Source organism: Delphinapterus leucas, chromosome 17 (genome assembly GCF_059928025.1).
Source record: "Delphinapterus leucas isolate spDelLeu-1000000601 "Yukka" chromosome 17, BTC_Dleu_Yukka2, whole genome shotgun sequence".
Classification (NCBI taxonomy): Eukaryota; Metazoa; Chordata; class Mammalia; order Artiodactyla; family Monodontidae; genus Delphinapterus; species Delphinapterus leucas.
In genome coordinates this window covers 47209627-47353805 of record NC_143145.1, presented here as the reverse complement: position 1 = coordinate 47353805, position 144179 = coordinate 47209627, and the positions used below count along the sequence as shown (strand labels likewise).

General features: G+C 36.3%; 3 protein-coding genes across 11 annotated transcripts in view; 1 reads left to right on the top strand and 2 right to left on the bottom strand.

Moving 5' to 3' along the window:
• The window catches only part of NBN (nibrin), a 45468-nt gene extending 13678 nt beyond the window's left edge, over nucleotides 1-31790 (bottom strand). For 2 of the 5 annotated variants that reach the window (XR_002646218.3, XM_022584829.2), the window contains exons 1-11: nucleotides 30914-31065; nucleotides 29714-29844; nucleotides 28417-28565; nucleotides 27803-27962; nucleotides 24981-25084; nucleotides 16600-16717; nucleotides 15797-15990; nucleotides 10572-10669; nucleotides 5176-5305; nucleotides 2637-2912; nucleotides 215-650 (exon numbers count right to left, since the gene is read on the bottom strand). Coding sequence is in view for 4 of the 5 variants with exons in the window: in XM_022584829.2 (XP_022440537.2) it covers nucleotides 215-650; nucleotides 2637-2912; nucleotides 5176-5305; nucleotides 10572-10669; nucleotides 15797-15990; nucleotides 16600-16717; nucleotides 24981-25084; nucleotides 27803-27962; nucleotides 28417-28565; nucleotides 29714-29844; nucleotides 30914-30989 (1872 nt within the window). In the remaining variant the exon portion in view is untranslated. Of the gene's footprint in view, nucleotides 1-214; nucleotides 651-2636; nucleotides 2913-5175; nucleotides 5306-10571; nucleotides 10670-15796; nucleotides 15991-16599; nucleotides 16718-24980; nucleotides 25085-27802; nucleotides 27963-28416; nucleotides 28566-29713; nucleotides 29845-30913; nucleotides 31066-31092; nucleotides 31635-31682 lie in introns of those variants that run through there. The other 3 variants (XM_022584828.2, XM_022584830.2, XM_089898942.1) reach the window with 3 other exon arrangements.
• Nucleotides 31791-50609: 18819 nt separating this feature from the next.
• Nucleotides 50610-123775, top strand: DECR1 (2,4-dienoyl-CoA reductase 1). 5 transcript variants are annotated; one of them, XM_089898940.1, is made up of 13 exons: nucleotides 50614-50713; nucleotides 59285-59317; nucleotides 60064-60194; nucleotides 60646-60848; nucleotides 62414-62471; nucleotides 62599-62685; nucleotides 63660-63807; nucleotides 97499-97598; nucleotides 101902-101974; nucleotides 106721-106867; nucleotides 107329-107404; nucleotides 107494-117368; nucleotides 123684-123775. In XM_089898940.1, the coding sequence occupies exons 3-12, from the start codon at nucleotides 60186-60188 to the stop codon at nucleotides 107580-107582; spliced, it is 990 nt and encodes a 329-aa protein (XP_089755066.1). In that variant the 5' UTR covers nucleotides 50614-50713; nucleotides 59285-59317; nucleotides 60064-60185; the 3' UTR covers nucleotides 107583-117368; nucleotides 123684-123775. The 5 variants fall into 5 exon arrangements, with proteins under 5 accessions (XP_022440532.1, XP_089755063.1, XP_089755064.1 ...); XM_089898941.1 differs by lacking the exon at nucleotides 60064-60194 and having other exon boundaries at nucleotides 50615-50713; XM_022584824.2 differs by lacking the exons at nucleotides 59285-59317; nucleotides 60064-60194 and having other exon boundaries at nucleotides 50610-50713; nucleotides 107329-107391.
• On the bottom strand, nucleotides 114595-136158 carry CALB1 (calbindin 1). Its single transcript, XM_022584827.3, has 11 exons — nucleotides 135637-136158; nucleotides 135067-135143; nucleotides 131140-131214; nucleotides 122841-122924; nucleotides 122670-122726; nucleotides 119403-119480; nucleotides 116862-116917; nucleotides 116733-116772; nucleotides 116558-116611; nucleotides 115593-115664; nucleotides 114595-115249 (listed from the first exon to the last, which is right to left on the bottom strand). Exons 1-11 carry the CDS (start codon nucleotides 135713-135715, stop codon nucleotides 115136-115138), a joined length of 786 nt encoding a protein of 261 aa, XP_022440535.1. The 5' UTR covers nucleotides 135716-136158; the 3' UTR covers nucleotides 114595-115135.
• Between the last annotated feature and the right edge of the window lie 8021 nt (nucleotides 136159-144179).

Sequence of the window (144179 nt, the reverse complement as noted above, 5' to 3'; positions counted from 1 at the left end):
TCATTTATTATATATAGTCAAGGAATCATTGTATTTTTAACATTCACCCTATCAACCAACAAATTCTTATACTTAATACTAGGTGTAGAAGATACTAATTTTTTCCCCCAAATAAACATCATGACTGCTCATACTGTCAATACAAATACCTCAAGTACTTTTTAACATTCTAAGTTCCTATTTGCAATACTTCTTATTAAAAAATGTTACTTACAGAGATTTTGTTACTTTCTGGTATTGCTTCATCATTACAAGGGCCATTTGTTTCTATATCCAATCTTGGCCTTTTTCTAATATTGACATCTTCCTCTTGTTTTTGAACTTTCACTTCAATTTCTAACTCTGGTTTTGTGTTCTTCAATAACTGTTCCAATACTTCATCTTCTATGGCTAAATCATCAATTTCTTTTCTTTTTTCTGATCTTAGTTTTTCTGTAGAGAGAGATTTATTGGCAGAATTTTTCACAGTGGATTTTAAATCTATATCTGCATACGAGTTATCTGGGTTTCTTTCCACAGGCTCATTCTGCTGCTCCTTATTGTTCCATACTGAGGATGTAGTAGGCTGTGTTTGTTCTAAAAGAGAACAAGACATTTCTATTCTTGCTGTTTTAGATAAAGACATTTCTTGATTTTCTTCATCCCTTTCCCTTAGGTTCAAAAAAGGAGAGAAGAAAACAAAAACAGGAAATGAACACAGCTAAGTAATTTTTTTAGTTTGGCAGTATTCAGCCCCTTCTTCATTTAATTAACAATATTCTTGGTTTTACTGATTAACAATCTCACCAGAAATAAAAAAACACATCTGAAAACAGTACATAATTCATACACACCCTACTGTTTTGATAGGACTGGTCAATTCCATGGCTTAAAAAATAGGGAAATGTCTATCTTCTTTTCTGGAAGTTGTAGTAGTTGATGAATCAGTGTGGAGGAAAAGGTAGAAAAATATAAAATACAAAAGGCTTGGGGCTTCCCTGGTGGCACAGTGGTTGAGAGTCCACCTGCCAATGCAGGGGACACGGGTTCGTGCCCCGGTCCGGGAAGATCCCACGTGCCGCGGAGCGGCTGGGCCAGTGAGCCATGGCCGCTAAGCCTGCGCGTCCGGAGCCTGTGCTCGGCAACGGGGGAGGCCACAACAGTGAGAGGCCTGCGTACTGTAAAAAAAAAAAAAAAAAAAAAAAAAAAAAAAAAAAAGACTTGTCAGAAAACAACAGCTCACTTTATAATGTAGGGAACCTGTGGACATGGAAAAATTACCCTGGGACTAAATCCTGATGGGTTAATGAGAGCTAGATTCAAGATAGTAAGTCAAAGTGGCTAAATCCAGAATACAGTATAAACTATATACTGCAAGTAATATGTGAATATATGACTAAGGGTATTCTATACAATACTGTATCATTCATTCAATGAGTACTGAATACCTGACTCACTTAAACTGTACTGAGGCCCACAAAAACTTGGGTCTCTGCTCTCTAGTTTACTGGATTCATGTTGAACTGGAACAGTCAGAGTGATATTTTAATAATACTAATCTAATGTCAGGGTCCTAAATAAACCAATCAAGAAGTTTTTTGTAATAATTTAAATGATCAGCGTTTGAACCAGAGAGCTAGCAACACAAACAGATGGAAACAAAGGAATTTATAAGACAAGGAAAAAAAGAATCAGCACTACTGGTTTGGGGAGGCAGAGGAGAAACAGTCAAGGATTTTGACAAAGTAAATTACAAACAAAAATATATATACAAGGCAGTGACAGGGGAGAAAGTTTTAGGCCTATGATTAGGGGAAAAAGCAGGAGATTTCTGTGGGAAAGTAGAAGTGATGCTTAAAGAATAAGTCAGGACCAAATATACTGATCATCTGTAACCTGAAGTACAATATACATAGCAGGACGAAAAGAAGTCCTCAAAGGGAGCAAAGGAGAAAGTCAGAGAGGCAAAAAAAAACCCCAGGATAGGACACTACCACAAAAGCCAAGAAAGGACCAGAAGGAGAACAAAGGTTCAAGAGTTGAGTGTTACCAAAAGGCCACAAGAGGTGGCAACTTGTGTCAATGATTACTTTCAAGGATGTCATGTCAAGATGAAATATTGTGAGTTAAGAAATATTTCACATAGAAATGGGAACAATAACAATAATCTCCTCTTTATGAGAAGTTTAACAGTGATTGTAAAAGATAAAGGGCAGTAGCTAGAGGAACAAATCAAGTCAAGGGAACGTTTTAAAAACTAAAAATGAGATAGAGTCTTTGAACACAGATGAAAAGGACCTAGAAGAAGATATTAAACATCCTAGAAATTAAGAATAATTGATGAAGCATGGTCCTAGAGGAAATGAGAGACATGACCAAGGGAAATAGGTAGGTCAAAAAAACTGAGGTGTGGGAAATCTTTTCTTCAAGAGAAGTACAGCAAATGAAACAACAGAAGGAAAAAGTTGAGGGAAAATGTATCTAATGACCTTAGTGAAGAAGGAGACTTGGACATTTCTGAGAGGGAATAAGCTCAAAGGGCCACAGCTTTCCACAGAAGCATACTTAAGCAGAACATGGACTTAGTACCATTCTACAATCGTATGACAAATATTAATATTTTTAGACACACAGAGCAGTATTATTAAAAATTATACCTTTTTTTGGTAGATGGCTGAAAGTAGTTTTTGATGGAGTTGGTTTGCTGATGCTGAGAAGCCCAATCTCCACTTTTATTTACACCTGGGAATTTAGTTGGTGAAAGCTGATATTTTGGGATTTTCATACTAACAAGAGTATTTGATACTATATTATTATTACTAGAGTTTACTTTGTGGGGTTCCTTCACAGTGGATGTTTCTTGTGAAGGTATTCTGAACTTTTGTTCCATTCCGAAGATTTTGATTTCTTTTGGCCTTTCACTCAAATTCATACTGCAGCAAAAGAAAGGAATGCAAGGTAAACAATCACATTTACAGCAATTTTTATCCAGAAACAAAGTCCTTTAAGTAGTACTAACGTAATACAGCTTTAGAACATAGTTATCTTGAGACAGTAGTTTAGTGAATATATTTTACTATCCCAAGAAAGTAGCTCCTCTGTCATCAAAGCTCCCTGAAGACATGATACCTTTCTCTTCTTCATCCCCTATAGCACATACTGTCAGGAATGCTCTATAAAAAACTGCCAAACACACGTGGAATAACAACCTAGTATCCTATTATAAATTATACCAGGTCATATACTGAAGTGATGTTTGCTTTGTTTAAAATTGTAAAATTATTTCCATGTAAAAAAATTAATAAAAACTGGAAATTTATAAAAAGAATAAGCTATCATTCCAATTTCAAATATAATGAGGTATTTAGATCACTTTTGATGAACTGATACGGTTATATTCCAACCAGATGGCAGTCTCTAGAACATAACTCTAGAGTAGAACTCTAGATCATCAGAAAAATATTTTAAACACACACACACAAACACACAGTTCTACAATGTATGGTTGAATATATACTACTTTTGCTATTCTTATTTCACCAAAAACCCCAAAGTTGTCATTCAACTGACTTCTAAAAAATTAAGTTTCTCTTTTAAAAGTTATATTAAAAGTTCTGTTTTAAAAAAATTTGTAGTTTCTCTTTTAAAAGTTATGATCTCAATACAAAACATAGGTATAGTGAAAATTTAAGTATGGTCTAATATAGTGCAATCATAAGTATCTTCCAATATGAATAATTCATTATGGAGTATTTAAAATACACTGTCTTAAGTGAAAAATGCCACAGGATACATATGAGCTACCCTTGCTCTCCAAAAAAAAAAAAAAAAATCCAAAAAACTATTTTAAAAAACCCTCTTCAAATAGAGAGACACTGGGCTTCCCTGGTGGCTCAGTGGTTGGGAATCCGCCTGCCAATGCAGGGGACACGGGTTTGATTCCTGGTCCGGGAAGATCCCACATGCCGCGGAGCAATTGAGCCCGTGTGCCACAACTACTGAGCTTGCGCTCTAGAGCCTGCGAGCCACGGCTACTGAGCCCGCGTGCCACAACTACTGAGGCCCGTGCACCTGGAGCCTGTGCTCCTCAACAGGAGAGGCCACCGTGGTGAGAGGCCCGCGCACCGCGGCGAAGGGTAGCCCCCGCTCGCCACAACTGGAGGGGGCCCGCGCGCAGCAGCAAAGACCCAGTGCAGCCAAAAATAAACAAATAAATAAATTAATTAAAAAAAATAGAGAACCACTAAAAAAACTACCTTTATGAACAAATATTGATTATTTAGATAGCCAGGTACACACATATAAAGTATCTCTAAAACTGTGTAATGTTCACATACAGGCAACATCATATAATAGAAACAAATTGATCTCAAACTTATTTCACCAGTCACAAATAAAACAGTATAATTCTTTGTAGTCTTCCATGTACATTTGCAAGGAATTAAAAAAAAAAAGTTATCATTTTCAGGAGTTGGCAAACTACAGCTTGCAGGACACATCTGGCCTGTCACTTGTTTTTGTAAATTAAGTTTTATTGGAACACAGCCACACTCATTCATTTACACGTTGTCTAAGGCTGCTTTAATCCTACAATGGCAGAGTTGAGTAGCTGTGACAGAGACCAGTGACCCACAGAGCCAAAAATATTTACTCTCTAGTGCTTCATTTTAATTTTTATTTATTTATTTATTTTTGGCTGTGTTGGGTCTTTGTTGCTGCACATGGGCTTTCTTTAGTTGCAGCGAGCGGGGGCTACTCTTCTTGCAGTGTGCAGGCTTTTCACTGCGGTGGCTTCTCGTTTCAGAGCATGGGCACTAGGTGTGCGGGCTTCAGTAGTTGCGGCACACATGGCCTCAGTAGTTGTGGCTTGCAGGCTCTAGAGCGCAGGCCCAGTAGTTGTGGCACCCGGGTTTAGTTGCTCTGCGGCATGTGGGATCTTCCTGGACCAGGGATCGAACCCATGTCCCCTGCACTTGCAGGCAGATTCTTAACCACTGCGCCACCAGGGAAGTCCCTCTAGTGCTTTATAAAGTCTGCTAAACCCTGTCCCAAAATATTATTTTCCCTGGCATCCCACACTCCCAATTCTTTATCTCCCAAGAGATGACTTGATACAGGCATTGACTTTACTTCTTGAATATACTATTAATTTATTGATAGAATAATAACAATAGTTCGTTAACAATGAAGCTTTACCATTTATCTCCTTGCTCTGATTGTGTATCAGCTACATATGTTGTAGTATTCACTGGGGCACCTGGCATTAAGTTTTCATTGGCTGGTAAGACTTGGGAAAGGCTTGGACCTGGAGTTGTTGTCTTCAATCCTGTAAACCACAGAAGTGAAAGAAAGAATCACAATTGCTAGACACAAGATAGACATTTGGTCACTTAGAATTGTTAGGACTGTGCCATGTTGAGAGAATTAACTATAGCACACAGTTGTCTCCAGCCAAAAAAACAGCCTATGAGCAGCAGCCTGTTGGCATCTGTGATGGGCTTATCTGAAATAAATCATTTTAAAGACACATCAAATCCTTCAGGTTAAACTATTACCAACTTAAATAAAAATAAACTCAACTTAAATTCTAATTCAAATTATGCTTTAGTCAGGAGACCAAAAATTAAAATTTCTCCCCCACAGAAAGTATATCTACTGTCTACACAAATCAAAATCAATGTGAATTTAATTTTTAGAAGGAACATACTATTTGAAAAGAAGAGATGAACAGTTTTAGACATAAATTTTTTGGCTACTCCAGAAAACCATAATGATTACTTCATCATTTTATATACCAAAATAGCAATTTAATTCAAGTGCCACTCTTCTGGAATACTTCTCTTGAACCTCCCACATTGAATTAGATGCCCCTCATTTTGAATCCCGTACCACCCTTTACATCACTCTACTAACTGTTAACGCACTCTTACTAACTTTTTAACACTAGCTGTGTGACCTGTATTACTTAACCTCTCTATGCCTTAGTTTCCTCATCTATGAAATGAGGATAATTACATGCTGTCTCTTCCTCACATATTGTTTTAAGGGCAAAGTGGACTAATATATGGACAGCACTTAGAAAAATGCTTGGAACATAGCAAGGACTACGAAGTGTTAGCTGTTATCATCACTGTATACCGTGCTTGTTTACTTGTTACTTTCTCTTATTAGACTTGGAACCTCCTTGAGAACAGGGACTGAGTCTTGCTCACTTCTGTATCTCATCTCTGAGCAATGCTTGGTATATAATGGATATAAATAAGTTAACAGAATTAAATTAACTGAAAAAAAATTTTAAGTTGACATTTATTAAGTATCAAAGCTAAATTACCACTCTGTTAGCTCCTGACATGGGATGTGTTTAATAAAATGTTTATAACTGATTCCAAATTCAGGTATTTAACTTACTTCTGCCACTCTCCTTATATGACCACCTTAGCTCACTGGCATTTCCTTATACATACATATCCCTAAAATTCTTCTTAGCTTGCACAGTTTGCAAAAAATAATAATTACAAATGTGTATATAACCATTAAAAGAAATATTCATAAGCTGAATCTAATGACCCAGAATAACTAATGTCTGTCAGTAAGATTATTTATAATATTCTCCTTGCTAAAATACCAGGAGGGTAGGGATTTGCTCTACTCTGCTCACCTCTTTATTCCAAGTGTTTAGAGTAATTAAAGGCATATAACAAGGTTCAGTAAATACTTGTTGAAAGATAAATGAATGAATATGGAAGGAAAGGAGGAAACAAAGGAGAAAAAGGGAGGAAAGAAGACATGCATTCACTCTGTTCCCCCCAAAACTAGCCGTGTTCTAAAATTGTTTGTAAGTCTGATGTCTATGACTTGGAACCCACACAGACCTACCTATGAATATGTGCAAGAAATAATACTACTCATTATAATGTAGATTTTTTATCAATTCCTTATGACCTTGTTTCCATATGAAATAACACAATAGAAAAGATGCTGGTCTAGCAGTCACAAAACCCCAATTTTAGGATTGTCTTGGCTGTTTTATTTATGGGACCTTAACTTTTCTCAGCCCTGAGGTCTCTTACCTTTTAATAGAAAGATTAGATGATCTTTAAGGACCTTCTGGCCATAAATACATTTCTGACAGTGGATGATAAAATTTTGTTGCTCCACCCTAGCAAAGATAATCTTGTGTACCAATAACTTAGTTCATTTAAGCAAATATTTATACCAACTATAAACAAGTATTGGGCTTGGTGATGTCAGAGAAACCAAAATTAGTAAGAGTTTATAATCAGTCTAGTGGCTGAAAGAGGCATGGAAACAACTGGCTATGCTTCAAAGTAGGAAAAAGTTCTAACTGGAGTGCAAAAAAAAAAGTTACTGGGGTATAAAAAACCAAAATAATTAACCTGACTTGGAGAAGAGTTATGGGAGAGGAAAAAACCTAGAAAAACTTCACGAAAGAAGTGAGCATTTGTGGAAGGAGTCAGATTTTGAAGAGCAGTGCTAGCATTCTAGGAACAAGGACCATGATGAGCAAGGTCAAGGAGTATGGCACATAAAAAAATATGGCGTATGTATTCTGTAGGGAAGTATATTAAAAAAAGATGAGGATGGGAAGAGATAGGCTACAGCTAAACTGTTGAAGGCTCGAAAGTCTAGACAAAGGGCTTAGGAATTTATTCTGTAGATAATAAGAACTAGTAAAAGTTTTTAGGAGAAGGGAAGGTGATTCTAGTGGCAAAGTGAAGTATTAACTCTAGAGATGAATATGGAGGCAGGACCTTACTGAGGGCAGTTAGAACAGCCCTCAGGAAATAAAGACATGGAGGGTTAAATAGGGCAGTGGCTGTGGGAAGGGATGGTAGCAGACCTCTTGAGCAGAAGCTACAGAGGAAGAATTTCAAGTCTTGTATGAGTAAAAAATGACTTAAATTTATAGTCTGAGTGCCTCCTCCATTTATATAAAAGAAGGCTCCTCTCTAGTTCAGTCCTTCCCTAGTTTCTTGGAGTTTATATGACAAACAGGAGGTTAAAATCAAGCAGAAGAAACCAAAAAAATCTGATGCCTTGGCGGCATCCCAGAATATCCTGGAATACAGAGAATGTGAATTTGAATTCTAAAAAAATGTTTCTGAAGCACATATCTAGTTGAGACTAGTTTTCTAAAAGAGAACAGAGGACAGTTGTTCCAAACAGGGACCTAGGACAAGAGGAGATACTCACATAGACCCAATGATTGTTTATTTTTACATATTTTTTGTTGTGTTGTTAAAGTCTGAAATTACACATAGCATTTTATTTTTTTCTGTTAACAGAACAGAAATGCACAATCAACAAAATAGTATTTACAGTACATGCTATTTCTAAAGGGTTGTGCAGCTTTCTAATGGACAGCTTCTATGAGAATATGGCTCATTTTGGTATCCACATCAAAGTAGTTTTCTCTCTAAGAGAGGTTGAAGAGTTGGTCTTTGACTTCTGACCCTAAGGATAAATTCTAAGAATGTTAGTCCTGAATTTTGAGGAAACATTCACCATATCACAATTATTATGGAAACTTCACAAGCTCTTAAAACTGTATTTGAAGGTTGCCCATGTATAGACAGAAACATATCTAGTGTACTCATGGGAAAGGGTACAGATATCAGGTGAATAAACATTCTTAACAAAATCATAAAATCCAAGTACTAGTCTGTTTATCCTTTTACATCTGCTCCCAGTAACCCCTACACCATCAATCATAATAGCAGTGTAATAACATCATAAAAGCTTTGACTTCAAGAGTCAGTTTGAATCAAATTATTTGCTATGTGACCTCTGGCTAATTTCTTAACCTCTCTGTACATCAGTTCCCTCATCTATAAAATGCAAACAATGTCATCTATCTTAAAAGGATTGTTTTGCAGATTAAATTGTAATGCCTTGTGTAAAGCACATACTTCAGTCTCTGCAAACGCGAGAGACAGCAGCTATTATTACTAATCAGGAGGCACACTGTCCAACTCTATAAGTGCCATTCAGCGGGCTACAATGTAAATGATACCCCCTGGAGTGTATTATTACGTAGTGCTGCCCTTACTTGTCTTTTAGCCAAAGTCCAATAACTGCTGACAAATAGCTACAAAAAGAACTTAGGAGGCAAATAAATGTATAAAGAAATACCAAATGGATGCACACATAACTAGACAAAGAAAAGTTACGAGGAAGAATAAAAGTAAAAATATCTAAGGTAAAGAAGCGAGAAGAAAAGAATAAATGAACCATCTTCTTGATGGCAACATCAGCTTATCAAGAAAAGTAGGGGAATGAGTTTTAAAAAACCAAGGGGTAGGGCTTCCCTGGTGGCGCAGTGGTTTTGAGTCCGCCTGCCGATGCCGGGGACACGGTTTCGTGCCCCGATCTGGGAAGATCCCACATGCCGTGGAGTGGCTGGGCCCGTGAGCCATGGCCGCTGAGCATGCGCGTCCGGAGCCTGTGCTCCACAACTGGAGAGGCCCGTGTACCAAAAAAGCAAAAAACAAAAAACAAACCAAGGGGTAATAGCTGCCCTGAGTAAACTGGCTTCTGTAATAGTCAACACTGAGATAATTATAATATGTATTCCTCATCTCTGTAAATGGCATCACCACCCAACCAGCTACTCATGCCAAAAGATTAGGAGTTGTTTCTAAATCCTCCACGGGCAAGATGTGCTGGGTCTAGTTCCAAAATTTGGCCTGAATTTATTTGCTTTTCAGCATCTCTACTACTACCACCATGGTCCAAGGCACCAGGCTCTCTCTCACCTGGACCTCCACAACAGCTTCTACTCATATCCCCACTTCCATTTTGGACCCCTGGAATCCATTCTCCACACAGACACGATTGTGATCTGTTCCTTCTACCTGGAATTCTGCTATCCATATCCTCGCATGGCTGCCTTTTCTCATCATTCAGGACATGTGAGGCTGAAATATGACATCTTAAGTGAGACTGTCCCTGACTACCAATCTAAAATAGCCTACTCCCAGTCACTATCACATCATCTTGTTTTAGCTTTCTCTTTGTACTTGGCCTTAACAGAACTTATCAGATGTGTTTGCTTGTTTACTGTCTGAATCCTGACTTTTAGAATATAAAGTTCACAGTAACAAGTATCTTGTTTACTTTATTCACCACTGTATCTTCAGTACTTACAACTGTGCCTAGTACTTGGCAGCCACAAATACTTATCGAATGAATAAATGAACAGATAAACATATGGCTTTTAAAAGACGGTGAAGATGGTCACCCGTGGCAAGTATAATACATACATACAGGGACTTCCCTCGTGGTCCAGTAGTTAAGAATCTGCCTTCCAATGCAGGGGACGTGGGTTCGATACCTGGTTGGGGAACTAAGATCCCACATGCTGCGGGGCAACAAAGCCCGTGCGCTCTAGAGCCCATACGTTACAACTAGAGAGAAGCCCGCGTGCTGCAACAAAGATCCCGCGTGCCGCAACTAAGACCCGATGCAGCCAAATAAATAAACAAATATTTAAAAAAATAATGGAGATACAGCCAATCAGCAATTTATACAATAAAGTTGCTAAAGAATCAATAAAATAGTATTTTAATTACCTGTACTGGGCTGGCCCTGAGGATCACAGTAATCCTCTGTAGTAATGAAAATAACTGCCAATCCAATTTCTGCTTCAGGAATAGGTCTAAGACCTTGCCTGTTAGAATAAAATAGTTTAAGTATGATGATATATTAAAACTAACAACTTTTATTAAGATGATGTCAAACAGACACCCCCCCCAAAGTGACATCACAATTTTATGGTACAGAGAGAATTGCAAATACCTATAGTACTAGCTTATTCACTGGAGCAATGTTACATTGGGCAAGTTCACCACCTTTTAGTAATTCAATTATTTCATCTGTAAAACAAAGGTCTAGAGTAAAGGATACAGATCCTTCCAGTTCTAAATAATAGATAATAGTTCTAAATAATATTCCAGTTCAGAATAATAGTAATACCCAGATGAAGCAATAAAATAGATTTTTTAAAGCAAATCTATGATTACTAGAATCCTAAGATAAAACTTAAAAGAGAGAAAAAGAGGGGAGAAGGATAAGGAGGGAGAAAAGTACAAAGAACTATAAATAAGCTACATCTATATGTATGTTAGTAAATCAAATCATTTTACCAAATTTACATGTATTAATGAATCTTCTTATTAAAGGAATCTTATGGTGAACCTATCTTCTGTTATTCTGTAATGTGAATAATGTTAATAATGCTACATAGAAACTAAACCTCAAATTTTAAGAGCTTTAAAACTCCTTTTAATACTTATTGTAGAGATATTTTAAGTGGTTGTAGTAGCTTAACAAGTCATTTTCAAATGCTTAACATTTGTTTTTTTGTTAAGTTTTTAAAAAGATGATTCTAAAATGTATATGGAAAAATAAAAAGCCAAGAATAGCCAGGATGCTTCTGAAGAAGAGCAGAAAGAAAATATTTGTCCTACTAGATATGAGGACTTAAACTATTATAGTAATTAAGACAATGTAGTAAACGTGGTATTAGTATAAGAAGAGACATATTGCTCAATGGAAAAGACGGTCAAAAACATTCCCATGCATGTAAGGTCCCTTGGTATAAAACAGAATCAATTCCAGATAGATCAAAAATAAATTTCAAAAACAAAATATCAAAATACTAGTAAAAATTAGTAAAAAATTAGGTGAATATCTTTTTGATCTATGAGTAGAAAAAGATTTCTTATACAAAAAGCACTGACTATGAAAGATTGTTAATTTTTAGGATATTAAAATTAAGGGCTTTCATTCATCAACACAATAAAAAGTTAATTTACAAAGTGGTAACAGATTCTGCAATCTTTTATGTAATCACATAAAAGTGAATAAAGGATTAATGCCAAGAATATATAAAAAACTCCTACAAATTAAAAAAAAAGGCACACAAATATGCAATTACCATACAATCCAGAAACTGCACTCTTGGAAGTTTATTCCAGAGAAATAAACACTTACGTTCACAAAGAAACCTGTATATGAATGTTCATATCAGCTTTATTTGTAACAAAAGCTGGAAAAATGCAGATGTCCTTCAATGGATGGATGACTCAACAAACCATAGTATATCCATACTACAGAATATGTAAAATATACATATGTATATGTATTTTAAGTGGCTGTAGTAGTTTAAAAGTTATTTTTCAAATGCTTAACATTCATTGTTTTATATGTATTAGTTTAACTTAGACTTGAACTCTAAGTGAATTTATAATAACACACAAAAAAAGATTTTAAAAAGTATTATCATCAAGTGATCACATACACCTACTTGTATTTCAGGCAATTCAAAATTGATATTTTACTACCCTACTAATACTTTTGAAACTATACATACGTCATATCATGAAAATTAGTTATAAAAGATTGGCTATGTAAAACAAAATACACATTTAATAATGATGTTATAAGACATACATCATCTTAAATGGGGAAATACTGGAAGCATTACTTTTAAAGTCAATAGTGAGATAAATGTGGCTACTATCACCCCTTCTATCCAACAGCTTTGGATGTCCCAGTTGGTCCAAAACCAAGAGAGAATGAAAGAGAGAGAGCAGTACCAGAGGCAAAAAGGATTAAAAAGGAGGAGAGAAATATTATTTATAGATGATATGGTTTATATAAAAAAAGACTATAAAGTATTAGAAATAAAAGGGGAGTCCAACGAGGTGGTGGGATATGAGATTAATATCAATGTCAGCTGAATTTCTATACATCAACAGTAAACTAGAAAATGTAATTAAAGAGTCAATATCCATACCATGGTTATCCATACCATGAAACACTACTCAGCAATAAAAAAAGGATGAACTACTGTTACACAAAACCTAGATGAATCTCTGAGGAATTATGGTGAGTGAAAATAAAAATTCTAAAAGGTTACATGCTGTATGATTTCATTTACATATCATTTTTTAAATAATAAATTTTAGAAATGAAGAAGAAATTAGTGGTTGCCAAAGTTTAGGGACAGGGAGGGGGCGGTAGGGAGGGGTGTGTGGTTATAAAAGAAAAACACAAGGGACTCTTGTGGTGATGGAACTGTTCTGTATCTTGACTATGGTGAATACATGAACCTACACATGTAATAAAATTATATAGAACTAAATACACACACATACACTACACACACAAGAACACATAAAACTGGGGAAATCTGTATTTAAAAGAAAAAAAGAATACAATTATCCCAATAGAAAACTGGGCAAGAGGCATGTATTTCACAAAGATGGAAAAATTAACATCTAATAAACTTTTGAAGAAACGTTAACCATCACTGGTGATCAGGGAAATACAAATCAAAATCACAAGATATGATTATATATCCATTAAATTGGCAAAAATGATAGTCTGAAAATACCTAGTATTGAAAATGACGTGCATCTAACTTAATCTCTTATATACCGTGGGTGGGAGTATAAAGCGGAAAACAGTTTGATACTGTTGAGTGTTCTAACCCTAGTAATGTAGTAATATATCCCAAAGAAAATCCTGCACAAGTACCAATAGGCAACATACAAAGATAATCTCAGTAGCAGTTTACAATAATAAAAATTTATTTAAAATAACTAATTAGTGAACAAAATGGATGTGTATTATTTATAGTTCAGTGATGACGGTGTATCATGATCCAAAGATTATGATTCATTCAATTTTATGCAAAGCTGTGGAACAGGTGAGAAGACGATAAGGCAAAGGAGGAGAGGATAAAGAGAAAATAATTAAATTAGTAACAGGAAGAGTTCCCAAATATGGGCTAAGACATTGGGAAAATATCTCAGCAAGAACAAAAATCAGGGTTACATTGTTCCCCTAGACTTCTAATCTTTTTCAGAGATATTTAATTTTAATCACTGATATCCTATATCCACTTCTGACAACTAATCAATAGTACCATGGCACTAACCCATCCCAATGTTGCCCTATTGTCTGAAATTCAGTCAATAGCTGACTTTACTGGTTTGATATAACTGTACCTTCAATTGCTATCAATGGCTTGGACTAAATGGACAGGTGTTATTTTAAATGATAGTCTTTCTCAAACTGTAAAATTGTCCTCTCTCTATGACCAAATTAAAACAGAAGCCAGAGAGTACAGAACAAAATGCCATCTCATGATCAAGTCACCAGCCTCTGAGCAACCCCCACTCCAGCAAGGCAGCAAGATGTAATGGTAAAGAGCATGGATTCTGGAACCAGACTGCATGTATTCACATCCTGGCTCCTCTGCTTGCTCCCTGTGTTCTACTCAAATCCCCTTTTGCCCTCTCTGCACAACGGGGAACATAACAGTAAAAATACACATGATTGCATGAGGATTAAATGTCTTAATATATGTAGAACTCTTAGAACAGAACCTGCTACAGTATATAGTATTATGTAAGTAAGCTATTATTGCTATTGTTCAGCATGGCTTTTAAAGACTGGTAAGCTGGTCTTAAGTAAAATACTGCCTGAAAGAAGCCTTCTCTATTTAAAATAAACTTCTCCCCTCTGCCCTGTTATTCTGCTTTCTTATACACATTTGTAATTATCTGTTTACTTGTCTTTATCTGTATTTTCCTCTAGACAGTAAGCTCCAGTGGTGGCAGGGTCCATAGCTATCTTGTTAACCATTATATTCCCAGTGCCTAAAACACAATAGAATCACAGTATATTTTGGTTGTAGTAGTAAGATGGTATTTTTGTTACACAAATATTTTCTTTTTCACAGCAGTTAACACATCTCCATTAAGCAAAATATTTATGGGACACATGACTGAAATTTTACTTTTTACTTCGGCAAACCCATTTTAAAAAAAAGCAATCTTCATGGTCGGAAAGACTCCTGGGTCAGGAAAAATGAATACTGTGGAGAGCTTATTTTATGGACTTTTTAGACATATAAATACCCTAGGCCCTAACTATTTTTAAAAAATATTTATTTATTTATTTTGCCATGCTGGGTCTTAGCTGTGGTGTGCAGGATCTTCTAGTCGCAGCATGCAGGGTCTTTAGTTGCAGCATGCAGGGTCTTTTAGTTGCAACATGTGGGATCTAGTTCCCTCAACAGGGATCGAACCCAGGCCCCCTGCATTGGGAGCGTGGAGTCTTAGCCACTGGACCATCAGTGAAGTCCCAGCCCTAACTATTTTTTACTAGGTGAATAGAAATTCAGTCAACGGACTGCCAAGGCTGATTTTTTTACTTTGTGCTTCAGAAATGCTAAGATTATTAACACCAGTAAAGAGTCTAGGAAAAAAATCCTTGCTTTAGTGCTTTCAAACTGCCACCCCTCCACACTACAAACACTATTCTAGGATACTTGATACTTTTTTTCCTGCTTTCCCATAACAGCCTATATAGCCATAATAGCCTAATTTTTATACAAATTTTCGATGGGTAATAAACAAAGGAAAAATACATTCCAGCTTGAGGCTATTTCAGAACAATTTTACATTTGAGTTTTAACTTTCTCAACTACATATTCTAGAGAAAAACAAATACTGCTTTATTAAGAGAGGTATATTCTGCAAATTCTATTAAAGTAACAAAAAAGGAGCAGAAAATAAATATTGAGATAAAACTGACATGGATAAATATATTCTATTTCTAGCATACTAAGTCACAATAAATTTCCAAGTACCATACACAATAAAATCTTTACAATAATTCTTGTATATACCTTTACATTATTATGTGGAGTGCAAAAAAAGTTACCTATAAAATCACCTACTTGCCCTTTTTTTTTTTTAACTAATAAAGAATAATTCTGTACCTCTGGAGTATATCCATAATTGAATGAATCCGTTTTTTCTGAGAGTCAGGAATTAAGGTCTGTGAATCTGTTATTCCTACATCAACAACACAAGTTCCAGGAGCCGAAAAGAAACTATCTTCTTCTTCATTGTCTTCTGTTATCAACCTAGCGTCTCCTCCTCCAAATACAACTGCTGCACTTAATTTTTTATGCTAAAAATGGAAAGAAAAAGAAAAAAAGTAATGAAATAGCCATAATTAATGTCTTGAATACATTCTTAAAATTATAAGAATTTGATTTGGGAAATAAAATATAAGCAGAATTGAAGAAAAATTGATTTTATAATACTTCCTGAGAGGACAATCTGAGCTTCCACTCTGAGAAAATCCCTAGTTCACCAGGTACCACTGCAGCCCTGGAATCCTTATATCATCTACAGCTCCTCTTCACACAGCACTGTAACTTGCATGATTTTTCCACTTGCAACATTAACTCCTGGAACTGTCATTTCAGCACACAGAAGACATTCAACAGCTGCTCACTAACCGAACAAGTTAGAACTTAAACCAAAGTTTTTGGTCTCCTCCCTGTACATATTTATATAAACTTAATTAATAAGCCAATTAAGTAAGAGATATTAAGAAATGCCATAGTCATATACATGAACGCTGGGCAAGTTCTGGTGCCTGGGCAGTTTTTTATTTCACTTTACACTTCTACACAAAATCTCAAAAGGAAGTGCATTAACAACTATTGACAACAGTAATAATTTATCCTAGTTTATAACATTTTCTTTACAAAAATTTAGCTTATAACATTACCTGTTTGGCATTTAGAAAGACAAATGTTTTCCCTTTGAAGATTTGTTTTCTTTCCTGTCGTTCTGACAGATCAATATTTTTACTTCCAATAACTGGTTCATCAATAGGTGGGTAAAAACTATAAAAAATAAAATAAAGTACATTCTAATTATATACTACACTGTATGTATAACATTAGATTTTTAAATGGAATGGCAATCTAGACACTAGAAAGGCTTAATTTCCATAATACCGTTATATTATTAAAAAATTAAGAGTTTTATCTGGGACTTAAGGACTCATAATGAGATACAATTAAATATATATGAATCAAACAACTTATGTAAATTACAAATAGTTAAGAGAGAAAAAGTAATTAAAAAGTTTAAAAAAAAGTAAAAACAAACCAAAAAAAAACCCAAAACCAAATGGTTGAAACATCATCCATTAAAGATCAAATTCTATTAGCATGCTGTGCTTGCTTAGGAACCAGTAAGTATTAGTAATAATGTTCATATTGTAATTCTATGAACTACTGCTATAAGTGTTTTGTTACAAATCTCTTTGGAGAAGCTCAGGGAATTTTAAAACCTACATTTTGTGAGTTTAAATAAAATTCCTAAAGATTTAAAAACACAATCTTTTAGCTCTTTAATGTAACACTATAAACACATCTTAATCATCCATAGATTAGGGAAAAGAAGAAAACAGAGAAGTAAAATCAACAGATAATTCAGTTCATAGTTTCAACTTTCTATATAATCAGATCTTTTGTTACAGCTATTCATAACTGAGCAGACTTTTAGTTTCTCTCTCTACCTTCTAGTAAAAATTATTAATGTTCATGGATAGAAAGGCTCGATACTGTCAACATGTCAGTTCTTCCCAACTTCATCTATAGATTAAACACAATCCCAGTAACTCCCAGCACGTTATTTTGTGAATGTTAACAAACAGATTCTAAAGTTTACATGGAGAGGCAAAAGACCCAGAACAGCCAACACAATATTAAGGAAGAAGAACAAGGTTGGAGTACTAACACTACAGAATCCAAGACTTAATGTAAAGCGGCAGTAATCAAGAGAGTGTGGGACTTCCCTGGTGGCGCAGTGGTTAAGAATCTCCCTGCCATTGCAGGGGACACAGGTTTGAGCCTTGGTCCGGGAAGATCCCACATGCCGCAGAACAACTAAGCCCGTGCGCCAAAACTACTGAGGCCCGCGCGCCTACAGCTCGTGCTCCACAACAAGAGAAGCCACCATGATGAGAAGCCCACACACGGCAACAAAGAGTAGCCCTCACTCGCTGCAACTAGAGAAAGCCCGCGCACAGCAACGAAGACCCAAAGCAGCCAAAAATAAATAAAAATAAATAAATAAATAAAAGATTAAAAAAAAAAAAAGAATCCGCCTGCCAACGCAGAGGACATGGGTTCGAGCCCTGGTCCGGGAAGATCTCACATGCCACGGAACAACTAAGCCCGTGCACCACAACTACTGAGCCCACATGCCACGACTACTGAAGCCCGCGTGCCTAGAGCCCGTGCTCCGCGACAAGAGAAGCCACTGCAATGAGAAGCCCTCACACCGCAACAAAGAGTAGCCCCTATCTGCCGCAACTAGAGAAAGCCTGTGCACAGCAACAAAGACCCAACGCAGCCAAAAAATTTTAAAAATTAAAAAAAAATTTTTAATTAAAAAAAAAGCATGGTACTGGCAAAAAGATAGACAAATAGATCAGTGGAGGAGAATGAAGAGCCCAGAAATAAACTCACATAGAGTCAATTCTGATCTTTTACAACAGAGCAAAGGCAGTACAATGGAGCTTAGTCTTTTCAACAATTGGTGATGGAACTGGACATTCACATGCAAAAAAAATGAATCTAGACCCAGATCTTACACTCTTCACAAAAATTAACTCAAAATGGATCATAGACCTAAACATAAAATGCAAAACTATAAAACTCCTGCAAGGTAACACAGGAGAAAATCTAGATGACCTTGGATATGGAGATGACTCTTTAAATATAACACCAATGGCTTCATCCATGAAATAAATAAATAATAAGCTAGACTTCATTAAAATTAAAAAGTTCCACTCTGTAAAAGATAACATCAAGAGAATGAGAAGACAAACCACAGACCAGGAGAAAACATTTGCAAAAGACACATCTGACTGTTATCAAAAATATACAAAGAACTCTTAAAATTCAACAAGAACACAAACAACCTGATTTTTAAAAAGGGCCAAAGACTTTAATAGATACCTCTCCCAAGAAATAGAGAGAGCAAATAAGCATATGAAAAGATGCTCAATATTATATATCATCAAGGAAATGCAAATTAAAACAAAGAGATACCACTACACACCTATTAGAATGGCTAAAATCTAGAACACTGATACCACCAAATGCTGGTGAAGATGTAGAAGAACAGGTACTTTTATTCATTGCTGGTGGGAATGCAAAATGGTACAGCCACTTTAGAGGACACTTTGGCACTTTCCCACAAAACTAAACACATTCTTAACCATATGATAAAGCAGTCATGCTTCTTGGGATTTACCCAGAGGAGATGAACTCATGCCATAACTTGGAAGCAACCAAGATGTCCTTCATTAGTTAATGAATAAATAAACTGTGGTACATTCAAACACGGAATATTATTCAGTGCTAAAAAGAAATGAGCTATCAAGCCATGAGAAGACATGGAGGAAACTTAAATGCATATTACTAAGTGAAAAAGGCCAATTTGGAAAGGCTACATATTTTATGATTCCAACTATATGACATTCTGGAAAAGGCAGAGCTATGAAGACAGTAAAAGATCAGTGGTTGCTGGGAGTTGGGGAAGTGGAGGGATGAATAGGTAGAGTACAGAGGGTTTTTAGACAGTGAAAATACTCCATATGATACTATAATGATGGATATATGTCATTCTACATTTGTTCAAACCCAAAGAATGTACAATACAAAGACTGAATCCTAATGTAAACTATGGACTTTGGGTGATTATGATGTGTCAATGTAGGTTCATCGATTGTAATAAATGTTCTACTCTGGTGGGGGATATCAATAATGGGGTAGGCTATGCATGTGTGGGAGCAGTGGGAATACAGGAAACCTGTACTTTCCTCTCCATTTTGCTGTGAACCTAAAACTGCTCTAAAAATTAAGTCTTTAAAAAAGATTTTTAAAAAATTACTAAAGCATAATGGTGATGATGAGGGGACAATGTAGGATGGGGGGAATCTGGACAATCAGTCACTAGAGTTAACTATCCACAGAGAGCAACATCCAATATGACAAAAATGTTTTGGTCATAAGAGTCACCATCCAGCATTTTAGAACTAATTTCCTTACATTTCCCTCCTCCCACCCCCCAGATTTCTCCTTGGAAACACACATTATCTCATACAGTAAGCTGTCATGACTAAAATTTTATGAATTAAAAACAACTTTTATAACTGACTAAACCACAAATGCATGTGTTTTAATCTGCTAGATTACTAATGGATGTTTTAAGTCTATTTTAAAGTAGTGATTCCTAGAATCTGCAATGTCAAATGACTGAGTTATCTGCAGGTAAGAGCAGATTTAGTTGGTAGAATGGAATGCAAACCCGGGGAGTTATTGCAGTTTTCTAAATAACTGACTTTAAAATTCTGTTTATTCTACTTTTAAACATATACAGAGAATAGTGGAAACTATTTTAACTATTAATTAAATCTACAATGAGAAAATAGGTAGCACTAAAAAATTAACAGGCATTCTAATTCATAAATAGGAAAAATTTTAATATCTCTTCATCAAACACCTTACGTCCCTTTCAAGAAAATTCTTCTGTAGTTACACTTCTTTTAGTGTAAAAGGCTTCATATATATACAAATGGGTGTTTACAAATTAGTCTACATAGTAATGTAACAACACTAGATTATTGGGCCAGTCTCAGACAAAAATAGAATGTAAATGTTTAATACATACATATGGCTGAGTAAATGTGAGATTCCTACTGCTTTCTAATAACTAAAATAGCATTTTAAAATTATCTACAGCTTTGTGTTTTTCACACTGTCATTCTTAATTTTGCCACAGATAACAGTTAACTACAGTTTAGTTCAATGAAGAGTGAACATTTGTTATACCAAGTCACATTCCATGAGAATGATATGCAATTAGCTTTCCAGAGCTCTAACTTTTATTTGTGTGATTCTTTGATGTTTGGCTCCTCTACTAAGTGCCAAGATGGCAGAAACTGTAATGCTTTTTGGCTCATCATTATATCCTCAGGTCTATCTTGCCTCGTTCAATAAATATTTAATAAATAAACGGGCAGTATAAAACAGAAATAAAAATTTCACCTAATAAATTAGAAGTAGACAGAAAGTAAAAACATCCCTCAATACAAATGTGAGTATTAAAATTCTGGGACTAGAAAAATGTATTTTGGTTTTCTTTTAAAAACATTGGTAAATTTGAGCCCCAATACTCAATAAGACTGATCTTGAAAGGAAAAAAACCCACCGTATTATCAAGAATCGAATCAAATGTTGGAGTCATACATATACGTATATATGATATATATATATATATCATATATATACATATATGATATATATAATACAGTGACAAATAATAGACCATGTTCTGGAATTTCATATACGTAGAAAAATCTTTCTCTCTTTAGTAGTATTAAGGATGAAAACAAAAAAGGAGAGCCTAGTGATAAATGTGAAGAAAACATCATTAAAAAGTCAGTATTTATGAAAAATTACATTCTAGAAGTTTTAAAGCATCATTGAGACTATAGTGATTTGACAGATAGTAATAAAATTGGAAAACAGTAAATTAACTTGGCAGAGACCTAGGTTAGAGGCACACTGCCTGAATACAAGAATACCACAAATATAAAGTGACCTCTAACTTCTATAATGAAAAAATTAAAACATTTTTTGGCATACTTACACAGAAACTTCAAGAGCTACAAATAAAATAATTATGCTTTATTATGTAGTAACTGGTAAATATTATTCACAAATTCTATAAAATATTAATCTAGAAATATTGACTTTTTCCTATGTACATTTTATAACTTTATATAAATTCTTCACATGATGTTCAATAAATTTCATCTAACTCAGAGCACATCATCTTCACTTCTGTCCCAAGATTTTCCAAATACAGAATTTTTCTGAATTCATGTATAATTCTGGCCGTGGAAACTATTCCAAGCCACAATATTTCTTTGCCCAACATCTGGATAGCTGTTTATTTCATTAGTACCAAAGGTACATGTTCACGATTTCATGATTTTTTTTGGTGATCTCCAAAAGGTTTGAATTACACTGGCATCCACAACTTGTAAATCTGAGCTTGTATCTCCAGAAAAAAAATCTCTAGTGTGTGTTAAATTTCTTTGCTTTAAATTTTAATTGATTATTTAAGGTCAACTCTATAAGCTTCCTAAACTTTCATTTACCAAGATTGTTTCATGCTAATGTGTCTCTTGGGTCTGAGATTTTATTACAAGCTAATAAGTTAACCTATTCCTCTTTCATGGATGCTGGCAGAAGACACAAGACTCCTGGGTCAGAGACAAAGCAAGCAGCAAGCCTCAGTGTGTTTGCAGCAGGTCTCCTTCCATGCCAAGTCCCCTGGGGATGACACAGAAGGTACATACCATGGGTTGTGTTACAGGAGAGGTATATACCATGGGTAGTGTTACACTGAACTTGGGAATCCACCCATTTTATAACAAGCTATAAGCAGGCCTGCTCTCTGTCCTGGGAAGGAGATATTACCTCATTCCTCCAGGTTTCTCACTGCAAACATAACCCTGAGAAATGGCCTGGGTATAGGGTAGTCAGGGCCTTTCATTCTTGGCATAACCAGCAAGTTTTGTATGATGTAAGGACTCTCTTCCAACAGTGTTTTCTAAAAACAATGCTGCTTGTTGTTTAAAATAAACTGAGAAAGGGAAACCCCCTTTTTCTCTTGAGGATCATTTTTTTTACATTCAGACATATATAATATTTTAATGAACTTCCTTTATTAGAGCACAGAGTATCAAAATTAAATACTTCTTTTAAATGTAATCTAAAAATTACTTCATCTACATTGGTACTTTGATAACAGTATAGGAAAATTAGGTACCACAAACCATATCAGGTACTCTATCTTAACCCTTCACTTACTCTGTTTCGTGGTAACAGTGCAAAGATGCAGACATAACTGTACCAAAAAGGACTAAACATTTTGTTAGGTAAAAATATTATAGTATGCCTCCTAATTTAAATTCAGGACTAGTGATAATGCTTTTACAGAACTAAAAGAACAGGTAGTTATGTAATAGAAGAGCCACCACAATTTATCTCATATCCCTTTTATAACCCATCATACTACTATTTAATATCTTAAATTTAATCATTTTTCTATTTAATTGAGTATGGAGTCAAATTAGTCTTCAACAAACATATCAAAATGGATCCCAATAAGTATAGCAATCTATTAAGGCAAAAAACTACGTATTTTAAAATAGTATTAAAAACTTGATTATCAGTTGCCATCATCAAACATGAACTAATGTAATAGTCTTTCCTGGTTAACACTGAATTAGGAGTTGGTGAACAATCTTAGAGTAGCGATGTTTTATTATAGTCATCTAAGTTAATACAATCGCAAATTGAAGCCAGAAAAAAACTATGCCTAACCTAAAGTAAAAACAAAAAAAAAACAAAAAACCAAGGTTAAATACACCTGAGAATCTGAACAAATAAGCAAGAATCAATGACTAATTCTAAAAACTCTAAGACCATAAAACATATCACCAGTAGTAAAAAGTCAGACCCCTCCACTCTTAAGTAATCTAGAATTAACAATGGTTTATTATCTGTAACAAGAGTCATTATTTATAGGATTTATCAACTTTTCTAGGGAGGGTCATAAATAGGCTTCAGGGAAATATGTAATTCTGTTGAAATACTATGTAAGTTGGCAGTAAGTGAAGTTTCTAGAGGAGAGACCAGTGCTTTCATTTTCTCACAGGGGGTCTAGGACTCAAAAAAGGTTAAGAATCATCTATTTTAAAATCTCGGGAATTCCCTGGTGGTCTAGTGGTTAGGACTCTGCATTTTCACTGCCAAGGGCCCAGGTTCAATCCCTGGTCAGGGAACTCAGATCCCGCAAGCCACTTGGTGTGGCCAAAAAATAAATAAAATAAAATCTGAAGATTTCTTTCCAGAGGAAAGCATATTTTCTGTTAACCAGATTATAAAATACAAGAAACCTCCCAAATGAAAATTAAAAACAAAGAGAAAAATCTGATATTCAGTTACTTTTAAAAGCAGATACATATTATCAGGTATAAATAGTTCCTAAAAATATATGTACTGGGCAAATTAGCTTATAATAGCTAGTAATATTTTTAAATTGGTAATAAAATACTTAGCTTGAATAGGTAATACTTAACTTAAATTGGGTAATAAAATACTTAATTTGCATAGAAGTTTAGATTTTTAAAACTTCCTCAAATCTATTATGCCATATAGACTATAAGCTACTGACATACATTTTAGGCAAGCATGTTCTTATGTTGACTAAAAACACCCACCGTTTTATAGTCACCAGTATTTTAACCATGCAATCTAAAAAGAAAAATCACAAATATCTTCCTCCTCAACCATAGCTTGTATTACTGCAAACATTACTAATACAATACATACAGTGTATAGATCCTTTAGTCTGGTGGTTCACAAATTTAGCAGAGCATCCAAAAAATTAAATAAATAATCAAGCTACTATGAATCTTCCCAGATATTGCAATTAGCTACACTTCTTTTAATAAGCACCTATTATGATGCCAGGCAATATGCTCAGACTTTATGTATGCCACGAGTTAAGATAAATAATACTTATACTAATACTAATAATACTGAATACTTAGACACTCAGCAGGACAGGTATTAGTCTCATTTTTCAAAGGAGGTAACTGACACTTAGAAGAAATCAGCTCAATTCCCAAGGCCACAGCGCTGTTAATATTCTGGCCCAGGACTCTGAGGCTCCACAACAGGGATGCTGCACCACACAATTCCTGGTGTCCTGCATGCATGATGCCCAGCATTGGCATGTGTGCTCTACTGACTTCACCTCTATGCTATTACTGTCCTTCAATATTTTCCTTTTAATACTGGCACATATGTAACATGTGTTTCACAGAGATAAGAACAATCGACAAAGAACTGGGAAACTTTCTTCACATACTAACAAGAAAACTTCATTAATAATACTGAACTATAACATTACATCCTGAAATAGTCAATAAAGAGGGAATTAACCTAAATAAAACCAGTGCTATCATATTTTGTAAGTCATATTTTATTATACTTAAAATACGCAATATACCTTTCAATTTCTGGAGGCTGTTTCTTGGACTGAACTGTTTTAAGAAATTCAGTAAAATATTCTGGTTTTACAATCGGACGCCCACAAATGAGTGCACATATTGTCTAAAAAGAAGAAAACATGTGAATACATATACTCATACCCTAGCGTTTTTAAAGATGTTAAGTTATAGACTACAAAGAGGCTGTTCTATTCTGTTTTTCCTCCTGTCTCTCTAAATTTATAAAGGAGACACAATCTATAAAACAGAAGTCAGTATTGGTCACTGCCTAGTTTTAGTATAAAAATCCCTGTATAATCACTTGATTATTAGAAGCTACCAATTACAGTACAGGGGGGGACAGATTGGGAGTTTGGGATTGACATATACACAATGCTATATTTAGAATAGATAACCAATGAGGACCTACTGTATAGCTCAGGGGACTCTGCTTGATATTCTGTAATAACCTAAACGGGAAAAGAATTTGAAAAAGAATAGATACATGTGTATGTATAACTGAATCACTTTGCTGTACACCTGAAACTAACAAGGTTGTTAATCAACTATACTCCAATATAAAATAAAAATTAAAAATAAACAAACTGTGGTAACTACAATTCATGTAAGTCAGAATCCTGCAAAGCAAAGGCCTATATGCTAAAATAGCAATAAGACTGTAGAAATAACAAATAAATGTAACATACAGGCAAGTAGTGATAAACAATAAACAATCATTATTAAAGGTGAAAAAAAAGAAGTTACCAATTACAATATTAATTTAAAAACTGCTTGGGGAGGGCAGAACAACATAACATAAAATACAAGTCAATTTAAAAATGTATACCATTTTAAAAACATTAAAATGTACATCTTAGAATTAAGGAAATGTAATGTCTGCCCTAGAGAAGACAGTAACAAGAGATAAACATGAGAGTTCTTTCACCTTAATTGCCTTTCAAACTGATTTTAATTATGGAATAAAGTCTTTTTAAGAAAGTAAATAAAGGGATAACTCTTTAGTGTTGGACAAAAGCTGAAAATAAGTATATACAGACGGAGTGGGGGAAGAAACTTCAACTAGCAAGTGAATTAAACTATAAGCCTCAAATAAGATGTATCCACAAAATTTGAGACAGATTAAAATATACCATCACTGGCAATGAAAATAAGATTCAGCATAATTCCAGGAAATAATACAACTAAAGAATTGGTAAGAATGCTTCTAATAAACATGGGAAATTACCTAAATGTGAGCAAGCAATTTAGGGTATCTCTCAAGAATGAAATCTGAAAGTTATGAACCTCAAATATGAATGAAATAATTGACTTCTTGCATGAAGCAGTAATGTGCAATTCAACACTGGACTGAGTAAACTCCAATACATGTGATCCTGGGCAAAGGATTCAATTGCTCCATGCCTCAGTTTCCTCTTCAGAAAATAAAAACTGAACTGAATGCTCTTTAGGTTACCTTTTGGTTCTAACATTCAACAATTTTAAAAGTATAAACTAACCTGTATTTTTGGAAAATTTACTAAAAAAATAATATAATGACAAATTTTTTTTGCACACGATTGATCAGAAATATTGAAAAAGGAGTATTGCTCTGCAAGCCTTTGTTGGTATATATACAGTACTCTCTAATATCCAGGGACTGGGTGGCCATTAGCATCCTAGTCACTGGAATACTGTGTACTATGGTAAATGGATCCTAGTTTCCAGGTCTGTCACAGACTCAGTAAAATATCTTTCATGACCACCTAACTGCCTTTGCTCTTATTTCATACCCACCAAGCAATGGCATGATTACCTATTCCATTTCTCAGGTACCTTGGTATCTTCAAGGGGACCATGTTGGAGTCTACATGTAAATATTCTGGTCACTATAAAGATACATCCCTACTATAAACTAATAAATGGACATTTTGAATTATGAATCTATTATTTGGGTTTATTAGCATAAATTACTATTCAGGAGGCTAATCACTCTGTTGAATTTATAAATCAATTTCATAAACTTACAAAGATGAAACAATCTTTGATCCAAGTTTAACATGAGGTTCAATTTGAACAGCAAGCCTTTCTCTATGACACCTATTTAGGTATAAGACACATATTCTAATTTAATTAATTATATATTAAAGGATTTTTGTATCATTGAATAAAGGAATCTACTGTTGCTTTTCACCATAGATATTAACCTAAAACAATCTCACATATCTATAGTCAACCTGCTGAAGGAGACGAATCACCTCCCCAAATCATTCTTCAATTAGTTTTGGATTAACCAAATCTGAAGATGATGCAAAGTCTGAAACATCCCAAAATATATCACTGCTTTGACAAATAACATATATCTACATATCTCTAGATTGTGACAATACATTAAGGTAATACTGTAAGAACCTAAAGTCTTTGTGATTAGGGTCTAAAGCCAAATAAGAACTAAAGAAAAGAGCATGAAACCATGAGATGGTATCAGAGACCGGAGGAAGGAAAGACATGAGCTGCTAACTTTGAAGATTGGCAGTTGATCTCTAATTGCTTTGCTTTTAGACTGAAAACACAAACTATAGGCTGTAATAACTTCTTGGTGAAAGGATAATATAAATCATTTAAATGCTAAATCAGTATCTGAAATATAATTTAATGTGCTTTTGCTTGCCCCATCCTAGCCTATACGGTAGATAGGGGGTTCATTGGCATATATAAATCTACAACTAACAGTTCTGATAGTTTTAAAGCAAGTGACTTTTAAAACATCCGTGTATAGTGGGTAAAGGAATAAACTTAAATTCAGAGAACTTACTTTAACATAATAACAAGGCATTCAACTTACTTTAATGGTAACTTTAACTGATGTCATGACAAGATGAGTACATTCCTCTGTCCAATTGTTTACAGTAAGTCCTCCAAGTTGCAATACAGCTTGACTTAAAGCAGTTTTCCCAGAGACATCTAAACAAGAAGAGCACGCAACCAAAGGTTCATACTCTACTCTGTAAATGAGAATAAGTTTCATAAAGTTATCATAGTTATAGAGATGGCAACTTATGGTACTTTAAACTTTAAGCTCGCATCATATGCTGTTATTTTAATTTTTATTAAATTACTAAACTTTCTAACTTATGAAATTATCACTTCCTAAGTCTTAAGTCGCAATTAAGAAAAAAACAATGATCAAAGTTTAACATTATACTTTGACCTATGCAGAATCAAACAAAAGTAGCTCCCATCAAGGTTCTTAGGGCCCACTCAAACTCTCATTCACTCTTTTCACTATCTATGATTAATAAAATGCACTAACCACGTGTGGTGCGAAGTTCACCACTGTCCTAAGTAGGAACTAAATAGACTGGTTCCAATTCATTATCCATAAATATCCTTTTCCTTTAGAATCTGATTGGTACAAAATAAAGCTGTCCATTTTAATATCAATTTAAAAATTCTTACCTGAATTTACTTTCAAACACTCCAAAGGTAACTCTATCCCCTGTCTTCAAAATTCGGGAAAGGCCATTCTGCATTTTTTCCTCATTAACAAACGTACCATACTTAGAATTATCTTTTATTGTCAATATAGGGATTTCATCTGTTTGACTCTGAAAAAAAAAATCAATAAATAATTTAAAGTCTCTTACCGCTCAGTAAATACTATTCCTAGGGGGAAAGGTTTCAAAACAAAAGGTTGATAACTTCTGGAATAGGTGATAGGTGGCTAACCTCCCAACACAGTAGGCAATAGAGTTATTGTTTTGGTTGCAAGCAAAGAATGATCACTCAACTAGCAATTAAGAGAAAAATGTCAATTCCAGAATCACTCCTCTTAGAACATACATTTTCTTTATTTTTGTAAGTCAGTGGAGATTTTCCTGACCCCTCATAATTTGAGAATTGTTTGCTTTTGTACAGTCTGTTTCATGTATAACATGACAGCTTCATTCCTAAGGTTTTTGTTTTTTTTTTAAATTATCAAAATCACATAGTAAAAATCAGTCCAATGCAAAAAGGCTAGAGTGTCTGACTTGCAGTAACAATTTTTTTTCTTTAGGATTTTCAACAATGTTTTTCTATACCTAAAAGAATACAGACACAAAACCTAAATATTACTGAACAGATCCAGCATTTGCCAACATGCAGTCTTTGCTCAGAATAATGGCTTTTCTTCCTTAATTACCACCAGCATTACCATGAGCACAGCTATTTGTATATATTTATGTTACTTTTACAATCTACCTTTATTATTAAAACAACCAACACACCAAAACAAACTCAAAGCCATTCAAAGGAGCTGTGGGGCATATACAACAGCTGTTTTCCCTAGTAAAGCAAATCAATTTCCCTTGTGAAAACCTAAGATATACAGGAAACACCAGTGTTCATATGGCTGCATTAACTCATTAAAGCAGGAGTCACGATGGTCTATTCACTGTTCTCTTCCCAGGCTTTGGCACAGTGACTGACACACAGTAAGCACTCAATAAATGTTCAAGTAAATAAATATGTTCTACTTCCCCTGAGTTTCTAAATCACTAAAACAAATAGTAAAATACTGAAACAGAAACTTCAAATCTTAAATAAACAAATATCACCAGTACCACTGCCCAAACGTCCTTAATTTTGTGAACATTTAAAGAAAACTAACAGCTTTATAAAAAGTCTCCCAAACTCTCTTACATATACACCAGGGTAAACTTTTGTGATTTCAATCCTCTTACTGTCAGCTAGTGAAATAAAATTAGTAACTTACCAGGTTAGTTACAGAAAAGTTAGCAGTTAATACAGCATGATTTCGGCTGATTGACTGATCATCTTCAATTAGAATGCCACAGTTTTTCCTTCCAACAATGTACTCAACACCAGCCAAAAGTCTGTATGGTTCTAAGAGAATTTTTTTAAAAAGTAAATTAACAGGTACACACACACATAAACATGTATTTAAGATATACGTATGGCAAATATTTAAACATTTTTATTTTGCTATTTAAAGGCTAATAATCAACTTTACATAAATCAAACTTGTGTTTTCCAGTTAAGTCTCACTGAAGGAGGCATATCTAAATAGATAGAAAGCTCTACCATTTTTCTAACAGGAAAACAATTTTGTCAATGCTTGCCCAAATTAACTTATAATTTAATGCATTACCAAATAAAATCACAACACTATGTTTGGAGCTTGATAAACGAATTCAAAATTCCATCAGGAAAATATAATGTGAAAAACTGTCCAGAAAAATGTGAATATTATGGGAACTTCCTCTACCAGGTGGTAAAATATGCCACAAAGTGAAAGCAGTTTAAAAGTATGGTATTGGATCAAGAGTAAAAAATATAGATCAATGCAGGGAAAGTCCAGACCAGACTCAAGTGCATAATTTGGGGATTTTTTTTTTTTATGTTAAAGGTAGCTTTTAGAACAACGTGAAAAGGTTATTAGTTTAAATAAAATTTGGAAATCACAAATTGTTGGAAGAACAGCATGTACGTTGAAGACTTGTAGAGTTTAGTCTGGTACCACTGGAGTGGTAGAGTGATTAGGGCAAATAAACTAGACAAGTAGAAAGGAGTCCAGGTAAACCTTGATGAGACCTGGATTATATTTTATTAATCAGATTCTTAACCTAGAGTGGACTCTTTCAACAAAAAATCTTTTGTGTTGGTTTCCCTACATTTTTCATAGAAGGATGGAACCCCATATCCTCCATCTGATTCCGAAAAGAGTTCAAGATCCCCCAAAAGTTAAGAATGCCACCCACTGGCACTAGGGGCATTTTTCTTCTGCTGCTTCCTTAAAGGAACTCAAAGAGCTAGCCACAGGCTACAACTGTTTCTGGAAACTGTTCCTACTGTGTTACACCTCGCAATGCTCCAAGTCCACAGTGAAACTTGATCTTTGAGTCTCTATACTTTTTAGTATCTACAGTATTATTACAGTATTTATTTTCCTTACCATTAGTTTGGCCCTCTCCATACTTCCTTACACTGTCAGTCCATTTAGCCTCTACGTAGATCTTTTCTTCAATCATAATGTAAACTTCCGGAGGGCAAGGCCAATCATAGGCTACAACTGCTTATCTATCAACTAATAAGTACTTACATATATTAGGCAACCAATTTACATGCAATTACCATTTTCCGCTGCTAGAAATGCAGAAAAAAATTTTTTTCAGTTGTTGATGACAAAACGGTAAAAGGCTCCGAAACAAAACCAAAATTATGCTTTCCTGTAGTTGCCATTTACACAAGTCATCTCCGTGGCTCCTCACAATGCTCTCAAGACAGAGTCATAGAGTCTTCCAGACTGTTAACTTATTCTGGATGTTTCCTCAAAAGCTTAAAACGCTAGATGTCGTAACATACACCCGGCCAAGACTCAATCCGGAAGACCATTTAAGCCCGGGTCAGAGCTAGTCCCGCCAGAGGAGTTGGTCCCAACCACGGAGAACCTGACGGTAGACCGGGAGGAAAGGACCCGGCAGTCACTGAACGGCCCAGTATCGCATGCCTCCTCCCCACGTCAGACCAAAGCTTGGTTCGCAAGCACTGCGCACCCGCCGAGAAAGACTACGCAGTCCCCACACAACAAATGCGCGGCTTTCGCACCAGCTTTCGCAGTCTCCCAGGGCGAGAACGGACCGAAAGTAACGATCCGCAAACCCTGTGCCCACCGCATCTGCTCCCGGGAAACCGGTCCCCAGACATCTCCCTACCGCCCTTACCTCGGGCAGGGCCCGCAGCTGGGAGCAACTTCCACATGGCCTGGAACACTAGGGTCTGGCCGATGTGCGACAGCGTAACCGCGGCTGACCGACGTGCGCGGCCGCGGCGCCTGCGATTGGCGCAGACTCCGGGACGTGCGCGCTCCTGGAAGCCACACCTGCCTAAGAAGCGGAGGGATAGACAGAAGTGCGGCGTTGGCGCCTAGTCGCCACCCTGTGGTTAGGAAAGGAATAGCGCAATGTGTATTGAAATGTGCTGTCTTAAAAGGATCCCATTTTAAGGTGTTCAATGAATACAAGATTATCGATTTTTTTTCTGATTGTGAATGGAAATGATTTTAAAAATCAGCTTCAAAGCAACGTAAGGAAACTTTCTAATTAAAGATATTAACGTAGTGACCAGTTACGTATTTCCATGCATTTGCAATTGCTTAAATTGCGGTCATTCCTTCGTATGGATCCTAATGATTGTGATAATTATAGTGAAGATAAGTATTTCACTCCAATTATTTTTACTCTTCTCCAAGCTCAGATAAAGTTCTCCTAATTTCTCTGTTTCATAATGTTGCACTTTCATTTAATCAGTAGCTAAGTACTGGGGAGTCTATCCGTCCTTTCCATTTCTACTTGTACCAAGCTGGTGCAAGCTCTTCTCTTAATGCTATAGTAGCTTCCTAATCCTTCACCACCCACCTCCTGCACTAATCCATTCTACAGTCTACACACTACAAAGTAAACACCCTAGAGTACACTTCTGATCACATAATTTTTGGTTTTCAAAAGCATTCTGAAATGAGAAGGAAGAAAGATGTCACTTTAAAAGGCTGGTTTATGAAAGGCTCTGTTATGAACATAGATGCAAAAATCTTATACACAAAATTAGTGAATTGAATCAGGTGGTGTATAAAAAGGATAATCATGACTAAGTGGGGCTTATTCCAGAAATAGAAGGGTGGGTGTTAACTGGGGGAAAAAAATAAATGTAATTCACCAGAATAACAGGAAAAAGGGAGCAAAATAATGATCATCTTGGTAGCTGCAGTAAAATCATTTGATAAAATTCCACATTCATCCATTTATTCTCAGCAAAATTGGAATGAAGGGAACATTCTTGATCAGATAAAAGGCATCTACCAAATAACTGCTGCTTACATTATACTTAAGGTAAATTATTTCATGTTTCCCCCGACATCAGGAATGAAATAAGGACATATTTGCTCTTAGCACTTATTTTAAACATGGTTTTGGATGTTCTAAGCAATGTAAAATGGAAAAAGAAAAGGCATATGGATTGGAAAGGAAGAAATAACAGTCATTATTCACAAATAACATGATCATGTACATTGAAAATCTAAAAGAACTGAAAAGTATATTTAATAAGGTCACTGAACACAATGTCTAAAAAATTCAGTTGTATACCTTTATTACAGAAAATAAATAGAATGTGACATTTAAATAGCTAATTATAGTAGCACCAACAGTCATCAAATACCTTATAAGAAATCTATCAAAAGATGTGATACAAAACATTATTGACTGCAAAAAACTACTGACAGAAATGAAAATAAGTTCTAAATAAATTCAGTATAGTATACCATGTTCGTGGATTAAGATGCCATTTCTCACAAAATTGATCTTTCTATACAATGAAAAATGAATATAAAAATGTCCCAATTTTTTGAGTGGAAATTGATAAGCAGTTTTTAAAATCTATATGGAAATGCAAAGGCTGAGAATAGCCAAGGAAATTTTGAAGAAGAATAAAGCTGGAGTGCTTACAACTACCAAGTATCAGGATGTATTTATAAAGTTATATTGTCAGTGTTCTGTTGACACGAGGATAAAAAATAGGCAAATGTGTCAAAATAGACCTAACCCATGTTAGGTCAACCATGTTGATCTGCATATGTAATCTGATTTTTCAAAAGTGATATTACAGATCAATGGAAGAAAGTTCTTCCTTTTTCAGTAAATGGTCCTAGGGTTATTAGTTAACACTACAAAAGAAATGAAGACTGACCCCATACTTCACACACATACAAACTTTCAAATATACAAAACAGTATTGTTAGCTTATAGTCATGTTGTACATCACAACTGGAAATTTCTATATTGTTTTTTATTTACTATCTTGCCTGTGCAATTTCAGAGGCTCCCCATTGGCCTTTCCCACTTTGATAGCTCTTATTCCGTAGGCCAAAGAACTGTACTAATGTGGGTGCTTTACTAACTACCAGATATGTCCTTTTCAATTGTATATTTGGGAACTGTGGAAATGACCACCAGATAGGTCCCTGTGCTCAGTGGATGTACTTCTTCCACACCTGGGCAAAAATTCCATTTATTATCTGGCTCCTATCTACCTCTAACTGCGGGCCATAATAATTCTTTGTGTTCCTGGGTATCAATAATGATTGTGTCCAACAATCCTCAAAATGTTTGAGCATTCCCTCTTCCTCAGTGTATGGTTTCCCGAGGAAATGGCCATAGGTCCTTTTGAGGAAGGACTGAGGGTGGGGTGGGCACGGACGGGGAAATCATTACCATATATTCTCACCAAAGTGTTACAGGGTGCTTCCTCCTGGCAATCCTGCCTCTCCTTCAGTAAATGGGTTCTGGATTGGTAAACTGGCTCAAGTTAGAAAACTGGGTAAGAGACTGACTTTTTATTGAGACTGCTGCTCTCAGCCTTATGTCACTCATCCTTGATTTCTTGTCATTGTATAGGTTGAGCATGCCCTTGTTAGCTAACCTCTATCTTTCCCCCTAGGGATGCCGTATTCTATTAATCATCTTCAGAGGTCAGGATCTCTGACTGTCACTCCTATTTTGCCACTCATTTGGATACGTGTAGTGGTACCTTTCTGATGGTTAAGTGTTGCCACCTGGCTTCTACTGTTTCAGGATTCTGTTAGCCTTGTTGTTTATATGTGAACCCAGTTCTGTAACAACATCTTTTATCACTCCCCATGACCTATGAGGAGAGCCACCACTGAGCTTCTCAGTGATGCTGGTGCCCCTCTAACCAGAGAATTCCTAGTCACTTTGATAAATAGAGCATCTGTATTGGAATACTGGCATGCCTACTTCTCTGAGCATTTTGCTCCTTACATCCTCCATCTGCCATTACAATTCTTCCATTTCTACTTCTCTTCGTGTGGGCCACCACTTTCTTCAAGCTTCTAAGGGCCATCATGGAAGAATGATAGTCATATTTCCTAGGGTCCTTGATAGTATTAAATCCTCTCTCCCTGGAGAGTGCTGCCAAATCAATAAACTCTCCCTTGTCCAAATTTATTTTCCATCTGCTCCTTGTTTAGCAATTTCAGAATACAGTCTCATAAGCACTCTTCTTGTTCCTGCTGGTACATGTTGGTGAGGTCCTGCAGCTCCATCACTATAAAGTCACTTTTTCCCTTTTCAGGGCAAGTCCTTCCCTAGCTGGCTTTTGCTATAACTTTGTCCTGTTTATGTCTGATTACGAGGAGGACAGATTGAGTAGTCTCAGAGTGATTAAGGAAAACTTAACTGTTGCTTGGCAACAATACATGTCTGTTAATCAGAGTTGAGAAATATTAAAAAGATGGGACACAATGCGGGTAGAATTTAAGATTGGTAGCAAAATGGTCTGCTCATTGTTCCATGCTCCTTGCTTCGTGTAGTTTGCTGGCATATCCTCTTACCTCTGTTCTGTTATAAACAAACTTCTTAGATCTTTAAAGTCTTCATGGAAAATTCCCTCTACATCTTGTCTTAAACGAAACATGGCTCTCTCCCTAGGTCACAGCTTCCTTCCATGAGTTCTAGGATAGTCATTCCAATACCTCTCCCACTGACATGCACCATATTTATTGGCCAATAGAATTACTATTTCCCCCTAAACTTTCACTTCCATTTTAAGATATTCATCTTCCCTGGCTTGCAAAATCTCTTCTGGGTCAGGATTATTTCATATGACTACCCATCCTCTATACCCCTTTTATTGTTACTAACTGCAGGTATGTCCATGTCATTTGCCCATATTCATTGAGGACATTGCCATCTATGTGAGAGTTTTCTTCTCCATCCCAACTCCTGCCATCATTCTCAAGTAATTGTAAGACACAGCTTGACAACATATTCTACCAACTAGGCTCACATTTCTTTGACTTTCAGCTCCTGTGACTTTCATTTCTGCTTCAAACATACTACCCCTTTGATGGTCGGTTTTAGCTCTTTATATCACCAGAATCTTCTCCAGCTTTAATATCCAACTTTCTGACTGGAGCTGCTTGGCCTTCTCACTTTCTTATGTGTTCACTCCCATTACACCTGCTGTTTAGCTTCTTCCAGGTATCCAGCCACTTGAGCCCTCCACTTTACTCAGGTTATCTGTATCCTTCTATCCTCCATCATATGCAGGATAGACACCAGGATCTGAGCTTGAACTACTTTTACTCTTAGCTCATCTCTCAGTACTGAGAATAGCTCTCAGAATAACTTTTACTCTCCGAGCTTTCAACTCTCACTTTCAGCTCTATAGCTCACTTTTCTATGAACCCTAACAACCCCTCAGTCATGAGTCAATCATACAGCAACATTCTAGACTGAAGCTTCTGGATAAAATCTGCCTATCTTTGAAAATATGAAATGAATGCAAATTCATAAACTCTAATATCAGTTGAACTACAGAGCATTATTCATCAGTCCCATTTCCTGTTTTTTTTTAAAATTTATTCCCTATAAACCTAAAGAGCTATTCCACAGCTTCGCAAATCTCCTCAAATCTGATCATCTCCTAGCCCCCTTCTAAGAATATGGTATCATACCTTACTGAGGAAATCGATGCAAGAACTTCCCTGCAATTTCTGTTCCTACTCTGCCTCTATCCCCATCATAAGACAAACTTCTTTTCTTTTAAAAGCTATACCTACATCTCATTCTTGCCTTTTTTTATTTTTTGGCCATGCTTCACAGTGTGTGGGATCTTAGTTCCCCAACCAGGGATCAAACCCATGGCCCCTGCATTAGAAGGGCAGAGTCTTAACCATTAGACCACCAGGGAAGTCCCTCATTCTTGCCTTCTTATCTCTTATTTCAGGGTGTGATTTGACTTTTCAGTTTGGGATCAAATTCTCCATTTGTACTTAACTTAAACCCATCTCCTCTCATTTCCACTAAGGTTTTGCTTTATGAGTTACCTCTTTATACTACATATCTTCAATTTCTTTGTTTTCTTCACATTATCATAAAAACATTTAAAAAACTATCTTGTCTTCCCCCCAAATTCCATTAACTCTGCCATTATTTTATAACAAATGTTAAGCTAAAGCATAGGTTTAATAGAGCTAGGATTTAATTGTCTCAAGATCACACACTAACTGAGGTAGCTCAGTCTCCTCTGACACATAAGTGGGATTAAATAATAGCTACGTTGAAGTATTATTGTTAGCATTAAATGAGATACTGTACTATGCATGGTAGATGTTAAACAAATATTAGTTCCTTTTCTTTCCTTCCTCTCTAGTTCCTTAAGGGTAGGGGCTGTGTCTAGGTCATTTCTGAGTCCCTACTGTATTAATCATTTCTATATCTCTAATATTTACCATAGTGATGGGCACAAACAGGCACATAAGTGTTTGTTGAACTTAACTGCTCATTGATGTCTTTTGAATATCTCATTGAATATCCCTCTTTCCAACCTTTACTTACATTGGAACTGTGAAGATAGATGGGGTGTGGGGGAATAAGAAGCATGTGGAGAAACAGTGTTGACTCAAGGTGTATCTTTATGATCCTGAGGATTAGCTGATAATAAAGAACAATGAGTTATATTTTTTGTAGCCCAATCCTAATTCTATTTTACTAGAATTATTCTACTACAATGATTTTATATTTTTTGAGAATAAACAATTTAATTTCTATGTGACTAAATTGCTTTGTCTTTACATGGGAGTATAACAGTATATATGTTAATCTATGCATTATTAGTAACTTAATGAATTAATCTACTGGATTATAATTATCAAATTGGCTGTTTGACCAGAATTTATTTGTTAAAAAATTGGAAGTTAAAAGAATGCAAGACCCCAAGTTGCAAAATGTATGACTTGACTTTACAGAATGAGAACAAATAAGTCTATGTAATGGCAGCATGGGTTAGCTTTACTTCCAGAAGTCACTCAAGTCACCCTAAATGATTGCAAAGCACTTTAAAAATCTGAAGCTTAATAATCATCTAAAATGTGTAAATTAGATGAAGTACGTAAATACTAGAATACATAAGAGCTACTATTCTAAAGAATGTCATATCTTATCAATTACTTTATGTTAATAGCACTTAACAATGACTTTTGTAGTACCATACCAGATGGTCTATAATAATTCTACCAAATCTCATTTATTTGTAAAATCACAGATTTTTAGACTACAAGTGATTTTAGAGATAATTTATACCAACACCCCAGTTTCATGGATGAGGAAAATAAAGCTGATAAAAATTTATTTGCACAGTAGCAGAAAGCCATTGTGCAGTAGAGTCATGACAAGAACAAACTTCTTCTTCTCAGTGCAGCTCTCTTTGGATCCCTTCAGCTGCAACCTGGACCAAATCCTTGGAGCCCTACCCTTGAGCAATCCCTGTGTAGTGCAGCCTGGGAAGTGAACACTGGATCAGAAACTAGAAGGAGGAACATTATCAACTGTTTCTTCTTTTTCTCAGACTCAGACATATACCTTTAAGGATGTTACAGGTCACATGTTCAGTACCTCTCACCTAAAATAAGCAGGACATCTGCTATTCTCCAGTAGTGAGATAGAAGCCAGGACTTCTTAGTCACTCTAATCCTTCTTCAAGACAATACTAAACAACCCTCTGGCCATTTCTGGAAGTCATGGTTCTTTAGTACCCCACAGTCCAGGCCAAAGCCTGGTGTGACTATATGGCTTTAGCACTGGGCATTGTTGGCTTTGCTCACTGAGTGGTTTGTTGCTCGGGGGCAGGGCATGATTAAAAACAAAATCCCCTGCTACCCCAGAAAACCTCTCCACAAAGATAGAAGAGAAAGGGAACAGCTTTATTATCGAATAAGCATAAACTGGAATTACAGGTGATCTGTTAAAGAGATTGCAAAGACAGAAAGAAACCTCATCCTTCTATATAATGTTGACAAAAATTTAATCAATAGCTGAGCTAAGAAAGAAATGGGAAATTTTATTTGAGCCAACCTGAGAATTATAACCTGGGGGACAGTCTTTCAGTAAGCTCTGAGGACTTTCCACACATTAGAGGTCAAAGCACAGTTATATAAATTTTTGAGACAAAGGGTTACACATCAAATGATGTATTGACTGTTTACACAATCCAGACTGCATGTACAAAGCAAGAAGTTGATCATTATGACCCTTTACAGGATTAAGAAGGATGGTTGTCTCCTAAGGAGGTCTGGTTAATGCAGATGCACAATACACACTAAGGGGAATGGAGAAGGCCCACATAGGTGGAAAAAAATTTATGATTAAATTTTTGTCCTGCCATAAAATGAATTTTATTTCATCGGTTTCCCCCTTTTGATCATTAATCTTTTGAGAGAAAGCATTGGGTGACCAAATATTTGGTCCCTCGATGACAGGGTGATTGCTTATCTGCCCTGGGTCCATCATGTCCCTTGATGTCAGGTCTTAATAGCCTGGTTCTTTTTTTCCTTTTAGGGGTTGTACTAGTAAGAACTAATGTCAATTCCAAGTTGTCCAATAGGATTTACACCAATTTTATCTTGCATGTGCATTGTGCATGTTCATTAATTTATAGAGAACTATAGATGTGATCAATAGTTTCAAGTTGTTTGTATATCGTTCTTAGCAGGAGTAGGTGATGCATAGTGTGAAAGGCAAAAAAATTATCACTTTATGAGTTACACAAACTGTAATCAAATTGACAGTATAAGTAACAATGTCATTTAGTAAAGGTTTAAGCCAAGACCCTCCTAAACCAAACCATTTCCTTAGTATTTCCCCTAAACTGGGAAGAGGATCATTCAGAGTGGCAATATAATTTTTCATATGTGTCATAAGATGAGTTACAATAAAAGACTCATCAGGTATAAAAGCACAACATTCAGTATGTATTATAGCACAAGCTCCTCCTTGGGAAGCAGTTAGAATATTGAGGACCATGTGATTCTGATCTTCATGGAGACTTGTGAATTGAGCAAGATAATGGCTTGATTACTATTATTCAAAGCTTGCTGAGTAAATTTTGTTAAAGCCTCTATGTGATTAATGCCATCTTCTATTCCAAGTGATGGAACAAATATTGTAACCAAATGGTCATACTGTTGGAAAACTGATAGAATACAGAATGCTCACATTAGAGGCAGATTGGCAGGAGCTGTTTCCACCTACCTGTAGGTGACCTTGAGCCCAAGGAAGAAATACATTTGGTTCATAAACAAAAGTTTACTAAAGTAATACAGGCCTGGCTTAGCATCTTGAGTCAGCTGTCTACTTCAGATGTCATCTTCTTGTTCTGCTCTGATAGTGCTGGTCTTAAGTTAGTCAGGTGTCAGAAACAGGAGTTGCAGTTCATTCAGGAGAATAAGAGGCCTGATATGGTCCCTTCCATCAGGGCTGTAAAGAATCCTTTATCTGATGTTTTTTTCAGTATGCATAATCTCCTGGTCATGGGGCATCTGATCTTCATCCAAATATAGATTACTGTTATAAGCTTCAGAAACAAACTTTACAATAATGTAACATAGCAATAAGGAGCCATTTGAGAACTGAGTCTTATGCAGTAAATACAAATAACTTCAAAGACAACAACACTAGAACTTCTTTTAAAACCGCACTAGAACTTAATGTCCACTGAAACATAATCTTTTCTCTCTAAAATACAGGAAGTTTTAACAGATTACTTAAAAGGTTAAGAAACTTTACAATCTGTTATCAAAAGCAGCTTAGTATCCTAAGAAAACCTTGTCCTCTTAACAGAGAAAACACCAAGTTCAGATTTTACACCATCTAACCTTTAATATTAAAATTAATTTACTCAATTAAATTTATTCTAATCTTAGCAAATCCTGACATAGAATTCTTTTCTAAAGATTCTTTCATTTTCTTTCTCACACACCTTCTACAACTTTCTATATCCATATTAATTTGTCCCTATTTCCTCTCCCATTTAGAAATAACCAGCTTTAGGACAAAATTACTTTCTTTTCCCTTAAGAAAACTCATTTCCAATCCTTATACCTTCTTTTTCCTTGCATACAAAGATGTTTTCCTTGTTAATTTTTAGTAGTTTTAATTACATATTTTGATTAGAATTCTTAACTTTAAAACCTTATTGTCTCAAACTAACAGGCAAGTAATTATGAACTTATGTTTATTTGTCATACCAGCACTTCCTGATTGGCAAACTTAGGAACATATTCTATAACCTAATTTCTTTCCTCAGTGAGGCACAATATATATCTAAAGAACCCAAATATCTTTAGTTTTTCTCTAATAAGAAGACAAAAGTATGTAAACTTAGACTTGTTTAGCAATTAAAGTTCCAGTACATTCCTTGGAATGATCTGGATATTCAATGAATTCCCATCATTTAACTTAATTTAGCAGTTTCAAGTTACCAAAAAATCTGCAGAAACTATTTTAAGTAGACAGTCCTTAAAAGAGAAATTATTTTAAGTAGACAGAAACTATTTTAAGTAGACAGTTCTATTTTAAGTAGAGAGTCCCATCATTTAACTTAATTTAGCAGTTTCAAGTTACCAAAAAATCTGGAGAAATATTTTAAGTAGACAGTCCTAAAACATCATTATTCCTAGAGTTCACTTAAAAATCTCTTACCTCATTTATATTTAATGTACTTTAAAGTTTCATCATATCAAGTTAATGTTCTTGCTGACAAATTTTGCAACAGGAATGATAAGAACTTATTTGACTTGTAGTAAACCTAGGTACCATAAAAGTATTGATATTACACTTAATGTTGATGACTCTAAAGACACGTCTATATTAATTAAAACAACACACTTAAGCTTGTTTTCATTCATTAAAGTTAATCTTAGATCATGTGATACTGAAATTCATTTGGATTAGTTTCTTTTATATTTCTGAGTCTTTATATAAGCACTTAATTTCCTTTCAGCCAAGTAAATAGAGTTCTTTTATAAATTAATTTTAGCAATACCATATATCTAAAACACACCTATGTAGATACATACAAACACACAGACACAGAGACCCCATAGTTCCTATAACAAAATTTCAGCCATGAATCAGGTACAATAATATAAAACCCATCAGTTACAAAAGAGATTGGATCCAAATTGGGTTTCTGGCAGATGGAACAAATCAAGGTCATTTGTTCAGATGGCTAAATCCTTTTTACTATCATTTATTGAGACGACACTTAAGATGTGTATTTGTTCTTGACAAGTCAAGTTCCAAATTAACTATCTCCCTTTTGTTTTTTTCTTTCCCTAAGAGTTACCATCCTGAAATTTGCATTTTAAAAAGATGGCCTACATAAGAGTTCCTAGAGAAGACCAGATATATGACTTTATATCTCAAAAGCATAAGAGAGGAAATGCAAGTTCCCCTTAGGAGGAAATTTTGTTCCCTTAAAGCCAGAATTTATTTTTTCAATACTTACAAGCCACTTAAGGGGTGGTTTATCCCCACTAAGGGGATAAATAGGGGAGGTTTGTGGAGTGGTAAAAGGATTGGTGGGCTTTGGATTGTTTCTGGAGACACACATATGGTCCTGTAAAGACTAGACTTATAAAACAAGGACAGCTGTTTTTAATTCCTCAAAGGATTGAGTGGCCACTTAAATTATATCGAAGGGCTGACATACTTTTTCAGCTATGTTGGATTGTTTTCGTTTCCCTCCTTTAGCTTAGGGGAGAAGGCCAAAGGAAAAAAAGAAATCCAATCAGGCCCTCAACATTAGCTATGGTTCTGTTAGACTGGTAGCTTCCCCTCTTGGTAATCCATTTACAAAAACATTCGCGGATTCTCCCTGGGTTTAAAAAATTATTTAACTACGGCCCTCAGTTTGGCCTTTGATCTGAAGAGGCTCACCTAGAGCCTCAGGTGGTCCCATTCTTAAAGGTAACCATTCAATAGTCTCTTCATAGTGGAAAGGCAATTCAGAGGATTACTAGAATGAGTACTCAAATAAAGGGGGACAGAGGGGAACAGTAATTACATCAGTCTTGAAGTCTCTTGTTTTAAGTACCTTTTATATCAATCTTTCATTAGCCTTCTACAACAAATCCTTCAATGAGGCCGCTTTGGAATTTTGAAACCTATGGGGGCTTCTGCACACCAATTAAAATAAGTACAATGTTTTAAGATGAGAGGTCTCTAAAATTTTAACAGTTTAGAAGTCTTTCTAATTCAAAGAATCCAAGGAGCTATCCCTACACGTATTTTCTCCTACTATTCTAATTTTAGAAAAGAGAAAAACTATTACCACTCTTGTTTCCAGTAGATCCTGCAGACAGAGATCCAGCAGACTGGTTGCCATGGTAAGAACTTACCTTCCACTGGCTTTCTTTAACTGTGAACACAAAGTTCAGTTTTAGAGTGCCTAAAGAACCCTATCTTGGCCATTTCAGGGTGGGATTTCCTTTAATACCCAAATAAGTAAGTACTTGCAAGTATACATAAACCCAGCTGGTATTCCCCTGGGTGGCTATCTTCCCAGGAACTGTTTGGCCTTTGAGAAACAATTTTACATTAATAATTAGGTAATCTAATTCAGATATTAGATCTGATCTGAACAACTTTCTGAGCACAGTGTGGTAGAGTGGATGTGTGCTTCTTCTGAGTCTAGCTCCCCAAGGAGTTGCCTTTGGGTTGGTTCAACTCTTTTACGTGTCTCAGTTTCTCCCTCTGACAGTCAGAAACCACTGTGGGTGCTTGGAGCACTGGATGATCAGTCCTTATCTCGTGCATCTCTGGAAGAGCAGTATTTACTTAATGATTATAGTGGGGTTCTCTGTGGGGACCTCACTGCACATTATGAGGATTGATCCTCAGATACTTCCACTATGTTCTTAGTCACCTAAGAACACCTTGTGGCTGGAAGGAGCAAATGCCCCTTGTTCTTCAGAGCTGAATGATTCAATCTTTCATACCACTAACAAAAGTTTTGTTCGGAACATATATCAAATTGTTTTGTCAATTTAAGTCAAATTTAAAAAACCCAGGCACCTACGTTTCCCTGAATCTCCTGCCCAGATCCCCCTAGGTTCCTGCCTAAGAAATGCACTGGTGCCCCTTAAGATTCCAAGTCTTAAGTAAAAACAGCTCAAATAAAAATTTAGAATCATCACTTAAAAGCAATGAGGTCCAGATATCAGGAGAACTCACCAGAACACCTGAGGAGTACTGAGAAGCTGGTGGGGCTCAATGGGCCTATGCTGGTACCAAGTGACAGTTTGGGGTAGACTCCAGGTGTCCTCAGGTGGGTATCTCTGCTATCCTGCCAACCATACCATGCATATGTCAATGAAAAAATTAATCAGTAGTTGATCTAAGAAAGAAAGGGAAAATTTTATTTGAGCCAACTTGAGGATTATAACCCAGGAGACAGTCTTTCAAATAGCTCCGAGGACTATTTTACCCATTAGAGATCAAAGCACAGTTATATTAGTTTTTGAGACAAAGGGTTGTATGTTAAATTACATATTGACCATTTACAATCCAGATCTAAATGTACAAAACAAGTAGTAGGCCATCATAACCCCTTACAAGATTAAGAAGAAAGGCTATCTCCTGAGGAGCTACTGAGTAGTAGATCATCCTGACCCTTTACAAGATTGAGAAGGAATGTTGGGGATTCCCTGGTGGTCCAGTGGTTAAGAACCTGCCTTCCAATGTAGGGGACGTGTGTTTGATCCCTGATTGGGGAACTAGGATTCTACATGCCGTGGGGCAACTAAGCCCGCTTACTCTAGAGGAGGGGTCCCCAACCCCCGGGCTGTGGACTGCTACCAGTCCATGGCCTATTAGGAAGCGGGCTGCACAGCAGGAGATGAGCAGTGGGCAAGCGAGCAAAGCTTCATTGCTTCATGTGTCGCTCCGCATTGCTTGCCTTACTGCCTGAACCATTCCCCCCATTGCTCCCGTTACTGCCTGATCCATCCCCCCCCCCAATCTGTGGAAAAATTGCCTTCTATGAAACCAGTCCCTGGTGCCAAAAAAGTTGGGGACCGCTGCTCTAGGGCCCGTGCACCGCAACTAGAGAGCTCATGTGATGCAACTACTGAGCCCACGTGCCACAACTAGAGAGCTCACATGCTCTGGAGCCTGTGCGCTGTGGAGCCCACGCACCACAACTAGAGAGAAGCCTGTGTGCTGCAACGAAGAGTCTGCCAGCTGCAACTAAGACCCAATGCAGCTAAAAATAAACAAATAAATACTTTAAAATATATATATGGTTAAAAAAAAAAAGACGGAATGTTATCTCCTAAGGAGGTCTGGTTAATGCAGATACACAATACACATTAAAGGGGAGGGAGGAGGCTCATATAGGCAGATAAAAATTTTATGTTTAAATTTTTCCTGTCTTTCCGTAAAATATTAAACCTTCCCACAGAAACTAGGAGATGGGGTACTCTCTTTCTTGATAATTACATTTCTAAGAAATGGCCCCCAGGTCTCTGAGAAAGACATTGCTGGATTGTAAAGCTATCAAGAAGTTTATTTAGCTTTATAAAAAATATTTACATACATTGCAAAGAGAAAGAATTTACAATTATAAGTTTTCTAAAGTAAATGCTCTAAAAAAAGGGAGATAACAAAGTTTTTCCCCTTATTTTCAACAGGGAGAATTGTCTATTATTTTTAATTTGTATCCCCATTACAGTACCAAACTAAGTGGGACTGATCACCCTCTTCAACCTCTTCCCCTTGAGCAGAAGCTGTGAGGCATAATTTTGTACAAACAGAACTTGGTAAACTTATTTTGGACACTATATGTTAGGTTTTTGTAAAACTCTCTAACAAAAGTTTAAAAAGCATTGAATGTAATTTCTAGACAATAATGCTTGAGCAGGAATTTTGTAAGTTTTTTCCCTTTTTTTTCTCTCCCTTGGAGTAGTTTACCTTCTGGGTAATAATCTTGTTGAACCTGCTTAATAGTAAGAGACTGCGATTGCATGGGAAAAGAAAAAATCATTATATAGTGATGCCAGGGGTTTCCTCCTAATCCTGGGTTAACAATTGCCTTTGTCGATGTGCATGATAACAGTGAGTGTTTACTGGCTCTTTTCTATATGCCAGGCCCTATTCTAAGTGCTTTAAATATGTTATTTCATTAAACCTGTATAGAACCTTACAAAATAAACACTTCTTATCTGTACTTTACGGATAAGAAAATAAACAGAGTTCATAACTTGCTACACATTAGGCATCTAGTGAGACCTGTAGCTTGGCTTGAACCTCAGCAGTCTGACTCCCATATTTACACCCTACTAGCAATGCCTGTGAGCTGGGCCCCAGAGCCAGACAGGTCTGGGCTCACATACTATCACTGTTAGCTGGGAAGTTTGCCTAATTGTTCTGTGCCTCAGTTTTTCAAATGGGGATAATAATAGTACAAACCTGTGAATGAAAAATGTTGCCTGCCATATCAGTAAACAAAGGATGTTACAGCCATAAAGCCATCACATTACAGCCACCCCTTACAGTGAGCCCTGAGGGAACTCAGGATGGAAACAGGCTGCCCACTGCCCAGCCCTCAGCTGCTGTAGCCACCGACGGTGCACCCTGAGAGGACTCAGGATGGGAAAGAACAGCATACTGACCCTGGTTGGTTAGGGCGCATATCAAAGGAATGATTTCAGTGAGCCCAGACTCTTGCATCTTCCCATACATAGAAAAGTGCTAAATTCCTTAACTTGAGATGTCTGGTTTTCTTTAATTAACAGCAATCTTTTGAAGTTCCTACTACCTGGTCTTTGTTGCAAAAACTCCTATATATCCTGGCTCCTCCCTTACCCCTTTGGAGCAGTCTCTCAGAGCTATCTGAGAGGCTGTGTCCTGGCTTAAGTCCTCAGCTTTGTCTGCCAAATAAAACATAATTCTCAACTTTTAGGTTTTGTGTTTTGTTTTTTTCAGTCGACAACCTCATGGAAGCTCACGAGGATTACTGATGTGTGTGCACAGGGTGCTGAAGAGTTTGACAAAGAGAAAAAAGTTGAGAGATATTAGCTTTCATTAATAATATATCCTCAGTCATTGAAGTCAAACCCCATGGCTCCAGCCTAATTGAAATAACTCACTGAATTTGGAAAGGTCTCTTTGAGCCTCCAGTCTATTCCTTGGTAGTGACTGTCAATGCTACAAGTTCTCTAAATTATATTTATGGTACTGGCTTTAGAAATGGCAACAGTCTCAGTGCTTACAAATTCATGCAACAAATGTTTCTTGAGGGCTCACTATGTTACCAGTCATTGGCTAGATATGGGAGATAGAAAGATAGTAAATAAAAAAGACACTCACCCCCACACCTCCCCTCTAATACATAAAAGAGAGATACAACTGCAACTGTGATAAGAGCTACAAAAGGGAAATTCAGGGCTCTATGAAAATGTAGAACAAGGTGGATTTACCTGAAGCTGGTAAACTTCAGGTCCCCTCACTTGCACAATCCTTCCAAGGACACAGAGCCATTTATGTTTTAGTAAAAGTTGCAAGATATCTTAACATTTGTGGTTAAAATAACTTTTCATTCCACTTCTGTTTGTCAAAACTCCTCTCCTGTTGGATGATGTTGGGGTGACCACCAGCAGTTGGGGGATTTGCTAAGAGGAAGTTGAATTAGGGATAGCTTAGACTTGGACTAAATGAGAAATATTTTGTGATTAGTTGTCCCTTCTGTATAGGTGTAAGTAAATTTTAGTTGTACTGCTATAGGACTATCTTCCAGAAATATACTTTCTCTGTACCTTGTGACATCCATGTCTAGGCCAGAGGTGGTACTGAGATATAGATGTGTCCCATGGTGTCCAGTCCTGGAAGAATATGAGGATTGAAGGAGAAGCAAAGTTTGAAATGTTTGAAGTGTATGGAATAAGAAGTTAGTATCAATTGTGTAAAATTGTAAGCAGAGGATATGGTTTCATGGATGCAGTCATAACAGAAGTTTTCCTTTGTCAGAAATATTCAGCAATACAGTATTTACTATTATGATGCACCATACTTTTTGTGTGTGTATGATGGGAATTGGACACAATAGAATTTATCAGAATCTCTGTCTATGCAGGATACAAATCTGTAGCAGTCCTATAAACAGCAAGTCTGTATATGTGTGCGGTCACATGATTTAGCACCCAAACTTTCTACTCCCTCTATAGAAAATGTGCTTACAAAATCTTTGATATATGAGGAGGCGATCAAAGATAATGCAGCCAAAAAAATGTAGAGGAAAAGTGTAAATAGTGGTATGGTAATTAAGCATTTAAGTAATTAAACATACTACCTTACTTTTCTGGATTGTATGAAATGTGTGATGTTACAGATTTTTTTGACATTTGTAATTTGTTATGATTTCTTCTTACATTCTAAATTAATATTCATTTTTGTACCTAATTTGGTATTCTTTTTTCTTAAAGAAGGCTCCCCAAAGTGTGTAAGTATCAGATATCACCAAACTTGGATGCAGCTCTAGGAGGGAGACCTACACTAGTCCAGGGTCAAGGTAACTTTCTGAGAAAATGACTTTGAAGCTGACTCTTGATGTTGGGGGTCAGAGGCAGCCACACTAAGATGGTAGTGTATTTATGTGTGTGTATGTGGGATGGGGACGGGAGGGAGAAAGTGTGAGGAACCGGGGTGCAGATGCTAAGGCTGAACAATGAGGAAGGATGGCAGAAGTCATGGTGTGTTTTTAGGCCCTGCAATTTCAAGAAAAATTAAAAATTAAAAAAATTTAATATGATCATTTCTTTTGTGTCACATTCAAGACAGGTACAGTGTATATGAATTTTCAACCCCATATTCAGGAGTGAAAGTAATATCATTTTATTTTATTTAAGTCCCATTCTTAGTCCTCATCCATCCGTCCATGATTGTGGGAAATTCAACCTTAGTCATCCTTGGAGTCCTGTTCTTTTCCTTCACTCTCAAGATCATGAGAAGGTGGGCTTTCTCTGAGGTATGTGTGTTAGTCCGTTCATGCTGCTGTAACAAAATACCATTGACTGGGTGGTTTATAAACAACAGAAATGTATTGCCCGCAGCTCTGGAGGCTGGAAGTCCAAGATGAGTGTGCCAACAGAGGGTCCCCTTCTGGTTTGCAACTGCTGACTTCTCATTGTAATACCATCGCTTTGGGGGTCATGATTTCAACATATGAATTTTGGGGGAACACAGATATTCACTTCATAGCAGCATGTGCTCTCCATCTTCTCCCAGAGTTTCCCTGTGGCATTGGTCTAACTGCCCACATTGTTAGTTAACTGGGTAGCTCACCCTGTATTGTCTGCCTCCCTTTCTTACTGGTATTCCAAAGTTCCCCAGTGAGTCACTTGTAGTGGATCCTCTTCTCAGGATCTGCTTTGGAGGAACCCAAACTGAGACAATGAGTTAATACTGTAAGGGCACTGTCAATGCCCTCCAGCCAAAGACCACCAGGGACACATCTACAGTTGAACCAGTTGGGTTTATTTAGTTTTTTGCATCAAGGTAGGACACACACCATGGGATATCATGGGGTGTCTCTGAAAAAGTGTGTCAGAACGGACCTATTATAGTATTTGGACTTGGATGGTTTGGGAGATGGTCTAAGGAAGTGGGATTGGATACTGTCAGAAAGCACAGGCCATTCTATGAAGGAGGGTCTCAATAAATCTTACCTATAGTGAGGGGAGACTAAAATGAAGTTAAAGTTGCAACTGGTAAAGAAATAGCCACTCATCTGGGCCAAGAGCTGGGTTGTCAGGTACTTGTGGGTGACAACCGGAAACTTGTTTTTGTCTGTGCTTAGACAAAATTGTGAAGTGGACTTGCTTTGTCTCACCTTCTGATCTCAGAGTAAACTTGTCTGAGGTTGGTATTCTGTGAGATGGTTTATGTCTAACAGATTAGCATGGTCTACCTGTGAATGCCAGGCCAGGTTCCGAAAGTCCAGTCCTGGTCTGCTTTTAAATTTCTCAGCACTTAGAAAATGCAAGGCACTTAGTAAACTCTCAATGTCACATACCAGTCACCAGTCTGAAGTTAGGGCTTCACAAGCATCCTCTTTTAATCTTAACAATAATCTTGAGTTAGGTATGAATTATATTCACATTTTAGAAGTGAGGAAGAAATGTGATCTGTGCTTATGCAGGATGTCAACAGGTACATTACATTAAGATGAAGAATGATAAACCAGAGATCTGCCCTTAATTCTGAAGTGAATATTATTAATCCCTTAGAGAGAAAAAGCAAAAGCTGGAGGGTCAGAGACCCGCTGTCTCTCGGCAATAAGATAAAAGTCGATGTGTCCTTGGAAACATCAAAGCTGCCCGGAATCTGCAACTTTTATTAGATTTCAGCCACTTCCCCTTAGGAATATGGAGGCTGTCTTAAATATATTATTATTCTGATGATGTGTGGTTCAGCTTGGACTTAAACATGCACTTCAGGAATAGACTAAATTACTGAAAAGGCATTAGCACTCCGGCAGTGTATACATGCCTTTTGTTTCTGCAGTCTTCAAACTTTTCTGGCACAGTAATTCGTCCACCAACACAAGGACATATAAACCGCCATTACCAGCCCTATAAAAAACAATCGGGACAACACAGGGAAAGACAGCAAGAAAAAGCGTGAGAGAGGCCAAGTGAGGCAGCGCCCTGGGGTTCAGACCCGGGTGGAAAGGCCCAAGGCGCCTCGGCCTCCAGGGCCCGCCCGCTCCCAGCCCAGCCCCCATAGCTCTAGGATTTCTGGCCCGCCCCCCGCGCCGCCCGCATTTCCGGCCAGATGTTGGGAGGCTCTACATGGCGTTGCTAAGCCGTGTTCTCTTTGCTTGGGGCCGCGGTCCTCGGCGGGTAAGGCGGTGCTGGAAGGGCCGAGGGCCCTGCACTCTCCCCGCAAACGCCCTGTCTGGGGGACTAGCGGAGCGAAGCGCAGAGCGTGGACTCGCGTTACCGGGGCGCTAGGAGCGAGGACAAGGTGTCTCGCGGAGAGAGGACAGAGGACTGGGGTTTCTGGGGAGTCTCGCGAGGAGCGGGAACCCGGGGACTGGGATGAAGTGGGAAGGTCGCCTTGGGTTGCTGTCGGAGGAAGTCCTGGTGTATGTTTGTGTTTGGGGTGGGGTGGGGATGGGGATGGGGGTGGGGAGGGCACGCCGTGGTTCTCACTGGTTCCCATTCCTAGTAGTTTCAAAGTTGTGTGTAAGTAGAAAGAGAGGACACTGTACACACCGGCCTTTAGAGGAGTGGGAGAGGGACGGGGTGGGGAGTGGGGCCCAGCAGGAGCATTGGCGTTATCTGTAGTTTTTAATTTTTTAATGAAGGAAGTCTTTCAATTGTTAGTCCAGTTAAACATTAATACAAACATATTCACATAAAAAACTTCCCTTTCTAGAGATAGTGCTGGGCGAGCTGCATCTCAGGCTGGCTTCCACCACTTTCACCCTCATAATTTTGTTTTGTTTTGTCAACATCTCTCCACTAGACCAATAATCAAAATAAAGTGTGCAAGAGAAGACAGCTGGAGGGGGGAAGAAAGAGAAAGGAAAATAAAAAAGTCATATCCAAGACAGCCCCTTCCCCCAACTAAATTTAAAAAAAAAAAACCTTAGTGAGCTAAACGAAACGAAACCAGAGTTCACAATTTCCTTAGCCAGGTAGAAAAATTAATCTGCCAACTGTGAGAAAACTTTTTTTTCAGTTAGAATGGGCAGCCATGGTTTTCTTTTTTGAAAAACATGGACAAATTCCAAATGTGAACACAAGGAAATGGTATAACGAGTCTCTGAAGTAAGAAAGAACTACCTTTTAAAAAGTGAAATTTGTTCAAGGCTAGGGTTTTGTTGATACTGTTTTCTCTTATAAAGATTTAGGTTATAGGTTATTGTAAAAGAAAGCTACATTTTCAGATCCCTTCTTAAAGAACTCTCTCATTTGAATCCTACAAAGGCTCTGTGAAGAAGAAAATTCTTCAGAGAATTTTTTTTTAAAAACACAAATCATTAGGCTTGTAGTAATAAGGTCACACAGACTGTATCCCAGCTCTTCTGACACCATTAGACAATATAGCATGAGAGGGAGAAAATAAACTCATTTAAAAATTAACTGTAATCTGACCGTTGTGAAATTCCTTTGCTTAAGAAAAATGGAAGTTTTGAGGATGGGAGTTTGAAGGCAAGAGAGGCCCTTATGTGGTGTTTCCTTCCTGGCACATGCAGGCTTGGGTGTGAATTACTGGGAAAGGAAAAGTCTTCACATCTGTTAAGCGGGAGATTGTTCCAGGCAGCATAATGTTTCTGTGAGCAAATACAAGTTTTTTCAGTTAAAGCCCCTGATTTGAATATTTTAGTTACCAAGAAACTGAGAAATGTTTCATTTGTCATACATCCTATTTATGAAGTGCTGTATTGTGCCGTTAGCTAGTAGGGTTCCGTTCAGTGCAGCGTTTAATGAGAACTGGCTCTGTGCCTGCCCTGGGGATGCAAAGGTTAAAAAAAAAGTATGAAACTTGCTCTCAGTTTTTTTAAATAAATAAATTTATTTATTTATTTATTTATTTATTTATTTATGACTGCGTTGGGTCTTTGTTGCGGTGCGAGGGCTTCTCATTGCCCTGGCTTCTCTTTTTACGGAGCACAGGCTCTAGGCACACGGGCTTCGGTAATTGTGGCACATGGGCTCAGTAGTTGTGGCTCGTGGGCTCTGGAGTGCAGGCTCAGTAGTTGTGGCACACGGGCTTAGTTGCTCCGTGGCACGTGGGATCTTCCCGGATCAGGGCTCAAACCTGTGTTCCCTGCCTTGGCAGGCGATTCTTAACCACTGCGCCACCAGGGAAGTCCCGCTTTCAGTTTTAATGAGGAAAACATTCACTCATTCAGTAGTTTATCAAGAAATGCTAATTAAGTGCCTACAAAGTGTTGGGCGTTCTTTGGCGATCCTTACTTGAAAAGTATCTCTACTGTCCTTGAGCTAATAGCCTCATGTGTATTTTTCAAGTTATGGATAATAACTCATGAATGGACCTTGAAATAATTTAGTGGAACAAAATGAGTTTAAGAAAAATAAAGTGGAATGGAGTAGAAAATAAAGTGGAATAGAGTAGAAAACCTAATGTAGTAAGGTTAAGTTTACTTTGTGAAACTTTGTTTTTTAAATTTACTGTTCTTCCTTTCATAAATTCATTCTTTGTATCTGTGGTGCACATTGCTTTTTCTTTTTCTTTTTCCTTTTTTTAATCAAGAGTAATAACTACTATTTTTATAAAAATGATACGTGGCCAATATGAATTCAAGTAATATAGTTAAATTAAAACAAGCAAAGTAACACATGTTCCCAAACTGGCCACCCAGAAATAACTGGGGTTAACATTTGGCTAACATCATTCCAGGCATCTTGTTTGTACTGGTAAAAGGATGGGTAGACAGGCGTAATTTTGCTTGGATGTATCACATTTATTTTTCCCATTGAACTTCATCAACATTGTTTCATTGTTTTCTGATGCTGATTATTGTCAAGAAGAAGTGTAAGGTCAGCTGTTTTTTTTTTTCCCTCTTGTTTGTGTTTTGAGTTTTCTTTCTTTCCTCCCTCCCTCCCTCTCTCCCCCTTTCTTTCCTTTCCTTTCCTTTTATTTCTTTTTTTTCTTTCATTTTTCTATCCAGAAAGCCTAAGAAATCTTTCTTTACCCATCTCAGAATTTCAGAATATAAGCTTCCTGGAGGCAAGGGTTTTCATGTGATTTGTTCACCTGGGCTGTATGCCCAGGTCTAGAGTAGTTCATAGCACAGAGTAAATATGGAATATCTGTCACACGACTGAATGCATGTACTGTGTTGTGTATAAGGCATATTTCTTACTAGATCCTCATTCAGAATATGTCTGAAAAATGATATTCTAGTGGGTCATCACCAGACATCAACAGACTGTGAAAAGGCAGATGTTTATTAGAATGCATATATGAACAAAGCAGTGTGTGCCTAGAGGAGGCAGGGAAGGCTTCATGGAGGAGGTGGGCTCCTAGAGCTCACTTTTGAAGGAGTTGCAGTGTACAGGATCCCAAAGGTAATCTAGATGTAAGGAATAGCATGTATCAAGAAGTGAAGGAGCATGACCTATTTTTAAAAATTCAAGTGTTTTGGCATTGTGGACTTTGCAAAGTATTGGAGTCAGAGAGAAGTTCATGGAGATGAGACGGGACAGGTTGCTGGGGGACCAGGGCATGGTGGGCTTCACTTATTTATGTGGCAAATTGAGCATTTATTATATGTTAGGCACTGTACTAGGGATATGAGCATGAGAAAAAGAGCTGATTCCTGCTCTCAGGAAGCTTAAGAATCTAGTAACATTATAGTTTATTATGGTATGTGTTATTTTTTTGCGGTATGCGGGCCTCTCACTGTTGTGGCCTCTCCCGTTGTGGAGCACAGGCTCCGGACGCGCAGGCTCAGCGGCCATGGCTCACGGGCCCAGCCGCTCCGCGGCATGTGGGATCTTCCCGGACCGGGGCACGAACCCGTGTCCCCCGCATTGGCAGGCGGATTCTCAACCACTGCACCACCAGGGAAGCCCATGATGAGTGTTCTTGATCTTAGAGGGGGTACAAATAAATAGCATCCCTCTTCTCCCATCTGAAAAACCAGAGTAAAGATGGAGGCCAAAGTACCACTTGTTACAGTTTGATATTAGAGCCAGTGCTAACTGGATTTCCTGAATTAGGCAGACTTATCATCTGAGGAGGAACATTTGCTTTCTGAGGGCAGCTAGCTCCCAAGAGGGAGAAGGTTTAAGAAGGACTACTCATGCCCAGTTATTCTCGCAAAATTTGCTGGTCAGATAAACCATTTCCAGGGGGACAGGGTGACTAAGGGGGCAAAAAGAAGCCTGGAGTTTAACTCAGCTCCCCTCCTGGAGGGAAATGAAACATCAGGATTAGGGAAGAAACATTTCCCATCCACAGTGGGAGAAGTGTACAGTTTTAAGGAGTATAGGGGCTTCCCTGGTGGCGCAGTGGTTAAGAATCCACCTGCCAATGCAGGGAACACATGTTCGAGCCCTGGTCTGGGAAAATTGCGCATGCCACGGAGCAACTAAGCCCAGCAGCTAAGCCCGTGCGCCACAACTACTGAGCCTGTGCTCTAGAGCCCGTGAGCCACAACTACTGAAGCCCACGCACCTAGAGCCCGTGCTCTGCATCAAGAGAAGCCACCGCAACGAGAAGCCCATGCACTGCACCAAAGAGTAGACCCCGCTTGCCGCAACTAGAGAAAGCCCGTGTGCAGCAATGAAGACCCAATGCAGCCAAAAATAAAATAAATAAATTTAAAAAATCACTTTAAGGAGTATAATTTTTGGGTTTTACATATAAGCTGGGACCTGAAGGATTAGTAGAAGTTAGTCAGGGAGAGGAGTAAGAGTAAGAAAGTTCTAGGCAGGAGAGTGGCCTATGTGAAGGCCCAGACTAGATTATAGGTAGCAAGTAAGGAGGCAGGTGGTGAGAGACAGGCTAGGGAGCAGCCTGTGAGCCACATTAAGGAGTGAGAGCTTTGTCCTGAAGGCCTGGGAATAGGGGTGAGAATGGAGGCAACCTGGGTAATCTTCTCTCCAGATGAGAGGCCATGGTGGCTTCAGCTAAGGAATGGCAGTACATGAGAGACTTGAAGTCTGGTGATATTTAAGAGATATATTGAGAGGTCTTGGTGATTGGTGGTAGGGGGTGAGGAAGGAAGATTGGGCCATGCTGAGGAAGTGAATGGCACCATCAGAATTGTGAGCAGGAAAGTATTATCATCAGGTGAGACTTGAGATGGGGATACTAGAGTGCAAGTATAAGTGGTAAGGGTCAGAACTAAGGGCGGTTGTTGGAGCTATTTCGGACTAAAATGAACCGAACTTAGTGGTTTGGGTATGTGGTGTGAGATGAAGCGCAGATTTCTATTTTTGACCCCTGAGCTAAGGGAAATGTTACTCTCTGAGAGAGAGCATTTATGAGAAGGAGCCAGAGGGAAGAGAGGGGTAAGTGATATATCTTGAACATGTTAAAGGGCCTCTAGGACTTCCAAGCTGGTATACAGATAATTTGATTAAGTTATAGAGATGGCGGTGAGAATGATAATTCTGTTGGGAGTGTTAGGGAAGCCTCAGCCTTGAATGATGAATGTTGAGTGATGGTGGGGATCAATTTGTATAAAGGTAGAGAGGTGGAAACAATTTGTGTTTGGGGAACCCTGCATATTTTGTTTTTTTGAGTATAAATTTCAGGGTGGAAAAGCAGAGGGAGATGAGGCTGGAGAGATGGACAAGAGCCAGGTCGTAATGACTTGCTGTGCTGGGTGAAGCTAAGGAATCTGGACTTTATACAGGGAGTCACGGAAGGATCTTAAGGGTAGAAGTACCATGAGCAGGTTTGCAGTACTCTGGAGCGCAGCATTGCAGATATGTTGGAGTAAAGGGAGACTGGAGGACAGAGACCACATAATGGATGATGTAGCATAGGCCCTTAGTATTTGTGAATGATGGAAGATAGGGACCTTTGAACTCAGGCAGTGGACGGAGAGTAAAGATACTGACTGGGGAGGTAAAATACATGGGACTTGGAGAGGGATGGAATATATTAGGTGAAGAGAAAGAGGATGTGAAGGAGTCACTAGAGGGAATCACATGGATGAATGGTAGCCTCAGAGCTCAAATATTAATGTGAAGAAATTTCAAAACAAACTCCCTTCCAAAACTATAAAGCTAACTTCGTAATGTTAAAAAAAATCTAGATCTCAGATTATTCCCCACAGGTCATTATAAGGCACATCAAAAAAAGGAGGGGAATTCTAAAGTTAGCCAGGGTTTCCTAGAGCTCATATTAGAAGGCATTTCATTGGTGTTTGGCAACCCTTACTTTTTAAAGAAAATTCCAGGTAGAAAATAATCAGTCTTAGCTGTCCTATATTCTCTTCCTAAGATGATAACTTACTTTAAGATTAGAAATGCCTGCATAAGTATAAGTAAGTTAAGAGTAAGGGGACAGCTATACTTTGATCCCTTCCAGCATGGGGAAACTCCCATATTGCATTGCATCTAAAACAGTGATAGAACTGTAGGCTTTTACAGTTTGTGAAATGATGTTGCCGTTTAGCTTTAGCCCTGATTTATTTTATTCTCTGTGCTTCAAAATTGTATTTCCAACTGCAGATTAGATATCTCCACCGGAATTGTCCACAGGCATCCCAGGTGGAGCATTTCTAATACAGAACTGGTTATCTTCAGTTCTCCACCTTGAATCTTTTCGTGTCAGCCCAGTCATTTCAGTAACAGCATCACTGCACATGCAGCTGTTTAAACTAGAAAACTCTGTCATCTTCAGCTCTTCCCTTCTTGCTCACCATTTCCAGTTGGTTGGCTTCTGAGTTCAGGCTAATCAACATGTTAAATATGTGTGGTAAATGTTGTCTTGATTTCTGCTGTCCTCATTATTTCTCACTTAGACTAATGCCTTTTGTCTGACTCATATCTATTTCCTTCTAGCTCACAGTTAAATCTTACTCTTTCCAAAACACAAAGGCAATGCAAAAAGTAGCAGAGGTATTGAGGTGAAGGTGAGAGAAGTGGAAAAGGCTCTATCTGCCAAATGGCCTTGATCAAAGGGAGAGACCTCTTTGTCCGCTTTTAGTGAAATAGGTCAATGTGTTGCTGAGGTTGGACTTTGAGGCAAGAAGAAATAATTGGATCAGGCAATATTAGGTACAATAGTAATTCACTATATCCTCATTTTCTGGGACCTGCCCATCTGCAAGTAATTTTATTTGCTAACTTCTTACCCCTTCTATGATGGCATCCAGTCTAAATCATCATCTCTTGCCTGGCCTGGCATAAAAACATTATACTTACTCTCCCTGCTTCCAGTCTTGCCTCCTACATTCCATTCTCAACTTAGTAGCCAGAACAATTCTCTAAAAACTTAAGGCAGCTCATGTCAATCCACTGCTCAAAACTTTGGAGAGTTTCCCACTTGACTTGAGTATAATTGTAAGTGGTTGACTCAGCCTGTGTGACCCAGTCCCCTTTACCTCATTGACTTCACCTCCTGTCCCTCTTTCTCTTCCCTCCTTCTACTTCAGCCACACTCGCCCTCTGATTCTTTCTAATGTGCTAGGCATGCTTCCTTCTCAGGGCCTTTGCTTTTAGTTTTCCCTCTGCCTGAAAGGACCGTGCAACTCATCCCCTCACTCCCTTTAGGTCTTTGCTCAGATGTCACCTCGGTGAGACCTTTGCTGACCACTCTATTTAAAATAGCAACACTCTACCCATATTCGATGCCTTATCTTTCCCCACAACAACATATTAGCTTTTAATATACTCTATATTTCACTTAATTTATCTTCCCTCCCCCCAAAGATAATCTCTTTTAGGGTAGAATATTGTATCTGTTTTGCTCACTGCTTTATTGCCATTGCCTAGAACAGTGTCTGGAGCATAGCAAATGCTCAGTAAAAACATGCTAAAGATAAATAAAATGAGTTAACACAATAATCATGATATCATGTTTATCTCTAATACTTTTTCATACAAGCAAATTCCCAAATCAGAACAAACCCTTTACAAGGGTTTGTTATGCTATGTTGTAACCTGTTACATTGTAGACATTTATTAGGAATTTTTATTTCAAATGTGATTATTTTTACCTTTATAACCTTTCCTCTATGAGGTTGAGAAAATGTTTTAAAATAATAAGAAAAGAAAGTTTATATGCAAATATCTTGCTTAATTTATCTTTCATAAAGTACCAGATAAAATTCCCTATACAAATCAATACTAAATAAATAAAAATTCATCTTAGTGCTTTTGGGAAATTAGAACACTTTTTTTCATTATTACTAGGTAATGATAAACTCACCAGCCTACTTGTGCAAATTTCCTGATTCATCATCTTAATGTAATAGTTCTGGAGTTGGTGGCAGCCTTAAGTAAAACTGCCGTTTATGCAGAGAAAGATTATTGTAAGTTGCTTGGATTATCATGCTTTGGCAAAAGGGTACCAAAAAATGCTTTGTCAACATGAAGGTAAATGAAATATAATGACTGGCATGGAGGATTACCAGATTTGCAAATTTATCTTTCACAATTATTTTATACATGTTTTCAAATTTTATCTTTCACTAACTTTTTTCCCTGGTTAAAAAATCAAATCATATTTATTGAATAGATTTTGAAATTACTAAGAACCAATCAAACTAACAAAAAGAACAAATCTTCCATTATCCCATCACCTAGACATACATAGTAACTGTGAAAGGTAATGAATGGACTCTGAAGTCAGACACATCTTCGATTTGAGTCTTTACTACTTATTATTATTTGTCTTTAAAAGTTAGTTACCTGACCTTTCTGTGCTTCAGTTTTCTCATCTATAAAATGGGAGTAACAATAGAATTTACCTTATAGGTTGTTGAAAGTCCTTCATAGACCTGGCACATGGTAAATATTGAGTCTACTACTAACTGTTGTTATTTTCTTCTAGTCTTTTTTCTAAGTATATATTTTTATTTATAGTTAAGAGCATCCTGTATATTTCTTTTTTTACTTAACATCATATTATAAGCATTTTCTTGTTCAATTTCTAGTTGATGAATAGCCTTATCCTAAATCAGTGACAACATTTCTATTTCCTTAGGGTAAATTTTAGATATCTCAGAACAACTAATGGCAGCCCATTTAACTTATAAGAATGCTCTAGCAGGAAATTATCGATTCTGGAGTTTTAATCTTATAACATAACCTGATGGGGAATATCAGATACCCGACTGGTGTGATCATTAAACTCAGTAGGAGCTCAGTGAGTAGAGGGAGGCAGTATACAAGGTCATTATAATCTTGGTTTTGCAAGTTGGGCAACATACTTAACTTTTCTGGGCCCCTCCTGAACAATGGGGTAAAAATAATACCTATCTCATGGAGTGATGAAGATTAGTTTCTAATCCTGATAAATGGTAAACACTTAATGAATGTTAGCTCTTTATTGTTTGTTATTATGGTTAACACTTAAAAGTTTGTTTTCATAATTAAGAGTGAGAGAATGCAGTGATTTTGACAAGTAATATGAGAGTAAGCTGTAAAATATAAGATAGGGCAGTATAAATAGTTTTCAGTTGAAAATGGTTTGATTTTATCCCCCCATTTTAAATATAACAAATATTTTTATCTGTTCTAAATTTATTATCCAGAAGACAACATGGGAAGAGGCATTTGGTTTAATAAACCTTATAAAGGACTTTTTATAATTTTCTTCAGTGATTCAAAGATGGAATGTAATTTTTATCCAAATTATTCTTGTTAAAAGACAAAAATGCTTTATGTAAGTTTTTTTGAAGTTAAATTTAAGCTAAACACATAAACTAATAATGCTAGCATTTATAGAGTGCTTTCTGTGTGCTACATAATTTTCTAGGTTTATTATTCATATTAACTCATGAAATCCTTATAATGTCCTATGAGGAAGGTTCTGTTATTATCTCCAATTATAGAAGAAACTGAGGCAAAAAGAGGTTAAATAACATGCTGAAGTTTACATGACTAGGGAGAAAATTCTGCCCTCTGTAGTCTAGCTCCAAAGCCCATGCTTTTAACCACTCTGTGTTACTTAACATTCCAACAGAAAAAGAATAAAAATTGATTAAATACAGTACCAATATGTTTACAGTGAGTTTGTGTTAATCCAAGAATTTGATTAATATTAAAGAGTATGTTTAAAAAAATTCTTGTGGGAATATAAGTATGCAAATTTCAATTCATTTTTTTTCTTTTAGTTTTTTAGGTATGGAACAAAAATATTATATCAAAACAATGAAGGTTTTCAGTCTAAATTCTTTCCACCCTTTCAAAAAGTGATGCTACCACCAAATAGTTTTCAAGGAAAAGTAGCATTCATTACTGGGGGAGGTACTGGCCTTGGTAAAGGAATGACAACTCATCTGTCCAGCCTAGGTGCACAGTGTGTGATAGCCAGCCGGTAAGTCAGTCTCAGCAAGTTGCCTGGCAAGAGTCTATTGATGAATAATTCTGTGCCACAATATTGAAAACACTATTTGCCAGAGTTGTTTGATTTGCGTCGTAATCGTCTATGAAATATCCTTTAGATTATTTAACTAAATCTCCTTGGAAAAAGTCAGTTATAATTTGTGATGATAGGGCTTCCCTTGTGGCACAGTAGTTAAAAATCCGCCTGCCAATGCAGGGGACACGGGTTCGAGCCCTGGTCTGGGAAGATCCCACATGCTGCAGAGCAACTAAGCCCGAGCGCCACACTACTGAGCCTGTGCGCTAGAGCCCACGAGCCACAGCTCCTGAAGCCTGCGTGTCACAACTACTGAAGCCCGTGCACCTAGAGCCCATGCTCTGCAACAAGAGAAGCCACAGCAATGAGAAGCCCGTGCACCGCAACGAAAAGTAGCCCCGGCTCGCTGCAACTAGAGAAAGTCCGCACACAGAAATGAAGACCTAATGCAGCCAAAAATAAATAGATTAATTAAAAAAATAATTTGTGATAGAAATAATGATTGATTATGGAACTGATGATATATATATTTCACAAATTCAGTGATAGAATTTTTTCTGTATATGAAGTTAAAAAGTACTATATTGAGGCTGCTTTGTTTTCAGTGAGATTGATTATAATTACTGATTCAGTGGATAGTTAACCTTGTACCAGGATAATGGATATAATGCTTCCATTTTCTATAAGATGGGCAGGTATTTCAAAACAGCTGTTGTGATGAATGTAGGGAGGGTGAGACCATGTGGAAAGAATTTCTTATTTAGGCATGTCCCAGTACCTTATAACGATGTAAGTATAGAGGTTTAGAGACTGGTCAAAAAAATCTACCCCTTCTTCCAATTTTGAACAGTGTACAATTCTTAGGTAGGCTAAGTAGTAACCTGAATGACAAGTCACTATGTAATTTACAGGGGGCAAAAGGAATTTCTTTCAGATGTTGTTTTTAATGCAAATTCGCCAGAACATTTTTTTTCATGTTGTAATGTGTTTAAGAGTGTTAAAATATTATTTTTTTATAACACTACATAATTTACATTGTTTATTTTTTAGTGTTTCTCTCAAGAGCATAATATTTTGACTATATATAGTTGTCCAGACCCATCAATTTGATCTAAAATCTACTAATGTCGATTTTATACATAACATAGATTTTTTTATAGTTTAACATAAGCTTACATCATTCCAGGAATGTATTTTCCTTCTCAAGCAGGCTTGGGCAAGGAAATACATAGAAATGAATATAATTAAGGAAATAATTTAAAATCTATGAGTAGATATAAAATAACTGGCTTAGAAGTAATTTAATAAATTAGTGTCACATATATGAAAATTGCTTAAATTTAACTTCTAGAAAATAAATGCATTCAAACTACCTTGTTTGTAGATATAGCTTTTCTATTGTCTCAAAAATTCATGTCATTAAGCTGTAGATTCTCTTTTTTAATTTATGAACTTAAAAAGAAAAATGTAACATGAAGTTATTTCAGAACTCATGCAAAGTACCATGTGTTTTTTTCTAGAAAAATTGATGTTCTGAAAGCAACTGCAGAACAAATTTCTTCTCAAACTGGAAATAAGGTACATTAAAAACAGTTACTTAAATAAGATTTAGGAATTATAGCATGCTTAAGTAATTTACTCATACTCATGGATTAGGAAGTCTGAAAAAATGTAGGGTTCTTTTTTTCTCTTTGTTATTTTGCAGGTTCATGCAATTCAGTGTGATGTGAGGGATCCTGGTATGGTGCAAAGCACTGTGTCAGAGCTGATCAAAGTCGTAGGACATCCTGATGTAAGTGTAATGGTGATGAGGCGAAAGTATGAGGCCTTTGATGTTGATATCACCTACCAAGATGTATTAAGGAAATAAAATATTGATGTGAGCAAATGCTGTGTTAAGAAGCATCTATTTTCCATTGCTAGCAGAAAGCTAGCTCTGTTTAAACCAGGGAATAGATTAGGTGGACCGCTACACCATTTCCTTTCAGGAGTACTTAAAAAATACATTTACAATCATATAGAACAAATGATTTTACTTTATTTAATAAGATTATGAAATAAGAGTTGTTATCCAAGAGCACAATATCTAGTTTAAATGATTCATGCTCTTTGCTTTTTTAAAATAACTTGATTATCTCTGTCAGTGGAGGAGAATAGTACAAACAAGGAAACCTACAAAAAACCCTCCAGATTTCTTCTTGTAAGACCTGAGATATGCATGGGTATTTTGCTTTTGTTTGGTTCACATATTGGAAAGAAACCATTTCTTCCAGTAGCCTCAAAGAGAGCACTTTTCTATGTTAAAGATATTTTCAGACAAACCGATAATGTATTATTTTATTGGTAGAATAATAATATTGGAATCTTAATTGATATTGAAGAAGCAGGTCATCAACCAAGAATTTCATTAGCTAAATTAAGCCAAAATGATACCAGAAATTAAAGGCATTTTAATTAAGATTTCTTGAAATAAAGTATAGTCACATGGTAGATATGCTTAATCTATATTTATATTTTTAATAATAGACTGTACCCTAATTTTGAGATGGGGATTAGAACTCTAAAATTTGGTAAATAATAATAGGAAATTTTCACAGGCTCGAAAAAGGTAAAACTGAACCAAATCTCATGGTATTTTTTCATAGCAGACTGTGAACTTTAGCTTTATTATATTATTTGGATTTATAAGTTTCAAAAGTAAAAGCCCTTTAGGGAAAATATTCTTCCTCATCTAAGTTTCTGTAACTTGCCTTAATCATTTATTAGATTGTGATAAACAATGCAGCAGGGAATTTTATTTCTCCCACTGAAAGACTGTCTCCTAATGCTTGGAAGACCATAACTGACATAGTTCTAAATGGCACAGCCTTTGTGACACTAGAAATTGGAAAGCAACTAATCAAAGCACAGAAAGGTATGTATATTTATTCTTTACATGTTTATTGGATTCCTACTTGTGCAGGTTCTGTGCTAAGCCCTGGGATACGTAAAAACGTCAATGACAGTGTCTATTCTTGTACAACTCATAAGCTAGTGGGGAAGAAATATACTTAAATAGTTACCATATGCACTTAAATATTTACCATATGCTGTGATCTAAGCTATATTAAATGTTGTGTTTCAAGTACATTGGAAATCCAGAGAAAGAAAGAAAGAACTCTCCCTAGGGATGATTATCATGTTGAGGAACAGAATGCAATTTTAGCTGAATTTTCAAAGATCTAGACATGGAGAAGGGGGAAGGAAAGGAAATGTAAATGTCCATGGGAAGAAGCTTGGTGTGGGAAAAGCAGAAGGGTTTAGGGACTGGTTACAGATGGGGAGGGAGATCAGTGGGAGATGATTATGGGAGGTGGGTTGGATGTAATTGGGAAAGTTCCCAATACCAAAATGGGGAATTTGATGTTAATTTTGAGGAAATGGGGAATTATTTCCTTATGGCTTTTTCTTGAAGGTGTCTCATAAAGAATGTGACTTGATTAGAAAGGTTACTGGGAACAATGTAGGGGCTAGAAAAGATTAGATCATTTAGGAGGGTCTTGTTTTCCTTGTGTTAGGATAGATGGCATGGAGGATAAATTAGGAGATATTTAGAAGATAAGATCAATAGGCCTTACTGATTAGGTGACAGAGTTTTTAGCTGGAGTGGATAGTTTAGATGATGATGACATCAATGAGAAAACTGGAAGGAGAGTAGATTTAGAATGTACTAGAACATTTTTGTTTAGTACTATAGGAACAGACTTCTTTAGAAAAGTTCATACAATATAAATAGTGAATATATTTGTAATGTATTTATGTGGGTATATACATATATGTCTAGAACCAGTGTACATTTATTCATTTAACAGAAACTTACTGATGACTTTTGTGTACCAGGCCCTGTGCTGCATGCCCACATGACAGGTGACTAAGACACTGTCCCTGAGCAGGTTGTGGTTGGGACTTGAAGGATGGGGACATTTTCTCAGAGAGGTTGGAGAGTATTCTGAACCAGGACAAGGAGGAAGAATCCTTGTGTTCCTTGAAGGATGTCCTCTGGGGCTTGAGGGGAATGGCATGAGCTGACCAGTTTCCTTCTGTTGGTTCAAAGCCTTTGCCTCATTAGGTTCAGTTTCTTCTTCTTTACAGCGTGGATAATTCTCAAATCAGCTTGAGAAAGGATGTAGGAACAGACAGAGGGATGCTAGAGAGGCACTAGCTTTTTTTCTACACATGTGCTAATAACTTCCATCTTTTCTCCATGCACTCATTGAAATTGAAACCCCAGGTCACTCATTCCCATTACAACAAAGTGGATATGATTGAAATTTGGAATTTACATATTTTTTTGATTTTTTTAAAGGGGTGGATGATTGGGAAGGGAGACAGAGAAGTGTGGGCTGACTTCTCTCTCTTCTCTGTTCTAGGATCCTTCTGTCTCTTCTCACTCTGCCTCTGTCTGATTTTCTCTCTCCATACCTCTTACTCATTCCTCTATTTGTTTCTCTCTGTATGTCTGTCTGTCTGTCTCTTTCTCTCTCTCTGTCAGCTCTTCACTTTTGCTTCTGTTTCTTTCTTCGGTCTCTCTCATCACTTGGTGTTTCTCTGCCTTGTCTCTTTTATTTCATCCCCTGCCCATCTGTGTTACTCTTGATTTCTGTCTGACTCTCCCTTCTTTTCTCATTATTGTCATTCATTTTAACGTAGACTTTGATCTATTTTTATTCATCACATTGTTTAAAATTCTATGGGCTTCATTAAAAATACATTAGCTAAGGCTTCTTAAAAGATGGAGCCAGTTTTCATTCTTCCAAAATTCCTGTCGGTTATAGATGCTGTAACCTGACAGGGTTTTAAGGACTTGTATTAGTGAGCTGTGGAGAGTACAATGCACAGGGTCTTTTCTGGTTTTGGAGCGATAGTCAAGGAACTCAGGTGCTAATGACCTCTGAGGTGTGTCAAAGTGGTAAATACGGAAGTCAGTTCAGGGAGCAGGCAATCTGTAATAATCTGTGATCAGAAGTATGTTAGGTGGTCTGGTATCTAGGAAGGTGGTCAAGGTAAGGTATCCGGGAAGTCAGACTAGAAAATATAAGGGCACCAGCAACTAGAAGCCAGATGCTCACTTGCTGGGGACAGGAATTGGTGATGAGGTGCACTCAGAGAGGGGCTAGCAGATGACTGAAGATCAGGAGAACTGTGGCCTTAGCAGGGGCAGAGAAGCTAAAATTAGAGGGACACTGTTAAAGTATGTTTCTAGGCAGCACTGATGCAAAACTAACAATTTTGAACAAATAAAAGATTTAGGAAACTCCTAAAGACCTTAGCCCAATGTGCTCTTATAGCCACAAAGGTCAGTAAATACATGGCTGATCCTTTCTGGGGAGGATTTGAAATTATCATGCTGAGGTTCATTCATCACTAAGATGTCATGTATAAATTTAAAATTTTTAGTAAATAGTGTGGAAAAGAGTACCTAATTTTATTAAAGAATTGAGAGAACTTGAAATGAGGAAAGACTAAAAATAATACAGAGTTTTATTTAAGAGACTAGTCATGAAGGACATGGATAGGATAAATATTGAATTTTTCCATCAAACCCTAGAGATCACTAGAAGCAAGAGATACCTCTTGAAACTCTTAAGAGGTTATTTTAACCGCTTAAAGTAGCATTATTATTTAAGTAGCATTAATAATACTTTATACCACAATAGTGCTTTGTAATTTACAAAGTATTTTCATATATCAGTATAGAATCAGTATGAAATGCAGGATTATTGTATGCTGAAATACAGATAGATTAAAGAAAGAGTAAATCAATGCATAATGTAGCTCTAATGTATGTATTATTTTTAGTTTGCTAAATGGGAGGAAACACTTATATATAGTAAAATCCACAGATTTTCTATATATAAATTGATACAGAATTTTGATTGTTTTGTAAATTTATACACTTAGGTAACCATTACCAAACCAAGACATAGAACGTTTCTGTTGCCTCCAAATGTTCCCTCTTGCTGATTTCTACTTAATCCTCACTATCTATGTTTTTAATCCATTTTTTATTGAGTTATTTCTCTTTATTATTTTAAAAATTCTAGATTTATTTTTTATTGAAGTAACATTGGTTTATAACATATATAAATGTTTCAAGTGTGCAGTATTTCTACTTCTACTTACACTACAGTGTGTTTACCACTAAAAATTTAGTTTCCATCTATCACCATACAGTTGATCCCCTTTACCCATTCCTCCCTGCCCCTTCCCCTGGTAACCACTGCTCTGTTCTCTGTATTTATGTGTTTGTTTTTGTTTGTTTTTTTCATTTATTTTGTTTGTGTGTGTGTGCATGTGTTTGTTTTTTATAGTCCACATATGAGTGATATCATATGTATTTGTCTTTTTCCATCTGACTTATTTCACTTAGCATGATACCCTCAAGGTCCATCTGTGTTGTCACAAATGGGAAAATTATATCTTTTTATGGCTGAGTAGTATTTCCGTGTGTGTGTGTGTGTGTGTGTGTGTGTATCACATCTTTATCCATTCAACTGTTGATGGGCACTTAGCTATTTTAATATCTTGGCTATTGTAAATAATGCCATGATGAACACAGGGGTTCATATATCTTTTCAAATTAGTGTTTCTGTATTCTTTGGATAAATACCCAGAAGTGGGATAGTGGGAAAATATGGTAGTTCTATTCTTAATTTTTTCAGGACCCTCTATACTGTTTTCCATAGTGGCTACACCAGTGTATGTTCCCACTAACAGTTTACTAGGGTTCCCTTTATTCTGTATCCTCACCAACATCTGTTATTTATGGTCTTTTTGATGATAGCCATTCTGACAGGTGTGAGGTGCTATCTCATTGTGGCTTTGATTTACATTTCCCTGATGATTAGCAATGTTGAGCATCTTTTCACGTGCCTGTTGACCATCTATAAGTCTTCTTTGGAAAAATGTTTATTCAGCTCCTCTGCCCATTTAAAAAAATTTTTTTTTGTTGTTGTTGAGTTGTATGAGCTCTTTACATATTTTGGATGTTAACCTCTTATCGGATATATCATTTGCACGTATCTTCTTCCATTCAGTAGTTTGTATTTTCATTTTGTTGATGGTTTCCTTTGCTGTGCAGAAGCGTTTTAGTTTGATGTAGTCCCATTTATTTATTTTTGCTTTAGTTTCTCTTGCCTGAGGAGACATATCTAGAAAGATTGCTAAGACTGATGTTAAAGAGCTTATTTTCTTCTAGGAATTTTGTGGTTTCAGGTCTTAGATTCAATCTTTAATCTATTTTGAGTTGATTTTTATGTACGGTGTGAGATAGTGGTCTAGTTTCATTTTCTGTCAGTGACTGTCCAGTTTTCCCAACACCAAGTACTGGAGAGATTATCCTCTCTCCATTGTATGTTCTTTGCTTCTTTGTCATATATTAATTGTCTGTATATACATGATATTATTTCTGGGCTCTACTTTCTTTTCCTTTGATCTGTGTATCTCTTTTTCTTTCATTACCATGCTGTTTTGATTACTATAGCTTTGTAATTTACTTTGAAATCAGGGAGTGTGATACCTCTAGCTTTGTTCTCTTTTCTCAGGAGTGTGTTGGCTATTTGCTGTATTTTGTGGTTCAATATAAATTTTAGAATTCTTTTGTTCTATTTTCATGAAAAAAGTCCCTGGGAATTTGATAAGGATTGCATTGAATCTATAGATTGCTTTAGGTAATAAGGACATTTTAACAAATTTAATTCTTCCAACCCACGAGCCCAGAATATCTTTTCACTTATTTGTGTCTTCTTCAATTTTTTTTCAACAATGTCTTATAGTTTTCAGTGTATGAGTCTTTTACCTCCTTGGTTAAATTTATTCCTAGGTATTTTATTCTTTTTTTTGTGATTGTAAATGGGGTTGTTTTTTAAATTTGTCTTTCTGCTAGCTCAGTGTTGGTGTATAGAAACACAGCTGATTTTTTGTATGTTGATTTTGTACCTTTCAACTTTACTGTATTTCTTTACTATTTCTAATACTATTTGGGGGAGTCTTTAGGGTTTTCTATATATTAAATCTTATCATTCACAAATAGTGACAATTTTTCATCTTCCTTTCCAATTTAAATGCCTTTGATTTCTTTTTCTTGCCTAATTGCTCTGGCTGGGGCTTCCAATACTATGTTGAATAAGACTGACAAGAGTGGATATTCTTTCCTTGTTCCTGATTTTAGAGGGATAGTTTTCAGTTTTTCCCCATTGAGTAGGATGTTAGATATGGGCTTGTCATGTATGGCCTTTATTATGCTGCAGTATGTTCCTTCTATACCAACTTTATTGAGAGTTTTATCATAAATGGGTGTTTAATCTTCTCAAATGCTTTTTCTTCTTCTCTTGAGATGATCATATGGTGTTTTAAAATTAACTTTATTGAGGTATAATTGATGTATAAAAAATCGTACATATTTAATGTATACATTTGTGTATACCCATGAAACCACCATTCAATCAAGGTAATAAAACATATCCATCACCTCCATGAGGTTTCTCATGCCCTTCTTCTGTGTGTGTGTGTGTGTGTTAAGAGCACTTATGTGAGAACTACTATCTTAATAAAAAATTTTAAGTGCACAATACAGTATTGCTAAATTTAGGCCCGATTTTGTACCTAAAGAGATTTTGCAGATCTCTAGAACTTACTCACCTTGCATAACTGAAACTTTATAGTCATTGAACAACCCCCATTTCCCCTTCTCCCCAGGCCCTGGCAGCCACCATTCTACTTTCTTCTTCTATGAGTTTTACCTCTGTAGATACCTTATATAAGTGTAATCATGCAATATTTGTCCTTCTGTGATGGGCTTATTTCACTTAGCATAATGTCCTTCAGTTTCTTCCATGTTTTTGCCCATGACAATTTCTATTAAGGCTTAATAATATTCCATTGTATATGTATACCAAATTTTCTTTTTTTCTTTATCTGTCGATGGGCCTTTGGGTTGTTTCCATATATTTGCTATTGCGAATAATGCTGCAATGAACATGCATGTGCAGATACCATTTCCAGGTCTTGATATCAGTTGTTTTGGATATATACCCAGAAGTGAGATTGCTGGATCATAAAGGTAGTTTTATTTTTAATTTTTTGAGGAGCCTCCATACTGTTTTCCACAGTGGTTGCATCATTTCACATTTACACAATGGTTGCACATTCACCAGTAACAGTGTACAAGGTTTCCATTTTCTCCATATCCTTGCCAACATGTATCTTTTTTTTTTTTTTTCAAATAATATCTGTCCTGGCAGGTGTGAGGTGATATCTCATTGTGGTTTTGATTTGCATTTCCCTGATGATTAGTGAAGTAGAGCACCTTTTCATGTACCTGCTGGCCATCTGTATATCTTCTTTAGAGAGATGTCTATTCAGGTATTTTGCCTATTTTTTAATCTGACTATTTGTTTTTTGCTACTGAGGTGTTGGAGTTCCTTATAGAATTTGGATATTAACCTCTTACCAGATATGTAATTTGCAAATATTTTCTCCCATGCTATAGGTTGCCTTTTTATTCTGTTGATTGTTTCTGTTGCTGTGCAGAAGCTTTTTAGTTTGATATAGTCCCACTTGTCTATTTTGGCTTTTGTTACCTGATTCCTTATGCATCCTTGAAAAAAGAACAAAAATTTTATTCTTCTGTGTAACACCATACCATTATTTTACCTAAGAAAACTAATAATTCCACAATGTTTTATTATCCAGTTTATATTCAAATTTCACCAAATGTCTCCACAAAATATCTTTTTTTAAATGAAGTATAGTTGATATATAATATTATATTTTACAGGTGTGCAATATAGAGATTTACAAGTTTTAAAAGTTATATTCCATTATAGTTATTATAAAATATTGTCTATATTCCCTGTGTTGTACAGTATATCCTTATAGCTTATTTTATACATAATAGTTTGGACCTCTTAATTGTCTCCCCTAAATTGCCCATCCGCGCCCCCCTCTCCCCACTGGTAACCACTAGTTTGTTCTCTATATCTGTGAGTCTGTTTCTTTCTTGTTATATTCACTAGTTTGTTGTATTTTTTAGATTTCACATGTAAGTGATAACATACAGTATTTGTCTTTCTCTGACTAATTTCACTCAGCATAATACCCTCCGAGTCTATCCATCTTGTTACAAATGGCAAATTTCATTCTTTTTTTTATGGCTGAATAGTGTTCCATATATACACACACACACATATATATATATATATATATATGTTCCATATATATTTTACATATATATATAAAACATCTTTTTTTTATTGGCGTATAATTGCTTTACAATTTGTGTTTCTGCTGTACAATGAAGTGAATCAGCTACATGTATACCTATATCCCCTCTCTCTTGGACCTCCCTCCCACCCCCCATCCCACCCATCTAGGTCATCACAGAGCCCTGAGCTGAGTTCCCTGTGCTTTATAGCAGGTTCCCACTAGTTATCTATTTTACACGTGGTAGTGTATATATGTGAATCCTAATCTCCCAATTCATCCCACCCTCCCCTTCCCCCCACTGTGTCCACATGTCTGTTATCTACATCTCTGTCTCTATTCCTGCCCTGGACGTAGGTTCATCTGTAACATTTTTCAAGATTCCACAATATGTGTTAATATACAATATTTGCTTTTCTCTTTTTGACTGACTTCACTCTGTATGACAAACTCTACATCCATCCACATCTCTACAAATGACCCAATTTCATTCCTTTTTATGGCTGAGTAATACTCCATCATACTTATGTACCACATCTTCTTTATCCATTCGTCTGTTGTTGGAGATTTAGGTTGTTTTCATGTCCTGGCTATTGTAAATAGTGCTGCAACGAACATGGGGTACATCTGTCCTTTTGAATTATGGTTTTCTCAGAGTATATGCCCAGTAGTGGGATTGCTGGATCATATGGTGGTTCTACTTTTAGTTTTTTAAGAAACCTCCGTACTGTTCTCCACAGTGGCTGTATCAGTTTACATTCTGAGTGCAAGAGGGTTCCCTTTTCTCCACACCCTCTCCAGCATTTATTGTTTGTAGATTTTTTTATGGTGGCCATTCTGACTGGTGTGAGGTGATACCTCACTGTAGTTTTTCTTTGCGGTACGCAGACCTCTCACTGCTGTGGCCTCTCCCATTGCAGAGCACAGGGTCTGGACGTGCAGGCTCAGCGGCCATGGTTCACGGGCCCAGCCGCTCCACGGCATGTGCGATCTTCCCGGACCAGGGCATGAACCTGCGTCCCCTGCATTGGCAGGTGGACTCCCAACCACTGCACCACCAGGGAAGCCCCCACACTGTAGTTTTTTTTTTTTTTTCGGTATGCGGGCCTCTCACTGTTGCAGCCTCTCCCGTTACGGAGCACAAGCTCCGGACGCACAGGCTCAGTGGCCATGGCTCATGGGCCTAGCCGCTCCACGGCATGTGGGATCTTCCTGGACCGGGGCACGAACCCGTGTCCCCTACATTGGCAGGCAGACTCTCAACCACCGTGCCACCAGGGAAGCCCTCTCACTGTAGTTTTGATTTGCATTTCTCTAATAATCAGTGATGTCGACCATCCTTTCATGTGCCCCTTGGCCATTTGTATGTCTTCTTTGGAGAGATGAAATTTAGGTCTTCCACCCATTTTTTTGGTTGGGTTGTTTGTTTTTTTATATTGAGCTCCATGAGCTGTTTGTATATTTTGGAGATTAATCCTTTGTCCATTGCTTCGTTTGCAAATATTTTCTCCCATTTTGAGAGTTGTCTTTTTGTCTTGTTTATGGTTTCCTTTGCTGTGCAAAAGCTTTTAAGTTTAATTAGGTCCCCTTTGTTTATTTTTGTTTTTATATTCATTCATTACTGTAGGAGGTGGGTCATAAAAGATCTTGCTGTGGTTTATGTCAAAGAGTGTTTTTCCTATGTTTTTCTCTCAGAGTTTTATAGTGTCCAGTCTTACATTTAGGTCTTTAATCCATTTTGAGTTTATTTTTGTGTATGGTGTTAGGGAGTGTTCAAATTTCATTCTTTTACATGTACCTGTGCAGTTTTCCCAGCACCACTTATTGAAGAGGCTGTCTTTTCTCCATTGTATATTCTTGCCTCCTTTGTCATAGGTTAGGTGACCATAGGTGAGTGGGTTTATCTCTGGGCTTCTTATCCTGTTCCATTGATCTATATTTCTGTTTTTGTGCCAGTACTACTCTGTCTTGATTACTATAGCTTTGTAGTAGAGTTTGAAGTCAGGGAGCCTGATTCCTCCAGCTCCGTTTTTCTTTCTCAAGATTGCTTTGGCTATTTGGGGTCTTTTGTGTTTCCATATAAATTGTAAAATTTTTTGTTCTAATTCTGTGAGGAATGCCATTGGTAATTTGATAAGGATTGCACTGAATCTGTAGATTGCTTTGGGTAGTATAGTCATTTTCACAGTATTGGTCTTCCAATCCAAGAACATGTTCTATCTCTCCATCTGTATGTGTCATCTTTGATTTCTTTCATCAGTGTTTTATAGTCTTCTGAGTACAGGTCTTTTGCCTCCTTAGGTTTATTCCTAGGTATTGTATTAGTTTTGTTGTGATGATAAATGGGATTGTTTCCTTAATTTCTTTTTCTGATCTTTCACTGTTAGTGTATAGGAATGCCAAGGGATTTCTGTGAATTAATTTTGTATCCTGCAACTTTACCAAATTCATTGATTAGCTCTAGTAGTTTTCTGGTGGCTTCTGCAGGATTTTCTATGTGTAGTATCATGTCATCTGCAAACAGTGACAGTTTTACTTCTTCTTTTCCAATTTGGAGTCCTTTTATTTCTTTTTCTTCTCTGATTGCCATGGCTACGACTTCCAAAACTGTGTTGAATAAGAGTAGTGAGAGTTTACATCCTTGTCCTGTTCCTGATCTTAGAGGAAATGCTTTTAGATTTTCACCATTGAGAATGATGTTTGCTGTGGGTTTGTCATATATGGCCTTTATTATGTAGAGGTAGGTTCCCTCTCTGCCCTCTTTCTGAAGAGTTTTTTATCATAAATGTGTGTTGAATTTTGTCAAAAGCTTTTTCTGCATCTATTGAGATGATCATATGGCTTTTATTCTGTAGTTTGTTAATATGGTGTATCACATTGATTGATTTGCATATATTGAAGAATCTTTGCATTCCTGGGATAAATACCACTTGATCATGGTATATGATCTTTTTAATGTGTTGTTGGATTCTGTTTGCAAGTATTTCGTTGAGGATTTTTGTATCTATGTTCATCAGTGATATTGGTCTATAATTTTCTTTTTTTGTGATATCTTTGTCTGGTTTTAATATCAGGGTGATGGTTGCCTGGTAGAACGAACTTGGGAGTGTTCCTCGCTCTGCAATTTTTTGGAAGAGTTTGAGAAGGATGGGTGTTATCCTTTCTCTAATTGTTTGATGGAATTCGCCTGTAAAGCCATCTGGTCCTGGCCTTTTGTTTGTTGGAAGATTTTAAATTACAGTTTCAGTTTCATTACTTGTGATTATTCCTTTTATATTTTCTAATTCTTCCTGGTTCAATCTTGGAAAATTGTACCTTTCCACAAACTTGACCATTCCTTCCAGGTTGTCCATTTATTGGTATATAGTTGCTTGTAGTAGTTTCTTATGATCCTTTGTATTTCTGCAGTTTCAATTGTAATTTCTCCTTTTTTATTTCTATTTTATTGATTTGAGTCCTCTCCCTTTTCTTCTTCATGAGTCTGGCTAAAGGTTTATCAATTTTGTTTATCTTCTCCAAGAATCAACTTTTAGTTTTAGTGATCTTTGGTATTGTTTTCTTCATTTCTATTTCATTTATTTCTGCTCTGATCTTTATGATTTCTTTCCTTCTACTGACTTTGGGTCTTCTTTGTTCTTCTTTCTCTAGTTGCTTTAGGTGTAAGGTTACATTGTTTTTTGATATCTTTCTTGTTCCTTGAGGTGAGATTGTATCACTATAAATTCCCCTTTTAGTACTGCTTTTGCTGCATCCCATAGGTTTTGGATCATTGTGTTTTCGTTGTCATTTTTTTCTATGTATTTTTTTTGTTTTCTTTTGATTTCTTCAGTGATCTCTTGGTTATTTAGCAATGCACTGTTTAGCCTCTATGTGTTTGTGTTTTTTCCCTGTAATTCATTTATGATCTCATAGCATTGTGGTTGGAAAAGATGCTTGATATGATTTCAGTTTCCTTAAATTTTCCAAGGCTTGATTCGTGACCCAAGATATTATCTGTCCTGGAGAATGTTTTGTGTGCACTTGAGGAGAAAGTGTATTCTTCCACTTTTGGGTGGAATGTCCTATAAATATCCATTAAATCTATCTGGTCTATAGTGTCACTTAAAGCTTTTGTTTCTATATTAATTTTCTGTCTGGATGATGTGTCCATTGGTGTAAGTGGGGTGTTAAAAGTCCCCCACTAGTATTGTGTTACATCAATTTCTGGCTGTTAGCATTTGCCTTACGTGTTGGAGTGCTCCTATGTTGGGTGCATATATTTATAATTGTTATATCTTCTTCTTGGATTGATCCCATGACCATTAGGTAGTGTCCTTCCTTATCTCTTGTAACAGTCTTTATATTTTATCTGATATGAGTATTGCCATTCCAGCTTTCTTTTAATTTCCATTTGCGTGGAATATCTTTTTCTATCCCCTCACTTTCAGTCTGTATGTGTCCCTAGGTCTGAAGTGGGTCTCTTGTAGACAGCATACATATGAGTCTTGCTTTTGTATCCATTCAGCTAGTCTAATACTTTTGGTCAGAGTATTTAATCTATTTACATTTAAGGTAATTATCAATATGTATGTTCCCATTACCATTTTCTTAATTGTTTTGAGTTTGTTCTTGTTGGTCTTTTTCTTTTCTTGTGTTTTCCACCTGCAGAAGTTCCTTTAGCCTTTTTTGTAAGGTTGTTTTTGTGGTGCTGAATTCGCTTAACTTTTGCTTGTTTGTAAAGCTTTTGATTTCTCTGTGGAATCTGAATGAGATCCCTGCTGGGTAGAGTAATCTTGGTGTAGGTTTTTCTCTTTCATCAAGTATATCCTGCCACTCCCTTCTGGCTTGCAGAGTTTCTGTTGAAATATCAGCTGATAACCTTATGGGATTCTGTTGTATGTTATTTTTTGCTTTTCCCTTGCTGCTTTTAATATTTTTTTTAAATTTAATTTTGTTATTTTGATTAATATGTGTCTTGCTGTGTTTTTCCTTGGGTTTATTCTGTATGGAACTCTCTGCTCCTCCTGGACTTGGATGGCTATTTCCTTTCCCATGTTAGGGAAGTTTTCAACTCTCTTTGAATATTTTCTCAGACCCTTTCTCTTTCTCTTCCTCTTCTGGGACCCCTATAACTTGAATGTTGTGTTTAGTGTTGTCCCAGAGGTCTCTGAGACTATCCTCAATTCCTTTCATTCTTTGTTCTTTATTCTGCCTCTCGGCAGTTATTGCCACCATTTTATCTTCCAGCTCACTTATTCATTCTTCTGTCTCAGTTATTCTGCTATTGATTCCTTCTAGTGTAGTTTTCATTTTATTTATTTTGCTGTACATCACTGTTTGTTTGTTCCTTATTTCTTCCAGGTCCTTGTTAAACGTTTCTTGTATTTTCTCTATCTGTGCCTCCCTTCTATTTCCAAGATCTTGGATCATCTTTACTATCATTACTCTGAATTACTTTTTAGGTAGGTTACATATTTCCTCTTCATTTATTTGGTCTTGTAGGTTTTTACCTTGCTCCTTCGTCTGTTGCATATTTTTTTGTTGTCTTAATTTTTTGTTGGGTGGGAGCGTGTTCCTGTCTTAATGGTTGTTTGGCCTGATGCTTCCAGCACTGGAGGTTGCAGGCAGTTGGGTAGAGCCAGGTTTTGGTGCCGAGATGAGGACCTCTGGGAGACCTCACTCCAATTAATATTCACTGGGGTCTGAGGTTCTTTGTTAGTCCAGAGGTTCAGACTCAGCACTCCCTCCACAGGAGCTCAGTCCTGACCCCTGGCCCATGAACTGATTCTGCAAGTGATGTGGTGTGACAAGAAAAAAAAAAAAGGAGCAGAACAATGACAAGGAGTAAGAAAGAAAATAAAAATAAAAAACTAACAGGTATATTAGAAGAATTAAAAATATAAATGAAACAGCAACCAGAAGGTAAAACATAACCCCAGTAGCAAAAAAAAAAGAAAAGCTGGAAAAGGCCTTGGCTGTGGGGGGCGGAGCTTAACTGGGGTGGGGCTTAGCTGGGGGTGGGCTTTAGGCTGGGGAAGAGCCTGTGTTCTGGACCTATGCTGCTGGAAAAGGCCCTGGGGATTGGGGGTGGAGGTTAGGCTCAGCGGGGCTTGAGGGGCCCTTGGGGTGCCTCTAGCCTCGGAGGGTGGAGTGCCAGGCCCAGCACCCCAGCAGTTTCGATGAGGCCGGAGTGGGCAGGGAAATGCTAGCTGTGTTCCCTCCAATTCTCCTATCCCGAGAGTCCCTCCCTATTCGTGTCTACTCTTCCTCCCCCGTCTTCCACACCCACAGGACCCACATGGCTGGAGGGGGCCTCAGAGGGGAGAGATCCAGGCCCAGGACCCCAGCTGGCTCCCAGGGGCTTGAGTGGGTAGGGGAAATGCTAGCTGCGTTCCCCCCGGATCCTCCAACCCCAGGGGTCCCTCCTGGCTCACCTCTACTCTTCCTCCCCCCTCCCTCCCATGTTCCCAAGACCCATGCTGGAGGGGGCCCTGGAGGGCAGAAGACCAGGCCCCAGACCTCAGCAGGCTCCCCAGGGCCTGAGTGGGTAGGGGAAATGCTAGCTTCTGAACCCCTGAGGGTCTCCTCCGACCCCCGGTCCCCATTGGTTTGCTCATGGTGAGTGGGCCTCTCCAGGAGTGGGAATCCCTCCCCTTCCCCAGCCACCCGTCAGGCATGCCGGTCCCGTCCGGCCTCCACTTCTCCCCCCTCGTTCCCCACCACGCCCTACCCGGTCGCTTGGGGGTTCCTCCCGTCCCTTTGGGTATTGAGGTCCCCCACCAGCATCTGGTAGGTGCCCTAGTTGTGAGGACATGTGAACTCTGTGTCCTCCTACTCTGCCATCTTGACTCCACCCTGTTTATCTCACATCTTAATCCACTCATCTGTTGATGGATATTTAGGTTGCTTCTGTATCTTGACAATTGCAGATAATACTACTTACAAATAAATGTAAGATGTTAGGGGAAAACCAGAATGAACTTTTTGGCCAACCCAGTACAATGAACATTGCAGTGCATGTATCTTTGCAAATTAGTATTTTTTGGATGTATACCCAGGAGTGAAGTTGCTGGGTCATATGGTAGTTCTATTTTTATTTTTTTGAGAAACTTCTGTACTGTTTTCCACAGTGACTGCACCAATTTACATTCCCACCAACAGTGTACAAGGGTTCCCTTTTCTCCACATCCTCGTCAATGTGTGTTATTTGTGTTCTTCATGATGGCCATCCTGACAGGTGTGAGGTACTATGTTATTGTGGTTTTGATTTGAATTTTCCTGATGATTAGTGATGTTGAGCATCTTTTCACATGCCTGTTGGCTATCTGCATGTCCACTTTGGAAAAATGTCTATTCAGGTCTTCTGTCCATTTTTAAATCAGGTTCTTTGTTTTTTTGATGTTGAGTAGTATGGTCATTTTAACAATATTAATCATTCCAATCCAAGAACATGGTATATCTTTCCATCTGTTTGTCTCATCTTCAGTTTCTTTCATTAGTGTCACAGTTTTCTGAGTACGTGTCTTTTACTTCCTTAGATAGGTTTATTCCTAGGTATTTACTCTTTCTGATGTGCTGGTAAACAGGATTGTTTCCTTAGTTTCTCTTTCTGATAGTTTGTTGTTAGTGTACAGAGATGCAACAGATTTCTGTATATTAATTTTGTATCCTGCAACTTTACCGAATTCATTGATGAGTAATTTTTTGGTGTGTTCTTAGGATTTTCTATTTATCTTTTCATCTGCAAGCAGTGAGTGTTTTGCTTCTTCCTTTCCAATTTGGATTCCTTTTCTTTTTCTTCTCTGATTGCTGTGGCTAGGACTTCCAGTATTATGCTGAATAAAAGTGGCAAGAGTGGGCATCCTTGTCTTCTTCCTGACCTTAGAGGAAATGCTTTCAGCTTTTCACCATTGAGTATGATGTTAGTTGTGGGTTTGTCATATTGGGTCTTTATTATGCTGAGGTATGTTCCCTCTATGTACACTTTCTGGAGAGGTTTTTTTTTTTTTATCATAAATGGATGTTGAATTTTGTCAAAAGCTTTTTCTGCACCTGATTGAGATGATCATGTTTTTTATCCTTCATTTTGTTAATATGGCATATTACATTGATTTGTGATCTTGAACCATCCTTGCATCCCTGGGATAAATTGCACTTGATCATGGTGTATGATCCTTTTAATGTATTGTTGTATTTGGTTTGCTAATATTTTATTGAGGATTTTTGGATCTGTTTTCATCAGGAATATTGACCTGTAATTTTCTTATTTTTCTTTTAATTTAATTAATTAATTTATTTTTGGCTGTGTTGGGTCTTCGTTGCTGTGCGCAGGCTTTCTCTAGTTGCGGTGAGCGGGGGCTCCTCTTCGTTGCAGTGCATGGGCTTCTCATTGCAGTGGCTTCTCTTTTTGCAGAGCATGGGCCCTAGCCACATGGGCTTCAGTAGTTGTGGCTTGCAGGCCCTAGAGCACAGGCTCAGTAGTTGTTGTGCATGAGCTTAGCTGCTCTGCAGCATGTGGGATCTTTCCAGACCAGGGCTCGAACCTGTGTCCCCTGCATTGGCAGGCGGGTTCTTAACCACTGCACCACCAGGGATGCCCCTGTAATTTTCTTTCTTGTTGTTGTCAGGATGATGATGGCTTCATAGAAATGAGTTAGGAAGTGTTCCCTCCTCTTCAAATTTTTGAAAGCTTTTTAGAAGAATAGGTATTAATAGATATTAAATGTTTGGTAGAATTCACCTGTGAAGACATCTGGTCCTCTGCTTTTGTTTTTTGGGGGGTTTTTGAATACTGTTTCAATCTCTGTACTAGTGATCAGTCTACTCAGATGTTCTGTTTCTTCATGATTCAGTCTTGGAAGGTTGTATGATTCTATGAATTTATCGGTTTCTTCTCAGCTGTCTGATTTGGTGGCATATAGCTGTTCATAATATGTTTTTATAATTCTTTGTATTTCTGTGTGTCTCTTGTTATTTCTCCTCTTTTGTTGCTGATTTTATTTATTAGAGCCCTCTCTTTTTCTTGTGAGTCTAGCTAAAGCTTTGTCAATTTTGTTGGTCCTTTTGAAGAAACAGCTTTTAGTTTCATTGATACGTTCTTTTGTCTTTTTAGTCTCTATTTCATTTATTTCTGCTCTAATCTTTATTCTTTACAGACTTTGGGCTTTGTTCTTTTCTTTCTAATTCCTTTAGGTGTAAGTTTATTTATTTGAGATTTTTCTTATTTCTGTGGTAGGCCTGTATTAGCATAAACTTCCGTCTTAGTATTGCTTTTGCTGCATCCCATAAATTTTGGTATGTTGTGTTTTCATTTTCATTTGTCTTCAGGTAATTTTTGATTTCTCCTTTGGTTTCTTTATTGAACCAATAGTTGTTCAGTAGTATGTTGTTCATTCTGCACATATTCATGATTTTTCCAGCTTTCTTCTTGTAGTTGATTTCTAGTTTTACACCATTGTGGTTGAAAAAGATGCTTGGTATGATTTCAAATTTCTTAAATTTTTTGAGACTTGTTTCGTGTCCCAACATATGGTCTATCCTTAAGAAAATTCCATATGCACTTGAGAAGAATGTGTTTTCTGCTACATTTAGATGGAACGTTCTTTACAAATCTATGAAATTCATATGGTATAATCTCACATTTAAGGCCACTGTTTCCTTGTTGACTTTCTGTCTGGATGATCTATCCATCAATGTAAGTGGAGTGTTAAAGTCCCCTACTATTATTGTGTTGCTGTCAATTTCTTCCTTTAGGTCTGTTAATAATTGTTTCATATATTTTGATACTCCTGTGTTAGGTGCACATATATTAATCACTACGTCTTTTTGATAAATTGTCCTCTTAATCATTATATACTCTCCATTTTTGTCTCTTGTTACCTTCTCTATTTGATGTCTATTTTGTCTGCTATAAGTATAGCTATAGCCACTTTCTACCAGCGTTGAGTAGATGTTCTGTGTGAATCGTTCCACTTGTACATGTGTTTTTGATGTTTTTGTGGGAGGAGTAGAGCTTCAAATCCTACTCCTCTGCTATCTTTTTTTGTTTGTTTGTTCCCAAACAACATGGCGGAGCCATCTTGATCGCTCCCCTATACCCACTTCCTTTTGGCTACTATTTGCTTGGAATATTATCTTCTGTTGCTTCACTTCTAGCCTACATTTGTCTTTAGAGCTGAGATGAGTCTCCTGGAGGTAGCATATATTTGGGTCTTGTTTTTTAATTCATCTAATTCTGTGTCTTTTGATTAGTGAATTCAATCCATTTATATTTAGGGTGATTATTATTAAATGAGGACTGCCATTTTATCTCCTGTTTTCTGCTTGTTTTGTATCTCCATTGTTTCATTTTCTTTGTGTTTCTGTCTGCTGTTTTGGTTTGGTGGTTTTCTAGACATTTTACTCAGTTTCCTCTTTTTTATGTTTTGTGTCTCTGCTCTAGATTTATGTATTGTGGTTCCATGGGGTTTGTATAAAATGTCTCATAGAGAAAATTGTCCTTTTTCTGACGATAGCATCAGACCTTTATTTACCTATATGGGTTCCATCCCTTACCTCTTCACTTTTGTGTTTTTGTTGTCTCAACTTACCCCTTTTTATGTTGTTTGTTACCAAATTGAAGTAGCTATATTTTTCTGCTTTTGTTCCCTTTAAACTTTTTAAAAATTTTATTTATTTATTTTTGGCTGCGTTGGGTCTTTGTTGCTGCACGTGGGCTTTCTCTAGTTGCGGTGAGTGGGGGCTACTCTTCGTTGTGGCGTGCAGATTTCTCATTGTGGTGGCTTCTCTTGTTGTGGAGCACAAGTTCTAGGCATGCAGACTTCAGGAGTTGTGGCTCGCGGGCTTAGTTGCTCTGCGGCATGTGGGATCTTCCCGGACCAGGGTTTGAACCTGTGTCCCCTGCATTGGCAGGCGGATTCTTAACCACTGCGCCACCATGGAAGTCCCCTTTTTAACTTTTATGCAATAATAAAGTGTTTGAAAGACCTGTTCTGTAAGTTTGTTTATGTACAACATGATTAATATAATTAACATGCTATATGTATGCTATATATGAAAGTTAAGAGAGTAAATCCTAAGTGTTCTCATCACAAGGAAAAAACTTTCTTTCTTTTATTTTGTATCTGTATGAGGTGATCATTGTTCACTAAACTTATTGTGGTAATCATTTCATGATGTATGTAAGATTGTTATGTTGTACACCTTAAACTTATATAGTGCTTGCTGTATGTCAACTTGATCTCAATAAAACTGAAAGAAAAAAACCTATTCTGATAAAGAGTTGCAATTTTCCGATTACGTCTTTTCTATTTAACATCTTACTCAACGTTTTGTGTACTTTTGCCTTTTTGTTTCTAGTAGAAGTGATGCTTTCAACATTTTTTGTAAGGCAGGTCTAGTGTTGATGAACCCCGTCAGCTTTTGTTTGTCTGAGAAAGTCTTTATTTCTCCTTCATATCTTAATGATGACTTTTCAGGATAGAATATTCTTTGGTGACATTTTTCTTTAACATCTTTATTGGAGTATAATTGCTTTACAATGGTGTGTTAGTTTCTGCTTTATAACAAAGTGAATAAACTATACATATACATGTATCCCCATATCTCCTCCCTCTTGTGTCTCCCTCCCACCCTCCCTATCCCACCCTCTAGGTGGTCACAAAGCACCGAGCTGATCTCCCTATGCTATGCAGCTGCTTCCCACTAGCTATCTGTTTTACATTTGGTTGTGTATATATGTCCATGCCACTCTCTCACTACGTCCCGGCTTACCCTTCCCCCTCGCTGGGTCCTCAAGTCCATTGTATACCTCTACATCATTATTCCTGTTGTGCCCTTAGGTTCTTCAAAACCTTTTTTTTTTTTGGTTCCATATATATGTGTTAGCATATGGTATTTCTTTTTCTCTTTCTAACTTACTTCACTCTGTATGACAGACCCTAGGTCCATCCACCTCACAACAAATAACTAAATTTGGTTTCTTTTTATGGCTTAGTAATAATATTCCATTGTATATATGTGCCATATCTTCTTTATCTATTCATCTGTCGATGGACAGTTAGGTTGCTTCCATGTCCTGGCTATAGTAAATAGAGCTGCAATGAACATTACAGTACATGACTCTTTTTGAATTTTGGTTTTCTCATGGTATATACACAGTAGTGGGATTGCTGGGTCATATGGCAGTTCTATTTTTAGTTTTATAAGGAACCTCCATACTGTTCTCCATAGTGGCTGTATTAATTTACATTCCCACCAACAGTGCAAGAGGATTCCCTTTTCTCCACACCCTCTCCAACATTTATTGTTTGTAGATTTTTTGATTATAGCCACGCTGACTGGTGTGAGGTGATACCTCATTGTAGTTTTGATTTGCATTTCTCTAATGATTAGTGATGTTGAGCATCCTTTCATGTGTTTGTTGGCAATTTTTATGTCTTCTTTGAGGAAATGTCTATTTAGGTCTTCTGCCCATTTTTGGATTGGTTTGTTTGTTTATTTGAAATTGAGCTGCATGGGCTGCTTGTATATTTTGGAGATTAATCCTTTGTCAGTTGCTTCATTTGCAAATATTTTCTCCCATTCTGAGGGTTGTCTTTTCGTCTTGTTTATGGTTTTCATTGCTGTGCAAAAGCTTTTAAGTTTCATTAGGTCCCATTTGTTTGTTTTTATTGCAATTTCTCTAGGAGGTGGATCAAAAAGGATCTTGCTGTGATTTATGTCATAGCGTGTTCTGCCTATGTTTTCCTCTAAGAGTTTGATAGTGTCTGGCCTTACATTTAGGTCGTTAATCTATTTTGAGTTTATTTTTGTGTATGGTGTTTGGGAGTGTTCTAATTTCATTCTTTTACATGTAGCTGTCCAGTTTTCTGAGCACCACTTATTGAAGAGGCTCTCTTTTTTCCATTGTATAGTCTTGCCTCCTTTATCAAAAATAAGGTGACCATATGTGTGTGGGTGTATCTCTGGGCTTTCTATCGTGTTCCATTGATCTATATTTCTGTTTTTGTGCCAGTAACATACTGTCTTGATTACTGTAGCTTTGTAGTATAGTCTGAAGTCCAGGAGCCTGATTCCTCCAGCTCTGTTTTTCTTTCTCAAGATTGTTTTGGCTATTTGGGGTCTTTTGTGTTTCCATGCAAATTGTGAATTTTTTTGTTCTAGTTCTGTGAAAAATGCCATTGGTAGTTGGATAGGGATTGCATTGAATCTGTAGGTTGCTTTGGGTAGTAGAGTCATTTTCACAATGTTGATTCTTCCAATCCAAGAACATGGTATATCTCTCCATCTATTTGTAACATCTTTAATTTCTTTCATCAATGTCTTATAGTTTTCTGCATACAGGTCTTTTGTCTCCTTAGGTGGGTTTATTCCTAGGCATTTTATTCTTTTTGTTGCAGTGGTAAATGGGGATGTTTCCTTAATTTCTCTTTCAGATTTTTCATCATTAGTGTATAGGAATGCCAGAGATTTCTGTGCATTAATTTTGTATCCTGCTACTTTACCAAATTCATTGATTAGCTCTAGTAGATTTTTGGTAGCATCTTTAGGATTCTCTATGTATAGTATCATGTCATCTGCAAACAGTGACAGCTTTACTTCTTTTCCGATTTCGATTCCCTTTATTTCTTTTCCTTCTCTGATTGCTGTGGCTAATACTTCCAAAACTATGTAATAATAGTGGTGAGAGTGGACAACCTTGTCTTGTTCCTGATCTTAGTGGAAATGGTTTCAGTTTTTCATCACTGAGAATGATGTTGGCTGTGAGTTTGTCATATATGGCCTTTATTATGTTGAGTTAAGTTCCCTCTGTGTCTACTTTATGGAGGGTTTTTATCATAAATGGGTGTTGAATTCTGTTGAAACCTTTTTCTGCATCTACTGAGATGATCATAGGGTTTTTCTCCTTCAATTTGTTAATATGGTGTATCACATTGATTGATTTATGTTTATGGAAGAATCCTTAAATTCCTGGAATAAACCCCACTTGATCATGGTGTATGATCCTTTTAATGTGTTGTTGGATTCTGTTTGCTAGTATTTTGTTGAGGATTTTTGCATCTATGTTCATCAGCGATATTGGCCTGTAGTTTCCTTTCCTTGTGACATCTTTTGTCTGGTTTTGGTATCAGGGTGATGGTGGCCTCGTGGAATGAGTTTGAGAGTGTTCCTCCCTCTGCTATATTTTGGAAGAGTTTGAGAAGGATTGGTGTTAGCTCTTCTCTAAATGTTTGATAGAATTCGCCTGTGAAGCCATCTGGTCCTGGGCTTTTGTTTGTTGGAAGATTTTTAATCACAGTCTCAATTTCAGTGCTTATGATTGGTCTGTTTATATTTTCTATTTTTTCCTGGTTCAGTCTTGGAATGTTGTGCATTTCTAAGAATTTGTCCATTTGTTCCAGGTTGTCCATTTTATTGGCATATACTTGCTTGTACTAATGTCTCATGATCCTTTGTATTTCTTTCTTTCTTTTTTTTTTTTTTTTGCGGTATGTGGGCCTCTCACTGTTGTGGCCTCTCCCGTTGCGGAGCACAGGCTACGGACGCGCAGGCTCAACAGCCATGGCTCACGGGCCCAGCCGCTTTGCGGCATGTGGGATCTTCCCGGACCGGGGCACGAACCCGTGTCCCCTGCATTGGCAGGCGGACTCTCAACCACTGCGCCACCAGGGAAGCCCGATCCTTTGTATTTCTGAGGTGTCAGTTGTTACCTCTCCTTTTTCATTTCTATTTCTATTGATTTGAGTCTTTTTTTTCTTGATGAGTCTGGCTAATGGTTTATCAATTTTGTTTATCTTCTCAAAGAACCATCTTTTAGTTTTATTGATCTTTGCTATTGTTTCCTTCGTTTCTTTTTCATTTATTTCTGATCTGATCTGTATGATTTATTTCCTTCTAATTTGGGTTTTTTTGTTTTTCTTTCTCTAATTGCTTTAGGTGCAAGGTTAGGTTGTTTATTTTAGATTTCTCTTGTTTCTTGAGGTAGGATTGTACTGCTATAAAGTTCCCTCTTAGAACTGCTTTTGCTACATCCCATAGGTTTTGGGTCACGTTTTCATTGTCATTTGTTTCTAGGTATTTTTTGATTTCCCCTTTGATTTCTTCAGTGATGTCTTGGTTATTAAGTAGTGTATTGTTTTGCCTCCATGTGTTTGTAATTTTTACAGTTTATTTCCCTTAATTGATATATAGACTTACTGCGTTGTGGTCGGAAAAGATACCTGATACAATTTCAATTTTCTTTAATTTATCAAGGCTTGATTTGTGACCCAAGATATTGTCAATCCTGGAGAATGTTCCATAAGCACTTGAGAAGAGTGTGTATTCTGTTGTTTTTGGATGGAATGTCCTATAATAAATCAATTAAGTCCTATAAGTGTCAATTAAGTCCATCTTGTTTAATGTATCATTTAAAGCTTGTGTCTCCTTATTTTCATTTTGGCTGATCTGTCCATTGGTGAAAGTGGGGTGTTAAAGTCCCCTGCTATGTTTCTGTTTTTGTCGATTTCCCCTTTTATGGCTGTTAGCATTTGCATTATGCATCATATGTTGGGTGCATAAATATTTACAAATGTTATATCTTCTCTTGGATTGATCTCTTGATCATTATGTAATGTCCTTCTTTGTCTCTTGTAATAGTCTTTATTTTAATGTCTGTTTTGTCTGATATGAGAATTGCTCCTCAGCTTTCTTTTGATTTCCATTTGCATGGAATATCTTTTTCCATCCCCTCACTTTCAGTCTGTATGTGTCCCTAGGTCTGAAGTGGGTCTCCTGTAGACAACATATATGCAGGTCTTGTTTTTGTATCCATTCAGCCAGTCTATGTCTTTTGGTTGGAGCATTTAATCCATTTATATTTAAGGTATGTTATCGATATGTATGTTCCTATTAACATTTGATGAATTGTTTTGGGCTTGTTATTGTAGGTCTTTTCCTTCTCTTGTGTTTCCTGCCTAGAGAACTTCCTTTAACATTTGTTATAAAGCTGGTTTGGTGGTGCTGAATTCTCTTAGCTTTTGCTTATCTGTAAAAGTTTTAATTTCTCATTCCGAATCTAAATGAGAACCTTGCTGGGTAGAGTAATCTTGGTTGCAGGTTTTTCTCTTTCATCACTTTAAATATGTCCTGCCAGTCCCTCTGTCTTGCAGAGTTTCTGCTGAAAGATCAGCTGTTAACCTTATGGGGATTCCCTTGTATGTTATTTGTTGTTTTTCCCTGGCTGCTTTTAATATTTTTCTTTTTATTTAATTTTTGATAGTTTGATTAATATGTGTCTTGGCGTGTTTCTCCTTAGATTTATCCTGTATGGGACTCTCTGTGCTTCCTGGACTTGTTTATTTCCTTTCCTATTTTAGGGAAGTTTTCATCTATAATCTTTTCAAATATTTTCTCAGTCCCTTTCTTTTTCTCTTCTTCATCTGGGACCCCTATAATTCAAATGTTCATAGGGTTTTTGTTTTCCCAGAAATCTCTATGACTGTCCTCAATTCTTTTCATTCTTTTTTCTTTATTCTGCTCTGCAGGAGTTATTTCCACTATTTTATCTTCCAGGTCACTTATCCGTTCTTCTACCTCAGTTATGCTGCTATTGATTCTTCTAGAGAATTTTTATTTTAATTTATTGTGTTGTTCATCCTTGTTTATTTGCTCTTTAGTTCTTCTAGGTCCTTGTTAAACGTTTCTTGTATTTTCTCCATTCTATTTCCAAGATTTTAGATCATCTTTACTATCATTATTCTGAATTTGTTTTCAGGTAGACTGCCTATTTCCTCTTTATTTGTTAGGTCTGGTGGGTTTTTACCTTACTCCTTCATCTGCTGTGTGTTTCTCTGTCTTCTCATTTTGTTTAACTTACTGTGCTTGGGGTCTCCTTTTCTCAGGCTGCAGGTTCATAATTCCCGTTGTTTTTGGTGTCTGCCCCCAGTGGGTGAGGTTGGTTCAGTGGATTATGTAGGCTTCCTGGTGGAGGGGACACTGGTGCCTGTGTTCTGGTGGATGAAGCTGGATCTTGTCCTTCTGATGGGCAGGACCATGTCTGGTGGTGTGTTTTGGGGTGTCTGTGACCTTATTAGGATTTTAGGCAGCCTCTCTGCTAATGGGTGGGGTTGTGTTCCTCTCTTGCTAGTTTTCTGGCATAGGGAGTCCAGCACTGGAGCTTGCTGGTTGTTGAGTGGAGCTGGGTCTTAGTGTTGAGATGGAGATCTCTGGGAGAGCTTTTGCCTTTTGATATTACATGGAGCCGGGAGGTGTCTGTTGGACCAATGTCCTGAACTTGGCTCTCCTACCTCAGAGGCACAGGCCAGACACCCACTTGGAGCACCAACACTGTGTCAGCCACATGGCTCAGAAGAAATGGGAGAAAAAAAGAAAGAAAGAAAAAAAAAACAGGTACATGGGGGAGTTTTTGCCTTTTGGGAAGTCTGAGGTCTTCTGCCAGCATTCAGTAGGTGTTTTGTAGGAGTTGTTCCACATGTTGATGTATTTCTGATGTATTTGTGGGGAGGAAGGGGATCTCCACTTCTTACTCCTCCGCCATCTTGAAGGTCTCCCAGATTTGTTTTCTTAAGGCCTTACTTACTACTCTGTCAGTCCTCAGCTCTACTTTGCCAATAGATGATATGTTGTTTACAGCCCTGTCTTTTGAAATTGATATTATATTTAAGCTAAATTCAGCCAATGCCTCTTGTGCCACTGTGAAAGACATATTAGATAAGTGTTCAACATAGTATGATACTCTTCATACTTGGTTGTTTTTCAGAATCTTAAATTACTTAACATTTGAGTAAGAATATTGACCACATATCCACTATTCTTTTTTAAAAAAATATATATTTGTTTGGATTCTATTTAAAGAGAACAGTTTTTCTTAAATTTTACTTTTTTTGTCTGTGTGAGTGTATTAATTGACAAAATATGTGACAGCCTACCCAGATACTTTACTTGATTTTGGACTATCTTTGATCATTGAGTCACATAGATTACTTTATACCAGGAAGCTAGAATTTCTTCCACATAAGACCACATATGAGAAATCTGTAGTGATTACTGCAACTTGCATAATTATTAAATACAGATATAAGATGCAGTAGATGTTAGAATACTGAACAGTATTATTTATAAGTAAATGCTCTAATTTTAACTAAATTTTCTTCCATCTTGTCTCCCTTACTCCTTCTCCTTTCCTCCATCTCCCCTCCTTCCTTACTTCCTTTCCTCACTTTTTTAAAACACCTAACATTTATCAAGTGCTTATTCTATATCAGCTTTTGTTCTAAGTGTTAAATATTTATGAACTCATTTAACACTTGTAATGACTCTGGAAGGTAAGTGCTGTTTATAGTTATGGGTAGAGACTGAGGTGCAGAGTTAGTCTTTTTTAATATATTGCTAGATGTTTTTAATTCTCACTTTTACAGATGAGAAAATGTGGTTTATTAAATAACTAAGAAGTGTTAATTATCACTGTTAAAACTGATGATTGACAAATTTTTTTTTTATTCTCAGAAGTAGTCCAGGGCTTCCCTGGGGGCGCAGTGGTTGAGAATCCGCCTGCCAATGCAGGAGACACGGGTTCGATCCCTGGTCCAGGAAGATCCCACATGCCGCGGAGCAACTAAGCCCGTGTGCCACAATTACTGAGCCTGTGCTCTAGAGCCATGGGGCCACAACTACTGAGCCCGCATGACACAACTACTGAAGCCCACATGCCTAGAGCCCGTACTCTGCAACAAGAGAAGCCACCACAATGAGAAGCCCACTCACTGCAACGAAGACCCAACACAGCCAAAAATAAATAAATAAAATAAATAAATTCATTAAAAAAGAACCCAAAGAAGTGGTCCAGTAGGAAAAAAGGAGCAGTAGTTTAATTGAAGTCATTGTCACCTAGTTTATACCTGATACTTAGATGGTGAGTCTTGATATTTTGACCACTACTCAGCTTTCTCATCTGTAAAAAAGATTGGATAATCAACTACTACTCCAATATTTAGTAAGCAAACAAGGTATTAGATACAAAAGTTTTGTGAAAAACATAAATTGCTTCAAAAATATTCATGTGCTTCTTCATGTATGTGAATGAACATATGGTAGCTTAGATAATTTAAAGAATTAGGTAGAATTAATTTTCAGATATTCAGGGAATCTAAGATTGTGGAATAGTCAGAAGCAGCCCAAGGAAGCTTGAATCATATGGACTGTGTCAGGGAAAGGCAAGGAGTGAACAGTTATTGTCTCGTCAGATTAATCATGAACAATGAAGGGGAAATAGAAAGTAGTTAAGAAGTGTCTGTAAAGGAAATCATGGATAGGATCAGTGTCATTGGAAGTATGCCTGAGATGATCTTACCAGCAGCCTGAGAATATCTTACCAGCAGCCTTGTGCTAGAGGAAGAGAAGAGTAAATGCAAATAATGCACCAACCGAAGAAACTAAAAAAGGAAAGATCCTTTTAATCAATAGTTATGAAGAATCAGTTGAAGGCTTTGAACTAAGTAAAATACTTTATGCCATTCTTGCAATTGAGTTAAAACAAATTATCAGAAAACACAAAGTTTTTAACCATCTTGCTGTTCTAGACACATAATGTGTGAACTGTAAACACAGAAATAAATTTTAAAGCATTCTTATTTTCAATCCATTGATATTGAACTCAGCCAGTTACTTTTCCCTCATCATTCATCATTCAGTGAACCTCAGCCTGTCCAATCTCACATCCTTCTGTAATCACCCATTGTTTGACTGCTCTTTTACATAGACTCTGACAGAATCATTTTCCCTTAAGCCGTATAGAATTGTCATGCCCAGCTTTAGTTCCACACCTTAATGAATCATGTCCTATTCAAAAGCTCTAATACACACTTTAGCATTTAAAAACATGCTGCACATTGTTCTTGTTCCATGTTGCAAGTCTCCTTTTCTCATCCATCAAAATTGGAAATGCTATTACCCATCAGTATACAATACTTCTGCCCCACCTGAAAACCCTTTCCACCCTTACTCCATTCTTCTCCCCACCAGTTCTTAACTCATCACTAAGCACAAAGGTGATGCTTTGTTTATGGAATGAAACATTTTTGAGACTCACAAAAAAAGGTGAATTGAGGGCATGTTTAACACTACTTTCAATTATGTCCTTCAGCTTTACTGTTGGGGAAAAGAAGATTATGAGCCATTTGACAAAATCAACTGATAAGGAGGCAAATGCACCTTGTTTCAGAAGAAGGAAGAGTAGAGCAGGCATAGGATGAGGCTTTTCTTATTTGTCAGTGTGAGTGCACGTTGTATGCTGTTTAGATTTTAAAGTATAGAAGGACCATATGGGTACATTTCTGTGTATTGCGACTAGGCCTTCCTTAGAACAGTGGGTGCATTTTAAGAATGTTTAAAAACACTTTCTTAGTAATGAGTTGGCATTTATTAAGGCAGTGTTAATATCCTTTTAAAATCACTTTTTGCCAGAGTTACTAATTTGATACAACATTTCTACCTCATTTATTAAATTTTCTTATAGCAACTGTGTACCTTACTTTGATGTTTTGTGAAGATAATGTAAAGGTAAGGTGATTTGGAAATTTTGGAAAGGAATCTTTTTTTTTTCTTTTTAACTATATAACTGAAAATTTCTTCGAGAGGAAATTTTATGAGTGTAGGCTCTGGATCAAACTGCCTGGTTCTAGTCCTGATGATACCACTTATTAGTAGTGTGAACTTGGGAAAACTACCTCTCTGTGCCTCAGTCTCTTTTGTAAATAGGAGGATAAAGATAGAACCTTCCTCCTAGGATTGCTGTGATGATTAAGTGAGCTAGTGCCTGTAAAGTGTTAAGAATAGTGCCTGGCTCAGACTACTGCTCAGTAAGTATTAGCTATTAAAGAAAATGTTAGATTCCTCCAAGATAAGTGTATTTTTACCACCTGTTTTACAAGGGGACCATGAAGTATCTGAATGTGAGGCTATGTTCCTACGTCCCATAGTTAAAATAGACTAGAAAAACCGGAGATCTGATACGACTTATTGTAATTAAACTTTTAAGTTTCAACCTACATGAAGGATGTATTTATGTTAAATGTTCAAATGAGATGTCTTCACTTAGTAGATAATATTCTTTTAAAAAGAGTTATGCTGTTTGTTTTTAAGTTATATGATCATCCTGTGAGTAACTTTTAGAGTGTTGATGACTTTTAGATTTAAATTCAATTGAGTCTCTTATCAAAAAGTGGCTAAGAGTTAGTGTCCTCTGTGCCTTCATCAAAAAGAGAAGTGAAGAGTTTTCTCTTCATGTTATGACTGTCAGGAAGATTAATTGCTGGCAATAACAGTAGGAGAGTTAAACCTGCAAGCAATAGCTCACCTGTGTGCTTAGAAAGTACAAGGAATTCAGGCTTACTTACGTGTAGTATGTAATGCCTGGAGAGGCAAAGATGAGGCTAAGGGGTGTGGACTTTACCCTCTGGAATTGGGTAAAGATAAACTGAAGGATCTTAACAAGAGATATATTCAGAGTGGAGACTGAAGCATGATTAATGACTGAGGGGAGGGCCCAATGAGGAGAAGTGTTGAGAAAGAAAGAAGAGAGAACCAATGAAGGAATGTTGTAGTCTCAGGAGATGTGAATCAGAAACATAGGTGGAGGAGCTTACTCTGGATACTGAAAGAGTTGATAAATGATGTTGAGGGCCCTGGTGAAATTGTAGATGCATCTTTCCAATGGCATTTACCTACAGCTTGGAACAGTTTTAAAACACCCTCCTTATAAGAGTGGAGAAGGCCGTTCTGGTATTGAGAACTGCAGGGTGGATGTTTGAGACAATGTGTGGCTAGGAATTGAGTGCCTGATTTCATGTAATAGTCTAGGCTGTAAATAGAAAAGTTAGACTAGGAGGGAACTATAAGCCTAAAGAATATGGGAGATAAAGCACCCAGAATTTATAATGAGGTCTCAAAGAGCACATGTAGTATGAGGATGTGAAAGATCTGGAAGGACAGAATACAGAGAGTAACACATTGCATTCAGTATTTTGGAATGATGACAAAGTTCAGGTTGTGGCTAAATTGGGGTAGCACCGAAGGTCATGGAACTGTAAGATTTATGATCTTGTCCACCTGAATGTTGAAATCTTCCAGATTGTTGAGAGAAGTTGGCTTTGAGATGTGGTTACAGATATTTTTGTAGGTTTAAGTCCAGGAGTCAAATTTTAATTAAAATGGCAGAGTAGGTTGGGAAGTCAAAGTTAACATCAATTGAAGTTACAAACGGTGGTTAAAGAGCTGGATATTATCATTTTCAAATGGGACTTTTTGTATGAGGGTAAAAGAGTAATAGGTAGAATCGATAGCAATGATTAATTAGTGAGTAATCTGTAGAATGTAATGACATTTGCTGGAAACTCTCTATTTTCCTACTTTACAGTGATAAATCTGGGGCCCAGAACAGGGAAGTGATTTGCCCAAGGTCACACAGTTATAGGGCTAGTAAATAGTAGAATTAATGTTTGAGTCAGGTGTCTTTAAACTGCAGTATTCCATCTCTACTGGACATTGGAACTAACATTTTTTATTTTAATTTTCAAAATTTGTATTTAAACCAGATTTTAGAGCTTTTGAGTCTTTTTTTGAAACTGGCACGTAACCTTACACGTTTTATCCTTTTTAATAGTGTGATTTTTAGTGTTTCTTTGTTACTATTTTTTTCCATTTTGAGATAGTTAAGTATGGGCAAGCATAATATTTATTTTATTTATTGCTCCCTTTCTCTGTTTTCTTAACTTCACTAACATAGGTTCTATTTTTGTTGTCAGCACTGGGATGTTAGAAACTTGCCATTTACAAGCCTCTTCCATAGGTAATTCTAATTTAAATGATTAGCCTTCCTATGAAAAGAAAAAAATATATCTGTGACTGACCCTGGGAATCTGGGAATTCTTTACTTTGAGCTATTAGCACCACTGTTCATTTTTTGAAATCCAGCTGTTAATTGTTTATGCAGCATTCATCCTATTGGAACAGTGCAATTTCAAATGTTTGCCTCTTTTTTACACTCAGGGGTAATTAAAAGCAGCAGTATCTCATTCTAAGCAGTGGGCTACCCACATCTTAAATAAAATCTAGAGAGAAAGAGAAGAGGATGATAACTTTCATTTCCAGTATCTCAATTACATAATAATGACTTAACTCCTCCTTTCCCACACCTCAAGAAAAATTGCTGTTAAATCTGAATGGGAAGATAGAGCACATTCTATTGGAACATTGGCATTACATAAGTAATTGTCACTTTTAAAAGTAGTTTTTATAATTTTGTTGTAAGATGATGCAGTTAGCATCTGTTGTCAGTGTACTGTAATGGTGTACACTAAAGTTCTACATCCTCTTCTTTCACAGGGTGAATTTGGAAACAAAGTAATTTTCAGAGATCTGAGAGACTGAGCTTGATATATTAGAAAAAGTTACCATAATGCCTAACATAACTATTCTTATTTCTCATGTCCTTAAAATGGTACTCCTGTCCCCTCTTCCACTCCCAATGTTTTCCGGGTTGTGCTAAGTTTTGTTTCTACTCTGGAGTGTGTGGAGGGAAAGAGAAACAAAATATGTCAAGGAGAAAAAAAACTTATCTGAATATTCTTTAAATTATTTTCCTTGTAGTCCTTCAAACTTGTAGTCTTAAATTTCTTAAAGTATCTACTGTTTCATATATATATATATATAGTTTGATTCATTTGCTAATATTAACTTACAGTATTTTCAGTGTTGTGGCTAAGTAGGAAGTAGAAAATCACTGATTTTTCAGGAGCTAAAGATTATTATTTTAAACTTTCATACAGTCAATTTACTGAGAACCCACTATGTCCCAGGCAATGTTGATTACTGGCTGTATTTTCCTGTGCTGTACAATATATCCTTGTTGCTTATTTTATACATAGTAGTTTGTGTCTCTTAGTCCGATACCCCTATCTCACCCCTTTCCCCTTTCCTCTCCTCAGTGGTAACCACTAGTTTGTTCTCTATATCTGTGAGTCTGTTTCTGTTTTGTTATATATATTCATTTATTTTATTTTTTAGATTCCACGTATAAGTGATAACACAGCATATGTTTTTCTTTGACTTATTTCCTTAAGCATAATACTCTTTAGGTCCATGCACGTGTTGCAGCTGTCAACATTTCATTCTTTTTTATGGCTGAGTAATATTCCATTGTGTATATATATACCACATTTTCTTTATCCATTCATCTGTTGATGGGTGCTTAGATTGCTTCCATATCTTGGCAATTGTAAGTAATGCTGCTATGAACATTGTGGTGCATGTATCTTTTTGAATATATTCTTTTTCTTCAGACACATACCCAGCAATGGAATTGCTGGATCATATGGTCGTTCTATTTTTAGTTTTTTGAGGACTCTCCATACTGTTTTCCGTAGTGGCTGCCTCAATTTACAATCCCATCAACAGTGTACTAGGGTTCCCTTTTCTGCACATCCTCACCAACGTTTGTTATTTGTAAACGTTTTGGTGATAGCCATTCTGACATGTGTGAGGTGATATCTCATTGTGGTTTTGATGTACATGTCTCTGATGATTAGCATTGTTGAGCATTTTTTCGTGTGTCTGCTGGCCATCTGTATATCTTCTTTGGAAATATGTCTTTGCCCATTTTTTAATTGGGCTGTTTTTTTTTTTGATATTGAGTTGTATGAGCTGTTTACATATTTTGGATATTAACCCCTTATTGGCCATCTTATTTGCCAGTATTTTCTCCCATTCAGTAGGTTTTTACATTTCATCCATGGTTTTCTTCATTGTACGAAAGCTTTTAAGTTTAATTAGTTCCCATTTGTTAATTTTTGCTTTTATTCTTTTGTCTTAGGAGACACATCCAAAAAAATATTGCTGTGGTTTATGTCAAAGTGTGTTCTGCCTATATTCTCTCCTAGGAATTTTATGTTTTTAGGTCTTTTTAGATCTTTAATTCATTTTGAGTTTATTTTTGTATATGGTGTAAGGAAACGTTCTAATCTTATTCTTTTACATGTAGCTGTCCAGTGTACAATATCATTTGAAAGGTCTTCATCTGCTGATTCTATCTTCTGTGTCATTTATGAGAGTCTTTCTATTATTTGATTTTTCTCCTGGTTGTTTCTGTGTCTTTTTATGTGTAGTAATTTTTGGTTGCATGCTATGAATTTTATGTTGTTGTTGTTGTTGTTGTTGTGTGTGTGTGTGTGTGTGTGTGTGTGTGGTGTCCACATATGTGTATGCATTTTAATTTCCCTTTGAATTAAAAACTTGTGGACCAGCTTGATCAGTTCAGTGTTCATTTTTAAGCTTTATTTGGGTGAGTCTAGAGTAGACTTTACTTTTGGGCTAATTTAACCCTCCTATTAATGCACAGCCCTTCTGAACTTTTCCACTGAAAGCGCTGGATATTCAACAAAGCTGCTCAGACTCACTTATCTCCCAGCCCTCTGTGTACTCTGGGAATTGTTCAGCTTATGGTTCCCAGGCAGTTGTTCTTTGCCTGGCCTTATGGAATCTTACCCTAAACATGTACAGCTTGATATTTGGCCAGAGACTCAAGGATACACTATGCAGATTTATGGGGCTCTATCTTTACATACTTTTCTCTTCGGGGGAACTCTCCTCACAAATTGCAACTTCCTCAGTCTCTCTAAAATCTGATCTGTCTCCTCAACTCAGTGATAATGCCTTATTTGGCTATTTTCCTACTCCTTATGCCACAGTCTATATGACATATGTATATAGTATAATATAGAGTATGTAATATAGAATATATAGTATGTATATATATGTAGTATATAGTACATACTGTGGTATACGTACAGTACCTTTAGGCAAAATCTGATCTTAGGGATCATTTCATTTGTTTTTCTTCTCTCAGGAATTGCCATCTTTCCCTGCCTGCTAAACAGTATCTGAAAATAGTGGTATCATATATTTGATACAGTTTCTTTGTGTTTACAGGAGGAGGACAAATCCATGATGCTGGAGGCAGAAGTCCCTGCTAAATTAGTTTTGGTTCTGATTTATTCTTATAAATGGGTTATTGGAAATCCTGTCCAGCTGATTATGCAGGATATAATAGGGCCATACCTTTGAGATTTGAGCCTTGGTATTGACTCACCTGGTATAGAATTTTAATTAAGCACAGACTGGACCATCCTGAATGGCAGCAAGATTACTAGCAAAGATGTAGCAATTTTATTAGATTACTCTTTCATTAATTTAGGCTTAGTGAAGTTTTGAAAATTTCTTCAGTTTTTGTTATACCCTCTTGAATTAGATCCCATTATTATAAATAATGTTTTCCTGATGTGAATTGATTTAGCTGTATTGTTAATTACTGTATCATTTTAAAATGTCAGGAGCATCGTTTCTTGCTATTACAACCATCTATGCTGAGACTGGGTCAGGTTTTGTAGTACCAAGTGCTTCTGCCAAAGCAGGAGTGGAGGCCATGAACAAGTGAGTACTGCTGTGTTAATCCTGTCACTGAAGATAAATAATGTGCTTTGGTAGCTTGCGTAACTAAATTCCTGCTTTCTAGTCTCTTTCCAGAGAAAAATAAAACAAAGACTAATTTGGATTCACCAGGAGACATTCTATTTCATGAATAGGTCCTATTTGTCTACAGCAGCACTGTCCAATAGAATTTTCTGCGATGATCGAACTGTTCTGTAAATCTGCAGTATCCAATAGCTATATGTGGCCATTGAACCCTTGCATTCTGGCTACTGTGACTGAGAAACTAAATTTTATTTAATTTTAATTACTTCTCCAGTATGACTGTGTATTATAAAGTATGAGAAAAAGGCTTATAGGAACTCGGACTAGTGTATCCATGTATCTTTACTAGTGCCCCCTCTGACCTCTCTTAAACATGCCTTCATCCTTTTATTGTACCTACTATACACGATTAATAGAACTAATATAGACAGTGACCACTTGTCAGCTCTTTTGGCCTTTTCTCAGCAGCATATGATTGCTTTTTGAATCTGTTCCCCATTGGCCTTTTCTACTGTCTTAGTTGTAATATAAGGTCTTATCATTGCTTGTCTTGCTTACTGTAATAACCCCATAATATGTTTCTCTGCTACCAGTTTCTTTTCTCTTTATTTTTTATTCACATTCCCACCAGACTCATCTTTCTACAAATGTATATCTGCTTATTATAATGCCTAGTTAAAAACCTTATATCATTTTTCTATTACTCTTTGGAATAAAAGCCAAAACTCAATATGGTATTCTAAACAGACTTGTCCCTGGCCTTTCTTTATTCATTGACTTATTTGATAAATATTTATTGTGTATCTTTTGTGTACATGGGATACAGGGATATGATAGTGATGGAAATAGAACAGTCCTCATTCTCACCTGAACTTGCATTCTTTTACCGTTATTCCTGTGCTTTTAATTACCATCATTCCTGTGCTCTATATTTTCTTAAACACACCACGCATTTTCATATCTCTATGCCTGGGTTATGCTGTTGTTTGAATTTGCTGTTATATTTTGCCTCCCTTCAGGGTGCTTGTATCACCTCCTCTGGGATATTTACTTTCATTTCTCTAGAAGAGAATTAACCATCCTCTACTCTTTGCACCCTTAAAACTTTGTTTATTCCAGTCTAGTGAGAAGACTAACACATTAATAAATGCCATCCAGTGTTGTAGATTCTAAAATGAAGGGGCACAGAGAAGGGCACTGTAGACTATTTTTAACATATCATTAAAGCTATATGACTTCCCCACTAGAATGTGTGTCTGTGAGAGAAGAAAGCATATCTTATTCATCTTTGTGTACTCATTGCTCAGCAAGATCGGGTACATAGCTGGTGCTCAGTGCTTGTAGAACTACATAATTGTTCTCTTTTTCGAGTAGTCTCAAGGTTCTTTTTAACATTTAAACCAGTAATACACATTTGTTTGAGATACAAAGAAGTCATACTTTACTCAGCAGTTTAGTTTGAATAGAGATAATTACCATTTTTGGGTTTTTTTTAAGGTCAAATGGTATTGGAAATAAGGGATTTGAACTTGACTATTTTGGCACCATTTGTACAATATTTGTTTTGTTGAGATCTTTGACTCTTGTTAGAGGTTTCAATTTCATGGCTTTTAAGGACTATGATTCTGTGCTGCTTTTTTGGTATTACTGCATAGTGAATTGCACATAGCAGACGCTCAATAAATGTGTACCTTCCTCCCCAGCCCATGTTCCCATCAGCCCTCTTTCATATTTTATAGTACACAATCATACCAGATAAGGTCTTGTAGGTCCCTGAATACTGCATGTTGTTTATGCCTTTGTCCTTTACTCACACTGGCCCATATGCCTGGGCTGTCTTCTTTTTTCCAGCCTACCTTCTAATATCTCCCATCCTCTTCTTTCCCCCTTACTCCCACAAAAAACTCCTAATGCTTCTTCAAGTGTCAGCTCAATTATCACCTCCTGTGGGAAGCCTTCCATGTAATTCAGGAAGGCATAGATACTTCTTCCTTTACGTAGTCTTGGCACATATTACAGTTTCCAGGATAGTAGTATCTAGTTCTTTATACAACCAAAGCGACCTCTCTTGAGAGAGGGACTATCTCCTGAAAGCAGGGCTGCCTTTCTTTGTTTGAGGATATTGGCATATAGTAAGCTCACAATAGACACCTGTTGATTGAAAAACAATAATGGTTAACATTATTGAGTATATTGTACTTAGCATCTTAACATGCAGAGTGAGCCAGTGAGGTGGATTCCTTATGTTACAATAGATCTTGAGAATATAAACTAGGTTAAAAGAGCTGGCACTAGAACAAATTTATCCGTTGCACCTATGAATAGAGATAGCATGGCTTTTCCTCTTAAGCCAGTTTCCTTAATAGCTTGCCCAGTTTTTCACAGAATGCTGTAAACTCTGCTCAGCTCAGTAATTCTGTTAAGACACACAGCTACTACTTCCCTAGCAATCTAGTAGGTGCACTACAAGTACATACCCAGAGTAGGTATGGTCTTGGACTCTGTCAAAGGTATCACTCAGAAAAGCAGTTTTTAATGTATGATTTGCCTGAAAGAGATGCAGCCCATTTCTCTAAAATGTACCAGTGGATTAATCAGATTAACAGACTGTACTTGGAGCACAATGATTTATAAAGCATTGTTAATGTTAATGCTTATCTTAGTGAGTATCTTATAATTACATAGAGCTTATGTTAATGGGTATCTTATAATTATACAAAACTTATCCCTTTGTATCTATTGCAAGGATACAGTGTCTTAAGGACATTACTATACTACACAATTTTCCTTTTATACGTTTTCTTGGAAGAAATGTTTTATTAAATTTTTTTGTCAGAAACGATTGTGTTTTTCCTGAGAGATTAGCTTGCTTTTTTCGTTATGGGCAGTGTGAATTGTGTAACTGGTTAGGCTTACCTTTTGCATAGCATCATGGAAGGAGTAGATACAAGTTTTTCACCTGCCTATTATAATTATATGGAATATCACAATACATTTAGTTATAAGTTTCATTCTTGGCTTCTTTATATTTCCTTATCCTTGTTTTGTTTGTTTTCTTTCTTTTCAAGTAATTTTGTCTTCTTCATTTGCATTACATGTATTTCTTAAGTTACGTTAAATCATTTTTTTAAAGTAGATTAAGTATATATGCACACAAATATACATATGAATATAAATTTCTAAAATAAGTTTAGGTAGTAAAAGTTAGACATATCTATCAAGTAAGCTTTTTTTTTTTAAATTTATTTTTGGCTGCATTGGGTCTTCATTGCTGTGCATGGGCTTTCTCTTGTTGCAGCGAGTGGGGGCTACTCTTTGTTGCGGTGCACGGGCTTCTCATTGCAGTGGCTTCTCTTGTTGCGGAGCACGGGCTCTAGGCGCACGGGCTTCAGTAGTTGTGGCACTCAGGCTCAGTAGTTGTGGCTCTCGGGGTCTAGAGCTCAGGCTCAGTAGTTGTGGCACATGGGCTTAGTTGCTCCACGGCATGTGGGATCTTCCCGGAGCAGAGCTCGAACCCGTGTCCCCTGCATTGGCAGGCAGATTCTTAACCACTGCACCACCAGGGAAGTCCCAAGTAGGCTTTTAAAACAGGTTGCTTCTTCAAGGTTTCATGTTTGCTATTAGTGTTCTATTTTGCTTCAGGGCATTTAACAAGATTCTTTTAGATTCTTACTTCCTTTTTAGCTCAGTTCAACAATTGTATTAAAGCCTAGTTAGACATGATATGGTTAATATTTTAAGTCTATGTAATGCGTCTCTTACTCAATTAAGGCACTTGTAATGTTGCAAACATTGTAATCTACTGTACTATGAGTAAAGTTACATTGAACTTTATAAGTGCAGGACTGAACTCCAGAAAATGTGGGGGAGAGACATGAATCTCTTCCTTCTTTGTGCTAAATAATGATACCCTTTTTAAAAATGTGTATTGATATTGGACTTCGTTCAAAATGTGAATAGTAGGTCATCTAGCGTAGTGCTTAAGGACACTAAAGTGTAAATGGTAGATAGTACAGCAGAGTGTGACTAAGGGCACAAACTCTAGAGCTAGACTGCTACAGGTTGACTCACTACCATATGACCCAGAGCAAATGATTTAACTTCTCTGTGCCTCAGTTTCCTTGTCTGTAACAGGGGGAATAATAATAGTACCTACCTATTGGAGTTATAGTCTCTGGCATTTAATAAGCATGCAGTCTTGGTTATTAGTATTTTTAATATATAGTATAATATTTTAGAATCTGTGTTGTTTAATTTTTAGGTCTCTTGCAGCTGAATGGGGTAAATATGGAATGAGATTCAACGTGATTCAACCGGGGCCTATAAAAACCAAAGTAAGTTTTGGTTTGCTTATGATCACATTTTGAGTGATTAAGGAGTGAAAGATAGATAGATAGATTCTCATGTGTGCAGGATTTTCCAGCAATACCTTAGTTTGGAGCCCTGGTGGAAGGGAAGAGGGTTTTGCCATTATCCAACATAAGAAATAAGGAGGTGGGCAAGAATACAGCAGCTATACAACTCCTTGATAAGGTCTATTTCAGTGTCATAATCTTTCTGGGATCTTTTATGCCATCAATTTTGGCATTTTGTCTGATTTGCTTTAATGATCTGTTATTGTGTTATATTTCTTAATTTTTACTATATTTTAAAGGTTCTTTGACATCCGTTTTTAAAATGGAAATGTAACTGTATTTTAAATTTAAGAGATGCTTTAGAAATTTATCATATAAGCTTGGTCTTGTTATAGGCAACATTTTCTTTGACACATGTCTGTGCCTTTTCACTTTCAAACACTGTTATGCACATCATCTAATTCCCATGTCTCTCTGATTAAAAATCCTTCTGATGGCATGCATTTCACCTGAAATCAGATATTGCAACTCATAATTATCACTAATGCTGTTACAGATGTTGCTTGAAAGGTTCACAGGTTCTCTGTTCTCTCACATTACCCCAAATGACTTCACTCTCATACTTCTTTTTGTTTCTGTGTAAAGCAAGAATTTATAATCCCAACTGGGATGTTTCTTTGAAGGCCCAGGTGAAATTTGCTAAGTTGTTTCTGTTGTATAAACTGAAAATAATGCAAAGGAGTATTTGGCTTGTAGATGGTTCTGGGGTATTAAATATTAACATGGAGATGGTTGTATTAATTTTTTTAGCAGTTTGAAGGGTGGAAAATGGAAAGAACAACTACCTGAGTGAGTGAAACTTGACTGAATATCTTATTTGTTTGGCACTTATGTAATAAAAAATAATAAAATTAATGGAAAAATAATTCAAAGGCACATATTAAAACACATGATTCAGAATAGCATTGTGCTAAGCACTATCTTATATATAGTCATAGAAACTTCTTTCTAGGACCTCAGTATCTAGGAAAAATCATCTGCATTTTATTATATATTTAACATGTACTTACTGAGTGCCTTCTGTATGCAAAGGTGCTAATAAGAAAGATACAAAAACATTTGTGACAGATGCTTTCCATCAACTTTTAGTCTAGCAGTATAGGTGTAAGTTTTATGCAAATAACATGCATATAGTTTTAAAGAGATTAAAGAAAATTGAAGTATAGAAACTCTCTAGCAAGCACTGATAGAACCAGGATTGGGACCTTTGTCTACCCTTTTTCTTTGATGCTTTATACCTGCCTAGGGAGAGCTGAAGTGCTCACAAGGAGCCTGTGTGTGCTTGCTATGTCTCATGTCTGTGTTATTGAAGAGAGTTGTCACCTAGACTTACAGGCACTGGTAGAGAAAAAGCCAATTATCTTTATTAATCAACACGAATGCATACTTTATCTTGGTCTGCTCCTTTTTTTTTTTTTTATTGGAGTATAATTGCAATACAGTGGTGTGTTAGGGTCTGCTCCTTTTTATCATTAACAGAAGGCAGAAACTGTTTGGCAAATTTAGTTAACGGTTTTTCTCTCTCTGGAATCTACTTGAATTTAATATTCCTACATACTTGTTTTCTTCCTTTTCTATTATTTTGAGAAGTAAGGAGAAGCAAAGGAATTTCCTCTTAAATATTTCCTGTTTGAATCATTTTCCTGTGTTTAAAAAATCAAATGACAGTAGCAGCCCTACCTCCACCACACTAAATTTGTACATATTTCAGAGTACTTTCATATGCATTTTCTCATTTCTCAGACAACAATTTTGTGAGATAGCTAAGACAGGCATCCTCATTTTACATATGAAGAAACTAAGGTAAAAGTTGTATTTTCTAGTGTTTTTTTTAATATCTTTATTAGAGTATAATTGCTTTACAATGGTGTGTCAGTTTCTGCTTTATAACAAAGTGAATCAGTTATACATATGTCCCCATATCTCTTCTCTCTTGCATCTCCCTCCCTCCCACCCTCCCTATCCCACCCCTCTAGGTGGTCACAAAGCACTGAGCTGATCTCCCTGTGCTATGCGGCTCCTTCCCACTAGCTATCTATTTTACGTTTGGTAGTGTATATATGTCCATGCCACTCTCTCACTTTGTCCCAGCTTACCCGTCCCCCTCCCTGTATCCTCAAGTCCATTCTCTAGTAGGTCTGCATCTTTATTCCCATCTTGCCCCTAGGTTCTTCAGACCATTTTTTTTTTTTGATTCCATATATATGTGTTAGCATGAGGTATTTGTTTTTCTCTTTCTGACTTACTTCACTCTGTATGTCAAACTCTAGGTCCATCCACCTCACTACTAATAACTCAGTTTCGTTCCTTTTTATGGCTGAGTAGTATTCCATTGTATATATGTGCCACATCTTCTTTATCCATTCATCAGTTGATGGACACTTAGGTTGCTTCCATGCCCTGGCTATTGTAAATAGAGCTGCAATGAACATTTTGCTACATGACTCTTTTCGAATTATGGTTTTCTCAGGGTATATGCCCAGTAGTGGGATTGCTGGGTCATATGGTAGTTCTATTTTTAGTTTATTAAGGAACCTCCATACTGTTCTCCATAGTGGCTGTATCAATTTACATTCCCACCAACAGTGCAAGAGGGTTCCCTTTTCTCCACACTCTCTCCAGCATTTATTGTTTGTAGATTTTTTTTTTTTTAAGGAGAGTTTAAAGATGCTTCCCATTTTTTTTTTAAGATGTTGGGGGTAGGACTTAATTAATTGATTTATTTTTGCTGTGTTGGGTCTTCATTTCTGCGCGAGGGCTTTCTTTAGTTGCAGCAAGAGGGGGCCACTCTTCATCGCAGAGCGCGAGCCTCTCAATATAACGGCCTCTCTTGTTGTGGAGCACAGGCTCCAGATGCGCAGGCTCAGTAGTTCTGGCTCACAGGCCTAGTTACTCCGCGGCATGTTGGATCCTCCCAGACCACGGCTCGAACCCGTGTCCCCTGCATTAGCAGGCAGATTCTCAACCACTGCACCACCAGGGGAGCCCTGTTTGTAGATATTTTGATAATAGCCATTCTGACTGGTGTGAGATGATATCTCATTGTAGTTTTGATTGGTATTTCTCTAATGATTAATGATGTTGAGCATTCTTTCTTGTGTTTGTTGGCAATCTGCATATCTTCTTTGGAGAAATGTCTATTTAGGTCTTCTGCCCATTTTTTGGAGTGGGTTATTTTTTTTTTGATATTGAGCTGTATGAGTCGCTTGTATGTTTTGGAGATTAATCATTTGTCAGTTGCTTCATTTGCAAATATTTTCTCCCATTCTGAGGGTTGTCTTTTCATCTTGTTTATGGTTTCCTTGCTGTGCAAAAGCTTTGAAGTTTCATTAGGTCCCATTTGTTTATTTTTGTTTTTATTTCCATTTCTCTAGGAGGTGGGTCAAAAAGGATCTTGCTGTGATTTATGTCATAGAGTGTTCTGCCCATGTTTTCCTCTAAATATGATGGTGTCTGGCCTTAGATTTAGGTCTTTCATCCATTTAGAGTTTATTTTTGTGTATGGTGTTTATCTCTGGGCTTTCTATCCTGTTCCATTCTGTTTTTGTGCCAGTACCATGCTGTCTTGATTACTGTAGCTTTGTAGTATAGTCTGAAATCAGGGAGCCTGATTCCTCTAGCTCCGTTTTTATTTCTCAAGATTGCTTTGGCTATTCGGGGTCTTTCATGTTTCCATGAAAATTGTGAAATTTTTTGTTCTAGTTCTGTGAAAAATGCCATTGGTAGCTTGATAGGGATTGCATTGAATCTGTAGATTGCTTTGGGTAGTAGAACCATTTTCACATTGTTGATTCTTCCAATCGAAGAACATGGTATATCTCTCCATCTATGTGTATCATCTTTAATTTCTTTCATCAGTGTCTTATAATTTTCTTAGTTTCAGTTGTTTTTGGTGTCTGTCCTCAGTGGCTATGGTTGGTTCAGCGGGTTGTGTAGGCTTCCTGGTGGATGGGACTAGTGCCTGTGTTTTGGTGGATGAGGCTGGATCTTGTCTTTCTGGTGGGCAGGTCCACGTCTGTTGGTGTGTTTAGGGGTGTCTGTGGCCTTATGATTTTCGGCAGCCGCTGTGCTAATGGATGGGGCTCTGTTACTGTCTTGCTAGTTGTTTGGCATGGGGTGTCCAGCACTGTAGCTTGCCGGTCATTGAGTGGAGCTGGGTCTTGGCGTTGAGATGGAGATCTGTGGGAGATTCTTGCCGTTTGATATTACATGGAGCTAGGAGGTGTCTTGTGTACCAGTGTCCTGAATGTGGCTCTCCCACCTCAGTGGCACAGCCCTTACTCCTGGCTGGAGCACTAAGAGCCTGTCCTCCACATGGCTGAATCACTGCAGAAACATTCTGGAAATGAAGCATGCTATTCTCCTAAGCCCATTTAGAAATACCTTGGAGAAGAATCATGGAGTCCCTCCAATCTGGTTTTCCTTTTTCCTTCCAATCTGGTTTTCCTTTTTCCTTCTGTCCTTTCTAGTGGTTTTTTAAAGGTCAATATTGGGTAAAATGAATATGGAAGAATTTGGCAAAACTCTCTGTTGCTTACAAGTACTAAGGTATGAACAGGTTGCCATAGTAACATTCCATTTACTGCAAATTTGTTTCTTAAATAGGAAAGAGGTTGTATTAAAAAAAAAAAAAAAAGCCACCTAATTATTTTCTTAATTCCTAAGGGTGCCTTTAGCCGTCTTGACCCAACTGGAGCTTTTGAAAAAGAAGTGATTGACAGAATTCCCTGTGGTCGGCTAGGAACTGTGGAAGAACTTGCAAATCTTGCTGCTTTCCTTTGTAGTGATTATGCTTCTTGGATTAATGGAGCTGTAAGCATTGTTGTCTCTCAGCTTTTTTGGGAGGTGGATTTGGCGTGGGGAGGTGGATTGTAGAACCAATCCTGACGATGTTGAATGTAAATATGATTTAAAGTATTTAATTAGCTGTATTTAGTATATTATTTATAATATAGAAATATTAATATATATTGTTTAGCTTATGGAGTTGATTCATTGATAAATTAATTTTATTAAATATAAATCACTCTGGTAGACATGCCTCTAAGATGAACTTTAAGATTGGGTATAATTTGAAATTGTAGAAATGATGGAGAGAGGATTTTAAAGAGAGTAAATCAATTTAGGTTTAATCATCAGTTTTGTCCTTAAAATTTAGGCTTTGATTGAAAGTGCCAAGGAGATATTCTATCCAGTTAGGAGGGAGAAATGGCTAATGGTTCAGAAACTTTTTAAAAGAAGTTAGTTTCACAGCTTTTATTATTATTTTTCAGGTAATTAGATTTGATGGTGGTGAGGAAGTACTTATTTCAGGGGAATTCAACAGTCTGAGGAAGGTAATGCCATTTTGTGAGTATAATATAATATTGGCAGTGAGGATACTAAGCTTTAAAAACACACAAGAACCTCATTAAATTGACTTTTTCTTTTTGTGGTAGGTCACCAGGGAGCAGTGGGACACAATAGAAGGACTCATCAGGAACACGAAAGGCTCCTAAGGCTACTCTGGCCTTCATCTTGGTTATAATGGAAATTATACAAACTGTCTATAATCTTTTGAATATTTTCAAGTCTAATAAATTGTTACTTAGCAAACATTGAGCGTGTATTATGTGCTAGGCCAATGGTAGGTAGATCTTGTATATTAAAAGATAAATAAGATGGGCTGTTGTCCCTTTAAAGAATTTTTTAAAAATAAAAAGAGGAAAGTGAGTGAAGGCTTTTGATAGAGGTGAAACGAGACTGGAAGTGCAGAGAAAGGAACAGATATTTGTAACCTGGAAAAATCAGGAGAAACTTAATGGTGAAAGTAGTATTTGAATTATATATTAAAACTATGTCTTTGGTGATGGTGCCTAAAAGAAAGTAGAGGATTTACAGTAAATCTAATGGACTCTGTCTTTTCAGTGTATTTCCTTTTCATTGGACTTATGAATTGTCTTCTTTGGATAGCTCAGTATTAATTCAAATAAGTTCTTGCCAGGACCTATTTTGTAGCCAGACATTTTATTTGGTACTGAGAATAAAACATGAATAATCTACAGCCTTTGCCCTCTTAAAACTCATTATCTAGCAGGATAGATAGACCTGTAAATAATTATTTATGATTCATTGTGATAAATATTCCAGCAATGTTAAAGTGTGGAGGGGGAAGTAATTCAATCTGTCTCCAGAGTTTAGAGAAAGTGACACCTAGGAGACAGCATTCCATCTCAGCTTTTAAAGTATATATTCTCTATGAATTTATGGTCACCAGGGGGTGGGGAGGTGGGGAGGGATAGACTGGGAGTTTCAGACTGACATGTACACATTGTGATATTTAGGATAGATAGCCAGCAGGGACCTTCTGTATAGCACAGGAAGCTCTGCTCAATATTCTGTAATAACCTAAATGGGAAAAGACTTTGAAAAAGAATAGAAAAAAAAATTTTTTTTAATAAATTATTATTATAAAAAAATAAAGTATACTGGAATAGGAAGTGCTAAAAAAGATAAAGTATATATTCTCATGTAGAGAAGATGAACAAAGCTCATAAAATATTTTTATGTATAATTTCATTTCATTCCATATTTGGTTTGACTAATTTGTCATCCTAAGAATCAAATAATAAGAAAACCACAGTCTCAAGTGTATATAGCTATAATTTTGATTTTATATTAAAAAAAAGTATTTTGCTTTCATAGGAATCATTCATTACATGCTCACTAGACTGACTTTCCCAATTGCCTGAATTACCAAGAGAGGGGACCAGCTTCTATCTTACCTCCTCTGAATAGATCTGAAAAGGAATCTAGTTTTCCTGTTTGAATTTATATGCTGTAAGCCTGATATGCAAATCCTTATTACATTGACAGTTAATTTCGTGCATAAGTTACATTAAATTGTGTACATAAATGGTTTAGAATGAGTGGCCTTGACATTTCCAATAATTTTGCCTTTCACTGGGGTACCATACCCAGTCTCCATTTTACCTTTAATACTAACCATAGTTTTCCTCTCTTCTATCTACATCTTTCTTCTTTATTTTTAAATTATCAATACTTCTGTGGTGTAGGAATAAAAAGTGCCAGTAGTTATATAAATTACCTTTCGTAAGTTTCATCACTTCTTATTTTCTTCATGATAAAATTCAGGATTATAATATCTGCTTCACAGGGTTGTTATGAGGATTAAGTGAGATGAAACAATTAAAAACACCATGTAAACGTAAAGCACACAAATGAAAGACAAGACCCTCCTGTTTTTCTACTCTTTGATTTTTAAGACATGATTATCATAGAAAATGTGAGAATACAAAAGAATAAAAAATTTAAAAACTAACTTCCTAAAGAAAACTTCTATTAATACTTTGGTATATTTATTTTCAACCTTTTGCCTTTTTTCATTTAATTTTTATTTTTTATGAAACTAATTTGTTTATATAATTTATATAGGGAAGAGTACTACTGCAATCTCTGCTCCAAAGCTATCTTCCCATGTAACTATCTTCAGCTCTTTTAACCAGTTTTTTGGTTTGTATTTTTGGGTTTTTTTTCTGGAATATACATTCTTCCCCATCCACTAATTCTACAAATATAACCATATCCCTATTTTTGGTTAAATTTATATTCAGTGTTTACATTTTTATAACTTTATTAATATTGCTTTTTCCTCAATGTTTTCTCAACTTCCCTACTTCTTTTTAACCTACTTCATTTTAACAGTTGAGATTATATGATAAGTCAGATCCTGTTTCTCATAAATAAAAGATTTTTTTATATTTCATTGTTTTATGTATCATACTTTGATTTTTTATTCTTAGAATTAGTTTAAAAAAATCTTTGGTATAGTATATAAAACTGTGATGAATATCTTTATGCATAAAACATTTTTAGAGTTTGGAATTTTTTCTCCTGATAGATTCCTGGGAGTAATATTATTAGTCAAAGTTATGAAGCTTTTAAAGACTCCTGATACACATTTCCAAATTGCTATTCCTGAGATTTGTATGGGTTTAAAAAACCCTGAGCTATGTGTGCTAGTGCCAATTTCAACAAATACCTACCAACATGGGGTAGTTTCACTTTCAAACTATTTGCCAATTTCATAAGTAAAAATTGATAGCTCCTTCAAACATGTATTTATTTAATCATTAGTGATAATACTTTTCTATACTTAATGAATGTCCTGTTTGTCTTTTTACCTCTTAATGGGGTATCATAAAAATTTTGACTTGTCTGAGTTTGTATACAAATTTTTCTTCTGTTGATCATCTCTTAGAGTTTGCTTCATTATTGTATGTTATTACAAATGATGAATGAAGAAGCAAAGCTTGCAGGCATGGCAGGGAGGACCAGAAAAGAGATCATGGTAATATCATTTGACTGAAATTTCTTCCTAAGAAAAATTTCTTAGGAAGTCTGAAAGAGAAACAAACATTACTGATGGATAGTCACTATATTTTATGACACAACACCTTTGGGCTGTAACCATATCAATGTTTTACCGTAAGAATTATTACTTTTTCACACTACTTAGTAACTTCTCTAAGAGTCCTGCTTCTAATGCGTTAACAGAAGAGTTAATACTCAGAAAATTAAAGTGAGGATTATTGGTAACAATATCACTCATCTTAGAATTAATGTATGAAGACATCCCCAGGAAATGTTTCAGGTAAGGAGTAACAGCTATTGTTACTTTGTTCTTGAGGAAAACTAAAGCAGTGAGAATTTAAGTGACTTTGAATAATAGAATTTTAGAGCTGGAAAAGTCTTAGAAGATGGTACTCTCAACCCCTTCATTTTATAGTTAAGGGAACTGAGGCTCAAGGAAGTTGTGACTTGGCCAGGGTCACATAATTAGTCAAGCTCATGTCTCCTCAACTGGACCAGTTTCTTGGGATCATAATTTAAACCAAGAGAAAATAATAGGGTCTTTATGAGATACAGTTCTATTGAAAAATCCTTCTTCAAAGGAAAAAAGCCCATTAATTTTTTTGGGGGAGGGTTCTTGATCAATTTTATTTTGTTGTAATTGAACATAAAAATATTTATTATACTTTCATAAATTCATTCTCAACTTCAATCCCTTTAATTTTCTTCTAAGGTCTTACATTTCTCAACTGTACAGTAAAATAATCCTTGGATTTGGAGACAGAAAAATGGCGCTTAGTATAAAATCTCAGCCCCTTAACACTAGCATAGGTGATTTTGCCTGCTCTACCTTGTACACACTCTCCCCTCACACAGGCTCTGTCACAGCAGCTTTCTTTCTGTTCCTTAGGATTGTTCAACCTAGGGCCTTTGCACTGGCTGCTTATTTGTCCTGTGAATGTACTTTTCCTTATCTTTATATGGCTGGCTTCTTCAGAGAGGCTTCCCTATATCCCTATTTGCACACCATTAATTTTTAAAAACTTTTAAGTGACCTATGATTTCTAAAAGTACTCAAATCATGAATTTTCACAAAGTGAATGTGCTTTTATGACCGCTAACCAGGTGAGAAACAAAATATCACCAGGAATCCAGAAGCCTCGCTTATGTCCCCCATCATGACTCCATTTCTCTCCCTAAAACTAACCACTATCTTGACTTGTAACCTCTAAGCTAAGCTGCTTTTGAAGTTTATATAAGTAGAATTACACAACATGTATTCTTCTATTGCTGGCTTACTTGCTTATGCATTCTCATTGTTACATAACATTCCACTGTATGAATATACCACAATTTATTTGTTCTGCTATTGTTGGACATTGGGTTGTTTCTAGTTTGGGCTATGTCAAATACAATGCTGCTGTGAGCATTTTTTTTTTTTTTTTTTGGTGAAGATAAAACATAGAAGTGAAATTGCGGGATTGTGAAGTGTGCATATGTTCAAATTTAGTAGATACCGCCAAATGGCTTTTCGAAGTCTTCACAACCTCCCATCAAGCAGTGTGTAAAAATTTCCATTGTGCCACATCCTCATCAATACTTTTAGCATTCAAAAATCTCTAACTTTAGCCTCTCTGATGAGTGCATGGTAGTATTTCATTTATTTTAATTTGTATTTCTCTTGATTACTAATAAAGTTGATTAGTTTTTATTTTGGATATTTAGATATCCTTTTCTTTGTGAAATGCCCATTCAACTTTCTTATATATTTTCTGTTGTGTTACGTATAAACATTATTTTTAGGAATAATGTTTATATATTTTGGATATGTACCTCTGTCAGTGTTACAAATTGTTGGAGGAGGTCATCGAGAGGACGTGACTGCAGGTCGACCCAAGAGCTGAACCTAGGCTCCTCACTCCCTCCCTCGTTCTGGAATGTAGATTTGAGCTACCGTTCCCACAGCCAGAGCTATTTCAAGGAAGTAGCCTTGAGTGAGTAAGGTGCTGGTGAGACCATCTGGATTGAACTATGACTGACCCCAGTTTAAAGGCTCTAGAAACTTTAAATTCTGGTGGGCAGGTGTAGAGATCTACTCATTTTACACCCAAGCCGAACCTTGTACATAGGTTTCCTTGCTTATTAAACCTGCCACCTACCAATCTGGAGTGGTCTGACTCTTTCTTAGGTCTCTCCTTGTCCTCCATGTACCGGGGCCAGTTTCAGATTTCACCTGGGGAACTCTCAAGGTTGTGAGCCAACATAAATATCTTCTCACACTCTGATGTTTGGTTTTTCAAACTACAAACAAATTTACTCTCTTAATAGTATATTTTTGGAAACAGAGTTCTTAATTTTAATAGAGCCCAATTTCTCAATCTGTTTTTTCGTAATTGGTTAAGGAATTTTTCCATGCATGAGGTATTAGAGATACTCTCTTGTCTGCATATACTTCCCATTTATGTTTAATAATATACTTGGAATGAATTTTGTGATATGAGGTAGGCATTATATAAGCTATCTTCCATTTGCCCTTTCAGATTCATCTTCCATTCTTCATTCTGTTCTCTGCTCCAGGGGGCTGGCCTGTCACTCATATGTAATTGTGACTGATTTAGCTGAGTTACAAGAATTTCTTTTCCTGGTAGTGCTCGGGAGTTAAAGTCCACCGTGATAGGCCAGGTGCTGGATTCGTTGCCATTATTACTATAAGCACTCTAGGAAGTTCCCTCAGATATACTCCTATCAGACTTTTTCTTGTTGCTTTTCTTTCTTTTTCCATGCTATTATTGTAAGAGTACCAAACCTGGTCTAGTTATGGAGTATACTTTATAATGGATAGTTGTTTTCCTACAGATGAAATGTAGGAAAATTCTGTATATTCTTCCTATTCCTCTGGAGAACATCTTTCATACAGAAATATTTGATTATGTCTGTTGGGCAAAGAGCTACAAATATTTGGATTTTTTGAGATTTCTTTGTAAATCTTAATGCCAGAGACACATATTAATTCAGTGAGGCATCCAATAATGCACTGAGTCAGGCAGATTTACATTTATTTAGATTTCCTAGGCTGTATTAATTTCAGTAACCTACACTTCCCCTGAATTGATCATGGGCTACGTATTCACTGACTTTTTGAGGAAGAAAACAAATATACAAGATTATTAGAGTTATTTTCCTTTTTATTTATTCTTAGTAGTTAAATTCAGCCTAAGGTCAGTGCTTCCATTCACACACTAGAAGCAAAGCCAGTCTACTACTGCCATCATATGAGAAATTTTATTTTTTGGCAATCTCTTTTCTGTTCATTCTTTGGGGAAAGAGAGACCTCACTTTTTTGTTATTTATATGAATTGAGAAAATCAGTGCAGAATTTATAGAATGGGGACATTCAAAGTGACCCAGAACCATTAACTCTTTGACAGTAACTTTATAAATTTCAAAGAGACACATCTCTCATAGTTCCCTGCTTCACATCAAAAAATGAGAAATCGCCAACCATAACATGTCAACTATAACCAGTATAGTGTATTCTAGCTACAAATATATGAAATTATGACTTGGATGTGGGTCAAAAGAATGTTTTAGAGTCACCCTTGCTACATAAGGTAAATGATTGCATTAGCATTTCTCCTGAGATGTTCTTTTTAACTCATTTGAAACTATTCGCAGATAGAACTATTTTGAATGCTGATCTCAACATAAAATATAGAATTCACAGAATACACAAAATTATTGATGATATAACATTCAACAATCAGGGTGCTATGAATTTTAAATTAAAATTCAATTATGTAGTAAAAATAGAGTTGTTGTAGCTAGAAAAAAAAAAAATTCAGAGGCAGCAGTTACCCTTGGTGGAAATGAACAGTTCTACATAAAAAGAAAATCCAGGAAGAATGCAAACTAAACACCAGGATACCTGATATATATAATTTAATCAGATAGTACATAGACTGTGACATAAAAACAGCAGTTTACTAGAATAATTATAGTCTGCAACACATGAAAACAGTTTAGAAAATGGGTTAAGGTCATACTCTGACAGTAGACTCGGAAATACAAATGTAGAAGAAGACAGATTTATGCATTGTCTGGTGCTGCCTTTCCTTGTCATCAAATCAACTTGAACCAATAGATTGGTGTGGATTCAAGCAATAGGTGTGTTGGTTAATTGACTAAATCTTGCCTAGTGAGACTGATAACCACATAGAGCCATAGTTAACTAACTATTGATTGATATTTTGGTATTTTAGATGCAAAAGCACATTTCTTCTAATTGGAAACACAGCTTAGAACTACTTTGTGGGGCAGATTTACAATTGTCTGAAATAAGAATGCTTGGCTTGTTATGTATAATTCTTCTATTCAGTGACAAATGCATTTGCATATCAGAGACTAGGATTTTAGAGATTAATCCTTGTGGAAATTTTAGGGAAATCTTGTCCAACTATATTTATGGAAGCAAGAATATGTTAGATTATTTTATTTTAATTGGGTGTATTGACTGGCCTAAGCATAGACATTCTCCTTTTCAAATGTACAAAAAATGTACGTTACAAAGAGTATAGAAACAAACTGAAAAGAGTGTGCCACACATCCTGGATAATTATCTATATGCAGTTAAATTTACAGATACAAAACAAAATACAGCCTACTCCCTTATAGTGCACAGTTATTTTTTAGATACAATGTACTGCTAGTAAGTGGTCATGGGCATCAACTCTAGTTGTCCCCAGCAGAGAGAATAAGAGCAAGATCCGTTCGGTACAGCTTCCCTCCATCCGATAAAGCCATTATGCTTTTCTTGTACATTGGAATATTATTAATATCCAGATCCTATATAGAACATAGAATGTATTATAATCCAGTTAAACATGGAAGTGAATTAACCACTGTCAAGTGATAAAATGTGAGATGAAACTGCTTGTTACATCAATCCATCAAGAAAAGAGCTGGATTAAATTCTTATACAAATGTGGATAAATCACAAGGTTGTTTTTGAAATCTATTTATCACAGTTAAACACTGATTCAGGCTAGTACCAAATCAGGTTAAGAACTGAAATCTACTTCTGCTCCTCTATAAATTTTTAAAGTAGATTCTCCAAAATGGATGTGAGGTTGCTTCTAGATGGATCCATCAAGTCTGCTTAAGAAGTGTGGCAAGGTAACTAGATTACCTGTTTATTCTTCTCACATAGGTCCTTCAGTAAAGCATCCAGTTCATTTTCATCTATGTATCCATTGCCATCCTAAGGGAGGAGTAATAAAACAGTATATAAGCAAACTCATCCATAATAATGGAGAATGTAGTAAATTGGAAATAATTGAAATCCTCAGAAAATCTTCCTACTGCAAACTTGGCAGATATTCTAACCTCTTAGGTCAGACACTCAAATTTTTAACTGTTCCAAAGTTCCAAAATAGATATGAATTCCCTCTCATTCAGCATCTTATATTTGTAAAATGCTTTGAAATTTTCAAAGTGATTTCACATTTAATATTTCTCTTTATGTTAACAATATCACCACCTTCTGTTGAAGTAATTAATATTTTCATTAAATTTTTCATTAAATATTTTCATTAAATATTTCAAATTTCAAATATTTTCATATGAGTGAGGACATAGGCTTGGGGAACCTATATTACTGGCTTGATGTCACATCAGGCAGTGGAAAGGCTGTACTAGAGCCTGCAGAGGACTGATTTGGTCCAGGAGTAGAGAAATTAGAAGAAACAAAACATGTTAACTAGTGACATCATATACAACCTTTCCTCACACACATGATCTTACCATACACTTAATGGGAGGATTCTGCTGGATATTTTCATTGGCTTAATCCTCATTCTACCCTGCAAAGTGAGTATTATTATCTCTTGGTTACAAATGAGGAAACTGAGGATCAGAGGAGTTTGGTATCTTATTCAAAGCCTCACAGGAGATAAATTGTTGCATGGGATTTGAATCAAATTTGTCTAATTCGGGATATAACATAACTCATTTCCCATGACAAGAATAAATTGGCTGAGTAATTTTAATAGCTCATGTTTCTTTTAATATAACCTTGAGTTTGAGGTCAACCCTTCCTGAGCATTTTCCAAATTTTTCTAAAGAATTAAATTATAGATAAGAAAAATTTTTTACCTGATCATATAACTCAAAAGCTTTATTGAACTCTTTCCCACACATTTTGACTCCCTAAATGATAGAGAAGAGAGCAAAGATTAAAATGCAACTATTATATTCCATCGTGTTTCCCTTGGCAAATATCCCACATTCTAACCTTTCGAGAAAAATATTTTTTATGGTAGAGAAATACCTGAAATTTAAGAAGAAAATTCTCCTGCACTGGCAGTAACCTTTTGAGAGAAAAACATTATATTAATACATTAGATTTTTGACAAGGATCAGCTTTTTATAATAATATTTGCATAGTTCCTAAACTCACCTGGCCATCTCAGTTAATTCCAGCTTCCCATCATTATTTGAATCAAACAATTTCAGCTGAAAGACAGAATGCATTACTGTAGCCATTGAAGAATTATTTATTGCACTAAGGAGAATGAAATTCAAAATAAAGCAGTTTGAGTTATCAATTACCTATATAGACAGCAGAATTCTAGAAACTAGCATCTATTAAACTTTCAGTGCAAAATTTCTATTCTATGACCTGTGTCAATTGCCAAAATTTACCAGAACAATATAGAATAGTCAGAGTAATAGTGATCTTAGGCTAGGCTTCTGGAATATAATCATTTATTTTTCTTGCAAATATGTGTTTATATGTATCAAGATGTGGGAGAGATGGTGTTTGGCAGTACATAGCACATCCTGAAACTTTCCAAATAATAGTATGAAAATTAATATTTAATTTGTTTCTCTCTTTTAGAGCATCAAAGAGTACAATCAGAATAAGCAGATAATATGAATAAATCCTCAGAGAACAAATTTTTGAGTAAGTTTGAATTGTTTTATTTTGCCTTGGGTACTAGGTACTCAATAAAGCTCCTTACCTCCCCATTGCACTTACATACACATCATATACCAAGACACAGCCAGGTATAAACACATTCGTACCCATATTTGGGAAGCATTCACATTTTAGAAAGTTGCAACTACTGTTCTAATATTTTATATAGAAGGACTACATATAAAACAAAATATATAAAATATGTGAGAAAGTGGCATATTATTCTTGTTTTTAAAGAAAGGAGTGTGATCATAAGGGATATAGGTTTGATGAGGTCTTTTTAGGGAAAAAAAGAAGGGCATTCTGTGGTCTGAGATGTTCTAACAATCCTTTGTAGGAGGTAGATTTTTTCAGGATCTGTTACTAATGCAACATTTTATAGTCCATTGACTATAAAAGTTCTAAATTGTCACAGTGTCTGCCAAGATACTGGACACCAGATCACACAGTTTAGTGTCCACAGGGAAATATTTCCCTACAAATATATTTAAATTTTAATTAGTTCTTGATTAATCTGCTTCCTGGATTTGAGCTTGTTTATGACATTTAACCAGATAGGCCAGGCCAATTCAACAGGGGGAAAACTCCCATCTGAGTGGTTTTAAAAAGGCTGCTTCAAATTTCTACTTGGAAAGGAGTCTTTAAGTAGACATCCTTTAAGACTGGCGCAAAACAGAAAATTGATAAATGTAGGTTATTGTCCATTTCCCAAAAGTTATTCAGAGTGTAGATCTGCCCATTGTAACACGTGTATGTTAGTGCTGTGGTAAGTGGCAATGTAATGAGGAATTAAAGAGGACACTTCCTTACAGTGAAAACTTTTTTGATTGCTTTGAAACTAAAGATTAGTCCCACTTTATAATAAATATCACTGTATAATGAATAGGGCAATAGTAAAGTTCTAGTGGTTTTATTTTCCCCACATAAAAGTAGGCTGACAGGCTGAAAGTAAACCTCAGTTACACCAAATATGATCAAACTCTTTATAAAATTATTTCTCAGGAAAAAATTCGAACTCCTTTATTGGTCTAAAATAACATAATTGTTATAATAGGCACTTATGTTTTACAAGTTATTTATATCAATGAGGTAAGAATTCACTGTACATTTATAGTACTTAAAGTGTGTATAAATATATGTACTGATCTGGATAATTTAAAACTGTCTGAATTTCAAGAATTAAACAATTAAAATAATGTTGCCAAAATATTGGGCCATGGCTTAATCAGTTTGGCAAAGGCTTTTTCCTCATAGTCCTAATGCTGTGAATCAAAATGAACAAATTTTACCCACTTGGAAGTTAATTAACTTCATGGGCATTGTATTATTTTATCTGGAATTTTATAAATTTATTCATTCATTCTTCAAACATTAAGTGCTTATGTGTAAAGCAATTTTCTTCACTCTATTATCAATATTCTAAAATAGTTTTTGGTTATACTGTTTACCATAGCATCAAGCTCAGGGTGTATTTGGACTTCCTCACCCAAAGCACCAAGACAATATTCCAAAATAACAAGAATCAAAAGAAAGAAGGAGGAAATATCCATTTTTAGTCACTCAATGAATAAGGTAGCCAGAAGTTTTCTTTAAACTCTAACAAAATCAATGATTTCCTAAGACATGATAAAAATGGATTCAGAATCTCTATAATAAATGAGTTTTTGGTGATATAATTTATATATCTATAATGTAACTTACATATATATGTGATATAATTACACTGGCATGTAAGAAAAACAAGTGATATTTTGATAGATGAAAATTACCTACCTCCACAAGAAAGGAAATGCTCATATGCTGAGCCTTAAAGCCAGCCTTACAATACACTTGTAGCATTCAGCCTTACAAGGTATAAGCATCCCTAGGTATTTCACTTTTGAAGTGAAATGATACCTATGTGCATGTGATGCCCACACCATGGCTTGTTTATTTCATCCTGTGTAGACTTGGGAATTAGCCAGAACACAGTAATATTTCATAGGCTCTTGGCTGTAGTCTTTTCAAGATCAGTCTTACCATTAGGTCTGTATACTCAGCTAGTTTTTTATCATCAACTGTCTTGTTTGCTTTTTCCAGCAGGTCCTTTAGAAAGTTCTGTTAAGACAAAAAAGTCAGATAAATTTCATCAGTAACAAACAATCTGCTTTCATTTCAGCCTGCCTTGAAATGGAACACCCCAGGAATACAAAGGAAGTCTCTTTTTGAGGGTAGAACCGGGTAACGGGAGGAGCTTAGAAGGGAGGTACTCTTGGCGTTCCAGCAGTTCTCTTTGACTGAAAACTGATCTGTCACAGTCTGCTATGCTATGCTATGCTTTTATGATCTCAATTAAAGAAGTATCTGGATTGTACACCATGTAGGAATCAGAGTAAAAACTTGTAAAACCAGCCAGCCCAATGGATGCATTTCTACCTAATGCTATCTTCACAAATACTCATGTAACTCTTCTCCAAGAAACAGGAAACACAAGGGACCCCCTTAAACTTTTGTAAGATATGTGAACAATTATCAGTAAAGAAGGTGGAGACCTACCCTTAATTTCAAGTGCATTTTCTGCCCTCACAAGCTGTATTTCCACATCAGTTTATAGCCAGTATGAAGTACATTTCACCAGAGGGCTTTTAGGCTTGATGCGGTACAAATCACCTTGGTTTAGAACGTTTCAGCTGACTGTTCAAACTAAAACAGTTGGCTACAGATGTTACCTAATCTTTGAAGGATATATGAATCACATCAAAGTAGAGATTAATGTGGGAAGGATGAAAAAAGATGATTATTAATTTGACAGTTGAAGTTTAGGAGTGAATTTAATTTTTTTTTACCAGAGAAATAAATTAAAGCTTTACAAAAACTTGCCATATAAATGACAGTGTAAGTACTTAATATAAAAGTCTTTCATTTTGTCTAGTGCTGTTCATTTGCAACTTCTTTATTTGTTCAGAAAATGAATTAATGCAATTATGGGAAACTGAGCAGATATTATGTTCAAACATTATTGAAGGGTTGGGTTTCTTCAGTTTTTCAGTTATCTCCCTCCCAGATTTTCTAGCTCTGCTGGGCTGATTTAACTTCATTAATTTCAAGGAAGGAGACCTTTTTCTTGGTTTGATAAATTTAATTTCACTTCAAACATTCCACTTCAAATTCAAAGTAAAGCATCGAAAATTCAAAATTATCTGTTGGGGGGTGAATTTTACTTTTGAACCATATGAGGCTTTTGTCAGAGACTAATTGGGTTAAAAATCCTCATCAGAGACTAAAATGGTGGTCACAAAAATAGCCTGGGAGAAACCTCGGGTTGCTGAGATTCAAAGTCGTGTCTGAGAGCGAGCAATGTTTTACTCTATTACAGATCTTAAAATTAGCTTTCTTGAAAGATCCATTAAAAAAGAATGCCAACTTATCTTCAAAATTCCCCAGAGAGGAGTACTTCTATTTAGAATCTCTTCTGAGAATAAAATTTAGAATAAAGAAGGCCAGTATTGCAAATGAGCTAAAGTTTCATTATGAACTTGAAATGATTTTTGGAAGAATTTTTTTTGGGTCCAATAGAATAAAAACACAATAGTTTAACTGTCACCTTGTGGGTAACCTTGTGGGTTGCTGAGTTGCAAATTTGTGAAAGACATTGTTTTTGGTGATTTCACATGAAAAATGTTTACATTTCTAAGTGTTTTTATTTTCTAAGATGTTATTACTATTATTTCCCTTTCTTAAAAAATTTTAAAGAAATTTAAAAATATTATTTTTTTGGCTGTGCCACGAGGCATGTGGGATCTTAGTTCCCCTATCAGGGATTGAACCCGTGCCCCCTGCAGTGGAAGCGTGAAGTCTTAACCACTGGAGGGCCAGGGAAGTCCCTGTAAGTGTTTTTAGTTAAATATGTTTTAGCAATTTTGCAGTGGTACAAATATATGTAACTCAAACCATGTTAAACTATGACCAGGAAACTGTTTTTGATATTCATGTTTCCCTACATAATAGCAGAAGAGGTAGCTCTTGATGACTGAAGCTTGAAAATGTTTGGCCTTGTGGGGGAAAAAAAAACCATTATTATCATTATCAGATATTCTGTGTCCAAAACCAGGTTCTTTTCCCAGGCAGCTGTGTACTCTTTAAAAAATTATCTAATCTCTCTGAATTTCAGTTTTTCTGTTTGTATAATGGGAATGATACCTCCCTTGTAACTTTTCTGTGAGGATTAAATGTTAAAATATATTTTAGGCATCTAGTACTATGCCTGCCACATAGTAGGTGCTCAGTAATTATTAATTTGCTTCCCTTTTAGTCACTCTATACCATGAAGATAGAGAAAATAGAGTCTTTCAGACTGAGAAGTATTGAGGTCAATTTAAAGAAATGAGAGAAAGATGCTTCTATATTTCTGAAGGCTAGTAAATTATTGAGTTCATGAATAATATAATTTATACTGTGCCTGTATTTCACAAAATCTTCCATGTGTAACATCTTACTTGATCGTCACAATAAATCTGAAAGGAAGGTATTATTACCCCCACATAAAAGATGAAATAAATCAGGCAGAATGATATAGAGATTTGTCCAGAGGTAAGACTTGATTTCAGACCTCTTTGCCTTTTCCTTCATATCTTCTTCCTCCCCCACCAGCTCTTATATACATCTGTGAGATATGAATTGATAAATTCAGTTTCAAAGTTGCTTTTTCGGAAGTTTGATTATATTAGGACTTTGTTTTTATTGCTGTTACTGAGAGGCAGTAAGCTAGGGGTCTTGGAAACAGACGAGTTTAAAGATCACAGTTCTATGTCTTATTTCTGTGTAGCCTTCAGTACATCACTTAACTTCTCTTAACTTTTTCCTCACTGGGGTAATACTAATCTCAAAGAACTCACATGAAGATTAAATGTGTGTAAAGCACCTGGCATACAGTAGGTGTCCAATAATTGTTTATCTTGAAAGAGAAATCTATTTATATAGCTGTTTCATTTATAAAATAAAATGCCGAATTTTAATGAAAGTAACCAACTTATTTGGCTTAGTATATCATTATCTATCTATCTATCAGCTACCTCACATAACAATTTGTATGTACCACAGAGAATGCTAATTTTACATTGCTGAACAGAATTTCAAGAAGTACTTGAAGTCTCTTTTTTGATCTGGTTCTTTATTAACAATTGGAAGAGTGGGTGAAAATGCGCCATTGCTCAACATTAGTTTCTTTTGTGGGAGGTTTTTTAAAAAGCTACAAAGTTCATAATTATATTTGACAGGAAAAAAACTTACATGTTTTTACATGCTTACCTTAAGCTCCTCAGTTTCTATGAAGCCACTGTGATCAGTATCATATTTTCTCCATGTCTGTAAATTATTTTGGATAAGGAAAACCAAATATATTAAAAAAAAAAAGGCAGCCATTTTCCTATTTTAAGTAGCTTTCTGAAAACATCATTCAGTGACAGAGCTTTCTTATACCTTCATGAATTCCTCACAGGACTTCAGCTGCTGGCATCGGAAGAGCAGCAGGAAGTTCTCTTCTGTGGGTAATACATGAGCCAACTAGAAAAGATTTAAAAAGTTGTTGTAAGGAGCTTGAAAGCAAGTCTCTCACATTTCCTGCTCTTAGGTTTTCTTAACATAGTTTTATTACCTAGAAAACTAGGAAAGGAAAAACATTATAATCGATTTTCCCTTTCTGATACTTTGCCCCTACAAAGTGCCATTGTGTTTTCCAGTGCTTGGGTGTCCTTGAGTGACTGGTCCTCTGGTCTGGGAGATGACCACAGCAAGCATGCATAGGAAGCTCAGATAGGGATTATTTGACCAATTCTCATCTGCTAGACATAGAAGCAGACTCATCCTGGTGGCTTGACCCCTTCATCTTTTCTGTGCCACAGATCTGGTCTTGTTCCTCTCAGGGAACACAGAATGGCACACATGGGGACATACATTTCATGTAGAATAAAAGAAACTATGAGAAATATGAATGCAGTGGAAAGGACAGAAGGAAAAAATGCATTCCCAAGTCTGAGGAGAAAGCTTATTAAGAGATGCAAAGGAAGGGAAATTCAAGACAATTGTAAGACAGTGGAAAGAGAGATGGAAAAGACAATTCACAATGAACAGTGGAAATTGACCAGTAATAGGGAATATCAGTTCTCAAATTTTTGGTTTCTGCTAAAAGAACATCTGCTGCTTGAGTCCAGGTCTTGAATTCTATTCGATGATCTCCATTTAGTGACCCTATGACATTTCTCCTTAGATCTCATTTTGTAACTTCAATGCTCATTTTTTTTTTTTTTTTTTTTTTTTTTTTAGGAAAGAAGGACTCCAGATCCCATTTTAAGATGAATATAATCTATCTATTGTGTGCAGGGAGGAAGGGAGCTGGATTGATGGCCTCACCGAAGGTATGGGTTCTATTCCTGGCTCAGCTGCTAATTAGCTGTGGTCCCCAGCAACTCCCTCAGCCATTTCTGGAACTTAGCACCCTCGTCACTAAAATAAGGAGTTGAAATAGAAACCAGTGTCTCTTAAACGTATTGGGTTCAAAATGACTTTGAGAATCTGTTAGAATCACTACATTTTCACCGTTAAAGAATGAACCTACGACACTATATTTCATCTAATTTCCAGAAGCTGATGAATCCCTTGAAGTACGGGCATGAACCCTCATCTCTGGATTTTAGACCAAGAATCTGCAGTCTAGATTAACCTTAAATTCAGCATAAATGCCAAAAGTTCTACCAAATTATAGGAAGGACTCTCACACTTCAAAAAAATTTTGTCCTTTTAGGTCCATTAAAAAATATAAAATTTAATATAAAATGTATCATTCTACCTTGTAGGCAAGTATCTCAGCTTATCTTGTTTTTAGATTTTTGAAATAATATCTCAATTTAGAATCATTCAGTTTATAGGCACTAATAATGGGATGAACCTAAGAGACAGGGCCAGACATCTCATTAGGATGTTTAGCATGACTCAGAAAACATTTTCTTATTTATTTTGAAACAAAGGTCACTAGTTTGGTTGTGCATTAATGCAAGCATTTATTTAGGAAACAGGAAGTATCCAATGCCAACTCTCTATTTATTGGTATGTAACTTGTCAGATACCACTTTGTAAGTTTTTGGTGGACCTCCCCATAGACTATCCATTTCAGGAGGGCAAAGTCTATTCTTTGTCTGCATCCTCTGAATACTCAGTGTGGTGCTCAATGTTAGGTGCCTGACATAAAAGTTTGGAATTGGTTGATAATTTTACTTCATTAAAAATACCTACTTAATATGATTTGTAGTGAGCATTTTTTTCCATCTTCATTGCAATTTTCTATATTGCTTGGATTTTCCTAATTATTGTGTGTTGTTTTGAACAAAAATAATAATTTTTCTTAAAAAATTCTATTTACCAAAATCCACCAAATATATAAAAACAGAAAAAATAAAAGAATGAGCTAGTAAGCAATGACCACATGTAAAATTAGGGAAATTTTAACCATCTTTGTTTCAAAAATTAAACTTCATATAACTTTCATAAAGCTCAGAGGTCTCTAGAATGTCAAATATAGAGATGGTTAAATTGCTCTTCATGTAGTATAAATATATATCTCTTTGCCCATGCCATTTTGGTTCTAGTTGGTTTAACTATAAGAAAATACATATTATATCTACATGCAAAATAGTCAATCTTTTAATTGAATTGAACTGTTAATGTTAAACTGAATACAGTGCTGTCCTATTTTACAGACATTAGAAATGAGTTTTAAACACATAAAACATTGTAATAAGACAACTAGTCACTAAGAAAGAAGCAGTGAATATGTGTGGAGAGGATGTGGCTATTAGTGAACATTAAGAAATCATCTTTTGTGTGTTTTTTGTTTTGTTTTTGCTTTTTGGTGGGTTTTTTTTTGGCCACACCATGTGGTTTGTGGGATCTTAGTTCCCAGACCAGGGATTGAATCTGGGTCCTTGTCAGTGAAAGTGCCTAATCCTAACCACTGGATGGCTAGGGAATTCCCCAAATCATCTTTTTCAAGGTGTGTTTCACAATGCATATGAATTAATATTCAAGTTTCAGAGCTGGTGCAGTAACTTTCCAGCTGTTGACTCTAAGGCCATATTGACAAAGTACCTGAGGTCTTTTATAGAAGCTGTTAAGTAGGGCTGCTTTTGTCTCTGTTTTGCTAAGTCACTGTTGTCCATAGTAGTATCCAGTACTACCTGTTCCAAGATTATTGGTGATTTCTTAGTTCTTGGGCTACCTACCTGCTTTTTTATAAACTCTCAAAACTTTATTATGGGTTGGAGAAGAGAGTGGAGAAAAGCAAGGGAATAAGTGGCAGGCAGATAACTGTGGCTGCCACAGGAGAATCTCTCAAAGCTTCATTTATGAAGCTTGTCGCTTGTTGCTTGTCACTGAGAGTGGGGAAGCAAAAATTTCTACTTGCCTGTCTTCCCTATCACTCTATATACATTTTGAGGAAAGGGTCTGTGTCTTAATTACTGTTTCTTTGCCTGGCACCTGCAAAAATTTCAGTAAATATTTTACTCAACCAATGAATGAAGGCAATTGACTAGGGTCAGCATAGGCTTCCAATAAATGGAAATAAAGCTCCTCTGGAGATAATTCAAATAACTTATTACTGAGTTGTGGATAGGGGTTGGGGTGGTCACTGTGATATGACATCCAGAGCTCTCTTTAGGTGCTAGGAGTGTTGCTATGGTCTCAACTGCCAGGTCTCTTTGGGAGATTACCTGGGCTGAAGAGAGCTATGTTCCCCAAGGAAGCTGAATTCTATGACTGATACATATGGGGATATAAAACCTAGCCCTCTCATGAAAACTTGGGACATCTCTGAAGGGTCATCCCAGTTCAGAGCTCACTGTACGGTCAACTGAAGTTGAGACTATATCACAGCCCAAAGTCTCCCTCTGCCCAGCCCTGTTCTTTTCATTTACCTTCCACAGGTATTAATCCCAAGAGCACTTCCTAATAAACTTCCACATTGCTTTTCTTCAACTCAGATATGCTCCCCAAGGAACTCAACCTGCCCCATGACAGGGATCTTTACCATCTGTCTTCTATTCCTAGGCATAAAATCGAGCCCTTGCCTGTGTTTTGGAGTAGGTTGAAATCCCTTGCTATGGCTCATGTGGCTATGATTCAGAACCTACTAGGCACTGTGCTGGATGCTGGAGATTCGTAGTCACCGATAGTAAGAACTTTACAGGAAGGCAGATAAGTTCAAAAAAAGTTTTTTTCAGACAGTTTCAAAGCAACATGCTAGGTGCTGGGAGAGTACACATGAAGTAACTTTACTAGAAATATAAGTGACTGAGGTATATCTTTTAAAGCACACATGAGGCATAACTTTTGAAGACAATCTTGGTGCATGTTAGCTTCCTTCAACACATATTAGTAAAACATTCACTTTTTTGGTTTGGGAACCAAAGAAATATTTTTCTAGCCAATGAGAAGTGAGTCCAGGAAACCTGGAAATTTGAAAGGCAAATAATCTTTTTGTACAAATTAAAGACTGGTGGAATTTAATAATTTGAATTTGACAAGTTATAAAAATGGGAAAAAGATTGACATTCAGAAAAATGGTATAGATTTTCCAATGAAATATTTTTTATTTTTAATAATAATAGCAAATACATTTATTGAGTTTTTACAGTGTGCCAGAGTTTATCTATTTGTTTGACATGTATTATCACATTTGATGTTGATACTCATATGTCACCCCTGTTCACAGCCAAGGAAACAGAGACTCAGAGAAGATAAACGGCCTGCTATCACATAGCTTATAGTTGCAAGCCACATTTGAAATCAGACAGTCTAACTTTTTTGATTTTGAGACCTTGTCCTTTTACCATCACCCTCCATTAAAATCGTCAGTCAAAAAGTTTTCTTAATAAACTGTTTTTAAAAATCTATCCAGAATGAACTTTTAAATCAGACTTTATTGTCAGTCATTTCCCCAAATTCTGAGGTAGAAAAGTAGTCTGCTATAAAAAAATTACATTTACTATGGTTAAACTCATGTGCTCAAATCCCACTATGGCTGAAAAGAAGGAAAGTCTAGAGAAGTGTCTGCTTCCCTGGGAGGGTTATTATAGTTTTAGGATTAAAATAGCTTGTAGATCTATTTTTCCAGTGGATGCACTGACCTGGACAAAGAGACACAATAGACTGGAGAGGTTGGTAGTTTCCCACATAGTTCCCAAGGGATCAGTTGAAAAGTTTGCAGATTTGGCATCCCGCTAAAGGAAATATCTATACTTAATGTGAGCACCAGAGAAGAAATTTCTATTATCTGTTAAATCATTCAGTCTCTCTCTTTAACTATTTTAATCAGTCTTCTCTGCAATAGAGCTATTAGTCTGAATAAATTTAGAACATTTTGACTGTCACGGTATTTGTTAAATTATCTCAGAATTTCAGTGCTCCTGTTTTGAGTTTGTATCAGCAATCTCTTTATTACCGAACTGTATTTGTGTGAATTTTAAAATCTCTTTGGAGACATAAAATTGAAAAGTTCACAAGAAAGCATATCTGTACATTACCCTTCTTTTTACATATTTTTACATATCTAGGTAGCAAAAGCATGTTGTTGGAAAGTATCAGTCAACTTCATTAGAACAGAAGTTTGAAAATTAACCACTATATTTTCTAATCTTTTGAACGACACATTTCAATTACAGCCAAGTCAATTTGGCCTGTTTCCACTAGGAAAGTAGACTGCCACTTAAATACCATTTGGTTTACTTTGATTAGATTTTGATGAGCCCATGTGTACACCTGCTAAGTGGGCAAAACAAGCAAATCTAACCCCTTTTTCCTTTGAACACCGAAGTGATGGTGTACTTGATGTGAGTTGATGGGAGTAAGTAGACTATTATATATTTTGGAAAACCTGGGTTTTTACATTCCTTCATAGCTGGCTGAGATTTGTGTATTTGTATTTCTTGTTATATATAGTATTTCTTAGCAAGTGATATATAAGTTGGAAAACAGAAAGGATGAAGTTTATTTAATACAGCTTTCTGGTGACACTAGAGAGCACATTACAAATTCAGGCATTCCCCACTCTCCCTTTCTCCATTTTGTACATGTAATCTGTAGCTTTCAATTCCTTTTTTACAATGATTTTTTCAGAACCTCTCCTTTTTCTTGTCCCTCCTGCTTAACCAGGCTAAGTACACAATCAACATGCATATGAACTACAGCAGCAATCTCTTCCCTGTTCTCCCATTCTCTCATTCTCAATTCTCCAAGTACTCACCCTCCCCACTTCCTTCTGTGTCTTGGCTGATAACTCAGATTAATGAAAAGAATTCTGGAATCAGAGTCAGACATAGGCCTGTATAAATGTTCTGTCACTCCCTGCCAGTGGGATCTTGGACACATCATTCAACCTTTCTGGGCTTCAGTTTCTTTATCCTTAAAATGAGAAATCTTGGCTAGTTTTTCCCACAGGTCCCATATGACAAAAAGTTCCCCGTCCTGGAATACTTAAACTTTCTAATTAATTCTTATGTGTCTCACTTGTCTCCCTTTAATCTCTTTCTGCTTCCACTGATCTGAAAGTTCTTCCCAAATTATGTTTCAAGCGGTTTGGTCAAATAACTTCTCTATACTTTGTACATCCCTGTTCAACCAGACTAAATTTAAGCCTTGCCATAAGTAATCAATGAACTGAAGCTTGAAAATATTTTCTTTTAATGCAGAAAATGTATGGATTATTAATTTTTAAAAAAGGCTGAGTAATTTAAAGGAAAATGGCTGAAATTCCATTGAAGTCACAGGTTTCCTCAACTATAAATTAGATGCTCATTTTATATTAGTATTTATTTTATTTTGTTATAATGAGGATCAAGTGAGATCACATATTTGAAAACACTCTATAAATTGTGTAATGTATACAAATAAATGAAAATTCTTTTTCTTACTGTTATTGCTATAACAAGTTCCTCAAGTCTTCATTTCAGTCTTCATTAACTTCTTCATCCACTTCTGTTACCTATTTCTCTCTATCTTTCCTCATACAGAAATCTTTTCTTTCCTATAACAGTTTCTTTTCTCAAACTTCTGGGGAAATTTCTTGCATCAAACCTCTAGGAAAATGTATCTGCTAGTGACTCCTAGTCCCCCATCCAAATTAGACCTCAAATAACGCTTCATAAATGATTATACCATATCATACACAGTAAAATATAGATTCAAAACAGATTCATCCTTCTTATCCTTTTAAAAATGTAGAATCCATGTGAATCAGATCCATGCTTTTTGTGCTACTGTTACAACCCAGTATCACTGAAGAAATTAAAATAAATAGCTGAGCCCACTGGAGTTCTTAAAGGTGAAATACTTTAAATACAAGATGACAGTCTTTCCTCTGCTAGAATTATAAAGTATGCCAAACTCTGAAATAGCCACATCTATAATTTCACTGATTTTAGAATTTCCACTAGTTTTGAATAATTAGATTTATGTCATCTCATTTATGTTCATTTCAAAGTTATTTTCTTATCCTTGATGATTCATATCTTGATTAGTTGGCCTCTATGTCAGTCTATAAGTCCCATTACTATTTTATCTATTTATATAGTAATGAGTTACACATGGGCAAAGGGGAAAGTGTATACTCCAGGGAAATATTTTAATTACAAAGATAATAATAGTACGTTCTTCCTTAACTCTATTTGTGGTAGCTGTTTAAAAATAAGTGTATTTCACATTGACATCACAGGTGTCCTATAAGATCAATTATTTGAAAACCAGGTTAGTTCTCTGAATCAAAGGTAAATTATGACTAAATGTTGTTGACAGCCAGAATACTTCACAATCTAATACATTAAGAACATTATATAAATAACATAATTATGCCTGTATTTGGTATATTTTAAAATATGACCTTATTAATTTTTCTGGACAAAGTTGTTCACTCAACTTCTCTAATGGGTTGCAGAGTTAAAGTAAGTAGCTGAGACACTAGATTTTATAAAAGTAGAAGTAAGGGAAGCAACAGCTGTTTCACAAATCTGAGAATGCTGAAGAATTAATGTATAGTCAAAGTTTTGCCTCCTTGATTCATAGACAAAAAAAAAGTTGTCCTCAATGGGAAAAGTCATTGTCAAAAGATAAGATTTGACACTGAGAGTTTTAACTCTTAAAGACTCAAAAGAAATCTGTACCTATAACACATCATAAAATATTCACTGACTTTAGCTAAGTTCTTATGTTTTTATAAGGCCAACTGCTAATCTAAAATGGAATTTCAGAAACCAGCATGCAGCTTTTTGCCATGATATCATTTAGGGACTGCAAATACTTTATTTTATATTCTAACAGAAAAGTCTACACTGTTAAACAATTAGAACTACCAACGAACCATGTACTTGGTTGGTGTTTTATTGAACTGAATCTGGGTAATGTAATGGGATGAGTACTCATCCAGAAGTTAGGGACTTGAGCCTCTAACTGCACTAGTGCCAGCAAACAGTTAACATAGTCAAAGGCAAATCATTTCACTTCTCCAGGTCTTAGTTTCATAATGTATTAAATTTCAGCTTTGGATTATGCAAATTCTTAGGTTTCTTTAATTTCTGAGCAGTTTTTGATTTTATATTTCTGAACAAAAGATAATATGTTACTTAAGTAAAATAAACCTCTTGTAACAGGTCTTGCCATATCATGTTTGAGTTGAAGACAACTCCAAAAATCTCATTTATTAAAACTATATGAGAACAATGCATAAGTTCCTTACCTCTACAATTCCTATTTTTCCATCATCTTTTTGCCCATACTGATCCACAAAAGTTTTCATCTCAGGTGATAACTCCTAAAATTATAAAAAAGCAGGTAAGAAGTTTTTTTTTTAAAAAAAAATACCCAAACAAACAGTATGCTTGTGATGGTGTAATAACTTGTTGTAAAGAAAAACTGGAATTGGAACCATTCAGAATTAAGCATACAGATTAACTATTTTCATGAAAATTAAGATACAAGTGATATACAGTTTTTACTGGTTTCAAATGACATTATTACTTCTGAATCAATCACTATGATTTATCTTCTATTATTAGTTTTCAGAATATGTTATCCTTTGAGAATGTAGTCAGAATCATTCAGTTCATAACATTTAGTGAATTTAAATATAATGATCACTATGAAAGTACTTTAACATTGCTTGCTTCAGGAAAGTTTATTTTATATTGCTGCACTAATTGCCCTATAACATTTTATTTATTATAACATGTTTTATCCATGGAAGTTAAAAATATGTGTTTTCAGACAAGCAAATAATGTGAATGTTCAAGAGCAGCTCATTTGTAAGCAAAGAATGTTTCCAGCATGGAAGTAGTTGGAAACATTCTTTGCTTACAAATTAAAAATCAGAAAAATATGTGTCAGATTAAAAAAAATAACTTGACCAATTTGCACTTTCATTAGAGACAGACAATACTGATGACCTTATTTTGGTCACTGACTGTATATGCTTAAGATCTTTGACTCCAAGGGTAATTTAGGGAGCAGTTTTCCAGTGTTTCCTTGTTTCCATTTTTTTTTCCAAGATGATGTTCTCTCTCCCATTTAGTTATGTACATAAGACATGTTTAAGAGTGACAAAGTGAATGCTTTCATCTCATTTGACTTATTTTTTTCAATGTATTCTATTGCTTACATAATCTCTTCACATATTGCCAGATTAGAGAGCTCTGAACTGTAAACTAGTAACCTGAACATAGAACTAGTATTCAGGAAGTTGGATTTATACCCTTGGGTCTTCAACATAGCCCATTTAAAATAGCCCTCTTGCATTAACTGAAGCCTATGTAAAATAGGTCAGCCTTTGTGAGTGTCCTATTCTGTGTCCTTGGAAAAGTAAATTAAGGTCTCAGTTTTTATCATAACTAACAAGATAGTGATATTATCTATCACACACATTTGCTCTAGGGATATAATTTGACGGCTATATTGAGGCTGAATATTATTATTGCTAGTGTTACAAAATCCTGCTTTGGTTAAAAGTAAATATCTTTAGTAGAACTGAGGTAACAAATAGTAATTAAGCAATTTAATATAGACTTAAAAATCTCTTCCAATATGGATTAATTTCAACTTGTATTTATTAAAGTTTATTTATTTTATTACAGCAACAATTGTAAGAAAGTGAAAGTGGCAATAGTGTGACTATCAGTTATGTTCTTTACACATACCTTAAAGTAACAAAAAAGTGTAAAGTAAACTTAAAACAGTGTATACCTCTAGTCCAAATTTATGTTTTAAACAGTGTAAAACATAATGATAATAATAATAACAAATTAAAGCTTTATAAAAAAGAAATGCAAACTTAAAAACTATGTTTAGTGAAAAATGGTAGCTCTGAAAGTAGACTGGGTTGTTATATTTCATTAATGTTATATTCACCTATAGTTAATATTATTGAAATTTTTGAAATTTCACATTATTAATATGATAAGCCAAACAGTGTTTCCATTAATACAGTAAAATCTGTTATCCTATGGCTAGAAATGCAAAGAAACTGGGCTTATAAGGTCAACCTTTAAGTTCTAAAGAAAAGAGAAGAAAAAATATAAAAGTAGATTTAGTACAATGGGGTCAGTAGTGAAATATTTGTCTACTACATGAATCTCTCAATCCATATCTTGGTTTAGATTTTAACTATTCAAAGCCTATATTACATAATTCACAAAATATTCAATAATCAAGGTATTAAGCAACTTGATATAATCCTGGACCTGTGCTCAAATTTGGTATAATAATCTAATAATTACAGCTTCCAGTATTCTAAAATTGGAACCTTGGCAGTAGAAAAAAATAATTAAGATCTAAAATCTTTAAAACTCTAACATGAAGTCACTGTTTGCAAAAAGTATAAATATTAAAATGGGAAGAGGAAAAGAAGTATCTGAAAACATGTATAGAGTTTCTAAATATCTGAATTTCTAAATGAAAATAAATATTAAAATTACTTCCAGAACAATTAAAATATAATCATTTAGCTGCTGGAAGCATCTTTCAAGGTTTTAATGAAAAGTTTTATGTCAGGTAAGATTTTCCAACCAGATTTTTAAATATTTATATTTTTAAATGTGGAAGAAAATGTTTTATTAGTCAAAGATACATAGAGCTATAATGGTAGTATTGCATGAATTTATTTACATGGTAATGTATAAGGTGGGGGAAGGGAATGGAGAAAGTATATAAAACATTTTCAATTTTATTTGATCTCATCCTATTATACTTTCAAATTTATGTAATATTAAATCTGGGTAAAACAATTCCCAGAGTGTTATCTGGTTTTAAATCAATTTGATTTAAATCATTGGATTTTAGCAATTGATAGTTTTTTAATGCTTCATAATATATTTTAGTGTTCTGTGGGATTCTTTTGAATATGTTGTACAGAGATGTGTATCACACAATTTTCAATTTAGATAGAACAAAAAGGGAATTATTAGTAAATTGTATGTACAGATATATATAATATATGTGTACTATTATATATATAACTCAATTCTAGACGTGGTGATCTGCTAAAGGATTCACACACAACTATATTTTCCTCTAAAGATATATATATATATATATGTATAGTCTATAATGTAAAACCTCTAACAATAGTCAAAAAGATGAAAGCTTGGTAACATCTCTCTAGCCCAAATCCAACATTGCCTTCTGAAATGCAGTCTTACATAAACCGCAATAGATTAGTAAGATTCTTAACCTATTTCCCTCTATGTAATCATCTCATCTATGTTTTAAAGCTGGGCATATTTTATTTTTATGCTGACAGTATCTCTTCTTAACAGGTTAATTTATGCCTAAAGGAAGTCATTCATAATTAGTAAAAATTGTCATTTGTTTAATTAACTAACGGCTTAAATTACAAATATAGCTTATTTTCAAAACACCACTAATTGCTTCTCATTAGAGTATCACTTTGCCTGTTTAAAATATGTGAAGGTCTTAAAATTACTTTTTACATCTCTAACTTTTGGTTTTCTCCTTCTCAACAGAAAAGAATCCCCTTTTTGCTAAATTCCTTGCTCATTGCTATGTTGCAAAGTTGTACAACTTTCTCCCAGAGAGGAAGGTCAAGACAAGACGTTTTCTCATCACTCCAACCACATCAACATTACAAGAATAATAATTGGCAATAGAATAAGAGATCCATAATCTGCAGATTTGTTTCCTGACCACCAAGGGGAAGAAATGTATTTCTACCCCCTTACAGGCTGTTAAAGAGAAGTTAAAAATTACCTAACTGAACTCAATCGAAGAGGTGGTGATCTGGTAAAAGATCTCACCCACACTTTCCTTTTAAGCACTATTAAAGAAAGTACAAGTATAGAATTTATATTTTAAAAGCTCTGATTTCATATTGTAAGGTTTTTTCCCTTTAAGGAATTTCTCTCTCTCTCTCTCTCTCTCTCTCTCTCTCTCTCTCCCTCTCTCTCCTTTCTCTCCCCCTCTCCCCCTTCCCCTTCTCCCTCTCCCTCTCCCTCTCCCTACACAATTTGGAAAGGCGCCCTTTCTCCCCTTCTCAGTAAATAAATGTTTACATTCCTGGAAACCGTTTGATTTCTCTGGCTCTTTATGAGAATGCTAGAATATCTATTTATTTAAGGGCGAAGGTCCTTTTACTCCTTTGCAAACTTCAACCTACCAATCCAGCCTTCTTCCGCGCTTGCTGGAGCTCCTGAATCAAGTTCTGAAGCTCTTTTCCTTCCAGGTAACCACTTCCTGTAAAGACAAAGAGGCACCCAGGTGTCAGACATCTCATTCTGAGTTTCTTCCCCATTCAATTTCCACAACAGCTATCTTTCTGGCCACCGGAGAGGTTCTCTCTTGCCTCGATATTCATTAACCCGCAAAGGATACAGGCACAGCAGTGCTCCCCTCCCGGCGTCTCAACATTTAGACCCACTAAGGGCAAAGGAGGTTGGTTGGGATGCTGAATGTAGCCGTAGAAACTTTGGGGGGCAGGGTCCCTAAATCCCCCCCCTTTTTATTAGTACCATTCTTGGAGAATAAAAGTTACGGTTTTGGTATAACATAGAAACAATACATAAACTTTAAAGCTAATGGTTGGCCGCCAAATGGAGAGATAAGATTAGGGAGGTGCGGGAAGAAGTAAAGAAAAGAAATGAGGGATAATCAGATCAGGAGCCTCAAGGAAGGGGAAAGGGAGGGAAAGGGCATGGACAAGGTTCTTCAAAAGAGAGAAGATAATCACCGTCAGCGTCGAAATGAAGCCAGATCTCGAAAAACTGTGAGGCTGTGATCACGGATGATTGCAGGTGGGATTCTGCCATTGTATAGCGGAGTGTGTGTCTGCGTGGAATATGCGTGTGTGAGTATGTCAGGGCGAAAGTGGGGTGAGAACCTCAGGGTGTGTGTGTGTGTGTGTGTGTGTGTGTAAAGAAGAAATCCTGGGCTGCTGGAGGAAGAAGAGCAGAGCGCAGGCGCTGCCAGGCGCTGTCCTCGGTGCTGTTAAGCTCCGGCGTTCCTCCGGAGTTCTCTCTCCACAGCCGGCACCCAGTTCTCAGTATTTATCTTGACAGTCGAGCCGGGCCACGCCTCCTCTTGCCTCCCATTCCTCAATCCCGCCTCTTGCTCGCACCAACCTTCTTCCCCTCCCTTCCAGTTTTCTCCTCTCCTCCCAGGAAAGCTAGTTGGAGCAGTAGTTTTGAAGTGTAGAAAGCAGCGGGTGGTGGGAAATCCTTAGCTCAGAGACTGGATGCTGAAAACAGACTAATTTCCCTCCACATTCTTATGTCCAAAAGGTATCTTACTCCTGAATACTATAGTAAAACAACGTACATGAAGAGGTTTTGATTTTCAGATGGAAGAGGAAAGCTAATGATGGGTAGAACCACATAAATGATACTTATATTGTGTGTGTGTATGTGCATGATTTCTCCAAGATGTTTTAGTATTTGTTTGAACAAAGTCAGGTGAAAGTTTGGCAAATATTAGATTAATTTAATTAATGTATACAAGGAATATATTGATATCAATAACCACTCTATTTTGTGCTTGTGAGGACCATCACATGAATGTTTCTTAAGATGGTTTATATAAACAAGCCTTGCCAACATGAGAAAGCAGGATTATGGGTTTTTTTTTTTCAACCTGAAGTAGAATTGTAATTGGAAAGTGACAGAATTAAACTAGAAAATCATAAAATGTTAGGAGAAGGAAGTAATCTTTAGGGGTATTATGGTTTATCTCCTTTGAGTTTAGAAAGAGTGAGCAAACTAAAAAAAGAGAAACCAAGGATCTGGTCCAAGTTCACACCTAGGTGAGTTAATGACTCAGCCAAGGCCCTGCTCAGTGGCTGGAACACACATATCTTTTCTTTTTGCTATGCCAAGCAAGTCCTATTAAAGAATTTTTCAGAAACTGGAAGTTACCATCAGAGTTGGGGGGAAAAAAAAAACTAACTGAACAATTTATTTTAATACAATAAATAATATATTTAGATAATTTATTTACTTAAATACTTCTAAAATATTTGGTTTTGAATATTTTGAAACCTCAAGGTCCACTGAAGATGTATCTTAAGTGTCTGATTAGAATGGTACAAAAGCAAAATTAAGGAACAAGAGAAAATTCAAATACAGCCAATATAGATTTAAAGTGAATTCACCAAGCTCTATTTTTTAACCTGTGTAATTGAGAATGAGAACCCTCATTTTTATGTTTCTGAGACTGTAAGTCTACCTAGTAGTGGATCTGTGGCCTATTTCAATAATCTTCTCAATGGAGTTCTCACTTCCATAGTACTTTGCTGTACACAAATTATTTTCACTTTTGTTACCCTATATGATTCTCACATTTAGTTTCTGAGGCTGTTGTGCAGCCTCAGAACAATACTACTACTAATATTTTACACAAAACGTAAATAACTGTATTCTTGGACTAAATAGGCATTCATTAAATATTCATTTGTTTATACTTTTATTTATCCAATAAACATTTATTAGTACTTATTATGTCAAGCACTCTGCTAGACACTGGAAAATAATGAAATAAAAAACATGGTGCCTGCCTTATTGAAGTTTAGATTTATGGGGATATAGTCACATGCATACACATGACATAATAGATATGATGGAGGTATGCACAAACTACTATGTATGTATAAACCTCCTAATTTTTCTGCATGTGTGAGAGTTGAAGTTTAAATTATCTAACTTTTCTTAGATAACAAGCACAGAGAAAACTTAGTTCCATGGTGGGCACTTTTGCTTACAGGGAGAAATGGTCATGGGAATGAAAGACCAATAGCTTGTGCAAGCTCATAAATTCTGGAAGACTAATCCTAAATCTAGTTTGCCACTATATTAGCAGCAGGAACTTTGTTTGAAAAAATATAGTATGTGAACTTGGAAGCAAATGCTATCACTTCAAAGACAGGGTGAGAAAGAATTGACTACAGAATAATCTGAGGAAGCACTCTGACCCTTTCTAGTCCTAACAGCTAACAATGTCTAGACTTTGGGTACAGTTTGGAGAGAAGGAAAATTGCTGTGAAAAAAATGAAGGAACATGAATTGAACAAACCAATGAAAAGACAACTAAAACTTCTATTACTTTTAGTAATTACAACTAATTTTCTTCCTGAACACCCCCTGACACCCTCCTCCCACGCAACACACAGTGGTGTAAATTCCTAAATAGTTCCACCGTAACTTTTTTTTTTTTTTTTTGTGGTACGTGGGCCTCTCACTGTTGTGGCCTCTCCCGTTGAGGAGCACAAGCTCCGGACGCGCAGGCTCAGCGGCCATGGCTCACAGGCCCAGCCGCTCCGCAGCATGTGGGATCTTCCTGGACCGGGGCACGAACCCATGTCCCCTGCATTGGCAGGTGGACTCTCAACCACTGCGCCACCAGGGAAGCCCCACCATAACTTTTTTTAGAGTATTGTTTTAAGTTTCAAAAATATTACATGACAGTGAGAGGGAGATGCAAGAGGGAGGAGATATGGGGATATATGTATACATATAGCTAATTCACTTTGTTATACAGCAGAAACTAATACAACATTGTAAAGCAATTATACTCCAATAAAGATGTTAAAAAATATATTACATGACAACTTGAAAAAAATTTTTAAAGATATATATGAAAAAGCCAGCTCCTTTCCAATTTACTTTGCTGAAGTTAAGAAGACTTCAGAATTTCCATGTAACATTTTTTACGTGTGGTGATTTGCTTAGGGTAGGAAAGGAATAGGTGATTTTCTTGGAGCTGTGTGCAAATAGCAAGCACACTCTTTTTACTTCTTTTGATGTAGAATGGCTTTTGAGGGAACTAATGTAGATTATGGAGATCTAAAGCCCCCTTTTAAATCATCTCTTAGTACTGCCACTACCCTGAGCAATCAATATTAAAATCTCCATGCTTTTACAAACACACAAATATGTTTTTTTTTAATTTTCACAGAAAAGAGACTATATTCTTTATATTACTCTGTAACTTTTTATTATTAAAGGCATCCCTCCAATATTAACATCAACATCTAATACATAATTTTTATAGTCAAATAATATTTTTATTGATTAACTGTAATTATAGACATTCAAGTTATTTCTAGCTTTTCAATTTTTTTTTATTTTTATTTTTTCTTCTTTTTACTGACCGACAATGTTGCAACAGTGCAACATACACCTTTATCCATTTATCTTAGATACAAGTGTGTTTTGTTCTTTTTTGTTTGTTTGTTTGTTTTTTGGCCCCTGGCTTGAGGGATCTTAGTTTCCCAACCAGGCGACCAGATATTGAACCTGGATCACTGCAGTGAAAGCACCTAGTCCTAACCACTGGACAGCCAGGGAATTCCCAATACGTGTATTTTTAATTATAGTAGGACAGAGTCCCCAAAAGTAGTATTGCTAGTTCAGAATTGTGCGTACTTTAAATTTTAATACACATTTCCAGACTATTTTCTCCAATTTGTAGCAACTCATACAAGGCGAAAAGGATCTTCTTAAGTTCATGGGAATCCTTCATTTCTAGGATTCTTGAAGAACTACACAAGCTTTTAATAATGAGAGCGATTTTTCCATAAGATTGGAGTTTCTAAAAACAGCATTGCAAACAAAGCATTTTTATGACCTGCTTTATAGGCCTCATTACTCAACATTAAGGTGAATGGGTTCATGATCCAATATTGTCATAAAAATAGAAGCAATTCGTTTGCAAAAAAAAAAAAAATCCCTGGGGTAATTAAAATGCATTTCCCATTTCATGGTACTGAGTTACCCATATCTCCATTCATATTAAGGCTACTGTGGTTCCAATTCACTACGCAAATTGGAAGACTGAACCTCCCAGGTTTAATGAATGCTTACTTAATGTCTATTCAGAAAAGAAAACTCCCAGAAATCTTTCACTAAGGGTTCAGTCGCTTGTGGAATATAATAAATCACTATCTCTTATCATAGCTCCTCATAGAGGTGTCCTTTTTTTGGCCATGTCGCAGCATGTGGGATCTTAGTTCCTGACCAGGGATGGAACCCGTGCCCCCTGCAATGCAAGCTCGGAGTCCTAACCCCTGGACAGTCAGGGAATTCCCTAGAAGTGTCCTTAATAGATGAATTAAGCTTTCTGGGAGGAGTTCATTGTTTTATCTACTAGTGTTCTCTGCAAGATACCTCATCAGCATCATCTTGTCATCTGATATTATTTTCCCAAAGATTGAAAAACTTGCATAGATTTAGTCACAGAGAATTCTGGGCTGGCTAGGCAAAAATTGGAAGGAATTGGGGCTTCCCTGGTGGCGCAGTGGTTGAGAGTCCGCTTGCCAATGCAGGGGACACGGGTTCGTGCCCCGGTCCGGGAAGATCCCACATGCCGCGGAGCGGCTGGGCCCGTGAGCCATGGCCGCTGAGCCTGCGCTCCGCAACGGGAGAGGCCACAACAGTGAGAGGCCCGCGTATCGCAAAAAAATAAAAAAATAAAAAAATAAAAAAATAAAAAAAATTGGAAGGAATTATATTTCATTCTGAGTGTCACAAGTTTTAGAAAAAGAAATGACCAAATGTTGCTCACACAGAGGACAGTAAAGTCTTGGAAACAATGACATGTGGCAAATGTTGGAATGGTGAAGTGTGGCTTGGAGAAGTTGCTGCCTGCAAATATTTGCAAAGCTTACATACGGAAGATGGGGCAGAATTTATCAGAAGGTGCCAGAGGTGAATTTAGTGCAGCTTAAAGGAACATCTATCAATTTGAGCTCTTCCACAAAATGGGCACTACTGGATATAGGTGGCATAATTCCCCCACAAGAACACCCATTCACTTGCTCAAAAATATTTACTGACCACAGCATTCAGGGGGCTATAATGGTGAGAAAGAGAGTCTCTGTCCTCATGGGGGTTGCAGTGTAGCAGAAAAGAATGTAGAAGTTGAATGGCAGGCTGTGAGAAGGGATACATGCACAGGGGGCATTTTAACTTTTTAACTTCTGTGGTCCTTCCCAACTCTTCAATTCTATAATTTTGTGACTCTGCTTGGTCTGGTGTTTTTGTGATAGGTAGTGTGCATTTGCAGAATGGATTTCTAGTGAGGAGTATATACTGTGGCCTTGAGCAAAAATGATTTTCTTGGTGACTAACTGACCTACTTAAGATAATTCTGAAGTCCTTGGCCTCACTGAACCCATATTCTGAAGTCCTTGGCCTCACTGAACCCATCTTCTAACCTCCTGAGTTACAAACGCCAGTAAATACTGCTACAAGTATTTTTATTTACAATAACTGTATTTTCTCAAAGACATAGAATCTTTTGATTTATGAAGAGAAAGGGATCTAAAACCTGAAAGGCAGATTTTACCAAGTTTTTTTCTTTTTTTTTTAAACCCCACATTTGTTTAATTTATTTTTGGCTGTGTTGGGTCTTCGTTTCTGTGCGAGGGCTTTCTCTAGTTGTGGCAAGCGGGGGCCACTCTTCATCGCAGTGCGCTGGCCTCTCACTATCGCGGCCTCTGTTGTTGTGGAGCACAGGCTCCAGACGCGCAGGCTCATTAGTTGTGGCTCACGGGCCCAGTTGCTCCGCGGCATGTGGGACCCTCCCAGACCAGGGCTTGAACCCACGTCCCTTGCATTAACAGGCAGATTCCCAACCACTGCACCACCAGGGAAGCCCCAAATTTTTTTCTTTAGAGTAGATATCTAAAGTCATCAGGCTTCTTCAGTTGAAAACAATTTTAATCAGTCCTAAACTTCATTGTTTTCATATTTTACAATCTCTGATATTGTGATGTATCTTACAATTAGTGTTCTACAATTGGCAAGTTGATACATGATAATCATGTACCTTAAATCAATGGTATATTAAACTTGAAGTTTGTTAATTCCCTTCAAAACTTTCAGTGGCTACCCAATTACATGAAGAATAGAATTTAAATCTCTCAGGCTAGAATCCAGAGACCTATGACCTATACAATATATTTTCAGCCTTATTTCCAACACCATTCCCATAATATCCAACTTTCCAGACACACACACACACACATCTGCATATTTGCAGTAAGTCTTTGCTTATGTTATTCTTCTTTTTCTGGGAAACTTGCCTTTTTCCTTCATCAATATTTCCCTGTTGGAGCACTACCTATCAGCAGCTTGCTACAGGTTTAGACATTGCCAGGTTGCTCTCTCTTGATCTCTCAACAAGAGACAATTCTTCTCTCTGTTGAGTAACTTTGAGTAGCTTACTGTTCTGTATCTTCTCTGACTGGCCTCTCAGCTGGATTATGCAGTTATTTATAAAGTGGTTTTAAAGACCCAGATAAAATAAAGTATATTTGGCTAACAATAGCCAGGAAATGGAACACATCTTGATTTTAATCTGAATTAACACCTGACTAGAAGAAAGCCATTATATGCTAATATCTTTGAGTTTATAATTGTGCCTTTTTCCCAATAGATTTTTCTAACGTTTAGAAGTGTGAAAGGTGGAAAGTTCTCATCGATACATGCAATGAATTAAAATATTAGCCTTTTAAAAAATGTAATAGGGAATTGAAAATGGACAACTAGTTAATCAATCAAACAAGTATGTACTGTTCAAGAATTTCAAAGTTATTAACGAAGTCTGGTGTCTGACTTTTTTATTTTATTTTTTTAACATTTTATTGGAGTATAATTGCTTTTCAACAGTGTGTTAGTTTCTGCTTTATAACAAAGTGAATCAGCTATACATATACATATATCCCCATATGCCCTCCCTCTTGCGTTTCCCTCCCACCCTCTCTATCTCACCCCTCTAGGTGGTCACAAAGCACCGAGCTGATATCCCTGTGCTATGCGGCTGCTTCCCACTAGCTATCTATTTTACTTTTGGTAGTGTATATATGTCCATGCCACTCTCTCACTTCGTCCCAGCTTACCCTTCCCCCTCCCCGAGTCCTCAAGTTTTAGAATCATCTCTTCCCAGCGCACTTGCCCTATTGTATTCTGCGTGAAACCTTTTAGTTCTTCAAGATTCTCTTTTTTTCTCCAGGGCATTTGCACTTATGCTTCCTGTTTCCTGCAACATCTTCATGCACTCTTTTAGCTGGGCTAACTCCTGATCATCACTTGGGACTAAAATTAAATGTTAGTTTTTCAAGAAGTCCTTTCCTAAATTTTCTTTCAGGTTATAAAACCTTGCTATATGCTCAGAGAGCACCCTGTGTACTTCCTTTATCATAACACTTGACACTCTAACTTTTAACATCTCTTGTTTTTCACCAGATTCTAAGTTCCCTCAGGACAGGGACCAAGTCTATCTTTCCTTCATTGTTTCACAAGTACCTGACACAAAGTACATAATCAATAGATATTTTTTAAATGAGTTATTAAATATAGATAAAGATGTAAGTGTTCTTAATTAAGGATCTGAAACTTCAATACATTTTGTATTTCTTTATTCTGCTTTTCTGAGATCTAAATTCAAATGGATGGGGAGGATAGACAAAAGGAGGAGAGGATCATGGGAAAAAAGCATACTAAATTTCTCAGGGCAAATGAAAAACTAATTAAAGTAAATAACTGTATGGAAGTATGGCTAAAAATACTCAGGGATATTAAATCCACAGAATTCACACCCAAAATTGGACTCATATTCCAACCCTCACCTCAGTCAATGCCCTCCCATTCTGTATTTCACATTTTTGTTAATGGCTATTCAGTTTCCCAAGCCACAGGGACTGAACTTTTCTGCCCACTGCATCAAACTGGTTTATTCCAAAATAATAAAGTTCTCTCTTTTTCCCACCCAAGGCCACTGTTTTGTTCAACCCCTTCAGCTTAGTCAGTTCTTAGACTATTGCAATAGCCTCTTAGATGGTCCCCTGCCTCTACTTTGAATGCCTTTTCTACTTAATTATTCTTTTAAAAAACAGCTTTTTAGAGGTATAATTACCATACAACAGACTGCATGTATTTATACTGTGTAATTTGACAAGTTTTGACAAATGAATTACTCTTGTGGAACCATCACCATAATCAAGATAATGAACAACATCCACCACCTCAAAAATTTCCTCATGCCCCTTTCTGACCCTTTCTTACCCTCTATTCCTTCCAGTTGTCTCTTCTCCATCTCCAGGCAGCTACTCATCTGCTTTATGACGCTATAGATCAGTTTGCATTTTCTAGGGTTTTATGTAAATGAGATCACACAATGCACATTCTTCTTGTCTGGCTTCTTTGTGTTGCTATGTGTATAAATAGTTCTTTTTTATTGCTGAGTAGTATTCTCCTTCATGGATGTACCACACTTTGTTCA

What these genes read in the sequence shown, in the direction of transcription:
- DECR1 (XM_089898937.1), top strand. Translation starts at nt 50,663, where the DNA reads ATGGCGTTGCTAAGCCGTGTTCTCTTTGCTTGGGGCCGCGGTCCTCGG. An exon ending in AAGTCGTAGGACATCCTGAT is followed by an intron (nt 62,686 to 63,659) that starts GTAAGTGTAATG and finishes ATCATTTATTAG; the next exon opens with ATTGTGATAAACAATGCAGC. An exon ending in GAGGAAGGTAATGCCATTTT is followed by an intron (nt 107,405 to 107,493) that starts GTGAGTATAATA and finishes TTTTTGTGGTAG; the next exon opens with GTCACCAGGGAGCAGTGGGA.
- CALB1 (XM_022584827.3), bottom strand. Translation starts at nt 135,715, where the DNA reads ATGGCAGAATCCCACCTGCAATCATCCGTGATCACAGCCTCACAGTTT. An exon ending in CCTGTGAGGAATTCATGAAG is followed by an intron (nt 122,727 to 122,840) that starts GTATAAGAAAGC and finishes AATAATTTACAG; the next exon opens with ACATGGAGAAAATATGATAC. An exon ending in CTGAGTATACAGACCTAATG is followed by an intron (nt 116,918 to 119,402) that starts GTAAGACTGATC and finishes TCTGTCTTTCAG; the next exon opens with CTGAAATTGTTTGATTCAAA.